The 144,179-nt window shown below is 41.9% G+C and overlaps 1 protein-coding gene across 1 annotated transcript; it reads left to right on the top strand.

Moving 5' to 3' along the window:
* The first annotated feature begins 4,695 nt into the window (after positions 1-4,695).
* On the top strand, positions 4,696-74,173 carry LOC140465864 (BMP and activin membrane-bound inhibitor homolog). The gene is made up of 3 exons (XM_072561732.1): positions 4,696-5,175; positions 39,319-39,603; positions 67,683-74,173. The coding sequence occupies exons 1-3, from the start codon at positions 5,100-5,102 to the stop codon at positions 68,090-68,092; spliced, it is 771 nt and encodes a 256-aa protein (XP_072417833.1). The 5' UTR covers positions 4,696-5,099; the 3' UTR covers positions 68,093-74,173.
* Positions 74,174-144,179: the final 70,006 nt, after the last annotated feature.

The raw sequence follows: 144,179 nt of genomic DNA on the forward strand, positions 1-144,179 counted from the left end.
CAGCAGGTCTGGCATCACCTGTGGAGAGAAATCAGAGTCAACGTTTTCCAGTCCACTGACCCTTTTTTCAGAGCTGATAGTAAGTAGGAAAAAGGTGGTATTTATGCAGAAGATGGGGGGAAGGGGGCAGGGGAAGTGATGGGTGGAGTTAGGGCCCAAAGAGAGAGAAAACACAGTTGGACAGACAAAGGAGTGGAGAAAGTGAGGACTGCAGATGCTGGAGAGTCAGAGTCGAAAAGTGTGGCGCTGGAAAAGCACAGCAGGTCTGAGGAGCAGGACAGTCGATGTTTCAGACAAAGGAGTGAGTAAAGAGTGGGGGAAATGAGTAGCTGCTAATAGGGAGTATTTGTAGTTGACAATGGTATTTGGTAGCAGCCCACATAATGGTGTGTGAGGGTTGGGTTAAAGACGAGTCTCAAGTCCTAACATTGTTAAACTCGATATTAAGTCCAGAAGGCTGCAGAGTTTTGGATTAGATTACTTACAGTGTGGAAAGGCCCTTCAGCCCAACAAGTCCACACCAACCCTCCAAAGAGCAACCCACCCAGACCCATTCCCCTACATTTACCCCTTCACCTAATACTACGGGCAATTTAGCATGGCCTAACCTGCACGTTTCTTTTGGACTGTGGGAGGAAACCCGCGCAGACACAGGGAGAATGTGCAAACTCCTGAGGCAGGAATTGAACCCAGGTCTCTGGGGCTAGCCACTGTGCCACCCATAAGGTTCCCAAGTGGAAAATGAGGTGTTGTTTTTCCAGTTTGCACTGAGCTTCACTGGACCACAGCACCAAGTCTGAGCCAGAGATGTTGGCCAAGGAACAGGCTGGTCTGTTGAAGTGACAGGCAACTGGAAGCTCAGAGTCTGTCTTGCAGACAGAATGTAGGTGTTCTGGACAGCAGTCACCCAGTCTATGCTTCAGTTCCCCACTGTAGAGCAGACCACATTGTGAGCAGTGAATAGAGTGAACTAGATTGGGTGAACTACAGGAAAAGAAAAGGGGTGTTTGGGCTTTTGGATACTGAGGAGGGAGGAAGTAAACAGACAGGTGATCAGTAAATTCTTAATTTCAGATATTTTTAAATAGAACTCAAACCTGCTGAGATTCAGACCAAATCCCCCAAGCATTAGCTGGATTAATATTCTAGCAATAATACCACTTGGCCACTGCCTTCCAGACTTTGCTTTATTTATCTGAGGTAGCAAAATAAAATGGATAGATGATGTCCAAAACTTGTCAGCACAAATTCTGTGACGCTGTGCTATTCTTGTGCTAACAGTCACAATATGTTCAAAAGATGGAAAGATTGACTAAAATAGAAACATCATCATCAAAAGATGAGCTGGTGCGATCAGAGATCTAAAATAGTGTTTTTCTTTTCTGTTTACAAATCTGTGGAAAACAGGCTGTTTGAGCTTTGAGAATGAGATGGTGCTTTGGACTGAGAAGAGAGGAGGGATGCTTCTTAGTTTTCTCCAAGTCCACCAGTTTCCTCCCACAGCCCAAAAACGTACTTAGGTGGATTGGCTGTACGAAATTGCCCATAGTGTCCAGGGATGTGTGGATTAGTCATGAGAAATACAGGATTAAGGGGAATAAGGTTAAGATGGGATGCTCTTCTCAGCGTCAGTGTGGACTCGATGGGCCAAATGGCCTGGTTCCACACTGTAAACATTCTATTGTTGTGGAATCTGATTAATATCTGGAAGTCAAACATCACCTATATATCTGACAAAACAGCCTGGATTTGGGGGAGGTGATGGCTCAGTGGGTTTTTTTTCTCTTACTGCGGTAGTGATTATTTTTTTCCCCAGCACCCATGTTGTGTGTGTGCAGATGTGAGACACAAGGTGTACGAATCTTTATTCAATTTCCACCACCAGGAAGAAAGGAAAACACCCGCGTGGCCAGTGATAAGCAGTGCCCTTCACAAAAGGCAACACTGTGTGATCAGTGAAGGGGAGGGCAGGGACTAAATTAAAATAGAGTTGGAAGGGGAAATAATGCACTCCACTTCCTGCGGTGTCCACCGCTCCCTGAACAACTCCAGGTGTTGGTGGAGACCGCGTGCTCCTTTTCCAAGGACACCTGGGCTGGCCTGGTGGTATTATTACTGGACTGTTAATCCAGCAACCCAGGTAATGCTCTGGGGACCTGGGTTCAAATCCCACCAGGGCAGATGGTGGAATTTGAAATTAAGAAAAAAAAATCCTGAAATTAACAGTCCAATGCTGCTTGTTGGAAAAACCCATCTGGTTCACATTATAATATTCTTCAGGGAAGGAAACTGCCATTCTTACCTGGTCTGGCCTACATGTGACTCCACACCTACAGCAATGTGGTTGACTCTTAACTGCCCTCTGGGCAATCAGGGATGGGCAATAAATGCTGGCCTGGCCAATGACACCCTCATCACGTGAATGAGTTTAAATATTCTCAAGGAATCAGCCAGTTCAGATATCGCATCATTGACTTAGCCTTTCCATGAACTTCCAATAGCCGAGCTTCCTAATAGTGAAAACCCTATATGAAGTTGGTTTGCTAGAATTTCCCTTAAGCATTGCCAGTTATGGAAACCCAACTTACTAAAATGCAGATAGGTGATTAGCCATGATAAAATGGCAGAGCACACTTGATGGGCTGAATGGCCTAATTCTGTTCCTGTATCTTATGGTGACCATTCCAGCCAAAAGTAGTTTGTATAATGTTGCTTTTTGATAAAAGTGACCAAGCAGCTCTTTAAAGTGCATATATTAGATTAGATTACCTACAGTGTGGAAACAGGCCCTCTAGCCCAACCAACCTAGCCCTACATTTACCCATGACTAATGTACCTAATACGATGGTCAATTTAGCATGGCCAATTCATCTGGCCTGCACATCTTTGGATTGTGGGAGGAAACCCATGCAGACATGGGGACAATGTGCAAATGCCACATAGACAGTCATCTAAAGTGGGACTCAAACCCAGGTCCCTAGCACTGTGAGGCAGCAGTGCTAACCACTGAGCCACCATGCTGCCCCTAAGCAATATCATCTCTGAAAATAAAAGTTCTCTGTGTATACAATCAAAGGTTGTTTCTATGTTTGTTAAAATAATTATTTCACAAACACTTAGAATGCTGGAGAAATTCAGTCAGTCTGGCAGCATCTGTAGAGAGAAAAACAGCGTAGTTTCAAGTCTAGTATGATTCATAAGAACTAGGAGCAGGCGTAGGCCATCTGGCCCATTGAGCCCGCTCCGCCATTCAATAAGATCATGATTAGGTTAGATGCTCTACAGTGTGGAAACAGGCACTTCGGCCCAACAAGTCCACACCGACCCTCCGAAGAGCAGCACACCCAGACCCATTCCCCTACATTCACCCCTGACTAATGCACCTAACACGATCGGCAATTTAGCATGGTCAATTCACCTAACCTGCACATCTTCGGACTGTGGGAGGAAACTGGAGCACCCAGAGGAAACCCAGACAGGCACGGGGAGAATGTGCAAACTCCACACAGACAGTTGCCCGAGGCGGGTATTGAACCTGGGTCCCTTGCGCTGTGAGGTAGCAGTGCTAACCACTGAGCATCTTTTTGTGGACTCAACTCCACTTACCCACTCTCTCACCATAACCATTCATTCCTTTACTGTTCAAAAATCTACCTTTACCTTAAAAACATTCAACCAGGTAGCCTCAACTGCTTCACTGGGCCAGGAATCCCACAGACTCACAATTCCTCTTCAAAGTTTTACATTTCTTCAGAGAATCAGTTGAAACATAGAAGATAGGAGCAGGGAGAGGCCATTCAAACTTCGAGCCTGCTCCACCATTCACCACGATCATGTCTGATCGTCCAACCCAATAGCCTAATCCTGCTTTCTCCCTATAACCTTTGGTCCCATTCGCCCCAATTGCTACATCTAGCTGCCTCTTGAATGCATTCAATGTTTTGGCATCAACTACTTCCTGTGGTAATGAATTCCACAGGCGGCTCACCACTCTTTGAGTGAAGAAATGTCTCCTCTTCTCCATCCTAAATGGCCCATCCTGAATCCTCAGACTGTGACCCCTGGTTCTGGATGCACTCACCATCTGAGTGGTAGGGTGGCTCAGTGGTTAGCACTGCTGCCTTACAGTACTAGGCTCTCAGGTTCAATTCCAGCCTCATGTGTTAGTTTCCTCCCACAGTCACAAAGATGTGCAGGTCAGGTGAATTGGCCAGGCTAAATTGCCCATAGTGTTAGGTGCATTTGTCAGAGGGAACTGGGTCTGGGTGGGTTACTTCTTTGTGGACTGAAGGGCCTGTTTCCACACTAGATAATCTAATCTAAAACACCCTGGTAGAATTTTATAAGCAACTATGAGATCCCCCCCTCATCCATCTGAACTTTGGCCAGAACAATCTTAACCTGGTCAATCTGTCCTCGTAAGTAATTAATGAAATAATAAAATTTATAAAAGTTAAATTTCAGCTTCATAGTTAGATGAATATATAAACACATTAAATAAAGGGAAAATGGGGGGTGGGAAGGATTTTTTTCAGTTCAGTAATGTAACTTTTTAATTCCCTGTCACCACCTTAAATTCGTTGCCTTTTGGGAGGACCCCGGGAGATCCTGAAAGATGTGATAAGGTTCTTGAGGGATTCCACTTTGGTTTGTCGTGTCTGGGTTGGGGGACAGCTCAGTCAAGTTATTAGCAGGACCGACCTCTGAAGGGAGGGGGCAGCACCGAGCTCAGTGTGAAAGCAGGAAGTTTAGCAGTGATCCCACTCGCTGCTGTTACTGCTCCTGTATATTTACAAGGACTTGGGAAAGATGGGCTATTTGTAGGTGAATTTCTCTCGGCATCATCCCGTGGATCTGCCGTGCTTTCGACTTGAATGTGACTGGCGTGGAAATTAGCCAGACTTTCAGCTGAAGCAGCAAAGAGATAATTGAGAAAGAGAGAGAGAGAGAGAAAGTTCAGTGACTAGGAGGAGGGAAAGAAAAAGTGGAAGATAAAAGTGGAGCTGGTGTTTACATGGGTCTCCTGCTGGGGACTAAAGCACTGTTCCGACTGGATAGAAGTGCACTGAAGTGGGGGCAAAGTGACTTAAACAGAATCAATGGATTGCCATCCAAACTTGGTGGCGGTGTGGCTGAAACTGGAATTGTGTGTCATCACCATCCTGTTCACAAAAGGCAAGTTTATATTTTACTGACAAATCAGATCTTTCGCATTGAGCAAGTTTGAGAACAGACTGGAGGAAACAAACGTTTTCGTTTAAGAAAAGTTATTAAAATGTATATTAGAAACTTATGTCTCATAGCAGTTCAATTTCTGCTGGCTTTTCGTTTTGCCTTGTATCGAAGTTTCTTTTCCGAAATGGGCAATGCACATAATAGAGCAAGGGAGCTGTCTTAACGGAGATCCCAGCGTTTCTCTAATGTTAAGTGTAACCTGACAGCAGAGGCGCTTCGCCGCTGGCCATAAGCAAGTCTTGCGGTGTTTCTCCAATGTCAATGATTAGTGAGCTAGGGATGGAATGAGTTGTGACAGGGGCTGGCTGTGGAAACTCATTATTGAATGTTAAGCGAGGTTCATGGAGTGTGGAGCCAAAAAGAAAACATGATTAGATTATTGACCAAGAAGGGCTTGAACGGCACTAATTGCATGAGAATATTTGTCAAAGGTTCGTGGAGTAAATTAGAACAAAGATCCTTTTCAAAATACAGGCAACAATATTCCCCCCCCCCCAACTTTTTCTTCATTTGATTTTCTTATACATTTTGTTACCTTTTCCCTCGCCAACAATGAAACTGAAATTACAAATTTTGTTCATTTTATTAATTTCAACCGATTCTCTGAGGAAATCCAAAAAAAAGTCCAAATTTGTTACAGATGAAAGCCTCACTAATTCAGGCTGTTTCCAATGGACCGAGTTAAGCCAGTCAGGCTGGCAATGATCTGATGAAAGGGGTTGTTTTAGGGTCAGGCTTTGTTATAAACATTGATTCAAGTTTACAAAGCTTGTGGACAAAAGTGGGTCAAAGACACGAACCATTAACGTTTCCTATTTCAGCTACTTACACACTGAGCCTTCCTTATAATCACTAATAACAGCCCAGAAACTGCATGCTGCGATATATGCGCACTAATGTTTAACATATTTATGTGAAATTACTTATTAGCTTAATGGAAACATGTTTTTTAAACAACCCTGTTGAAATAGAAATGTAATTTTCTAGGAACATGTTAAGCTTTTGAGATTAGTAGCACACAGACTTGAACCATAAGCAGTTATGTTCATTAAGTTCCATTGTATCTGTCACTCCTCATTCTAATCCTTTATTGACCAAGCTTTTAGATCCCATCCTTATCCCATGTCTCCTTCTTTGACTTGACAGCTTTTGTTTTCTGATTATGCTCTGTGAAATGATATTTACAATTTTTCTATCTTATGCAGACGTAAAAAGGCACAAATGTAAATGCATGTGGTTGCTACTGTTTTTTACACCATTGTATGCTAAAAGCATTTGTTACATGTATAGAATAATATACTTGAATGTGTATCAAATCATGGCACAACCACTGGTGTGGAGAGGGGTGGGGGTGCAAGATGATGTGCACCCACTTTAATTAGACTGTTCACATGTCCCACCCTTTCTCCCACTCTAAATGCTATAAATGCCCAGTGACTTCCCCAATTTGTCCAACGTGGTTGCGTCTCGAAGTGAACCAATTTGGAAAGGTGTGCAGCATTGCACAGTATTTCTAAAAAGCTGTACATTTAGGTGGTGATGTGCAATTTTCCTTGAGTTAGCTTTAAACAGACTAACAATAAAGTTCAAGTTTCACCATTTTCAGGTTTGTGTAGTCCTTAATCTTTTGCAGGTTCAGGTACCTCATCTACTTGCACTTTCTTAAGTGCACCCATTGTAAATTAAATGTCTGATGATTTGATAAATAAAGACGATATATAATCGGGAAGTTTCCATAAATGCAATTTCCAACTTCTAATAAACTCAAGAGACTGTGGAAAATTGATTGGAATGCTTATTTTAAGAACACTTTATTCAATGTTGATGAAAATATTGAAGTTTGTTTTCCAAAAGAGCATGTGTCCTCTTGAAAAATTTGGAAATAACAAAACTTCAATACCAAGAGACAACTCACTGACATGCGTTTAATTTTTGACTCCCAACTAGAGAGCTGTTAATCTTGACTCTCAAAGTTGAGGGGCTTTACTAACCAAACATTTATATTCCAACAGTTTGGAAATAACAAAAATAGGTTTTCCTAACACTGATTGTCTTTGTCTTTGTCCAGTTTCTGAAATACATGCAATTTCTGGCTGCATTGGGCAACATACAAGTCTAAAGCCCACATTATAGGATCAAAACTGTGAAAGAGGCATTTATTTTATGCAGCAATGTGAAGTTGTAAATATGTTTTCATTGAAACAGTGGAGTCGCACAACAGGGCAGCATATTTTATTTCCAATGCTCTTGTGTGAATTGTGGGACCAGGATATAATGAAATGTCCAACAGAAAAAAGTGGCTTCTTGCCATTATTTCTAATCTTGTCTCAGATGGAGCACAGACTTTACCTCCACCCAAGAATTTTAACAATGTATTCTGTTAAATAACCCTAACAATTACATTGTTCAAAACTCCTTTGAATCAATTTGACCTGCATTGCGCTGTATGACTTTTGTTCCTTTTTCTGTTCAGCATTTAAAAGGTACTAATATATTGCTTTAACCACCAGTCAGTTTCTAGTCTCTGCTGGGAAAACAATCCTCCTACTCACTATTCTCAATTGAGGTTGATTTAATGTAATACTCCTGCCCTTCAGCTGTATCTTCACAGTCCAAGTTAAATAATCTGCTCGCATTTACATTATTCAAAAGCTGCTGTGTATTTCTCTTTCCTGCATCTGCAATTGGCCACACATTGGCTTTTCCATTCCCACCATGGTGTGAGATATGGAAGCCACGGAATGGAGATGGGAGCTTTTAGCATGCTGTTGCTCGTTGTAGCTACTCCTGTCAGGGAGATCTGTTAACAGATAGTTTTCTGTCTTGTATTGCCATCATGTATCCATTGTAGCTCTGTGACATTTGTCATCCAATATATTCAAGTAGACTGTTCTGTCTACGAGAAGGAAAACTAATCAAATTTGTGATTAACGCATACTGGCCACTATAGCTCCAAATGGAGTTTCACTTTTAAGAATTGGCTTGATTTATTATTGTCACTCATACCAAGATACAGTGAAAAGCGTTGCTTTGCACGCTATCCAGACAATCGTATCTTACATAATTCACCAGTGTAATAGAACAGAATGCAAAATATAGTGTTATAGCGACAAGGAAGGTGCAGATAAAGATCCACTTTTACATCCAGTGCATTCATTTCTGTTGCTGGTTTGTACTCCATTTAAACCTCTGGAAGAGACCTCTGTAGTTTTGCTCAAGTGGCTAACTACTGACATTTTCTTTTCTAGATATATTCTTTTTACAGTTCTTTCTGCTGTTGTTACTTGTCTTGTTTTATGATCTGTACAGGTCGTTCTGCTATAACTTGCATTCTATTAACGTCAATTCGCTATAACACGATTGATGAATTGGTGACACTTTCTTTCGTGTGAATATTTAAAGTGTGTATTGGTTATAACATGATTCTGACCCCATTACTTTTAATGGTGTTTCTATTACACGATTTTCTTAAAACACGGGATTGCATGAGAACAGAATTACCATGTTATAGCAGAATTGACTGCACAAGGAATTTTCAACATAGGTTTTAACATCACATTTCAAAGGCCATTCAGGTAGCAAGGGTTTAGCTTGGTGTCACACAGATGCATGTTAGTAGAGAAGTTCAGAGCCATATTGACACAAAGCTAGGAGTAGCTTGTGCTTATATTTGGGTGTGGAGTGTATTAAAGTGAAAGCCAGGTTGGTATGGTGCAGTAGGTTACAGTGTTGGTGCGTGCAAAGAAAGTGAGAAAATGAAGTGCTTAATGGAGATGACTAGATTGAGATAGAAACAACCTTCATGGTGGTGAAAGTTGTCGATACAGCAATAGCAGAATTAAAATACTTGTGTGCTAAAAGCTCATACATGGAAGGGTTTAGAGGAAAAAGATTTCAGTTCAATTTAAAAATAAGGGGCCTCCTGTTTAAAACAGAGATGAGGAAAAAGATATTCTATCAGAGGGTTATGTATCCGTGGAACTTTACTTCCCCTGTGAGCTGTGGAAACCAGAGGCATGGATTATTATTAAGGCAGAGCTGGTAGATTCTTGACCAACAAGAGAGTTAGAGGGTATCAGGCAGAGACAGAAAGGTGGGGTTGAAGCCTCCAGCACATTGGCTGTGATCTAGTTGAGTGATACAGGTGGCTTGAGGGACTGAATGTTCTATTCCTGCTCTGAGTTTGTACAGTCGAGTGAAATTAAATTAATGAGTAATAGATTATGTCCATGTGGGTTGACTGTGGGTTAAAGGATAAAACTAGAAATAAGATACGTGGACATTCACTGTGTGCCTTTGTCAGGTCAGTTGCTGAAAAGTAGGCTAGTTTGTACCCATGACATGACTGGCACTCCCAGTGACCTCCTGATTTTAGCATCTGTTTGACTGGAGTCCTGAAAGAAAGACCCAGCATTCCTCCTTGGAGAAGGAAAACAAAAATGGCTGTTCAATGTTGGCACCTTGTACACATTCCCCCACGGGTTGGAGAATGGTATTACCAGAGACCCGAAAACTAATCACTTGTCAGGGCCCAGAAAGGGTGGCCAGGATTTTCAGCTGTTTTCCTTGCCAGCTCAAGACCGTCTGCCCATTCAGTTTAATTGGTTGACAAAAAAATTATTACAACATGACCAGGCCAGGATGAAGTGAGATCAAAAGCACAAGAAACAAAAACCTTCAAATTTGAGTACTTAATGGGAACTGGAGTAATGTACTTTCTTGTTCCAGTCAAGTGGCTGTCATTGCTCACTTGGAAGAGTTTGTTATCTTTATTTTGTCCAATTACCTCACTCCTGAGCAACGTTACTGTGATGTGCAGCCACCATTGACAAATTGAAGGAAAAGTATCCAAAAAAATATAGGAAAATATTAACCAAAAGGAACACAGTTTTCATCCAGTTGTTGTGGTGCAATCACTCTTTAGAAACTGGTTTAGGAAAAAACAGATCATTTTGTTCATCAATTCTGTTCCATTTAAAGTCTCCTGACATGGAATTAATTGACTCTTCCCTCTCCTTTCCATTGCCATGACGACAGGATCACCTAGCATCAAAAACATGAAGGGACCTAAATAACATAACAGTCCAAAGCGACCATAATTCCAAAAAATGCATTTGGAACAGGGAAAGCTGAAGATCAAAGTAAACTCAAGCACAAGACTCATAGAATAAATCAGATGGACTTTAGGTACAGCCACCCAAATGCACCTCATCTATCAGAACTTGCCCAATTTCTCTCCATGCCAGTTTTCAGCAGTAAATGTGGGTTTGGGTAGAGGCAAGGTCATGGAATCATGGTAGGCTGCAGTGGCCCAGTGCATGTGGAGTCTGAAGAAGGCTTCTTGCTCCTTCCAATTCTGTAAGCACAATGAATTTGAGGTATTTTCTTCTGGTACCCCATTTAGGGACCATGGGTTTAGCAATTCCAAGCCTAACACTGTCAATAGAAACTTGTTCATCATTAGATCTGACTGGGGCAAACCAATTTCCTATCCTTGGTCTGAAGTACTTTCAGGCAGTCAACAAAATTTTCAAATAAAGAAAGCCCCAGGCTAATTTACTTATGAATACAGGATGCAGGTCTTCTTCCTGCCAAATTGATTATCCCACTTTGGACCTACAATGATATTAAATTTAGATCCCTAATTTCCATCTATTATTATGCTTTAAACAAGTATAGTAATGCAATTAAGATGTACCTGACCTGCAAAACCGCAAACTCACTTCTCAAGTGTTATCCTTCAAAATAAATGCCAGTTTTCATAAAACCAGCTGCCTGCTTTGGGAGTCTTTGGTAAAACAGGTTTTCTAATCTTAATTGTCTCCAAAAATGCTCTGAATGATATTCCATTGCTCTCGAGTACTGCAATCATTATACAAATTAAATGGTTTGCTTACTTCAGCCGTATTGATTATTTTAAAGCATCTAATTTATGAATTCTTGTCCCCATCAAAATGAAAGATTTTAGTGGCTGGGGAATGGAAGGCATTTTTGATGTTTGTGTTGGTTAGTATTTTGCAAACCAGGCACAGTGTGGGTCAGCTGGAAAATACTTGCCCCTGTGCCCTACAGCAGCTTTCCTTTGAGGTCACATCATCAATCCAACTGTTCCCTGCACCACCCCCCCCCCCCCCCCAACCCACTGCAGGTTGTGCAGAATGTTCAACATGAGTAAACATATTTAGCTGGCAAGTACTGGCATAACTGATTAATTTTGCGGCAAAGATATTGGCATTTGTTCTTTGAATCTTTACCAGGAGCAGATTGCATGAAATGTACAGTTCTATAGGCCTGGCACCTGCTGTTAACTCCTCATATACAGGTTTTGGAAGCTGCTGGTTATCAAAGGGACTTCACTGATCCTAACCCAAATCAGAGTGGTGAAATAGTATTTGATTTGTCTGGACTGTGTTCTTTGGAACACAGGCAATGACTGACCAAGCGATGTCTGGAGTCCATTTCAACTTGCTCTTGGCAAACGTATAATTCCCAAATTGCCAAGTTCCTAGAGCAGGAAATTTGGAATGCTCCCTTGTTCAAATGCCAGGAGAATCTGCTAAGATTGCATATGTGGACCCCACTAGGAACTGGAGTGAAACGGATGACTGAAACTCGTTTTCATCAGGACCCTTGTGGTTGGCTGGGAGCAGACACTATTTATTCATTTGGGGAAAAATTAAAATCTGATCCCGAGGCAGTGATCCAATTGCACAGCACCACCCAATTCCCTTTCAAAACATACTTGGAAAGATGTTATCTATTCTAAAGGATTCTGCAAACTAACAGGAATTTTTAGTACTAACTCTATATCATTGCACTTTAGGTGATGGTACATAGAGAGCATGAATTTCAAAATGATATTCTTGAAGGTTTGTACCAAATGATTATTCTTGTTATTATGAGTTGCTCAGTGAACAGTGTCTAGTTCAGGCAGTGGATTTGCAGGGCTTCATGAGTATAAAAAACCCTCAAATTGCATGGGGTAAATATTTCCATTATTATCATTGCCTGTTATCTGTCTAATAAACAAAAGGTTAGAGGTGCATCATTCTGTTTGTTTTACTGTTGCAGTGATGGCAGTAGTCTCCAGGTTTGAACAAGGTCAGAACAATGGGTTCAAACACCCATAAATGATTCCAAAATGGTATAGCCAACTGGGTCACGCAGATAATTAGTCAATTATTAAATCCACTTATGGGTCCCATGCATCTCCTGGCACTTTCCTGCATGCCCTACTTTGTGTGAGAGCATTTGTTGACTACCTGCTTGTTAAAATGCCAACATTTCCACTGACTTATGTGACAAGTTGCTTCCTGACATCATTCTGATGCTGAAGCTCCATGTTTAAGGTTCTGCTCTTTTGTTCTGGACTCCCACACCACAGGAAATAGTTTCGCTCTGTCTTCTGTTGTACACTATTTAACTATCTTAAAAAAAATCTAGCTCACTGCTTAATCTTCTTTACTCAAGGGAATATAAAGCTAATTCGCAAAACCCTGCTCAGGATTTAACCCTTTTAGCTCGAAGATCATTTTAGTGAATCTGCACTGCACCCCCACAGATGTCAATATGCTCCCATAAGGCATGAGAACTGACTATAGCATCCCACTGCTGCCCTGACTGGGACCTTGGCCAGGGCTGGTTGGTGTCAAAACAAGAACTTTCTAGGTCTGTATGATTCATACCATTTACGGACTAAGGCAACAAAGAACCGTGTTCGGGTCTCTGGACAGTAATTCATTATTAAGACAGCAGACCATGGATGGATTTAGTGCCAGCTGAGGTAGACAGCTGAAGTCAGGGCGGGATGCTTTTGGAATTTCGGAGGATTCTGCCGCTGTCACTTCCACTTTCTGAGATAGGCACGGAGCACGAAGCAGGATATAAAATTCCCAGGGCTGCCTTCCAATATCAAAGTGGTTTTCCTCTGCGATACACTTAAGAGAAATTACTCTGCAGGAACATCACTTCGCAGGAAGTTGGATAGCTTTTACAATGACTGCTCCTCCACATCTTGTAGTGCCTTTGATTACACTCCTTAATGAAGAGAAGCTGTGCAAGAAGTGCACTGATGATTAGAATGAAGTCATGCTGTGGGATATTGGTTACAGATGCATTAATTCATTCGTATAAAATTCCCCTATTTTAGCAAAGGCATTTTAAACTAGTTAGCACATCTATTAAGGAGCAGAGAGCATACTTTTGTAGCAACTGTTTAACCTATTGTGTACGAGCAGTGCTATGGGTTTACCTATATCCATATAGGCTGCAGAAGATTGCTCACCTTGACTTTCTCAAGGCATTCTGGAATAGGAAGTGACTGCTGGCCTTGACGGTGATGCTAACATTGCATGAATGAATATAAAACAAATGATGTCCTGTGACTTCATTCAGTCTGTGTAAGTGAGGTGAAAGTCAACAATAAGCTGCAAAAAAAGCGAAACACGTTTAGAAATGGGAGACCTAAACTGGAGGAGGTATTTGGATTTGTGTTAAAATGTCATCTTTCAAGGATTCCAATGACTATTGGTTATCTTGATTTCTAACAAGGAGTGGAAGAAATTGCTAATGTTAGGAGAGAGGGAGAGGACATTTTGGGGGATAAAAGAAATGCTGTTTATAGTCAGCCTTTTATCGCTCCATATTCATTCAATTTTCCCAGTGAAGTGCTGATTAGCAACCCGAATTTTTAGTTTCCAGATCCCAGAATCTTCCTTCACCCTTCAGTACTTTCCTTGCATCTGGTTATAACAGAAAAATAGGAGGGAAATGAGAAGTATTTCAAACCAGCAAGATCACTCCTTCATGTAAGTGCCAGCTGACAAAGGCCATTTCCAACAAGAGAGAACATTAACAATCACCTTTTGACATTCGGTGGCATTCCTATCCCTCAAACATTTACTATCAACATTCCTGAGGGTTCATTTTTTCCAGGAACTGAACTGGACAAGTCATGTAAATACTATAGCTACAAAGCTGGCCAAAGCTGGGAATTATGCAGCAAATAACTCACCTACTGACTGTCCAAGGCTTGGTGACCATCAACAAGCCCCAAGTCAGGAGTGTGTCAGACACCTCCAACAACAGATTCCTGATGAAGGGCTTTTGCCCGAAACGTCGATTTCGCTGCTCGTCGGATGCTGCCTGAACTGCTGTGCTCTTCCAGCACCACTAATCCAGTATTTGCTTTCCAGCATCTGCGGTCATTGCTTTTACCTCCAACAACACTCAAGAACAGCCTACTTAATTAGGTAAAAGTAAGGACTGCAGATGCTGGAGATCAGATTAGAGTGGTGCTGGAAAAGCACGGCAGGTCAACCAGCATCCGAGGAGCAGGAGCCCACTTAATTGTCACTGCTTCTACCATCTTAAGCACTCAGTCCCTCCGCTATCAATGTACAATGGCTGTACTGTGTAGCATCTACAAGGTCAAAGAGTATGGTGCTGGAAAAGCACAGCCGGTCAGGCAGCATCCGAGGAGCAGGAGAGTAGATATTTTAGGCATAAGCCCTTCACCAAACTCTTCGACAGCAACTGCAGTCCTCACTTTCTCCTGGCATCTACAAGGTGCACTGAAGCAACTCACCAAATCTGTCTCAACAGCACCTAGGAGTCTAAAGAAAACAAAGGTTCCTTCAACAACAACTGTGATTCGAAGGACACCAGATTTCTGTAGCATCTGTTTAACCCATTGGGTACTAGCAACACTATCGGTATGCTTTCATCCAAATAGACTACAGAAGATGGCTCACCACCACTTTCTCAAAGACATTCAGGATTAGATAATAACCGTTGGCCTTGCTGGTAATACCACATTCTATGAATGAAGTGATGGATTAGTGGTAATGTTAATGGATAATAATCCAGAACTTCAGACTTACACAAGGCAAGTTCCACCATGGAAGATGGTAACATTTGAATTCAATAAAAATCTTAAAAAAAAAACTAGCCTCATGGCATTGTTGCTTGTTGTAAAAACCCATCTGCTTCAACAATAGGCATAAAATAACACAGGAAACCTGACTAGAAAGGAACATTGTTTGTTACTGAACACTGGATATATAAAAATAGACTTTTCTCAATGTAGCATGGGAGGCTAAGGGGTGACTTTATTGAGGTTTATAAAATCATGAGGAGCATAGATAAGGTGAATGACCAGGGTCTTTTCCTTAGAGTAGGAGGGTTCAACACGAGGGGCAATGTTTTGTACATAGAGAGTGTTACATATGCAGAATGAGAAAGTGGTGGAAGCAGGTATTGTTACAAAGTTTAAAAGACATTTGGATAAGTTCATGAATAGGAAAGGGTTGGAGGGATATGAGCTGAAAATGTGTTGCTGGAAAAGCGCAGCAGGTCAGGCAGCATCCAAGGAGCAGGAGAATCGACGTTTCGGGCATGAGCCCTTCTTCATGAAGGGCTCATGCCTGAAACGTCGATTCTCCTGCTCCTTTGATGCTGCCTGACCTGCTGAGCTTTTCCAGCAACACATTTTCAGCTCTGATCTCGAGCATCTGCAGTCCTCACTTTCTCCTTGGAGGGATATGAGCCAGGTGCAGGCAGTTTACTTTGGGAACATGGTTGACATGCACTAGTTGGACCAAGTGTCTGTTTCCATGCTGGAAAACTCAATGACTATGAGCAAAATAGAGCCACAAATGTCCCAGCTCAGGACAGACAGTTCTCCGCATCCATCCTTGAGTAATTTCTAATCAACCTGCACCCCTCTGAATCCGGGTCACGTGGCTTAGAGGTAGGGACATTACCACTGTGTCACAAGAACCCTCTGGGTCTGTTTTACTTTTTTCCTTTATATCCAAAAGTGCTCTTACATACAACTGAATGGTTTCTCCATGTATCTGCTTTATATTTTCTAATCAACCTGTTCAGAGTTGTTATTACATACCTGTAGAGCAGACAAGACTTGAACCCAGGGTCCTAGCTCAGAGGTAGGGATTCTACCACTGTACAACAAGAACCCCTCTGGGTCTGCTTTAAGATTTTTTACATCCAGAAGTGGGCTGGATCACCACAACCTTTTTCCTTGTTTTTAACTATGAACCACCACCAGTAAATTACATGTGGAGCCAATTTAGTATTTACAAGCAAAGCTCATTTTGGGGAAATGCAAATAATCAATGTGAGGAGGTGGTTAAGAGAACAGGAAGGGGCTGAATATAAATGGCGTTGGAGGAGGAGCTGTATTCCCCATGGTGCCTACCTCTCTCCTTTAAAGTGATGAAAGGAATGATGGACATTGTGTCGTTCCTCTCCAATATCACCCAACATTACTGTGAGAGACAGGCACTATGTTTGCTTTTCCATTTTATTTATGTATCCAGAAGTGTTATCACACAAAACCGAATAGCTTTCCCAACACCAAATCTCTGTGACTTTTGTTTTTGTTTTTAACCATAAACCACCATCCGTAATTATTTGAGCAGCTAATTAGAAATTTATATACAAAGGCCATTATGGGTAATACAAACCATCAAGAGTAAGGGTGATGGGTACGGAGAGTAGGAAGAGGCTAAACCAAAATGGAATTGAAGGCAAAAATAAAGCACTCTAACCAAAAAAAGGTTATGTGCACTGAATTGGTCAGGAAACTTTTTTATTCTTTACTTTTCTCTTTGGGAATTTAGAATAGTGGGAATGGCGGTTAGGGCAGTTGAATGTTCCTCCTGTAGAATATGGGCGGTAAAGCTCACCACTAGTGTCCCTGCTGACTACATCTGTGGGAAGTGCACTCAAAAACCACGTCAGGGAACTGAACCTGGAGCTGAATGAACTTTGGATCATTTAGGAGGTGGAGGGGGTTATTGAGAGGAGTCACACCACAGGTACAAGAAGGTGGGTTACTGTCAGGGAATGGAAGGGGAATTGGCAGGCAGTGAAGGGGGCCCCTGTATCTGTTCCCCTCAATAACAAGCATACCGTTTTGGAAACTGTTGGCGGTGGGGGGAGGACTTACCAGGGGTGAGCCATAGGGTACAGGTCTCTGGTACAGACTCTGTCCTGGCTGCTCAGAAGGGAAGGGGGGAGATGAGCAGAACATTAGTCACTGGGGACTCCACAGTTAGAGGGACAGATAGGAGGCTCTGTGGGGAACGAGAGGGAGTCACGGTCGGTGTGTTGCCTCCCAGGTGCCAGGGTTTGTGATGTATTGAATCGTGTTTTTGGGATCCTTGAGGGGGAGGGGAGGCAGCCCTGTCGTGGTCCGTATAGACATCAATGACATAGGTAGGAAGAGAGATGGGGATTTAAGGCAGAAATTCAGGGAGCTAGGGTGGAAACTTATTGCGAGAACAAACAGAGATGTTATCTCTGGTTTCTTGCCCATGCCACGTGCTAGCGAGGTGAGGGATAGAGAGAGAGACAAGTTGAACACATGGCTACTGAGATGGTGCAGGACGGAGGGTTTCAGATACCTGGATAATTGGGGCTTATTCTGGGGTAAATTGCACCTTTACAAACAGGGTGGTCTACACCTAAACCAGAGGGGTACCCCTGGGGGAATGTTAGCTAATGCTTTTTGGAATGGTTTAAACTAATTCAGCAGGGGGATGGGAACCTAAATTTTAGTGCAAGTGTCCAGAGGGTGAGTGTAATGAGGTCAGAAATGAGGTTTCAAAATCACAAGAGTTCACCAGCAAGCAGGAAGGTAGTTTGCAGTGTGTCTACTTCAAGACCAGGAGCATCCGGAATAAGGTGGGTGAACTTGCAGCATGGGTCGGTACCTGGGACTTCGATGTTGTGGCCATTTTGGAGACATGGATAGAGCAGGGACAGGAATGGTTGTTGCAGGCTCTGGGATTTAGATGTTTCAGTAAGAAAACAAGATGGTAAAAGACGGGGAAGTGTGGCATTGTTAGTCAAGGACAGTATTACGGTGGCAGAAAGGACATTTGCGGACTCGTCTGCTGAGTTGGTATGGGTTGAGGTTAGAAACAGGAAAGGAGAGATCGCCCTGTTGGGAGTTTTCTCTCGTCCTCCAAATAATTCCAGAGATGTAGAGGAAAGGATAGCAAAGATGATTTTGGACAGGAGTGAGAGTAATGGGGCAGTTGTTAGGTGGTCTTTAACTTTCCAAATATTGACTGGAAATACTATAGTTTGAGTACTTTAGATGTGTCGGTTTTTATCCAATGTGTGCAGGATGTAGTATGGAGACAAGCCAACAAGGGGCAAGGTCGCATTGGATTTGGTACTGGGTAATGAACCTGGAATGGTATATACCCCAGGGCAAGAGTTATTGCTGGGAGAAAGGCAATTGTGATGCTATTAGGCAAGATTTAGGATGTGTAGCATGGGGAAAGAAACTGCAGGGGATGGGCACAATTGAAATGTGGAGCTTATTCAAGGACAGCTACTGAGTGTCCTTGATAAGTATATACCCCTCAGGCAGAGAGGAAGTTGTCGAACGCAGGAGCCGTGGTTTAGTAAAGAAGTTGAATCTCTTGTCAAGAGGAAGAAGCAGGCTTATGTTAGACTGAGACATGAAAGCTCAGTTAGGTTGCTTGAGAATTACAAGCTAGCCAGGAAAGACCAAAAGATGGAGCTAAGAAGAGCTGGGGGTGATATGAGAGGTTGTTGGCAGATAGGATCAAAGAACACTCTAAAGCTTTCTATAGGTATATCAGGAGTAAATGAATAACTAGAGAAAGTTTATGGCCAATCAAGGACATTAGTGGGAAGTTGTGCGAGGAGTCGGAGGAGATAGGGGAAGCGCTAAATGAATATTTTTTATCAGTATTCACACTGGAAAAAGACAATATTGTTGAGCAGAATCTTGAGATACAGGCTCTTAGGCTAGATAGGATTGAGGTTCACAAGGAGGAGGTATTAGTAATTCTGGAGAGTGTGAAAATAGATAAGTCCCTGGGGCCAGATGGAATTTATCCTAGGATTCTCTAGGAAACCAGGGAAGACATTGCCGAGCCTTTGGCTTTGATCTTTTTGTCATAATTTTCTACCGGAATAATGCCAGAAGACTGGAGGATAGCAAATGTTGTCCCCTTGTTCAGGAAGGCAAGTAGAGACAACCCTGGTAATTATAGACCAGTGAGCCTTACTTCAGTTGTGGGTAAAGTGTTGGAAAAGATTATAAGCGATAGGATTGATAATCATCTAGAGAGGTAGAAATTGAGTACGGATAGTCAACATGGTTTTGTGAAGTTTAGGTCATGTCTCTCAAACCTTATTGAGTTCTTTGAGATGGCGACAGAACAGGTAGATGAGGGTTGATGTGATGTATATGGATTTCAGTAAGGTGTTTGATAAGGTTCCCCACAGTAGGCTAATGTACAAAATACAGAGGATAGGATTGAGGGTGATTGTGTGATTTGGATCAGAAACTGGCTAACTGTAAGAAGATAGAGGGTGGTGGTTGATGGAAATGTTCATCTTGGAGTTCAGTAACTCGTGGTGTACCTCAAGGGTCTGTTTTGGGGCCACTGCTGTTTGTCATTTTTATAAATGATCTGAATGAGGGTGTAGAGGGATGGGTTAGTAAATTTGCAGATGGCAGTGAGGTTGGTGGAGTTGTGGATAGTGCTGAAGAATGTTTCAGGTTACAGAGGGACATAGATAAGCTGCAGAGCTAGGCTGAGAGGTAGCAATTGGAGTTTAATGCGGAAAGATGTGAGGTGATTCTCTTCGGAAGGAGTAACAGAAATGCAAAGTACTGAGCTGATGGGAAGATCCTTGGTAGGGTAGAAGAGCAGAAGATCTTGGGTTCCATGTACATAGATCCCGGAAGATTGCCAACCAGGTTGTTATGGTTGGTAAGAAGGCATATGGTGTGTTAGCTTTTATTGGTAGAGGAATTGAGTTCAGAGCCATGAGGTCATGCTGCAGCTGTACAAACTCTGGTGCGGCCACACTTGGAATATTGTGTACAGTTCTGGTCACCGCATTATAGGAAGGATGTGGAAAGGGTTTAGAGGAGATTTACTAGGATGTTGCATGGAGGGAAGGTCTTATGAAGAAAGGCTGAGGGACTTGAGTCTGCTTTCGTTAGAGAGAAGAAGGTTTAGAGGTGACCTAATTGAGACATATAAGATAATCAGAGGGTGGACAGTGAGAGCCTTCTTCCTTGGATGGTGATGGCTAGCATGAGGGGACATAGCTATAAGTTGAGGGGTGATAGATATAGGACTGATGTCAGAGATAGTTTCTTTACTCAGAGAGTAGTAAAGGCATGGAACGCACTGCCTGCAACAGTAGTGGACTCGCCAACTTTAAAGGCATTTAAATGGTCAATGGATAAACATATGGATGAAAATGGAATAGTGCGGGATAGATCGGCTTCAGATTGGTTCCACAGATCGGTGCAATGCAGTAGGCCAAAGAGCCTGTACTGTGCTGAAAAAAAAGTCAAAAAACCCCTCTCTAATGACAACCAGGCACAAAGGTAACTGTGGAAGAGGGGCATTGGGTCTACTTGCTTTTTCTCCTTCTCTCATGATCAACTGAATGACTTTCCTACCACCAAATCACCGTGGCTTTGTTATTAACTACCACTAGTAACCACCCGTGTAACTAATTAAATATTTACAAGCAAAGCCCATCCTGAGCAATGCAAACCATCAAAGTGAAGGTGGGGGTGGGGTGGGTGGGGGTTGGCAGAGAGGATGATGGATGGTTGGCGGGGTGTAGGGAGAGCGGAAGGGATTAAATCAAGATGATGTTAGAAGGCAAGATAACACACTGTATCTCTTGCAGTGCCCACCTCTACCTTAAGTCTTCAAGAACATTGGTGGACAATGTGTGCTCCCTCTCCAATGATACCCAAGCACCAATGTAACCATGGAAGAGGGGCAGCCTGCTGCTTGGAGGTATCTGCTTTCAGAAGGACTCACATGATTGTCTATTGTCTATTACCATGGGAGCTCATACTCGATGAGCTCCACAGACAGATTATTTAGTCATTGCCCATAGGCCTTACAGAGATAATCACAGTCGTTTGGGGAAGGAAATCTGCTGGTCTTACCTGGTCTGACCTACATTGTAAGTGACTGCAGGCCCACAACAATGTGGTTGACCCTTAATTCTGGGCAGTTGTGGGATGGAGAAAATTGTCCACAATCCATGAATAGATAAAACAAATGATGAGTGTTGTCACTCCTAATCACTGTTCAACAACTCATGCTTATAGATTGACACCAGTTGATTACTAACATGATGCCTTCCCTTTTGGAACATTCTGGTAATGTTGTCCATGTTGGCACTTGGACAAGTCTCTGGAGGCTTATGGCATCAATGTTATATGCAGAGGAGAATATTGTGGGGGAATGGGTAAGCTTTTCGGTTTGGTCCTAGTTAAAACATGGCCTTCCACTTTTTGGGAGGGGGGATGCAGTGGGATGTACAACTATTCCAAATTAAAGAATCTGAGAAGACTAAGGGAAATGACTTGATCCAGGAATAAAATCAATATTGCACTGTACATGCCTAAGAGAAAAACATTGGTTGAAATATTTGAAATTACATATTTCTGGCTATCTTCATATATCTTCAAGTCATTTTAAAGCAGCATTTCAACCTCGCTATTGTGAGCAATGTCACTAAAGATTACAGACAGCCTTGTCTCATGGTAGCCCTTTCACCTCTCAGCCTGTAGCCTGTGTGTTCAGTGCCATGCCAGTGACCTGACCACATAATCCAATCTGGCAGCTCAGTGCCGTTGTAAAGAAAGCTGTGTTATTGGAGATTCTGTCTTTCAGAAGAGATCATAAACGGAGGGCCTTTCAGAGTTGTCAATCAGTCTGTTCTCCTGGTGGTCTGGACAATATTTATACCTTCACCAACACTGGTAAAGCAGATTATCTACTCAATTATCTCCTTACCATTTGTAGGAGCTTGGAGTATACAAATTACCCTTTTGTGTTTCCCTATGTTACAATTATAATTTTAACAGTAATTCAATAACTGCGCAGAAACTAAGATGGTCTGAAGCTGTGAGAGACATCCTTCACCATTCCGGCTCTTTCTTCTATCATAAAACCTGAAATTGAGTAGCTATCACATTTCATACTTTAACGTCTCACAAATAATCTCAACTTCTATTTATTGCATTCTTCCAAACTGTGGCCTTAAATTTGAAAGCACCTTCCTCCCTTCTAACCACTCCCATCAATTAATAGTTGAATATAATTGATCTCAAACTCCTTACATTTATTTTTGGGATACAAGGATTCAGCTCCACCTTAGCAGTAGAATAATACAGGCAGAAGTGGGGACTGCAGATGTTGGAAACCAGTTTAGATCAGAGTGGTGCTGGAAAAACACAGCAGGCCAGGCAGCATCCGAGGAGCAGGAAAATCAACATTTTGGGCAAAAGCCCTTCAACAGGAATGGAGGCAGGGAGTCTCCAGGTTGGAGAGATAAGAGATAAGCAGAATAATACACCATGTAACACATGAGATAATGCTTTTGTCTTTCTAAGATTTAAAATTCACAATGAGTGATCCACCAGTCTTTTTAAAATGTTTCTGCAGTGGAAATATTTCTGCTAAATAAGTTTTTTTTCCCCCACAAGTCAATTAAAGACACTGTGGATTCGATGGTTGTAAGATCGAGTAAAATGATTAAGCCAGGGAGCAGAAGACCCAGTGCTGACTTGTATGGAGGTGAGAACTGAAATAAGAGCACAGAGGCTGGTGTTCTGTCACCAAGTCTCCCTTTATTTACATGGGGAAAGTCCTTGACACTGATCCACCTCTCAGAGTTCCAGGCTATCTGACACTCCTGTTTTTATTGTCAGCTAGGACTCCCTGATAGTGGCTGTTAATCTGGTCCAATCAGGGAATTGATATTCTATGAGGTCCATCTGGCTGACATCATTACAATCACTACATCTTCCCCCCCCCCCCCCCCCCTCCCCCCCACTCCGTGTTCAGGTACAGAGGCCTGTTCTTTTCCTTGGACCCTCTCCTGGGGTGTTTTGGCACCAGGTCAGGTTCCTTCACCCCTGCCTCTGATACAGGCAGTGCGTAACACAACAATAGCTCGCTTCCTATGCTCGGAACATTTTGGAAGAAATTCATTCTCTTCTTCAGGAGGCCAAGGCGTTGAGGTTGTGACATCTGCTGTATCCATCTCAGATTCCAAGATCTCTTCATGGTATAATTGTAGGAGTCAAGGCATGGTTCTGTAGACCCTTCCCTCAGTAACTGAAATGGGAAAGGCCAAGGTTCATGGGAGGAGAAATTGTACTTTGTGAAAGAAGTCAGTTTAATTAGGTCAATAGCCTTTTCGTGGTCATTCTTGAGGAAGACCTTTGGGTCAGAAAGTGCCACTGTCAATTCAGGGAATAGAACATGACAAAGACAAGCAGCCGCAGTAAAGTATGCAATTATTATCTCTGTGAATATATTTTGTGAAATGAGGTTAGTAGAATACAATTATTTAAATAAAATGTCAAGGGCAATGTTGGCAGATTGAGCTAGAAGTGTACACTTTGACCTCTTGATGTCAGGCTGAAAGGGGACCTTTCAACTCTCCATTGACTGTAAATGCAACTGAATTGAGTTTGGATAGAATCAACCAAATTTGTAGAGGACAGATGTTTTAGCTTTTAAAAAGGAAGGAAAAAGAAAATGGAATTTGGAGCTTAAGTAGCATTTTCATCAGGCTTAACTGACGTGAAAGATGAAAATAAAATCACACTGGTTTAGCAGTTACTGTTGTTAAGATGGATTAACTGTTACCTTTTGTTTCCTATGCAATACTGAAACTAAATGAAAATTGTTCATTTTTGCTTTCTTATTGAACACAAAGCCTTCAAAATAAAGCTGAAGTAAAGATGAATCCATTAGAAGATTATAGTGATATCTTGGAACCAATGTTTCATAGAAATGTTTATATATATATATATATATATATAAAGTATAAATACAAAAGTAAATAGAAATATCAGAATATATCATATGTGGTTTTTTTAAGAAAGTATTTCCTATATATGATATATGTACATTTTTTGGGATATACATTTTTCGTGAGCAGTGAGGAGAGACGAGTGGAGGCTGCTGGGAGGTAAGTTTCCCTTAAAAGGGACTTAGCTTGAGAGTCAGGCCTTTTTGTTTCGCAGCAGGAAGATAAGGAGCGATGATGAGGGACTGCTGGGAAGGTGAATCAATGCTTTTTGAACTTACCTCGTAAATAGGTGAAGTGCATGCTGGGCAGGAGCGGACACAGAATGACTGAGTAACTGAAGTAATATATTTAGGTGGTTTTGTTACCCGAAGTACTTCTCCTCCAACTAACCAAAAGATTCTGTGTGCTAGGTTGGTAAGTAACTAATTTTTAAAAAATTCTTTATTTTTCAATCGTATCTTCTGCAGAATGTCAGAGGTAAGGGTCACCACTAGTGTCCCAGCTAACTTCATCTGTGGGAAGTGCACCGAAATCCAGCTCCTGAAAAACCACATTAGGGAGCTGGAGCTGGATGAACTTTGGATCATTTGAGAGGTGGAAGGGGTTACAGCGAGATAGTCACACTTCAGGTAAAAGAAAAAGGCAGATGGGTTACTGTCAGGGAATGGAAAGGGAATCGGCAGACCATGCAGGGATCCCCTGTGACAGTTCCCACCAATAACAAGTATTCCGTTTTGGATACTGTTGGGGAGGGTGGAAAATGACATACCAGGGATAAGCAATGGGGTACAGGTCACTGGCACACTGTCTGTTCCTGTTGCTCAGAAGAGAAGGGGGAGAGGAGCAGAAAATTAGTCACTGGGGACTCCAAAGTTAGGGGGACTGATGGCAGGTTCTGTGGGAATGAGAGAGAACTGTGGATGGTTTGATTAGCAGCCCTAAGTCATGGTCCATATAGGTACTAGCAACATAAGTAGGAAAAGGGATGGGGATTTAAGGCAGAAATTCAGGGGTCGAAGGTGGAAGCTTAGAGCTGGAATAGAGTTGTTGTCTCTGGTTTATTACCCATGCTACGTGCTAGTGAGGCAAGGAATAGGGAGAGAGAGGAATTGAATATGTGGCTGCAGCGTTGGTGCAAGAGGGAGGGTTTCAGATACCTGGTTTTTGGGGCTCATTCTGTGATAGTTGGGACCTCTACAAACAGGGTGGTCTTCACCTGAACCAGAGGGGTGCCAATATTCTGCGGGGGGGGGGGGGGGGGGGGGACATTTGCTAATGCTCTTTAGAAGGGTTTAAACTAATGCAGCAGGGGGGTGGGAACCTAAATTGTAGTTCCAGTGTACAGGAGGTTGAGACTAATGAGGTCAGAAGTACGATTCAAGGTTGCAAGGGTGCACCGGCAGGCAGGAAGGTGGTTTGAAGTGTGTCTACTTCAACACCTGGAGCATCCGGAATAACGTGGGTGACCTTGCAGCATGGGTTGCTACCTGGAACTTTGATGTTGTGGCCATTTCAGAGACATGGATAGAGCAGGGACAGTGATGGTTGGTGACGGTTCTGGGATTTAGATGTTTCAGTAAGAAGAGAGAAGATGATAAAAGTGGGGAGGTGAGGCATTGTTAGTCAAGGACAGTATTACAGTGGCAGAAAGGGTGTTTGAGGAGTCATCTACTGGGGTAGTATGGGCTGACGTTAGAAACAGGAAAAGAGAGGTCACTCTGTTGGGAGTTTTCTATAGGCCTCTGAATAGTTCCAGAGATGTAGAGATTCTGGATAGGAGTGAGAGTAACAGGGTTCTTGCTCTGGGGAACTTTAACATTCCAAATATTGACTGGAAATATTATAGTTTGAGTACTTTAGATGGGTCAGTTTATGTCCAATTTGTGCCGGAGAGTTTCCCTGACATTGTATATAGACAGGCCAACAAAGGACAAGGCCATGTTGGATTTGGTACTGGGTAGTGAACCTGGCCAGGTGTCAGATTTGGAGGTAGGTGAGCACATTGATGATAGTGACCACAATTTGGTTATGTTCCGCAATGGAAAGAGGTATACACCACAGGGCAAGTGTTATAGCTGGGGGAAAGGCAGTTATGGCGTGATTAGGCAGGATCAGGGTGGCACAGCAGTTGGCACTTCTGCCTCACAGCGCCAGAGACCCGGGTTCAATTCCCACCTCGGGCAACTGTCTATGTGGAGTTTGCACATTCTTCCCGTGTCTGTGTGGGTTTCCTCCCACAGTCCAAGGATGTGCAGGTTAGGTGAATTGGCCATGTGAATTGGCCATGTGAATAGGTGAAGAGGTAAATGTAGGGGAATGGGTCTGGGTGGGTTACTGTTACTGTTACTGTTCGTGGGGTCGGTGTGGACTTGTTGGGCTGAAGGGCCTGTTTCCACACTGTAAGTAAATTAAACTAAACTAACACAGGACAGGGAAGGAAACTGCAGGGGATGGGCACATTTGAAATATGGAGCTTATTCAAGGAACAGCCTCTGCGTGCCTTTGGTAAGTGTTTACCTGTCAGGCAGGGAGGAAGTGGTCGAGTGAGGGAGCTGTGGTTTACTAAAGGAGTTAAAGCTCTTGGTAAGAGGAAGAAGAAAGCTTATGTTAGGATGAGATATGAAGACTCCGTTGGGCACTTGAGAGTTACAAGCTAGTCAGGAAAGACCTAAAGAGAGAACTAAGAAGAGCCCAGGAGGTGACACGAGACGTTGTTGGCAGATAGGGTCAAAGAAAACCCTAAAGCTTTCCATTAGTATATCAGAAATAAAAGAATGACTAGAGAAGGATTAGGGCCAATCAAGGACAGTAGTGCGTGGAGCCCGAGGTGGTACTAAATTAGAAGTTACTAAATTAATATTTTTCATCAGTATTCACCCTGGAAAAAGACAATGTCATTGAGGAGAATACTGAGATACAGGCTACTAGACTAGTTGGGTTTGAGGTTCACAAGGAGGAGATGTTAGCAATTCTGGGAAGTGTGAAAATAGATAGGTCCCCTGGGCCAGATGGGATTTACCCTAGGAAGCTAGCGAGGAGATTGCAGAGATTTTGGCTTTGATCTGTATGTTGTCATTTTCTACAGGAATAGTGCCTAAGACTGGAGGATAACAAATGTTGTTTCCTCGTTCAAGAAGGGGAGTAGAGACAACCCTGCTAATTATAAACCAATGAGCCTTACTTTGGTTGTGGGTAAAGTGTTGGAAAGGATTATAAGAGATAGGATTTATAAACATCCAGAAAGAAATAATTTGATTAGGCCTCACAAACCTTATTGGGTTCTTTGAGAAGGTGACAAACAGGTGGATGAGGGTAAAGTGGTTGATGTGGTGTATATGGATTTCAGTAAGGCATTTGATAAGGTTCCCCACTGTAGGCTATTGCACAAAATAAGGAGGCATGGGACTGAGGATGATTTAGCAGTTTGGATCAGAAATTGGCTAGCTGAAGGAAGACAGAGTGTGGTGGTTGATGGGAAACATTCATCCTGGAGTTCAGTTACTCGTGGTGTACTGAAAGGATCTGTTTTGGGGCCACTGCTGTTTGTCATTTTTATAACTGACCTGTATGAGGGCATAGAAGGGTGGGTTAGTAAATTTGCAGATGACACTAAGGTTGGTGGAGTTGTGGATAGTGCTGAAGGATGTTGCAAGTTACAGAGGCACATAGATAGGCTGCAGAGCTGGGCTGAGAGGTTGTAAATAGAGTTTAATGTGGAAAAGTGAGGTGATTCACTTTGGAAGAAGCAACAGGAATAAAGAGTACTGAGATAATGGTGAGATACTTGGCTGTGAAGATGAGCGGACAGATCTTGGGGTCCATGTACATAAACCCCTGAAAGTTACCACCCAGGTTGATAGAGTTGTTAAAAATGTATACAGTGTGTTAACTTTTATTGGTAGAGGAATTGAGTTTCAGAACCGCGAGGTCACTCTGGTGCGGCTGCACTTGGAGTATTCCGTGCAGTTCTGGTCACTACAATATAGAAAGGATGTGGAAGCTTTGGAAAGGGTTCAGAAGTGATTTACTCGGATGTTGCCTGGTTTGGAGGGAAGATCTCATGAGGAAAGGCTGAGGGACTTGAGGTTGTTTTTGTTAGAGGGAAGCAACTGAGAAGTGACTTAATTGAGACCTATAAGATAATCAGAGGATTAGATAGGGTGGACAATGAGAGCCTTTTTCCTCAGATGGTGATGGCTAGCATGAGGGGACATAGCTTTAAATGGAGGGTTGATAGATATCGGACAGATGTCAGAAGTAGCTCCTTTACTCAGAGTAGTAAGGGGCTTGGAACACACTGCGTGCAACAGTTGTAGACTTGCCAACTTTAAGGGCATTTAAATAGTCATTTGATACACTGTTCCATTTTCATCCATATGTTTATCTTAGATGGGCTTCAGATTGGTTCCACAGGTTGGTGCAATATCAAGGGCTGAAGGGCCTGTACTGCGCTGTCATGTTCTGTGTTCTATGAAAGTAGCACATTGTTCTTTGATGGAAATTCCTAATACAAAAAACTAATAAATATATTTGAAATTACATTACCTTTTGACATTTTCGAAACATTTTATCTTCCAACAGTCATCTGACAAATGGCCATATCAACCGAAATTCAATGTTGAAGAAAACTCAAGTCAGCTTATATCGGAGAATTAATATTGTTGATAAGCAATTGTTTAAATAGTAAGAAAACTGGAAATGCACAGCTGGTCAATAAACAATTGAAAGAAAACATTTAAAGCATTGAGTGTAACCATTGAAGATTTGATCACAATCAAAATGTTAACCTGTTCATGTTTGAATAGGTATGTTTTGTTTCCCTAGCAATTTGATTTGTCCTTTTTATTTCCTGCAGTTTAACTGTTAAAGTGGCAGAAATGTTGGCACAGAGCACTGTATGTCAGAGTGCTGAAACAGGAATTAGTGTCCATAACCTGCATGCACTTGAGTATAGGTTACTTTACTATTTTGGGAGACAACTTCTGATCTTTGGTTTGTCAGTAAAAATGAAGGTAAATCTCAGCCATGACTGTGACCAAGACTATTGCCTGGGAACATTCTTTCTTCAATTGATACCAATCTGGCAGGTAGTAGACAAGATCCCTTCATGGAGTTTTGGCAACATCAGAGTCAAAGAATTTTTAGCACTATTATGGCCAGGGCTCTCCTGAGTAATTAGACAATTGTTACTACTTCACACTGAACTATATTAGAAATTAGCTGAGTGTCATCATCTTTGAAATTCAAAGAGGGTTTCTCTGCATGATGTTTGGTGAGTTTTTGTGCACTATCGTGCCAAACCCGAGTCATTTACAAGGCAGCACGGCCCTAAGGTGCCCCTTTCATCCAATGCTGTCCTGTTCCTCCCACTCACTATAAGCAGCAGTACTCAGAGTCATAGAGATGTACAGCATGGAAACAGACCCTTCGGCCCAACCCGTCCATGCCGACCAGATATCCCAACCCAATTTAGTCCCACTGCCAGCACCTGGCCCATATCCCTCCAAACCCTTCCTATTCATATACCCATCCAAATGCCTCTTAAGTGTTGCAATTGTACCAACCTCCACCACTTCCTCTGGCAGCTCATTCCATACACGTACCACCCTCTGTGTGAAAAATTTGCCCCTTAGGTCTCTTTTATATCTTTCCCCTCTCCCCCTAAATCTATGCCCTCTAGTTCTGGACTCCCCCACCCCAGGCAAAAGACTTTGCCTATTTAACCTATCCATGCCCCTCATAATTTTGTAAACCTCTATAAGGTCACCCCTCAGCCTCCGATGCTCCAGAGAAAACAGCCCCAGTCTGTTCAGCCTCTCCTGATAGTTCAAATCCTCCAACCCTGACAACATCCTTGTAAATCTTATCTGAACCCTTTCAAGTTTCACAACATCTTTCCGATAGGAAGGAGACCAGAATTGCACGCAATATTCCAACAGTGGCCCAAGCAATGTCCTGTACAACCGCAACATGACCTCCCAACTCCAGTACTCACTACTCTGACCATTAAAGGAAAGCAAACCAAACACCCACCATCTCAAATCCCAATCGTATGAGAATTGGAGATCTGCTGTGGGTAATATCCCATTGTAATTGCTGGACTCACAGCCAGGGAGTTTATGATCCCTTAATGTTCATTGATGCAATTCAAGTGAATTTTAGAGAAAGAATTCGGTTCGTGACTTCAGTGTTTTAAACTGTTTTGTAAGTTTTGAATTATTTTCTGTCTTTGGACATTTAAGAAAACTCATGTAAAGTTGTTTCTTAATGTAATGTTTTAATGCAACCTTCCTCTTCTAGTTTGAATTAAAATGAAGGCTGAAAGCACTGTTTCCAAATTGGCCCCCAATTGTTTACCATTGCATCAACAATGTCAAACAAAAACAGGAAGTGCTGTAGAAATTCAGCAGGCCTGGTGGCATCTGAAGTTCTGAAGAAGGGTCACTGGACCTGAAATGTTAACTCTGCTTTCTCTCCACAGATGCTGCCAGACCTGCAGAGCTATTCTAGCAATTTCTGTTTTAGATTTTCAGCATGCACAGTTCTTTGTTTAATTTAAACAATATGAAATAGCTTTAAGTATCTTGCCCTTCCTCACTGTTAAAATATTAACACTTTTAAATCTCGAAGTTTGAATAGTCTAATCACTGATTTATGCTTGTATTTTCCCAGACTCTCACAAACATTGAATACATCTTGCATTTCATGAGTTACCTGATCATACAAGCTTTTTATTGGAAAAAGTAACCATGTCGGTCAATATTTCACTGAAAACTTTCTGATTTGTTTCAGTTGCTCAGATGAATAGCTGCATCTTCTTTTCTCCTGTATGTTTCTTAGAATAGATTCCAGAAAGTCCTCATCAAGGAGGGAGCATAGGTGAAGTGTTGAATCATCCTAGGATGCCCCTGAGCTTTGAGAAGTAAAATTTATGAAAAATTCAACAACAGAACGAAGCAATACAAACTCTACATAGAAAGAGATAGATAATAATAAATTAGTAAATAGATTAATAAGACATGATTGGACTTACACTAAACTTGTATTTATTTTTCATTCTTTAAAATGTTTTCAGGTATAAAAGTCAGGTTTCAGTGTAAAGAGTTCAGAAATATTGCCATGAATGTAAGGTTTGAGTTATAAGCTGACTTTTTCCCCAAGATCAGGTGAATAGCAAGGTTCTTTTCCCTGAGGTGGGTAAGTTCTAAACTAGAGGGCATATTTTTATGGTGAGACGAGAAAAATTTAAAAAGGACATGAGGGGCAACTTTAGTACACAACGTTGAGTGTGTGGAATGAATTGCCGGAGGAAGTGGCAAATGCTGATACAGTTACAATGTTTAAAAGATGTTTGAATAAGTACTTGAATAGGAAAAGTTTGGAGGGATTTGGGCCAAATGCAGGCAGGTGGGACTGGTTTAGTTTGGGAACATGGTTGGAATGGCCTAGTTGGACCGAAGGGTCTGTTTCCATGCTGCATGACTCCATGACTGTATTTGATTTAATGCAGTCAACAGAGATGATGTTGATGTTTAGAAGATTGAGAAGCAATCTTTGAAAACTATAAGATCCTGAGGGGACTTGCTGTGGTAGATAATTGGAGGCTGGTTCCATTTGTGGAGGAGACTGGAACAGGGGGACACTGTTTTAGAATAAGAAGCCTCCTATTTACAATGGAGATGAAGACAACTTCTTCCTCTCAAAGGGTCATTAGTACGTGGAATGTCCTGCCCCCAGAATGCAATTGAAGCTGGATCATTGCATTTATTGAAGGTTGAGTTAGATTGGTTTTGGATTGTTAAGGGAGTCAAAGTTGTGAGGGACAGGCAAGAAAGTGTAGTTAAGACCACACCCAGATCAGCTACAATCTTATCAAATGGTAAAGCAAGCTCAATGGGCTGGGTGGTCAATGTCTGATCCAAAGTCCTCTTATATGGAGGATAAATCAAATATTAATCATCATTTAAAACACCTTTCCTTAAATTGGTAATTTATTACAGAAAAATCTTTTCAAATTAGGTAGCTGCAAATGAGACAGCAGTAGCAGGTTGGTGTAATAGGGAGATTTGTTTAAACTGTGGTGTAAGGGATAAGTAGATGCTTTGCTCACAGCTTGAGTGCATCATCAGTGATATCAGATCACATGGAACTGGGACCTATGGAAATGATATTTGAACAAAGTCCTGCTGAACCATGTCTGTCTAAATAGTTAATAAATGTTCATTAATTTATACTAGCAAAGAATTGAGCCCTCTTATCTCAAATGCACCAAGAACCTGAACTGTAACAGGGTAGGAACGGACTGGATGTTAGACAGTTCTTCTTATCCTAGACAGATAAGTCTTATCACTTATCATAGTGAGACTATGGAATGTGTTGTGGCTGGTGCTGAGTCTCTGATAAGTTCAAGAGGGAACTGAATGGTCCTTGATGCAGAGATTTGATCAAATAAAAGATAAGTAGCTTTTGAGATAACACATGATGATCCAGCTTTGTTTTGATCCCTGAAGGAATTAGAAAAACATTTTTCAGGGTATCTTATCACTTCTCCTTTTGTTTCTCTCAAGAGATGGGCTACAGGGGAGGTGATAGTTAGCAAGTCTCGCCATGATGTTCCAACCATCAGGAGTATGGAGCAGGCTTGTCCAGCTGGTCTTTTCCAGCTTACAACATTTCTGCATGTTAGTGTGTTTTTTGTTTTAGATTAGGGAATATGATACATTTCCATATGCCACTGTACTCTCTGTACAAGGTAATCAAAAAGCTGGGAGGATGGGAAGCGGGAGCAGCAAGCATTCCCAATTAGCTATCCATAACTTCACAAAGTGAGCTTTCCGAGACAGAGAGAGAGAAACTGGAGATGCAAGGTATGGACAACAGGAAACACATCCAGTGAATTTGTTTGGGTCATTTGTGAAGTCTTTTGTTTTTATTTCCCTTCATTACCAGATCATTCAAAGTAGCTTGACTAACAGCCAAAGCTCTGAATGATTAGAATCTCCATGAATCTTCAATTACAATTTCTAAAAATTATGAATTTTCTCTGAGTGTATTAAGCAAACCTGCTTTAGAGTTGTATCATACCATATCTATACAGAATGATTCAAAATATTTGTATAAAAGTAAAGCTTCTGTGGATGTTTTTGGACTCAGTGAAGATCAAAATCAATAACTCCCCTCGGTTTTGATTGCTTGGTGCATTATTATGAGGGCTCCATATCATTTATTGAAAGCATCAACTAACAGAATGTTCAAAGACAGACTAGTTGAGGCTAGAATCCCTCTCTATGCAGTTTTTTAAAAAATTGGAATCATAGTCATAATAAGAAATTTCAGGACAGCAGCCATATTCACAATACAAGATAGAGTGATAAACCAAGCACATCTGTATGTAACTAATTTGTGCTTCTCTATTTTGAGATGTGTTGATCATCAAAGATAGGTAAAAGTACTGGGAAATAGGACTCCCTCTGAAATGAGGCATTTTTAGATTCATTTTGTGAGATACTGTTTGATGAATAGTTTGTTCATTTTCATAACAAGTGAAATTGAGCCATGAGAGGTCAGTTTACAAACATTTAATGCCTTATCCAAATCTTGTCTTGAGGGTCCATTGGAAGAAGCTTTAATCTGTTTATTTCAACAACATTGATGCTAGTGCGAAAACATCAGAGCCAAGAACTTTGGACAGACTTGTACTCCAATATCTTGTGGTACAATGTCAATACCCTTGAAGTACGAGGAGTACTATTAAGGCAATCTGTTGGATATCTATGTATGTAGCAACTTTGCACTAGTGCATGCAACACACTTAAAAATCTCAGATGTGCAAAGTCTGTCACTTTTGCTCTTGATAATTTAAATGTCTTGTTTGAATAGAAATTGCAATAGAACAGATAGAGGGTTGACCAATTCAAAATTACTTTCTCCTGAATGGTGTTGAGCTGCTTGAGTGTTGGTAGAGCTGCATTTGTCATGGTAAATGGAAAATATTTCATGTGATTTCTGACTTGCCCATTGTTGTTGGGCATTGGGGAATAAGGAGTAGAGTTACATGACACAGAATTCTCAGCCTCTGACCTGCTCTTGTATCCATCGTATTCACAAAGCTCGTCCAGATCCTACTGCACCAATCCTTGAGATACAGTCTGAACTTCCCTTCCAAGAAACATCCCATATCCATCCAGTACCTTACTGCAACAAGTCAACTAAACTTGTCATGTGAAAAATAACTGCTGAGAAACTATATCATGCCTCATTTCCTATATCCTTTCCTATAATGCCACCTACCTGCAAGTCCCTCCAAGTCACTCATTATCCTGACTTGCAAATATATCGCTGTTTCTTCATTGGGTCAAAATCTTGGAACTTTCTCCTTACAGCACATGGACTGCAGCAGTTCAAGAAGACAACTCACTACCACCCTCTCAAATGTGACTAGGGATGGGCAATACATGATGGGCCCAGACAGTGACGCCAACGTCCCACAATTAGATCTTAAAGGATTTAGCTCACTGTAAAGGCTGTGTAGTTTTTACATTTCAGTAGTTTTGGTTGTGGGTTGAAATGGTAAATGGAAACCAAGGATTGTGTAAAGTATTCCTGCACGTCATAAAGGTGGGTTACTGATACTCGTTCTGAGTGTTGTTTACAGTGCTATTTGTTCAGTCACTAGGGCAGTTTTAGCTTCCAATGAGCTGGAGTCGGGGAGGGGGTTTACAAAATGAGTTTTGAGCAGCAACAGGTAGCTGACTGTCTGTCTATAGAATGGTGACCAGTTGTTGATACAATGGCCTTCTGCCTGTCAACAACCATGCGATTGGTTCCCAGCTAGCTGTGGGGAGTTTGTGGGTGTGATTATTTGGTCGGAACCCTTCAGACCTTCAGAAAGAAAAGTGCTCTTCTTTTTTTTACGGTAAAAAAACACCTTGAGTCTGAAAAAAGCCAGTTTATTTCACCACATCTGTTGCTGTAAGCTATGGCTTTTAACTAACATGTCAGAGACTTTCTAAATGTGAACCAGTTATTCTGTGCCTTTTGCAAGCAAGTGAATGCCCATTAGATATCAGAATTAAGGAGCTACAAATCTTGCTAGGATACTCAGAGAGTTCACTGCAAATGCAGATGCAATAATCAGCTACTTGGTTGATCAGGAACATGATAATTGATTTATACATGATGTGGAGATGAAGTGGTCTGAGCCTATATCCTTATGTTGTGTTATTCATGTTGATACAAGGCCAAAACCACTTTCCTTCAATGTTTATAATACAGTGTGATTTATATAGTTAGCAGTTTCCAAACAATTTACTGACAAATTTGGAATCCTAGAGCCTCTCTGTAGAAGATTATTTATTAAATATAAACTGACAACTTAAGGTTTTGCAACAAAGTGAAAACTTGCATATCTTAAGCATAGTGAAATATAATTCCTGGCCTGGCTCTCAAACTAATCACAGATAGAAATGTTGGCAATTATAAGAACAGAGAAAATTCCAAACTTGCATTAAAACACATGTTTAAAATTGAATGCTGCATTCCTGTGTTGAATACTGGGCACCTTTCCACTTGGGGTACCCAGACTAGAATTTGATAGTTGAAGGTGTGCACTCTATTAAGAAGTGGTAGTTGACACTAATAGATCAGATCTCCCTGACTAACAATATGTTTTAGAGGAGGTTCAAGTGCTGGGAAGGAGGTATCAGAATTTACAGAGGTTTTCATAGAATATACAACATAGAGCCAGGTCATTTGACAAAACTATCCATGTTCATGCTCCACACAAGATTTCGCCCTCTCTAAGTCAGCTAACCCTCTCAGGGTAAACTTTCTACTTCATCTTTACCAATACATTTTATCTAGCCTCCCCTGAAATGGATCTATGCTATTCAACTGAAATATTCAGTGCGGTTGTGAGTTTAATATTGTAACAATTTAAGACGTTTTTCTGAACTTTGGGTTGATGTTCACTGTCGATGTGGAACGTTCTGTGGTATTTCCAACCAGGTTTAATGGATCACATGGACTATATTTGCTTTATATGCTGAAATGGGGTAGCACGGTGGCTCAGTGGTTAGCACTGCTGCCTCACAGCGCCAGGGACCCGGGTTCAATTCCCGTCTCGGCTAACTGTCTGTGGAGCTTGCACATTTTCCCTGTGTCTGTGTGGGTTTGCTCCAGTTTCCTCCCACAGTCTAAAGATGTGCAGGTTAGGTGAATTGGCCATGCTAAATTGTCCGCAGTGTTAGATGCATTAGTCAAGGGTGAATGGGAACGGGTCTGGGTGGGATGCTCTTCGGAGGGTCATTGTGGATTTGTGGGGCCGAAGGGCCTGTTTCCACACTGTAGGGAATCTAATCTAATCTAAAAAAGTTGAAGTTAGCTTTGAACTGTCTCAATGTTGAATTAAATAAACACTGCTACCTGCTGAACTAGGGCTCGGTTAGCATAGGTCCTTAGATTGTAGTGCATAATGATATCAGTTGCATGGGTTCAATCGCTATACTGCTGGCTATTTCTATTAGAAATGTTTGTACTTTCTTACATGTATTTATTATTGTTAACAGAGCCAACCTATTGGATTAGATAGGGTAAAACAAAGAACTGCATATGCTGAAGATCTGAAGCAAAAACAGAAATTGCTAAAGAAACTTAGCAGGTCTGGCAGCACCTGTAGAGAGAAAACAGAGTTAACCTTTTTAAGTCCAGTCGTCCCTTTTCAGAACTGAAAGTAGTCAGAAAATGGCAGGATGAATGCTGAAGACAGTGGGGCTAGTAGAAGGTGGCTGGGTAGGGATGGTGCGGAGTGTGTGAATAGGTGAAGATGGAGCCAAGAGGGAGAGAGAGAGAGACAAAGGGATGGATGATGGCAACTGGCGATAAAGGACATGGAACGAAATATTCAGTTTCTAAAACCAGTGAACTCAATACTAAATCCTTCAGACTACAGAGTCCTCTGGTAGAAAGTGAGGTGCTGTTCTTCCAATTTATGCTGAGCTTCACCGGAGCACTGCAGTAAGCCTGACACAGGGAACATGATTTTATGTTGAAGTGGCAGACAATTGGAAGCTCAGGGCCATTTTTGAACACAGAATGTAGTGTTCCAGAAACAGTAACCCAGTGTGTGTTTCATCTCCCCAATATAGAGGAGACCATATAGCGAGTAGTGAATATAGTAAACTAGACTGAGTGAAGTGCAGTTAAAAACTGCTTTACCAGGAAGGTGTTTGGGGACTTGGATAGTCAGGAGGGAGGAAGTAAATGGGCAGGTATTACATCTTCTGCGATTCCAGGGAACGGTGCTGAGGGGATGTGGGGAAGTATTGAAAGTGGACGAGAAATAGACCACAATATTCTGGAGAGAATGAGGAAGCCTGACAAGAGAGGGGAGGGGGATATGTGTCTGGTGGTGGCATCCTTGGAAGTGGCATCTTATGATCCCTTGAATGCAGATCCTGGTTTGTGGTAAGCGAGCACTGGGGAACCCTGTCGCTGTTGTGGGGAGGGAAGAAGAGGGGATGAGGGCAGAAGTGCAGGAAATGGGTCAGACACATCGAAGCGGCTGTCAACCACAGTAGCCAGGAATCCTCGATTGAGGGGAAAAAAAGTGGATGTTTCTGAGCAACCCCCTCACCACCTGTGCAGAAGGTGGCATTATCAGAACTAATACGTGGAGATGGAGAAACTGGGAGAATGGGATGGAGTCCGTACAGAAAGCAAGTGTGAGGATGTATAGACCAAGTAACTGTGGGTGTCAATTAACTTTAGTTGAAATGGGTGGCCGGTAATTCCTCAGAAATGGAAAATAGAGATGGCTAAGACAGGAGAAGCCAGAGATCTCTGTATTGATAATTATCTTGAATGGTAGAATAGAGGGCTATGCAGTTCAGCTTGTTCATGATAATTAAGGTGGATAACATGAGAGACAGCAGAAATGGCAACCGAAATTTGCAAAGCGTTTTTGATGTGTACGTGAATGTGTAATGCTGTAGCAGTTTGAACACAATATGGAAAAGACAGATCAGAGTATTGATGAGAATGTAGGAACTGTCGATGGGTCGGAGATTTATAGATTGAAGTGCAAAGCCACTAAGATCTAGATGACCGGAACAAGACGCAATTGAAAAGGCTAATAGATTATTCACTTTTATTTCAAGGTGTTGGCAGTCAAAGGGCTGGAAGTTATATCACAGCTGCTTAGAGTTCTGGTTAGACCCCATCTGGAGTATTGTTCTGGGCACCGTATCTGTGGAACAGGACGGTTGCCTTGGAGACGGTGGAGTACAGATTTATTAGATTAAAAACAGGGCCGTAAAGTTAATTTACGTGAATATGTTGCAAAATTGCGACTTTCTTTCCTTGGATAGGAAGATTAAGGCATGCTAGAATTGAGGTGTTTAAGATGGCCAGAGGATTTGATGAAGTAAATCGAGAGAAATTATTTCCTGTTGTAGAATTGGCCAGAACAGAGGTATGGCCTTAACATTAGAGCGAGACCAAGGAGTGCTGTTAAATAGCATCTCTTTACACAAATGGTGACAGAATTCCAGAACAGTTTCCAAGGAATTCTGTCAATATATAGATTCTGAATAGGAGCAGGCCATTCGTCCCCTCAAGCCTGCTGTGCCATTCAGTAAAATAGTCACTGATCTGATTGTGGCCTCGATTCCACCTTCCTGTCATCTCATGATAAGGCTGGGTTGATTGAAAAATCTGAGAAACAAGAATGAAAATCCACAGCCTGACTTTATGGCAATTAAATAACTCAGGTTCTGGCTACCACTCCAATTTAGAGGATGTTCTGTCTCTGAAAATTGCAGCAAAGTGAATGACAGGTAACTGTTCAGCTCCAGGAATGATTGTCACCACATCAGGAGAAGCAGTGATACAGACTGGAAGGAAATGTAAGTGGGCAACTCTGTCTGAGACAGATGACAGAATTGGGTTGGGGAGCTACTACTGGGAGGGAGATAGGTAGAAATGGAAGGGAATAGTAATAACCAATAGGAAGGGATGGAGGAGCACATTATATGTGAATTGTAAGTGTTTCATTGTTCCTCAGTAGTAAACAGGAACATTCTGAATGATCTGAAGATATTGTTTAATGGTTTTATGTTTTTACCATTCAACTAACAAGGTTGGTTTGCTCCAAAATGCTTGTTTTCTTCAGTTAAATGCCCTCTCTCATGTGAACCTCTTTTATTCTAGGTGAAATCAGATGCTATTGTGATGGACCACAATGTGTAGCAACAGGCTACATGTGCAAGTCCCAGCTCTCTGCCTGTTTTACCAGACTACTGGACCCTCAGAACGTCAATTCACCGTTACTTCATGGCTGTATGGACGCTTTCTCCAATACAACGGAGATCTGCCAATCACAAGGTTCCTACCACCATAAAGGACACTGGTCACTCTTAGAGTGTTGCTGGGAAGATATGTGTAATTATAAAGGGCTACAGGAAGTTTTGCTGCATTCTGCGAATAGCATGTCAGGTAAGGAATATTAGAACACTAACTGCATGGTTTATTTGAAGAAACCTTCAATCGGATTTTGTCACAATGTAAAGGATTTGCTCTGGGACATAGGACGGTATCACAGTGCATCGGGAAATTTACACTTCAGTAGAATTTTCTACTTAGAGTCATGGAGTCATAGAGTCATTCAGCATGAAAACAAACCCTTCAGTCCAACTCATTCATGCCGACCATGTTTCCCAAACTAAACTGAACTAGTCCCACTTGCCTGCATTTAACCAAAATGCCTCCAAACCTTTCCTATCCATGTATCTGTCCAAATGTCTTTTAAATTTTGTAACTGTACCTGCATCTAGCACTTCCTCTGGCAGTTCATTCCACACACAAATCACCCTCTGTGTGAGAAAGTTGTTCCTCGGATGCTTTTAGATCCTTCTCCTTTTATCTTAAAAATATGCCCTCTACTTTTGAATGCCTCCACTCGAGGGAAAAGACCTTTGCAATTCACCTTGTCTAAACCCCTTATGATTTTATAAACTTCCATGAAGTCACTTCTCAACCTCCTATGCTCCAGTGACAAAAGTCCCAGCGTCTCCTTATAACTCAAACCCTCTAGTCCTGGCAACGTTCTGCTAAACCTTTCCTGAACCCTTTTCGATTTAATAATATCTTTCCTACAGCAGGGTGACCAGAACTGCACACAGTACTCCAAAAGTGGCCTTAGCAACATCATGTACAACCTCAACATGACACTGAGCAATGAAGGTTGGCATGCCAAATGCCATCTTAACCACCCCATCTGCCTGTGTCGCATCTTTCAAATAAAGTGCATGAATGCCAAGGCCCCTCTGTTCTACAACACCACCTAAGGCCAAACCTTTAATTGTATGTCCTAACCTTGTTTTTGTTACCAAAATGCAATAAATTGCATATCTCCATAATGTACGCCATCTGCCGCTCCTCAGCCCATTGACCCATTTGATCAAGATCCATTTGCAATCTTAGAAGACCTTCTTCACTATCTACTATGCTACCATTTTGAAGTTGTCCGTAATCTAACTAACTATGCTTCATATTCTCATCCAAATCATTTATATAAATGAAAAACAAAATAGGACCCAATATCAATCCCTGTGGAACACAGCTCCTGACAGGCCTCCAGTTCAAAACGCAATTCTCTACCACCACTCTGTCTCCTGCTGTCAAGCCAATTATGTATCCAATTGGCAATCCTATATCCTATGTGACCTACTTTTACTAATTCATCTACAATATGTAATCTTGTTGAAGGCTTAGAAAAGCCCAAGTAAACAACATCTACCGTTCTGGTAGATGGTCATGTCTTCAAAACACTCAATCAAATTTGTGAGACATGATTTCCCTTGCTCAAAGCCATACAAATCCCACGACAATATTTTTAAGAAGAGCAACAGAATTCTCTCTAACATCTTTGCCAATGTTTATCCCACTGCCAACATCACTATAAAATATTTTCTGCTAAATATCCTGTGGTCAATTGTGGGAGCTTGCTGTTTGCAAATTGACTTTCATGTATTCCTCATTACAACCTCAATAAATATGCATTGGCTTAAAAATGTTTTGGCTTCTCCTCAGGATATATAACGAATGAATCAGGAAAATATACTCTTCTCTTTCAACCCTGTTAGAAGTTTTGTTAAGTTGGAAAAACTTTGTTATGAGTCAAGGCCCACTCTAATACTCAACTTGGTTTAACATCGAGCTACATAGACCATCCAGCGCAGACACAGGCCATTCAGTCCAACTGGTTGATCTTCTCTCACCTCTCTTCATCTCTCTCTTTTAGCATATCCTTTTATTCCTTTTGTCCTTGTATATTTATCATTCTTTTGATTAATGTTTAAGTTTTGTCTCCTACTTTGCCTTGTTTATGTTTTTTGTGAATGCTTGTTTTAAAATCAAAAACTTCAATAATCGCATAATCCACAGATGATAGGCACCTTCATTTAATCTTGATGTGTCAGATTAAGGTGAGGACCTCTTGAATGGCATTCATTTAAAAATGGAATGATGTTGGGACAAGAAAAGAATACAGGGTGGAATCTTATAAGGTCATGTATAATGTGGGCGATGGGGAGAAAGGAGGCAGAATTGCATGAAACTCCAGCCAGGCCTATTTCAATGCTGGATTCATTTATTGCATCATTTTAACTAAATTCCAGGCTTTAAGTCGAGATTCTCACTAGGCAATGGCAAGTTCTCTATTAGTAGAGATTACTGCTTTTTAATGACCTTGTTAATCACATATCATTCTACATATTCCTATTCTACCCACCTGATGCTGAGAATTCTCAATTTGGACACCAGGCACCTGGTGACTTCAGCTCACTGCTTAAGCCAAAGGAACTCCATTTTAAATACCTGCTCAGTAAAATCTCTGCGCACATTCCATAGGCACCAGCCACATTAACCCGACATCCAGGTCTTTGGCATCTGGCATGTGCCAGGCTGTAAGAACCCTCGAGGCACATTGCCAACCTACAGTACGCTGACACACTTCAATGCTGCACCTCAGAACAATGCCACTATAATGCTGCAGCAAGGACACTTTATGCTCCAGGACGTGCACCCAGTTCACAGACTGGGCCAGGATGCACTTCTGGGCTGTTTGCATTCCTCTCTTCGCACCAAGTCCCTTTGAGCCTACCTGGATGCTCACAGCCTTGATATTGCGCTCACAGTACTGCATTGTCTTGCCCTTTAATGAAGACAAAGCCAGGAATCTTGTCATGGTGGCCAGCTATCTTAGTCAAATCAAAAATGATAACCTTTGCTCAGGGAGTCCTGGCACAGTAAATCAGGGCTGTTTCTGATACCAGTCTAAGGTATTGGATATAGTCAGTCAGCTGCTCAGGGCTATCAGAGTCAGGATGAAGTGTAAATAATGGACTGAAGTTTGAGTATCCTATTTTGGGCAGGAAAGAAATGAGGAGTATTAAAGGAGATGAGAGTGGGTGATATAGCTGTCACTTTTGGTGAAGGTGGGGAGGGGCAGGTAACATAGTTAATGTGAGAAGTTGAGGAAGTTGCAGTAAACGATTTCAGTAGGTCTGACAGAGAGGAACTCTCTGTGAAACTGACACCTAGCCAAAATAACCCAAGCTTCAGCCAATTTTTACAAATGCTGTGAGACCTCAATCTTAGGTCTAATTTTTCAGCAGTCTTTAATGCACTGCTCAGCAGTAACCATTTCACACTTTTCCGTCCTATACAGCAGGTGCCCTGCCAACCTGTGGTGGGGAGGAATTGAATATGATTTCTCTTGACTACCAAGTCTTTTGACATTGCTAATATCTCTATCTCTCCTCCTTGTTACAAATTAACCTTGTATTACTTCTGACTGGCTCTTCTATTTTGTTGTATTCACTCTTCACAAATGAATGCATCAGCATTTACACGGTGGCTCAGTGGTTAGCACTGCTGCCTCACAGCACTAAGGTCCCAGGTTCAATTTCACCCTCGGGCAACTGTCTGTGTGGAGTTTGCACATTCTCCCCGTGTCTGCGTGGGTTTCCTCCCACAGTCCAAAGATGTGCAGGTTAGGTAAATTGGCTGTGCTAAATTCCCCCTAGTGTTAGGTGCATTAGTCAGAAGGAGGTGGGACTGGGTGGGTTGCTCTTCGGAGGATCGGTGTGGACTTGTTGGGCCGAAGGACCTGTTTCCACACTGTAGGGAATCTAATCTAAAAACTAGCAATCCACTTTACGAATAGTCTCGGATTCTGTTCCCCACTAACCTATATTTTCTGATGAGAACAGATTGAATTTTTTTAGTCTATCTTCATAGCTCAATGAGTCAAAATTGGGACTTATTCGTTTAATTTCTCCAAATTCTTTCAGCTGCTTCTATATTCTTGTGTAAGTACAGTGACCACAGCTGTACACAACACTCCATATGTGGTCTAAGCTGGTGTTTCATAATGACCTGTACCCCAGTTGCAGGAGTAGCATTCCACCATTTCCACAGCTGAATGATTTTTGCAGTTATGTTGCGCTTCTCCCTTCATGGGGGAAACGGTGGCTTCATTTGAATCAAGGCAAAAGTGAGGACTGCAGATGCTGGAGATTAGAGTGTGGTGCTGGAAAAGCACAGCTGGTCAGGCAGCATCCGAGGAGCAAGAGAGTCGATGTTTCGGCAAAAGCTTTTATTGAATCTAGTTAACTAAACTCTCTTGATGGCCAGCCGTTCTATTTCCCAGGCATGTTCTTCCTCATGGAAGTACTGCTGTTGCTGTGGAGGATACAAAGTACCACTTTACAAAGTTGGTGTCCACGCAGTCTCCATTGGAACATCAATGTCAACATCTGCCTTTGAGCGTTTTCAATTACACCTGAAGAGTACAGGCAGGGATCTGCTGTAAATTCCTCATCTATAAGTCAGTGCCTCCAACAATGCAACACTCCCTCTGTACTGAGGGTTGACTTGGATATTTTTTGTTCAAGCGTCTGGTGCAGGACTCGAGTCTTCCACCTTCTGCTGCAGAAGGAATAGAGTTATCACTGAGCCAGAGCTAACAGATGGAAAATAAAGGTTGTGATTACTACCTTTGAATCCCTTTTCAACAATCTCACATGTATGCAACAAAACTAGCTTGTTCTTTCTTTGTGTCCATTTGAGGAAATTAACACAGCAAATGTAGAGCATCCATTGATGAACTGCTTCCACAAAAACTAATGAAGGTGTATTTACCATTCAGTGTCCCAACTTGGTGGATTTTGGTCTCGTTCACATTGTTGCCAGACACTACTACTTTAGGTACTTTACATACCTATCAGAGCAATGTTAATGTCCTGGCAAAACTCTGCATGAATGGCAGTACCTGTGGAGAAAGAAACACAATTAATGTCTTGAGTCCAATATGACTGTACAGGACATTGGTTAGGTCACCTTTGGAATAATGCATTTAATTCTGCTCTCCCTGCTGTAGGAAGGATGTTGTGAAACTTGAAATGGTTCAGAAAAGATTTAAAAGGATGTTGCCAGGGTTGGAGAATTTGAGCTATAGGGAGAGGCTGAATAGGCTGGCGCTGTTTTCCCTGGAGCATCAGAGGCTGAGATTTATAAAATTGTAAGGGCATGGATAGGGTGAGTAGCCATGGTGTTTTACTGGGGCTGGGGGTGTCAAGAGGGCATAGATTGACGGTGAGAGGGGAAAGATTTAAAAGGAACCTAAGGGGCAGCTTTTTCACACAGAAGGTGGTACATGTATGTAATGAGCTGTTGCAGGAATTGTTGGAGGTAGGTACATTTAAAAGGCATCTCTATGGGTACATGAATAGGAAGGGATATGGGCTAAATGCTGGCAAATAAGACTAGATTAATTTAGGATATCTGGTCAGCATGGATGAGCTGGACTGAAGGGTCTGTTTCCGAGCTGTACTTCTCTATGACTCTATGTTGATGAAAAATCATCTTAATCATCTTGGGTATTGTTGAACATTTTCTGTTTTAATTTGATATTCAGTGTTTCACTATCATTTTACTTGTTTACAATACGAAACAAAACCAAATCATTTCATTGGCTGTGCCCATCGTTTGCAAGCCCAACATTTGCCCCCATCAAATATCCTTGAACTGAGTAGGTTGCAACACCTTTTCATGTTCAGAAACAACTGTAGAGCTGTGGGTCTGGAGTTACGTGTAGGCCAAATCAGTAAGTATAGCAGATTTCCCTGCCTAAAGGACACTGTCAACAAGATGAGTTTTTCTAACAATCTGGTAGCTCTCTGGTCATCATTGCTCATTTTAAGTCCATGTCTCTGGTCTGCTAGTTCAGTGCCAATAACACTAAATCACAATCTCACAAACCCCAGCGACAGTGCATTGTTCACACATAAAGGCATTAGGGAAGGTGGCTGTTTCATGTAAGTTATGTCAATAATTCATAGGACTTTTTGAAAAAAAATTATTAAGGATCCTCATTTGAAATGTATTATTTAAAAATGGAAGAGCAGCTTGTAAAGGGTGTTTTAATAATGTTTTTAAGTAAACAGGAAATGACTCAGAGCATTAGTGTGAGGAATATTTCACTGATAAAGACAGTGATGACGGAAACCAGAAGGGTGAGCGTGACTTCACTAAAATTTGAATCCAAGCCAACTGAATTGCTGTCAGTGTGGTTGGTGAGAGCCCAGGTAGTTCACAGACTTATACAATGCAAACAGCTCTTGGTCAAATCAGTACCAATATCAGACTTGAGTAATTTAGTCGTTTAACTTCTGCCATCTGCTGTTTCAGTATATTTCTAACTGTCCCCATAAAGATACAAATTTCCTGCCTCTAATTCTGTTACAGAGTGCTCACTTGAACAGGCCTATGTTAGGAATAGTATATACTCCCTAGCTGAGTTTCCCAGTGTTGTTTAAAAAACGGAAAATTTGCCATAGTCCTTGTGGATCTCTTTCTAAAGAGACAACTGGCATTAATTTAACATGGGGGTCAGGTGGGAGCAAGGTTGAGCAGGCACAGTATGGTAGGTTGATATCACAAACCAACTGTCTGTCCAACTCAGCTAATCAATACCCATACCATGCGTGAAATATTATAATATGGTGGAAGGAACTCTTGTGTTGCAGTGGCAATTTCTGGGCCAGAAGTCTGGGTTCTAGTCCTGTTGAGTCCAGAAGACTGGTTAATATAAAAACATCTACAATATAGTGGAATGTTCAATTAAATCAAACTGAGGGCTTTTCAGAATTTACAAAAGCCAAATCAACAACAGAAGTGGAAATGCTAAAAACTCTCAGCAGATCAAGCAACATTAGAATGGCAATTGCTCTCTGCAAGGTTGGAATCTTGTGTCCTTCTCCAAGGCAAGTTGTTACTGGGGGCGTGGCTTTTAATTGTGCAAAAGGGAGGGATGAATATGGAGACAACCATCTTCCTGCCTCCAGCCCCATTAAATCCAGAATACAAAGGCTCAGCGGCAACTTTCCTCCCAATCACCAATCGAAGCCCTCAAACTGGCAATTAATACTCATTAAAGACCCACATCCTTATGCTGCTGGCATTTTGCCAGGTTGAAAGGGGGCTGGTGGAGGCTTACCTTTTGGGAAGCATGCTGATTAATTCCTTTCAGGGTTTGCTTGCAGTTCTGTGGAAGAGTTCTGTGTTGTTCAAAGGGCCTGTGCATAATTGAGGGACCCAGGGTTGGGAAGGGAAGGCCATTAATAGCCTCACTCTTCCTGCAACGTTCCTCCCCCACCCCCAACACACACAGTCATTCACCATTACCTGGCTCCTTCCCTGCTCCAAGCCTTCAGATGGGTATCACACAGATAGCAGCCTCTACCAAGTCCAAAAGATTCAGGAATTCTCAGCAGGTGGACTCTCCACCCCTATGGGTCCCTTGATCCCAGGGGAAGGCCCACTGCCTGTCAAGTGTCAGAGGGGTAGAAATATCACAGGCCATCGTTGAAAGACGCGATGTGATGTCTCATTGTGTGTCTCGCAGCATCCAAGGCTCCACAAGGTTCCAGCCCATGAGCACAAATTGAATCTACCTGAGTATTACTGCACCAGCCAGCCTTCCACCTCCCCTCCCCTCAGTGGAAATAAATGTAAGACTCACCACTAACATCAATGGCAACCCACAGGGACCCTTCATTGTGAAGAAAAGCATTTGGGGAGTCATCTTGTCAGGTGTGAGACTAATACAAACTTCATTAAATCCATACAATTCTTATCATATGTACAGACTCTTGTTTGAGAACGATTGGTGTGGGTGAGTAACAAAATTAATTAAAATTAACCAAGCTAAATACCTCCGTACCCAAGACAAAGTAGAAATGGACATAAATAAAAAGGTGGAAATGGAGAATTGCTACTAGCCAGTGCAAATGATCAATCTTCATTAAATAAAAATGGAAGCATTATTTTGCAATGAGGAAAAGTGGGGGCATAATGGCTTATTTTTTACACAACTTCACTCCTCAACAGTACTAAGATGTTTCTCTAAGAATGAAGAAATTATAGATCTCAATGTTGTAAGTCATGGGTACAAATGTTCCCTCTGTGCTAGCCCTGCAATGAATTTTAGGAACTTTAGTGCAGGATTGGTTTGCATTACAAAATAAGCAGGGAATTCAAGTCTTGAATTCAGGTATTGTGCAGCACTTTTCTTTGCAAATGCAGATTGTTAAACATTGAAAACATGTACTAGTTATTTGTAAAATTGTTTATAACAGCAGAAACATGCTGGAAAATCATACAACATATCACCAGAACCTGGGAACTGGTTTAGCTCAGGTGGCTAGATTGTTGGATTGTGATACTAACAGCATGGGTTCAATTCCTACCACTGGTTAGAGGTTATCATGAAGGGCTTTCCTTCTCAACATCTTCCCTCACCTGAGATTTGGTGGCCCTCAGGTTAAATCACTATCAGTTGCTTCCCTCTAATAAGAGAGCAGTCCCTATGGTCTGGTAAGACTATGGTGACACAACAGTTACCAGAACCCTGACCTAATCGGTTACATGCTGTCATTCTTGGAATACAGGCCATTCAGAATATTGTTGTTTGAAAAGCCTGTCCTAATTTTCTCTCCTTGCCCTCATCATGCATTCCTCATCAACTACCACAGGCTTCCCAAAACCAGAGAGGAATCTTTGTCATCAACTTCGAACCTTTTCATTGCCATGTTTCTCTTATTCTTCATGATGGTTTCTACAGGTTGACCATCTCATGTAAAAGGTTACGGAACAACTTGGCATGGCCATAGATGTAGGATTGAGGAGGGGGTGTGGTGGCGGGTGGTGGTGAGACACTGGGAGCAGTGGGCTAGGAAGCAGGGGCTAGTGCCAATGTGCCTTAAGGGCTGCTTGGAGATGCTAGGGGAATGTGAAGAGAACATAGTGTGTATAATTATAAATGTTCTGCATATGCATGAAAATACGCATAGAATTTGCTTTCGAGTGGGTGCTTCAAAAATGCAGAACAAAAGACATCTCAACACCAAACAACAAAGGACAGAAGACAACCAAACCAAATACATCACTGTCCCATAAAAACCAGGCCAGTTGGCCCTGTTTCTCTTCCATATTCAGTAGTTTGTTACATAGTGAAGAAATACAATAGTGACTCTAAATCTATCTCTAACTGTTTATTCACAGAACTTTAAAATATGTTAGAACTTGGATTTTATACACATGAAACCTTTTCACAGGGAGCCCCAGTCTTGCTTGGAATATTCTGTGTGGTGTCAGTACATGACACTCTGTTTCCACTCAAACATGTAAGAAATCAAGTACAGTTTTAAGGATCAGTTGCCAGACTAACAAAATCAAACACAAATGTATCAAACCATAGAAAATTACACTCTGTGCTTCCATTCCTTGCACATATCTTTTATCCCTCCAATACTTCTGCTTTCACTGTGTCTCTGCTCCTGTATTAGTTCTGTCCTCTAACTAACTTGCTTTCTCAGTATCCCTGCTTTACCAAGTGGGCAATTATAGTTTAAAGCTGAAAAATGTTTTGCTGGAAAAGCGCAGCAGGTCAGGCAGCATCCAAGGAGCGGAAGAATCAACGTTTCGGGCATAAGTCCTTCAGGAGTGAGGAAGGTGTGCCAAGCAGGTTAAGATAAAAGGTAGGGAGGAGGGACTTGGGCGAGGGGAGTTGGGAATGCGATAGGTGGAAGGAAGTTAAGGTGAGGGTGATAGGCCAGAGTGGGGGTGGGGGCGGAGAGGTCGGGAAGAAGATTGCAGGTCAAGAAGGCAGTGCTGAGTCCAAGGGTTGGGACTGAGATAAGGTGGGAGGAGGGGAAATGAGGAAGCAGGAGAAATCTGGATTCATCCCTTGTGGTTGGAGGGTTCCTAGGCGGAAGATGAGGCGCTCTTCCTCCAGGCGTCGTGTTGCCATGGTCTGGCGATGGAGGAGGCCAAGGACCTGCATGTCCTTGGCGGAGTGGGAGGGGGATTTAAAGTGTTCAGCTACGGGGCAGTTGGTTGGTTGGTGCAGGTGTCCCAGAGGTGTTTCATGAAACGTTCTGCAAGTAGGCGGCCTGTCTCCCCAATGTATAGGAGACCACATCGGGTGCAGCGGATGCAGTAAATGATGTGTGTGGACGTGCAGGTGAATTTGTGACGGATATGAAAGGATCCCTTGGGGCCTTGGAGGGAGGTGAGGGGGGTGGTGTGGATGCAAGTTTTGCATTTCTTGCGGTTGCAGGGGAAGGTGCTGGGAGTGGAGGTTGGGTTGGTGGGAGGTGTGGACCTAAAGACGGAGTCGCGGAGGGAGTGGTCTTTCCGGAATGCTGATTGGGGAGGGGAGGGAAATATATCCCTGGTGGTGGGGTCTGTTTGGAGGTGGCGGAAATGACGAAGGATGATACGATGTATCTGGAGGTTGGTGGGGTGGTAGGTGAGGACCAGTAGGGTTCTGTCCTGGTGGCGATTGAAGGGGCAGGGTTCAAGGGCGGAGGAGCGGGAAGTGGAGGAGATGCGGTGGAGAGCATCATCAACCACGCCTGAGGGGAAATTGTGCTCTTTGAAGGAGGCCATCTGGGTTGTTCGGTATTGGAATTGGTCCTCCTGGGAGCAGATGCGGCGGAGATGAAGGAATTGGGAATATGGGATGGCGTTTTTACAGGGGGCAGGGTGGGAGGAGGTGTAATCTAGGTAGCTGTGGGAGTCAGACGGTTTATAGTAAATGTCCATGTTGAGTCGGTCACCCGAGATAGAAATGGAGAGGTCTAGGAAGGGGAGGGAGGAGTCTGAGACGGTCCAGGTAAATTTGAGGTTGGGGTGGAAGGTGTTAGTAAAGTGGATGAACTGTTCAACCTCCTCGTGGGAGCACGAGGCAGCGCCGATACAGTCATCGATGTAGCAGAGGAAAAGGTGGGGGGTGGTGCCAGTGTAGCTGCGAAAGATGGACTGTTCCACATATCCGACGAAGAGGCAGGCATAGCTGGGGCCCATGCGGGTGCCCATGGCTACTCCTTTGGTTTGGTGGAAGAGGGAGGATTGGAAAGAGAAGTTGTTCAGGGTGAGGACCAGTTCAGTCAGTCGGTGGTAGTTTGGCGAACTGGCAGGCAAGAGAGGTGCGGTGGTAGTTTGGCGCACTGATCTTTACATTTCTGAGGCTAAATGCCAGCTCGTGGACACCTCCTCCTACTGCCCCCTTGACCATGACCCCACGTCCCACCACCAGACCATCCATAACCTCATCACCTCAGGGGATCTCCCATCCACCGCCTCCAACCTCATAGTTCCACAACCCCGCACTGCCCGTTTCTACCTCCTGCCCAAAATCCACAAACCAGACTGCCCCGGCCGACTCATTGTCTCAGCCTGCTCCTGCCCCACTGAACTCATCTCTGCATACCTCGACACGGTCCTGTCCCCCTTAGTCCAAGAACTCCCCACCTACGTTCGGGGCACCACCCACGCCCTCCACCTCCTCCATGATTTCTGCTTCCCCGGCCCCCAACGCCTTATCTTCACCATGGACATCCAGTCCCTATACACATCCATTCCCCATCACGAATGCCTCAAAGCCCTCCGCTTCTTCCTTTCCCGCCGACCCAACCAGTACCCTTCCACTGACACCCTCCTTCGACTGACTGAACTGGTCCTCACTCTGAACAACTTCTCTTTCCAATCCTCCCACTTCCTCCAAACCAAAGGAGTAGCCATGGGCACCCGCATAGGCCCCAGCTATGCCTGCCTCTTCATCGGATATGTGGAACTGTCCATCTTCTGCAGCTACACTGGCACCACCCCCCACCTTTTTCCTCCGCTAGATTGATGACTGTATCGGCGCTGCCTCGTGCTCCCACGAGGAGGTTGAACAGTTCATCCACTTTACTAACACCTTCCACCCTGACCTCAAATTTAACTGGACCGTCTCAAAATCCTCCCTCCCCTTCCTAGACCTCTCCATTTCTATCTCAGGCCATCAACTCGACATGGACATTTACTATAAACCGACCAACTCCCACAGCTACTCAGATTACAGCTCCTCCCACCCTGCCCCCTGTAAAAACGCCATCCCATATTCCCAATTCCTTCGCATCTGCTCCCAGGAGGACCAATTCCAATACCGAACAACCCAGATGGCCTCCTTCAAAGAGCGCAATTTCCCCTCAGACCTGGTTGACGATGCTCTCCACCACATCTCCTCCATTTCCCACTCCTCTGCCCTTGAACCCTGCCCCTCCAATCGACACCAGGACAAAACCCCACTGGTCCTCACCTACCACCCCACCAACCTCCAGATACATTGTATCATCCTTCGTCATTTCTGCCACCTCCAAACAGACCCCACCACCAAGGATATATTTCCCTCCCCTCCCCTATCAGCGTTCCAGAAAGAGCACTCCCTCTGCGACTCCCTCGTTAGGTCCACACCCCCCACCAACCCAACGTCCACTCCCGGCACCTTCCCCTGCAACCGCAAGAAATGCAAAACTTGCGCCCACACCTCCCCCCTCACTTCCCTCCGAGATCCTTCTATATCCATCACAAATTCACCTGCACTTCCACACACATCATTTACTGCATCCGCTGCACTCGATGTGGTCTCCTATACATTGGGGAGACAGGCCGCCTACTTGCGGAACGTTTCAGAGAACACCTCTTGGACACCCGTACCAACCAACCCAACCGGCCTGTGGCTGAACATTTTAACTCCCTCTCCCACTCCGCCAAGGACATGTAGGTCCTTGGCCTCCTCCATCGCCAGACTATGGCAACACGACGCCTGGAGGAAGAGCACCTCATCTTCCGCCTAGGAACCCTCCAACCAGAAGGGATGAATACAGATTTCTCCAGCTTTCTCATTTCCCCTCCCCCCCACCTTATCGCAGTCCCAACCCTTGGATTCAGCACCGCCTTCTTGACCTGCATCTTCTTCCCGACCTCCCCGCCCCCACCCCCTCTCTGGCCTATCATCCTCAACTTAACCTCCTTCCACCTATTGCATTCCCAACTCCCCTCTCCCAAGTTCCTCCTCCCTACCTTTTATCTTAGCCTGCTTGGCACACCTTCCTCATTCCTGAAGAAGGGCTTATGCCCGAAACGTCGGTTCTCCTGCTTCCTGGATGCTGCCTGACCTGCTGCGCTTTTCCAGCAACACAGTTTTCAGCTCTGATCTCCAGCATCTGCAGTACTCACTTTCTCCTAATTATAGTTTAAAGACCAGTTATGTATTGCTCACTTATAAGATCACAGACAATTGCTGGGCACATTTCTAGAGGTTGAATTACATGACCATGTCCTTACAGTGCTCTGCGTTCCAATGGCCAGTTGGATGATTCATCACTCTCAGTCAAATAGTCTTTATTCTCAGGTACTACACAAATGTCTTCAAAGAAAATGCAATGATCTGGGGAACTTACAGGATTTCTTCCAGCAATATTCCGGAGATAAATCTTTTATTCCAAAAGACTCTGGACCTATCCTGAAGGGTTGATAATACTTTACCCTGCTTTTCACTTTATTTGGGAAAATTAAGTAACAAGTAGCCAGATTGACATTGCCAATGTCCATTATTACTCAAAGTCAACTTTTCTATCCATCAGTTCCAGCTCTATACATTAAGGTGGAACATGATTTTTGCTTAAGAAAGAACCATCACTATTCAAACAAAGCAGTATGAGAAGAAATAGGAAAAGGGCCAACCTCTGTATGACATGAATGATACCTGTTGGGTCGGGCTAGTGAAAATGACAATGGAATCTCAAGATCTTGCTCCAGCTGCAAGGTTTTGTTTTGAGGGTTGAATGAAAATATACTCTTTAATGAACCTGCCTTTTTATGTAGATGTCCTGCTGTTCTGACTGATCTCTGATACAAAGGTTACATAACTGGTGAGTGCAACAAAGTCAAGACATCCCAGGTTGTTTGAGACACCGTGTGGAGGATAGCTCCTGATTGATATGTGTATGGGTAGCACGCAGTATGTGAGCTGGAGATAGCCACTGTCTACAATATAGGTCCAGACATCTGAGAAAGGCTCACTCGAAATGAAAAGTTACTCTGATTTTGCTCCACAGATGTTGCCAGACCTGCTGAGACTTTCCAGCAATTTTCTGTTTTAGCTTCAAACTTGCCAGCTGTAACTTTTGTGTTGTGTAGTACTGCCACAGACTTTGAATAGAAAATGGTCGGTTGGATTTTGAGTCCACTTCAGGAAGAACATACAAGATTTTATCAGAGTGTGCTTATGCATGCACATGTTGTGCATAGGTGCAGTATACATTTATGTAAATGCATGCACTGTGTAATATTCATAACATTCCGATTATGATACTTATATCAAATCATATGCATGATATCTGTTTTCTTAACCTTTTTTGGATTCCAAAGTGTAGCTGAGGTAATTTAAGGAGAGGGTTAATGTGTTGCAAACTGTAATAGTTTAAAGATGGATCATTGATATTGAACACAAACATCTTGTCATTTTTATTCTAAATACTAAGCTTATGTAGCTTTTTTTTCCTGAAGAAACATGCTTTTACAAATGTAAATCTTTTCAAATGGAGTCTGTTTAAAGCAATGAATAGCAACAGCTTGAATGTTAACCATCAGCTTAAACTGCAACAGTTTAAGAAAACCCACTGATTTATAGGCCATAGTGAACCAATTACAGGCCTTTAATTACTTCACCCTGATCCTCCTTCTGTTTAAAAAGGTCTTTAACTGGTACAGAATTCTGGTTACCAATTGTTCTGTTTCTTAAAGAAGAACATTCTGTTTAAACAAATATATGGTCACTAGACTGGGCCTCCTTTAGGGAGGTTCATTATTTGGATCTACCATAATCTATGTCATGGACCTGAAGCTAACATGTGAGAAGCTGCTTTCTCAGGAGAGTCTTCTATCGGAATGTAAGTGTTGGTGGGTCAGATTGAATCCCTGAGCAGAGGAGTGTTGCAGCACTAAAACTCATTGGTGCACTGATACACTGACAGGATGGCATTACTGTGTGGTGGAGAGCTGGTTTTCTCACAGTAACTTTATGATCCTTAGCTGCACATTTTTGGAGAATGGCAGGGAGTGAAGTAGAAGTCCAGCATTTCAGGGGAAAAGTAATTCAAAATCTAGTCATCCGACGCCACTAGCATTCATATCACAAATGGAAAAAGTAGGGACTTCGATAGTATTCATTTCCACCATCCTACTCAGGCAATGACCTAGAGAAGGAAATCGGGAGGGAAATCAAATTAGCACAGATCAGTTTTACAAAAATAAAACCTGGGATAGATTGTGACTGGGTGCAGAATCTGGATGCTCGGCTGATGTAGTGTGAGATCGCCAGCTGTCTGGTAGCATTGACAATAACAAAAACAATTGCTTGTGTTAACAGAGTGTCAACCATATTAAAATATCTCAAACTGCTCAACAGCAAAGTCATTAAGAACAATTTGACATTGAGCCACATAAAGGAATAGGAGAAAGTAAGGACTGCAGTTGCTGGAGATCAGAGTTAAGAGTGTGATGCTGGAAAAACACAGCAGGTCAGGCAGCATCCAAGGAGCAGGAGAGTCGATGTTTCAGGCAAGAGCCCTTCATCAGGAAGGGCATTCCTGAAGGGCTCTTGCCTGAAACGTTGATTCTCCTGCTCCTCAGATGCTGCCTGTCCTGCTGTGTTTTTTCCAGCACCACACTCTCAACACATAAGGGAATATTCAGGCTAAAAAGGTTTCTCACAGAGGTATGTTTTAAGTCCATCTTGAAAAGGGAGAGAGAAATAGAGAGTTACAAAGACGAGACTTGGAGATGTTCAAAAAAACAGAATTGAAGAATTGTAGATATAATAGAGTTATGGGACTGGAGGAGATTAGCGGTAGGAAAGGGCGAGGCCATGGAGGGATCTGACCCATTAGTTAATGGGGAAACCATTGGAAGTCTGAAAGGTCATGAGTGAACAGTTCTTAATGTAACAACATGGAGAGCAGTGATGGTATCAATCAATGGAGGACCATTGATTTTGAGGAGCACATTTAGTTATGAGAAGGCTTGCATGTCATAAGATGTCTATTTACTTATAGAAGGCTTACCATCTGACTCGAATAGATGTTCTGAAGAAGGGTCGCTGGAACTGAAACTTGAATTGTGATTTCTCTGCACAGGTGCTGTCCGACCTACTGAGATTTTTCAGCAATTTTTGTTTTTGTTTCAGAGTTCAATAACAATAAGAAATAAGAATCTTGATGTGTACAACATTGGAGAAGCTGGGAGATCATTGAAGGACAGTTCACCGATGACAGGGAATGCCTAGGAGAATACTGTGCGCACTGCTGTTTGCCAGCTTGAATTTGTTTTGGATCCCAAAAGAGTTTCTGGACTATTTTTCAATTTGATGTCCAGCAAATGCATTGTGAGACATGCAAGTAGGATACACTGAGAAATAGAAATCAGGCCCTTACGTATGTCATAAGATATCTATTTACTTATAGAAGGCTTACCATCTGACTCAAATAGATGTTCTGAAGAAGGGTCGCTGGACCTGAAACTTGAATTGTGATTTCTCTGCACAGGTGCTGTCAGACCTACTGAGATGTTCCAGCAATTTTTGTTTTTGTTTCAGAGTTCAAGTATTCACAGTTCTTCTGATTTGTTTAACTCAAATAGATGTTCTGACTGTGAAGACATAGAGTCCCTTGGGAGAATAAATCAGCCACATCATCAGCAAATAACAATGCAGTAATCCGTTCCCGCTATGTTTAGTGCATTGCATACCCGTTTCCCCAAAGTCTGCCTCACAGTTTGCAACCTTCCCTGTGTTTGCTTCCTTAATTTTCTCTTGAGGGTGGGACTCTTGTGGTTTGGTTTGCTGAATGCTGGCAACCATCTGGTCCCTGGTTCAGTGCTTGAAAAGGCAAAATCTCCATTCGTGGATCTGCACAGTCCATGTTGGCAGGAATACTGACTGAAGGGCGGAGAGGTAAATCACAGCCAAGTCCAATCCTGTCCTGTTCCATTGCCCACAAGCACTCACTTTCCATGAGATCAGGGCAAAGAGCTTGGGATGATTTTTCCTCTCTGCAACTTTTATCGAGAAATCAAATTGAGACTTGAAATCCCCATTTGTTACCATGGCCAGTTTCACAAACCAGTGAATCAAATCTGGATTCTTCCTGGATAGAGCCACAACTTAACTATTTAGTCATTGGGTGGAAACATACTTTTTGATAAACATTTAAGTTTCCTTCTTTCGCTACTCAGATTTAGAATCACTAAAGTTAAAAGTTTACATTTCACTCCTCTCTGCTTGTTACTCTCAACCATGTTGTGGAACAATAATCCAGTTTGCAATATTACATTGGACGAAAACTTCCAGATAAACTGCAATCTGCCATGTGTTGCATTAATTCCCACTGAACTGGAGTGAGTATATTGGGGACAGTAAGAAGCAAATAAAATTGTGGAAAATCACTTCTGTGCACCAGACCTAGCTATTCTTATTTACCTTAGGAGTTATGAGAATTCACGGTTTGCGTGGAAATTAATATCTTTAAGACTTTTACGGCAATAATTGACAAAAGCTAGTCAGGAAAGTTGTGCAGACCATAATGAAGTGTCCAAAGATGTTTAAAAGCTAGAGTCTGAGGTGCAAGGAACAAGGCAGTCGATTGAATCATCAACCATGATCATATTGAATGGCAGAACAGGTTTGAAGGGCCAAATAGCTTACTGCTGCTCCTATCTCCTAATGTAAGTTCATTTGGATCCCTTTTACTCAAATATAAAGTAATGTTTTCAAAGAAAATAATCCAAGTTATTTGTGAAGTAACAACATCATGAGACGACTAAAAGTATATTTGGAGAGAGTAGGAATTGAGGAATTCAGTGAGGTGTGGTTACGGAGGGCAGCACTGTATACAATAATGCTTTCCTATCCTTGATATTCTTGTGTTGAATAAGTGAGTTCTGCTTTGGCTGTAATGAATGGATTTTGGTAGCACATTGACACGAGAAAATTTGTGAATTATAGCATCAGTCATGCAATATTGTATGGAGTTTATCTCTTGCCCTGAGTGCTTAATGTTTGTTTATAAGTATTTCTGATTATTAAAGAGTGGTTTGACTGGATGCTACAGTAACATTGGAATATTGCTGTCTGAATTGGTTGAAAAATGATTGTTTACGAACAGGACACAAAGGGAATGCTTGCCAAATGTAAGGGAAATGCAGATTCCCTGGTCAGATACAGACTAAATAATGTTAGCAACAGAAGTATTAGTTATGTTAATAGCTCATGAAATAATATATATTTTGACATCCAACTTCATGATTCATATCAGGTATTTAAAAAATGCATCATTTTACTATAGTTTTACAGAATTCATTAAATAAGGCGATGGGTCAGAAGTTCCACAATGTTACATTCTTGTTTAGAAACTGTTTGGAGCAAATCACTCCCAGGGACATTACTCGATTTGGAGAAGTACACTGTAACCAGCCAGAATTTATTAATGGCCACATCAACCCCCCTTACCTTGACCGTCAAGTCCTGGAGTGGGACTTGAACCTCTTACTTAGGGGTAGGGACTATACTTACTAAATCAAAAGAGCTCCTGCAACTTAAGAGTCAGTAAGTAGAGTAACTAACATCAGACCATTACTTACAAGAAAATCCCATTATTAAGTGAATGTCCATTTAAAGGTCCCTTTCAATCACTCCTGATGGGAGCAGAAGTTGCCTATATCATAGAGTCGACAACAAGCAAACCCTGTGGGGACCCTTGCAGGGTCTATTGTGTGGGGCCTACAACCAAAAGCACTCTTGGGTGACTCTTATGGTGCAGTGGTAGTGTCTCTATCTCTGAGCCAAGAGGCCTGGGTTCAAGTCACACCTGCTCCAGAGATATGCACTAACAGGTTGATTAGAAAATGCCTTCAAAGGCTGTCTTTAGCTGATCAAGGGACTAGGGACTTAGCTGACCTGAACTAGGGAGAGGGGACCCACTGAAAGCCACACCCCTCTCCAACCCACACTTGCTGCTTATCCACCCAAACCCCACCCTTAAAGCCCATCCTGCCATCATTACTGTGTGTCTTGACATCCAGTTGCAATCCACAGCCTCACGCAAGTGTCTCTTCTGATTGGCAAGCAGTTCTTAGTGGACGGCTTCCTAGGAAAAGGCCCCTCTACTGCCCTGTAAAGTACCTAAATGGAATAAGATGTTCTGAGCGTTCCCACAGACAGCTGTCATGGAGTTCTGACTGGAACCAACAGCTTACTTCCCAGTTACCACCACAAGATTACAGGCATGATTAGGGAAGCATATGCTCAAACAAGTGAAAAGAGAAACTTCGAACTGATAGCAAACATTTCTTAATATAGAGTAATAAACACACAAAGCTGTTTACTGCAATTGTCATGAGATTATTCAAAATGAATAGAATAAAAACTGAGGTGTCTACTTAAAAGAAGGTTTACGTGCAACACCAAATTGGAGACCTGACCACCCTTAAATGAACAGTTTCATGCTTTGTTTAAGTGTTTTTATAAGATGCAACCAAAGAAGAACTCACATCATTCGTTTGACTTCTCGTCCAAGTAAAGTATAAACTCTCCGATAGCTGATTTATTTAACTCTTCAAAAGCATCCAGCTAATTATTGTAAATGCTGAATTTATAGAGCTGCTATATCACATCTTTTACAGACTGTGAAATGGTTTTGATCTCACAGTAATGCAAAACCATTTAAGATAGCGAACAAAACCAGAGTGAGATCTGATTTTGGTTTCAGATATTGGATTGCCTAGATTAGGTATTCTAAGACAACTTCTTGCATTAGTGAGTGAGAGTGTTTTGCAAACATTTTATGAGCAGACACATGAACATCAGAATGAGGAGCAATAGGAGACCATTTGGCCCCTCAAGCCTACTCTGTCATTCAATAAGATCATGAATGATCCAATTGTTGCTCAACTCCACATTCCTGCTAAACCAAACATGGAATCTCTTGTTGGTCAAGAATCTACCTACCTCTACCTTAAAGTATTCAGTGACTCCCATCTCCATCATTCCCTGGAGAAGAGATATACATAGACCCATGAAACTGAGGGAAAGAAAACAGTTCTTTTCATTTTCTTCTTAAATTTTTCTCATTTCCTTTGCAATAAACAACATTCCTCTTTGCTGTAAACGTGTGCTAACCTTTTATGATTCACACACCAGGATGCACAGACCCCTCTCTCTTCCCCAGAATTCTGCAATCTCTCTACATTTAAAAAGTGTGCTGCTTTTCTGTTCTTCCTGTCAAAGTGGAGAAGTTCATTATACTCCATCTGCCAAATTCTTATCCAATTATTTAATGTATGTCCTCAGATGGATTCCTTATACTCTCTTCACAACTTTTTTTCACCTTCTTACTTACCTTCCTTTCCTGTCTTTGTGTCATTAGTAAATTCAACTGCCATACATTAGGTGCCTTCATCCAAGCTATTGAACTGGATTGTACAGAGTTGAAATCCCTACATTTATTACTGACACGCCACTGAATACATCCCGCTAACCTAAAAAGACCAAATTACTGTGTGCTGTTAGCTAACCAATCCTCTATCAACACCAATATGTAACCATGAGGTCGTATATTGCTTAGAGACCTTTTAATGGGGCAGCTTGTCAAATGTCACCACCCCCATGCTGAGTGATGACGTCACTTCCGCCCACATCATGGCCACTCCCACAGCCACTTCCGGCCCTCACATCATCGCTGATGCCACATGCTCAGTGACTTCCGCCACCCCTACTGCCATGATCACCACCACTTCCACCCCCACCAGCGCCACTCACCTGCATTCTGCTGACACAGCCCCCACAGACCCCCCTGTCACTATACCCACACCCCAGAACCCCGAGGGCAACATTACCCCTGCTCATGACTCCACCCCCATTCCCCCCACCATCACACCCACTCCAGGTACTGGCTCCGACCCCACTCCCAGCTCCACACCCACACCAGATCCCAGCTCCCGGCCCTGCCGAGTTTTCACCATCCCTCCAGACCTCCCACTCACTGAGGACGAACGATCAGTCCTCAGCAAAGGACTCACCTTCATCCCCCTCCGTCCACGCATCAATGAATTTAATACACGACGTGACATCGAACAATTCTTCTGTCGCCTCCGCCTCCAAGCTTACTTTCACAATCAGGACTCCCGCCCACCTTCCGAGGACCCCTTTGCCCACCTCCAACACACTGCATCCACCTGGACACCCCGCGCTGGCCTATTACCTGCCCTCGACCTCTTCATTTCCAACTGCCGCCGGGACATTAACCGCCTCAACCTGTCGTCCCCCCTCCCCCACTCCAACCTCTCACCCTCACAACGCGCAGCCCTCCAATCCCTCTGCTCCAATCCCAACCTCACCATCAAGCCAGCGGATAAAGGGGGCGCAGTGGTAGTCTGGCGCACTGACCTCTACACCTCTGAAGCCAAACGCCAACTCGAGGACACCTCTTCCTACTGCTCCCTTGACCATGACCCCACCCCCCATCACCAAACCATCATCTCCCAGACCATACAGAACCTCATCACCTCAGGAGATCTCCCACCCACAGCTTCCAACCTCATAGTCCGGGAACCCCGCACTGCCCGGTTCTACCTCCTTCCCAAGATCCACAAGCCTGACCACCCTGGCCGACCCATTGTCTCAGCATGCTCCTGCCCCACTGAACTCATCTCTACCTACCTTGACACTGTCCTATCCCCCCTAGTCCAGGAACTCCCCACATACGTTCGAGACACCACCCACGCCCTCCACCTCCTCCAAGACTTCCGTTTCCCTGGCCCCCAACGCCTTATCTTCACCATGGATATCCAATCCCTCTACACCTCCATTCGCCATGACCAGGGCCTCCAAGCCCTCCGTTTTTTCCTCTCCAGACGTCCCCAACAGTACCCTTCCACTGACACTCTCATTCGTTTGGCCAAACTGGTCCTCACCCTTAACAATTTCTCCTTTGAATCCTCCCACTTCCTCCAGACCAAAGGTGTAGCCATGGGCACACGTATGGGCCCCAGCTATGCCTGTCTCTTTGTTGGCTATGTAGAACAGTTGATCTTCCGTAATTACACCGGCACCACTCCCCACCTCTTCCTCCGCTACATTGATGACTGCATTGGCGCCACCTCGTGCTCCCGTGAGGAGGTTGAGCAATTCATCAACTTCACCAACACATTCCACCCTGACCTTAAATTTACCTGGACTATCTCTGACACCTCGCTCCCCTTCCTGGACCTCTCCATCTCCATTAGTGACGACCGACTTGACACTGACATTTTTTACAAACCCACTGACTCCCATAGCTACCTGGATTACACCTCTTCCCACTCTATCTCTTGCAAAAATGCCATCCCGTATTCCCAATTTCTCCGCCTCCGCCGTATCTGCTCCCAGGAGGACAAGTTCCACCATAGGACACACCAGATGGCCTCCTTCTTTAGAGACCGCAATTTCCCTTCCCACGTGGTTAAAGATGCCCTCCAACGCATCTCATCCACATCCCGCACCTCCGCCCTCAGACCCCACCCCTCCAACCGTAACAAGGACAGAACGCCCCTGGTGCTCACCTTCCACCCTACAAACCTTTGCATCAACCAAATCATCCGCCGACATTTCCGCCACCTCCAAAAAGACCCCACCACCAGGGATATATTTCCCTCCCCACCCCTTTCCGCCTTCCGCAAAGACCGTTCCCTCCGTGACTACCTGGTCAGGTCCACACCCCCCTACGACCCACCCTCCCATTCTGGCACTTTCCCCTGCCACCGCAGGAACTGTAAAACCTGTGCCCACACCTCCTCCCTCACCTCTATCCAATGCCCTAAAGGAGCCTTCCACATCCATCAAAGTTTCACCTGCACATCCACCAATATCATTTATTGTATCCGTTGCTCCCGATGTGGTCTCCTCTACATTGGGGAGACTGGGCGCCTCCTAGCAGAGCGCTTTAGGGAACATCTCCGAGACACCCGCACCAATCAACCAAACCGCCCCGTGGCCCAACATTTCAACTCCCCCTCCCACTCTGCCGAGGACATGGAGGTCCTGGGCCTCCTTCACCGCCGCTCCCTCACCACCCGACGCCTGGAGGAAGAACGCCTCATCTTCCGCCTCGGAACACTTCAACCCCAGGGCATCAATGTGGACTTCAACAGCTTCCTCATTTCCCCTTCCCCCACCTCATCCTAGTTTCAAACTTGCAGCTCAGTTACTGTCACCTTGACTTGTCCGACCTGCCTATCTTCTTTTCCACCTATTCACTCCACCCTCTCCTCCTTGACCTATCACCTTCATCTCCTCCCCCACTCACCCATTGTACTCTATGCTACTCTCTCCCCACCCCCACCCTCCTCTAGCTTATCTCTCCATGCTTCAGGCTCACTGCCTTTCTTCCTTATGAAGGGCTTTTGCCCGAAACGTTGATTTCGCTGCTCGTTGGATGCTGCCTGAACTGCTGTGCTCTTCCAGCACCACTAATCCAGTTCTGGAAATCTAAGTATAGCACAGCCAAAGAGTCCCTTTACCAATATTGTTTCATTCTCAAAAAAGTCCAATTAGTCTAAGATAATTTCCTTTCCATAAGCTCATGTTTACTCTTCTTAATCATTTAACATTAAAGTTTAAGGAATTTTCAAGTGATTTCCTGACACATCTTCAAGTTTTAGTATTACTAAATGGAGAAACGTAACTGTCTTAGTGACAGTACCCATATACTATGCAGTCATTTACTTAGTAGAACACTGCACCCCCCCCCCCCTCCCCGCTCAGTGTCACGCATAAGGGAAAGAATAGTTTCTTTCAAAAAAAATCCTCTGTAATCACTAAATTATTCACCCATAATCATGAAGGACCAATCCACTCATGACTAAACAAATGAAAGCTTTTGTCTATGTTGTTCATTTGAAAATTGATATCAGTGATGGACATTGCAAGCAATATTAATATTAAACCTTGAATGTTTATGTTGAACCTTCTTTAAGATCCTTCCAAATGATACTGTATTGGAAACTCTTCAAAAATGAGTGAGCAGGATGGTCCTTCAACTCACGACTTTTGGGACCCAATTATATCAGAAAATGTCTTTTTAAATGAAGTTTGCCCATGTTTCTAATGTTGCAGAAACCATATCATTTGCATGAAAAGGCTGTTTCTGCATTAATAAATCAACTCTGGCACCCTAATGAATTGCTCCTTTTAGCACCTGGTCTGAAAAGGTTGACGAGGTAAAAACAATGACTGCAGATGCTGGAAACCGGATTCTAGACTAGAGTGGTGCTGGAAAAGCACAGGAGTTCAGGCAGCATCCGAGGAGCAGGAAAATTGATGTTTCGGGCAAAAGCCCTTCATCAGGAATACAGGCAGAGTGCCTGAAGGGTGGAGAGATAAATGAGAGGAGGGTGGGGGTGGGAAAAAAGTAACATAGAGTACAATGAGTGAGTGGGGGTGGGGATGAAGGTGATAGGTCAGGGAGGAGGGTGGGGAAAGGTAGCAAAGAGTACAATGGGTGGATGGGAGTGGGATGAAGGTGATAGGTCAAAGAGGAGGCGGGAGTGGATAGGTGGAAAAGAAGATAGGCCAGTCGGACAGGTCATGGGGATGGTGCTGAGTAGGAAGTTTGGAACTGGGGTGAGGTGGGGGGAAGGAGAAATGAGGAAACTGGTGAAGTCTACATTGATGTCCTGGGGTTGAAGATGAGGCGTTCTTCCTCCAGGTGTCGGGTGGTGAGGGAGTGGCGGTGAAGGAGGCCCAGGACCTGCATGTCCTAGGCAGAGTGGGAGGGGAAGTTGAAATGTTGGGCCACAGGGCGGTGTGGTTGATTGGTGCGGGTGTCCCGGAGATGTTCCCTAAAGCGCTCTGCTAGGAGGCGTCCAGTCTCCCCAAAGTAGAGGAGAGTGTTGACTTCTTGCTGAGATGTGATTCTGTTGGACTTTTAATTCTTGACTAAAATCATTATTCATATGAAAATATGCAGTGGCAAAAATGATTCAAACTACACAGATTCTTCCATGGCCACAGATGTCCTGAAGAGTTTGACAACCAATTAAAGACTCATTTGATGAGTCATCACTAATACAATGTCGAAAACACAGCAGTCAATTTGTAGGTTTGAACATATGACTTAGGAGTTAGGGTAGTTCATCCAGTCCTTATAGGAGATCATGGAGTTTATTTTAGGAGATCATGGCCGATCTAGTTGTGACATCTATTTTCCTGATTATCTCTTTTGACTCCCATACTGTAGCAAGTTCCCACAAACAGCAATGTGATAATGACCAGGTAATCTGTTTCTGTGATGTAGATTGAAGGATAAATATTGGTCAGGACACAAGGACTATCTCCTCTGCTCTTTGTTGTCTCAGCATGGAATCTTTTATGTCTAACTCAGAGGGCAGAATAGGCCACAACTTAAGTAAACCCATAGGAAGCACTTGTAAGAATGCTGCACTTATCGACTACAGCACTTGAGTTTTGTATTTAAAACTCATGAATACAACCTAAACCCAGGACTTTCTGATTCAGAAATACATGGTGCTACTTATCTAAGAAGAAATTCACCTGCCATAGAGGAAGTGCAAAGATGTTCGCCAGATGAATCCCTGGGATGACAAGATTATTTTATGAGGACATAAAGTCATAGAGATATACAGATGGAGGAAAAAGGGTCCAGTTCTCTTGAGTTTAGCAGAGTGAGAGGTGACCTCATTCACATTTACAAAATTCTTACAGGGTGTTTGTACAGGGGATATTTCCCTGCTGGTGAGTCTAAAACCACAGGACACAAATTCTGGATAAAGGGCGGGCCATTTAAGTCTGAGATGGAGATAAATTTCTTCATTCAGAGAATGATGAACATTTGAAAGTCTCTACCACAGAAGACTGTGGAAGCTCAATTACTGACTAAGTTCCAGACAGAAACTTATAGATTTCTGGAGATGAATGACATCAAAGGAGATAGAGAGAGCACAGGAAAGCAGCAATGAGATAGGCAATTAGCTTTGATCTAATTGAATGACAGATTAAGCTGATAGGAACATAGCAGCAGGAGACTATTCAGCCTTTGGACTTACTGAGCTACAGTGAGTTTACTGAGAAGTGATGATTTGGAGACTCTGGTATTGAACTGGGGTGTACAAAATTAAAAATCACACAAGACCAGGTTAGAGTCCAATAGGCTTATTTGGAAGCACTAGCTTTCAGAGTACTGCTCCTTCATCAGGTGATTGTGGAGAATAAGATTGTAAGGCACAGAATTTAAAAGAAAAGTTTATGGTGTGATGCGCTAGTGCTTCCAAATAAACCTGTTGGACTCTAACCTGGAGTTGTGCGACTTTTAACTGAGAAGTGATGGCTTGGTGCTCAAACATGCTCAATCTTTCACTCGTCCCCACATACTTCCAAAAGTGATCACCTCACAAAACACAGGAACCAATATGCAGAATCTGGTATCACAATTCTAATGTTCAAACTACTGTGAGTACAGTTATTTTCACTATTCCTGCACTACGCAATCTTCCTCTTGGATTGAGAACCGATATGGAATCTTTTATTCCGTCATGGGATGTGGTACCACTGGCAAAGCTAACATTCATTGCCCGTCTCTTCTTGCCCTTGAACTGAGTGAATTCCTTCAGATAGTTAAGAATTAACTGCATTGCTGTGGGTCTGGAGTCATGCATAGGCCAGGTTGGGTAAAGGTGGCAGATTTCCCTCTCTAGAGGGAGTTAGTGAACCAGATGGGATTTTATGGGAAAGCACAGCAGGTCAGGCAGCAGCATCCAAGGAGCAAGAAAATCAACATTTCGGGCAAAAGCCCTTCACTAGGAATGAAGGCAGGGAGCCTCCGGGGTGGAGATATAAATGGGAGGGGACTCCCGCCCACCTTCTGAGGAATCAGGACTCTCGCCCACCTTCTGAGGACCCCTTCACTCCATCCACCTGGACACCCCGTGCTGGCCTATTACCCGCCCTCGATCTCTTCATTTCCAACTGCCGCCAAGACATTAACCGCTGCAACCCGTCTATCCTCCTCCCCCACTCCAACTTCTCACCCTCACACACGCAGCCCTCCACTCCCTCTGCTCCATTCCCAACCTCACCATCAAACCAACGGATAAAGGGGGTGCAGTGGTAGTTTGGCGCACTGATGTCTACATTGCTGAAGCCAGACGCCAACTCAAAGACACTCCTCTTAGTACCCCTTCAGCCATGATCCCAGCACCCCCCCCATCACCAAACCATCATCTCCCAGACCATACAGAACCTCATCACCTCAGGAGATCTCCCACCCACAGCTTCTAACCTCATAGCTCGGGAACCCCGCACCGCCTGATCCTTCCTCCTTCCCAAGATCCACAAGCCTGACCACCCTGGCCGACCCATTGTCTCAGCATGGTCCTGCCCCACCGAACTCCTCTCCACCTACCTCAATACTGCCCTATCCCCCCTAGTCCAGGACCTCCCCAAATACATTTGAGACAACACCCACACCTTCCACCTCCTCCAAGACTTCCGTTTCCCCGGCCCCAACGCCTCACCTAAGCCCTCCCATTTATCTCTCTACCCCGGAGGCTCCCTGCCTTCATACCTGATGAAGGGCTTTTGCCCGAAACATCGATTTGCCTGTTCCTTGGATCCTGCCTGAGCTGCCGTGCTTTTCCAGCACTACACTAATCTAGACTCTGATTTCCAGCATCTGCAGTCCTCACTTTTGCCCAGATGGGATTTTATGACAATTCTTCCATGATACCATTAGTAAGACTAAATTTTAGTTCCAGGTTTATAAATGAATTTAAATTCATCAGTTGTCATGGAAGGATTTGAATCTACCTCTCCAAAGATTGAGTCATTTGATTAGTCATCCAGAGATATGATCACTTCATCACCATCTCTCCATTATTAAAATGGGTCAAATGGTCCCCTTCTGGTTCCATGACTGAGGAAATTTGCATTTAACAGTGGTGACACTATTGCAAAGTAAAAGGCACAAGTTGTAATTTGGTTTGTGATTTCTTCATTTGAAACGTCAGTCAGACTCATTAGAAATAATTGGCAAGCTGCAATAATGTGCTAACCTGACCTCCCAATCTTATTTCAGACCGACGAGCCAATAAGTGGACCTCTGGGAACAGGAACCAGGACTCTCGGCAAGAGGTGAATGCCAAGGAGATTTGGTTCAGGGCAGCGGTGATAGCTGTGTGCATAGCCGGTGCTTTCATCCTGGTGCTGCTGGTCATGTTGGCCCTGCGAATGCTGCGAAGTGAGAACAGGCGCCTACAACGGCAGCATGAGCAGATGATCTCACGGCTGCACTACAGCTTTCAGAAACCTCCCATTGAAAAATTCCTGGTGGGGACCTTGGACCATGCAGCGACAGCGACGACAGCCAGAGACCACGGAAACTACTGCATGGTGCATAACAAGCACTTGGACTCCTACAGTGAAAATCTCAACTCATTTTGTCCTTGGGATGTCCACAGTGTCCATAAGAAGCCAACTGTCGTGTGACTATCACTTTGCCTGGTAAATCCCCGAGACCCACAGTTACCCATTGCAAGTTTAAAATGAGGAACTTGTTTTCACAAAAATGCGGTCATGATTAATAGTGAAACAATTGGCACTGATGTTTTATTGTTTGAGCTGATTTGCTGCCAATTTCAGAGTTGCTGGTTTTGATGCCCTGCCACTTTTACTTGGAAATATTCATTTATTTGATTCAACTGAGTTGGGGGGTGAGTGGGGCCAGCGTGGTGTAGAGTGTAAAACTTTCCTCTGATGTAACTGCCAGACTATAAACTCCCAATGAGACCCTGCTAAGTAAGAATTTCAAATACTGATGATGGGTGAAGCATATCAGGTCTATTTACAGACACATGCCTGAGCAATAAATGTACAACGTAATTACAGTTTTTGTAAACGCGATCATTCTTTTGGACCCTTGATCTGATTTCATTTCATGGAAACTCTTCACCTCATTCTCTTGTGCTGCCGATTAAGTTCTGTGAAGGGCGTCACTCGTGCCCAAACCTTTGGGAATGGGCTGGAAGCTTGGAAGGCAGTGAGTGACATGCCACCATGTCATTTTGCCAGCAATATGGAAAGTGGTTGGTGCGCCATATAGTCAGATCTTGAATGATCCACTGCACTAGACAATTAGAGGCTTCTTCCTGCAGGTGTTGACATTTTACCAATCATTTGGGATGGGGTGAGGTAGCACCCTCTGTGGTAAACCCTGGTGCCCTCTCACTGGGCTCATGTTTAGGAAGTCTTTGGCTCAGATGGAGGAGGATCACTTAATGGAAATTTATACCAATCCACTCCTGGTCAAGCATGGTGCACCTGTAATGAGTGAGACACCTTCCCTCCTTCACTGGGGCCCATATGACTGTTATTGATATCCCAGAGCCCACCGAACTGACCGTGTATTGAAAATTGATGTACCCTGACCATATGGGTACAGCTCCAATCATGGCTGCTGCAAGCAGTGTCCACTTCTATCATTGCCAGGAATAGGCCACTGCCTTTAACAGAGATGGAGGCAGTGGCAATTTTGTCTTCTTTCATATGAAGTGGTTGTCACTGGCAAGACCAGCATTTGTTGCCCAACCCTAAAGTCTATTTGAGAGGGCAGTCAAACGTCAACCATATTTAGGGCAGATAAAGATGTAATGCTGGAAAAGCACAGTCAGTCAGGCAGCATCTGAAGAGCAGGGGACTTGACGTTTCAAGCATGAGCTCTTCATCAGGAATCTCTAATGAAGAGCAAATGGTCGAAATATTGACTCTCCTGCTCCACGATGGTGCTTGACCGAATCTGTTTTTCCAGCCCCACAGTTTTTGACTCTGATCTCCAGCATCTGCAGTCCTCAATTTCTCCTGGCAGCTAAAGGTGGCAGATTTCCTTCCTTGATAAGGAGGTTAGTAAACCAGATGGGTTTTAACAACATAATTAATGATAAAATCATGGCCACCAATCGCCAGACTAGCTTTAAATTCCAGATTTATTGATTGAATTCAACCACCATGAGGGGAGTAGCTGGGTATTCTAGACCACTTAGTGACACTTTCAGTACACTACCATCTCCTCAGGTTTTTGCTGATAAAATGGAGCACCAGTTCTTGCTGACCTCAGAAACAGGGCCATTCTGCTCTCAGCCCATTCCCATGTTCAGCCTTGGCTGTAGGACCCCTCAATCTTCACAAAAAAATCACCTGTAGAAGTGTAACTTGGAAGGAAACAGAACAGACTGAATGCAGAAGAAGAAGATGTAGAAGATGTTGAAATCCAATTGCAAAACAGATGTGAACCATTGAAATTGCTAAGGTCTATAGATTAAAAGATGTAAAAAGACCAAAGTCTATTGTGTCAGTACATTTATGTAAGCATCATGATACAATGAAAGTGTACTTGATGCAGAATAAACCTCCCTGAGTTCTGGCTTGAGGATTTTATTTTTGCGATCAGAAAACAATTATAAGTCAATTATATTGCAGTGGGTCTGAGGTTCCATGTTAGCCAGACCATGGCAGATTCTTTTGATAAAGTGCACTCATGATTTAAATGGATATCTATAGCAACCAGTAATGATTATGATTAGACTAGTTGATTTCAATTGCAGAATGTATTTATTGTAAACAAATTTTGCAATTTACCATTTTTAAAAATTCACTGGTGGGACACAGATGTTGCTGGCTGACCAGCAAAAATTGCTTGTCCCTTGTTGCCTTTGAACTGAGTGCCTTGCTAGGCCATTTCAGAGGTTCAGAGATTCAACAACATTGACTCTGTGGATTTGGAGTCACATGTATCCCAGACCAGGTGAGGATGGCGGATTTCCTTCCCCGAAAGATATTAGTGAGCCAGTTGAGCTTTTCCTGACAATTGACAATTTTTCATGGTCATCAGTGGATTCTGAATTCCAGATTTTTTAAATTGAATTCAAACTCTGCTCTGGTGGGATTAAAACCTGGATCCCCAAAACCTTAGCTGAGTTTGGACCATTGCCTCTCCCTCCTGCGTCCCTGTTGCACCTCCCCACAGTGGGAATCAACCTCTTTTCCTGAGTGTATTAGTCTTGTGTCCTGGATTTTGAGTCCAGTGGTATTAACTCTGCCTCCCACTCGAGTCTTCAGTCCAGTTGGGCACCTCAATAGAACCTATATAACATATTGCAAATATTTCTCAGGCTTTCAGCAAATTACAGATGGCTTTGTGCAGTTGACTTGTGCCAGGCGGAGAATTGTTTGACACTGCCCGAGCTGTTATTTGACTGAGGACCTTTACAACAAGCGGAGGAATGAGATGTTATCCTTCAGAGCAGAATTTGATTTCAGCTTCGGATTAAGATGAAAATCTGTTGCAATGCCTACTATATCAAACACTCATCTATCAACAAAATGGCTTGTGCATATCTGGCTGTCACTAAGAGTGTGATTTATGTTAAGCATGAAGAGAAGCCAAGAGAAGGCCACTCTCCTGTTTGAGCCTGACCCACCATTACATGATCCTCCCTTCAATGCCACTTTTTCCACACACTGTAATATCATTCATCACCAGAAACCTATCATTTTCAGTCTTGAATCTGCTCAATGATTGAACTTCCACTTCATTCTAAAGATTTATCACCCTCTGAGCAAAGACATTCTTACATCAATCTAAAACATCCTAAGATTATGTCCTCTAGTTTTAGGGACTATCCAGGCAAATATCTTATTGTGTCATGCCAGTAAAATCTTTGTAAGTTTCAATTAAACAACCCCTCGTTCTTCAGCCCTCTAGAGAATGCAGCTCCAGTTCCCTCACCTAGTACAAGACAATCTGGACATCCCAGGACTTAATCTGGTGAACCTCCATTGTACTTACCTACTGGCTAATATATTCTTTGCTAGATGAGGAGACAAACAATGCACATTACTCCAGGTAAAAGCTCACCATGGCTATATACAGCTGTAGCAAGGCATTTTTAATTTTGTTCCCAAACCCCAACATATTATTTGCCATTCTACTTACTTAATGCATCCACACGTTGGTGTTTAGCTACTATTGTACAAGGATACCCATATCAATATGGACACCAGTACTTCCCAACTTTTACCACTTGTGGAATATTCTGCCTGTTTTTTTACCGAAGTGAATAACTTCACATTTATATACATAGACTTTCTACAGTGTGGAAACAGGCCCTTTGGCCCAACAAATCCACACCAACCCTCCAAAGAGTAACCCACCCAGCCCCATTTTCCTACCCTATTATCTGATATTCACCCTGACTGAGGCACATAGCCTATACATCCTTGAACATTATAGGCAATTTCCCATGGCTAATTCACCTAACCTGAACATCTTTGGATTGGGGGAGGAAACCCATGTAGACCTGGGGAGAATGTGCAAACTCCACACAGACAGTCAACTAAGGCTGGAATCGAACCTGGGTCCCTGGCAATGTGAGGTGGCAGTGCTAACCACTTAGACACTGTGCTACTCATTATATTCCACTTGCCATTTTCTGGTCCATTGGCTTAACCCGTCCCATTTTCTTGAAGCCTCGTGCATCCTCCTTACAAGAGATGATCCCGTCCAGCTTAGAGTCATCAGCAATTTTGGACATATTCCAATTGGTTCTCACATCCAAATCATTTATAAAAGGTTGTAAACAGATGTGGACCTTATACTGACCCTTGTGGTACACCATAAGTAACAGCTTGCTATCCTGAGGAAGACCCATTTGTTCTCACTCTCTGCTTTCTATCTATTAAACAGTTCGTAATCCATACTAGTATATTCCTCCCAATCCCATATTTAGTAACCTCTCATGTGGGATCTTAACAAAAGCTTTCTGAAATTGCGAATAAATCGTATCTGTGCTGTGTTAAACATCCTCAAAAAACAAAACAAGTTGGCCAAACATGACTTTCCTTTCTTAAATTCATGATGACCTTGTTCAATTTTGTTTTATTTTCTAAATGTTCAGTAATCATATCCTTTATAATAGATTTTCACAATTTCACTACTAGAAATTTCAAACAACAGGTCCGTACTTGTATATGCTTTCTCTTCCTCTCTTCACAAATAGAGGATCTCCACCTACTATTTTCCAGTCAGCAGGACCCTTTCCAAAATCTGCAGAATTTTGAACGATAACCATTCATGCATTCATCTGGGATGAATCTCATCTGGTCCAAGAGTACAAACAAATGCTATCAGGCCCTTCGAGACTGCTCCAAGAAATTCATGGTTGATATGACTTTAACCTCAACTCTACAATCCTGCATAGCTCTGATGATCTTTCATCCTCTTGGTAAAAAAGAATCTACCCTGCCTTAAAAATATTTAAAGATTCTGCATCCACTACCTTTTGAGAAAGTAATTCAGCTGATCTTTCAAAGACTCTTTACTGATACTTATTTCTTGAAGCTCTTCAGTTAGTCGAGTCGCTTGGTTGCCTAATATTTCTGGGAGATTTTCTCTACTTTCTTCTGAGAATGTGGATACATGTTAACTGTTCCATCTCTCTGCCATTCCTCTGTTCTCCAGTGTAATTTCCCTTGTCCTCAACTGTAAAGGGATCACATTTACTAATTCTAATCTTCTTCCTTTCACATATTGATCAAAGATTTTGTAGTTCACTTTTATGTTCTATGCTGGCTAGCATTCATGTTATATTTTCCCTTTCCTCATCAGATTATTGACCTCTTTCACATGATCCTAAATTGCTCCCAATCCTCAGCCTTTCCACAATCTCTGGCATTTGTAAAAGCCACTTCCTTTGCTAAAATGCATTCTTTAGTTTCTTTCATTAACCACAGTTGAGTTACCTTTTCCATTGGATGTTTGTATCTTCAAAGAATATTTGTTGTCAACTTTATAGTATTTCCTTACATACTAGGCCATTGCACATGTATTGTCAAACTGTATTTTCCCAATCTTAACAGCTTGCCACTCATAACCTCAGTTTCCTTCACTCAGATTTAAGCCTCTAGTTTTCAGAATGAACTGTGCCGCTTCAACTTTTATGTGAAAATTCTCTCATATTATGGACACCATTACCAAAAGGGTCCTTGACAGCTAATTTATTAGTAAGCCCTTTCTCATTACAAAATGAGAAATCCCAAACAGCCCAAACTCTCTTAAATATACTGATCCAGAAAAACATCTCATATACACTGCAGGAAATCATGCTCTGCAACATTAGTGCTGCCTTAGTTAATCAAGGGTATATGCAAGTTGAAGTAACCTACTATTACTGTATTTTCCAAGTTACATGCAGCTCTAATTTCCTAAATTACAATATTCCCATCGTTGGCACGAGTGTTGGTGTTCTATTAGCAACCCTACCCATGCTTGATTCCAATGCTTTTTCTTAGCCCGAGCAAAACAGATTCTACATAGAATCCCAACAGTGTGGAAACAGGCCATTTATAAGAAACCACTTTCTTACAAGTTCACATCAACTTTCTGAAGACCCATTCCCCTACGTTCCCCCTGAATGATATATCTAACCTACACATCCCTGAATACTATGGACAATTTAGCATGGCTAATTCACCTAACCCACACACCTTTGAATAGTGGGAAGAAACCTACACAGGCACAGGGAGAATATGCAAGCTCCACACAGACAGTTGCCCAAGGCTGGAATTGAACCTGGGTCTCTGGTGATGTGAGGCAGCAGTGCTGAATACAGAGCCACCATGATACCCACATATTGTGCCTTCCATCAAAGATCCTTTCTTACAAATGTGCAGATATTAGCCCTTATTTTTAGAGCACGATCCCCACTGTGGGCGGCACAGTGGCTAGCACTGCTGCCTCACAGTGCCAGAGACCCGGGTTCAATTCCTGCCTCAGGCGACTGACTGTGTGGAGTTTGCACGTTCTCCCCGTGTCTGTGTGGGTTTGCTCCGGTTTCCTCCCATAGTCCAAAGATGTGCAGGTGAGGTAAATTGGCTGTGCTAAATTGCCCAGAGTGTTAGGTAAGGGGTAAATGTAGGGGTATGGGTGGGTTGCGCTTCGGCAGGGCGGTGTGGACTTGTTGGGCCGAAGGGCCTGTTTCCACACTGTAAGTAATCTAATCTTTTTCCTTTTAATCTATCCCTCTTAAATGATGAATATCCTTGAATTGCCAGTTCTAATCTCAGTCAACCTGTAGCCATGTCTTTGTCATGGTAATTAATTCATATCGTTCTATTTCAATTTGTGCATTCAAATGAGAGGCATAGACAAGTGACTGCAGTTACCATTCGACTTCAACCCTGGGAAAATCTTGCATAGTCAGTGAAATCCTGCTGATGTGTTCGTGTTAGATGCACGGTGAGTTCTCAAAATCCCATATTCCAAACGTTGTACACTTCACTCAGCCAAGCTGCCCTGCTGTATCCAACAGCACTACTTATTATGAGTAATTTACCAGTGACTCACCAATTCAGTTGCAGTGAGGTAGAAACCAAATAGTGAGTCATGAAGAAAGCAAATTTTAAAAAGGCAGAACTAAAACAGCACCTTCTCCTCACTTGACTTAACTCACTATATCTCAATCACACTGTTTGAAACCTACAATACTTGCAAGCTAGTACCTCTCCTCACTAGCATGTGGGGCAATATTTAGATTGAACGCTTTAACGAAATGACTAATCAGCTACTCTTCAATAGAGTTTATTTATACTTTCTAAGACTGGAAGAATTTTACTTTATTTTCTTACCTTACTTTAATATTTAATGTAATATAAAAACAGCTAAATGGTTACTGCAGACAACACTTTCAGAAAGATATGGACACTTAATAATTTACCACTCAATCTCTGGATAGAGTTCACACGGATGATCCCTGGAATGACAGGTCTAGCATATGAGGAACGGCTGAGGATACTGGGATTGTATTCGTTGGAGTTTAGAAGATTAAGGGGAGATCTAATAGAGACGTACAAAATAATACATGGCTTTGAAAAGGTGGATGCTAGAAAATTGTTTCTGTTAGGCGAGGAGACTAGGACCCGTGGACACAGCCTTAGAATTAGAGGGGGTCATTTCAGAACGGAAATGCGGAGACATTTCTTCAGCCAGAGAGTGGTGGGCCTGTGGAATTCATTGCCACGGAGTGCAGTGGAAGCCGGGACGCTAAATGTCTTCAAGGCCGAGATTGATAGGTTCTTGTTGTCTAGAGGAATTAAGGGCTACGGGGAGAACGCTGGCAAGTGGAGCTGAAATGCGCATCAGCCATGATTGAATGGCGGAGTGGACTCGATGGGCCGAATGGCCTTACTTCCACTCCTATGTCTTATGGTCTTATGGTCTTATCTAGAGTATTGTGTTCAGTTCAGTTTAACTCTTAGTACTGAACCTCAATAAGGATATATTAGTTCTGAAGTGTGCACACCTCATCAGAAAGATATCAGGTTTAAGAGACTTAATTTACAAGCATAGTCGAGGCTTGAATTGCCCTGAATAAAGAAGATTAAGAGTGGAATGTAATGCTGTTTCCTGTGGCTGGTTTCATGGAGCAGTGCATTTAATGAGGCAGGAGCGTGAGAGGTGAGTGTGAACCCAACCAACTCTCTCATTCCACCTCATGGTCCATGGTGGGAAGTTTTTCCAGGTGAGGCAAAGAGATGCGCAATTAACGTCCAGCGAAGTGTCTCAGCCAGTATTCACCCAGTAGCAGGCAGGGGTTTCATCGTGAGGGGCCCAGGGAGCAACAAGTGAAATCTGGCGAGTTTCCCATTGGGGTTTCCTATTCCCTTGTTCAAAGGCACTTAATACCTTAGTTCAGGCATGAAGGGGTGTTCCACTGACAGTAACCCCACAAATCCCTTACCGCCACCTGTGTCCTAGGTCAATAATGATCCTGGATCTCAGCTGGTAGTCATTTCAACAGCAGACATCCTGTGGTCCTGCTTTAAAATGGAACTTCAGGCATATGATTAGCCAGCAGCCCGTGTGGATGGAGTGCCCTGACCCAAAATCCTTGAATCCAAGGAAGGCCCATAGCTGGCCTGTCAATTGCCTGAATGGCACAATTTGACAGGTCTTCCCTAAAAAAGGTTAAATAAAAAGCCAAGGTGCTTAAGTGGTGATTTTAATTGAGGTGCTTCAGGTTATCCAAGAAATTAATAGGGTCGATTGAGAGAAAATCTTTTCACAGGAGGCATAAACAGAAAATTAAAGTTTGTTCTTTCAGGCATGCCTGAAGGTCAGTTGTATTCTGGAACCACCTCTTTAAAAAAGTGATTAAGGCTAAATTAATCATAACTTTCAAAGCTTGGATTAACAAGACTGGAAGTAGATATGATAGCAAAGTTTAAGAGACATTTAGACACATATTAACAGGCAGGGAGAAGTGAGATATGGATCATGTCCAGGTGGAGCGGATTAGTTTAAAATAGCACCATAGTCAGCACAGACAGGAGGGGCCAAAGGGTCTGTTCCTGTGCTATACTGTTCCAGATTCTATATACTATGTTCTCAGTTCTTAAAAGCATTAAAGATTACAGAACCAAGGAGAATAAATGGAGTTACAATTCTTATCAACCAGAAACTAATCAATGAAGGGGCCGAATGGCCTACTTACATTCTTAAGAGGTATCAATCTCTGGTCATGTTTTACGCCTCACACCTATCTACTGGCAAAAAAAAACACAGAGTAAGAAAGGAAGCCTGTAAATAACTCGAACCAAAAGATACAGTTCAAAAATAAAAGGTCTTCCTTTTAAGTGAAGATGAGTTTTATGTTCTCTCTCTCTTTCAGAGGGGCATTAACCTGTGGAATTTTCTTCAGCGGAATGTAAACATTGAATTAATTTGTGTCTGAGTTGGATAGATTTTTGACAGACAAAGGTTTATGAAGGCAGTTAGAAAAGTGGAATTGAGACTGTGATGAGATTAGCGATGATCTTGTCGAATGGTGGAGCAGGTTCGAAGGCCCCAACAGCCTTGTCCTGCTCTCTTGAGGACTTTGAAGTTATGCTTCCATGTTCCATTGCTGTAAGATCAGACTCATTGGTGTCCATAGCCTATCCTGCTTCATAGTCTTCCTGGGGGCAGCCATTTAGCATGCTATCTTTGCATTTGCCATTTTATGTAGTGATGGTGGATGAGTTGAGGAGGCAGGAAGGCCAGTTGGATTCCTGAGACAGGTGGATAAAGATTTGAATGGAGCGGGGGACAGCAGTTCAAGCTGACAATAAAGTTCTTATTCTGTGACCGTCAGCCTAGATTTGTCTACAGCTGAGGCAAATCCATGTGTACATCAGTGCAGGCACCATTGCTAGTTTTCATTCTCAAAGTGCCATAAGTCTACCCTGATGGTACCCTGACCTCCTACTCTGCCTCATCCTTGGCAAACCTCAGACTCTTCAATAAGTGGCTATTAGTTACTTCAATAAATGCCTCAGCCATCTGCCTGCTACTGGTGGGTGTGTTGCCATGGTCAGTTTGACTCCACCTCCAACAAGATCACTCTTGAGTTGAGAATGTGTTAGGGAGCAGATTTAACACAAAAAAACTCCATGGGGCTGGGAAGATCCCATCTCAAGGACCTGGAACTAAATTACAAAGCTACAAAGGAGTTCAGGAAATTGAATTTCTGTCCAACTGTCATATTATTATAAAAATATTATTTCATTGACTTCAATTTAATGCAATGAATATGGTCTGTGCAATTCAAAACTTCAACTTGTCAAAATAATTGTCTCCCATGACTAGTTTTTCTCATTTAAGTAAGCCCTTCTAAAATGATTTTCTCTGTTCCCAATTGTTAATAAATACTCTTTAAACCATCTCAGATCTAACGTAGTTGTGTGACAGACTTCACTTCAGGGACTAATGGGGCCTCAATCTGTGCTGAATCAAAGTAGACAATTGAGCTTCTCTAGATGCAGATCTGGTGTATTCACTACTCACTCAAACTTTGAGTTCGGTCAAAAATTACACAACACCAGGTCATAGTCCATCAGATTTATTTGAAAAGCCCTTGTTCCTTCCTCAAGCAACTAGTGTGAGACAATACAAACCGCCACAGAATTTATAGGTAAAAGATCAAGGTTTGAATGAGTAATGTCCACAATAGATCTGCATCTGGAGAAACTCAATTTTTTACTTTAGTTCAGCACAGATTTTGTCCACCCCAGTCCAACACTGGCACCTCCACATCAAAACTTTGAGCTGACTGAGAAAATGGCCAGCCACCACTGCATAAAATGATGAACAACCCTGCTCAACAAATCAAGCCAGATCAGAACAGGGAATTTAATCAGATTGTACCTGAAATACGCAAATATTGTATGTTACTGTGAAGGAATTTGAACAGTGGGGCAAAATACTGTTGGACACAGCTGTAGTTCATTGCCTGCGGTTTTTTTACAGGACATCAATGCATGATGTGCCTGTGGGAGAACTGGCTCAGACTTGAATAAACAAACCACCAAATCCAGCATTAACTGTATCTATGAAACTGCCAATTGATTTCCCTTTGGATTGTGTGGTTTCTGAACATAAATCTCTGCAAGAGTCTTGACTAAAGTCTAGTTTGACCCTTCAATGCAGTACTGAAGGAGTGCTGTTGAGTTAGAGGTACTGCCTTTTGAATCAGTCAGAGGCTCTGTCTGCCTCTCAGATAGGTATAAAAGATCCCATGGTATTACTTCAATGAAAAGTAGGGGACGTTTCTCCAGTGGCTTTGCCAAATGATTCCTCAATCATTTTCAGAAAAAACAGATCAGCTGTTTTATTATCATATTGCTGTTTCTAGAATTTTATTGGTTCAAAATTAGCTGCAATGTTTCATACATTACAACTTCAAGAGTATATCATTGATTAGTATGTACTGACGCTATCAAAGGTGCCCCATTATGTGCTACTTGTCCCTTGCTGACATATGTATGTACTACATTTACTGTATACTGGTACATCCTTCTACTGTCACCATGGTGTACGTATCAGATGGACCAGTGGCAGGTTTGTAATGCAGAAAGTTGGGTACCATGCCAGCAGATTTTATTTCTTCAATACAGTAGCGCCTCGACATACGAGCGACCCCGTTCATGAACAAATATGTAAAATTTTGCTTCAGCGTACGTATGAAATTCAAGGTACGAACGAAGGTATGAACGCAAAAAGTCCATGTGCGACCACATGGTTTCATTTTCTGCTTTGCTACCCGCGCTTTGAACGCAAAAGCTCTCGGGCCCCGCATGATCTCATTCAGTTCGTCTTTGCTGTGCGCTATGAACATCGTTCGTTGCTACATCAGTAAATGTAGTGAACGAGATTGTGATCCTGGACCAAAATTTGGGCTTGGAGGTCAACGAGGATGATTTGGCAGAGCTGTTGGAGGACCACAGACAAGAACTCAGCACAGAAGATCTTGTTGAATTGCAACAGGGGCAGGTGAAGGTTATGCAGGAGGAGCATTCTGGAGAGGAGGAAGAAGAGAGGGAAGATGTATCAAGTGTTCAAATCAAAGACATTTGTAGCAAATGGAGTGAAGTGCAGGCTATTGTTGAGAGGCCTCACCCTAACAAAACTGTGACCAACAGAGCAGTGAACATTTTAAATGACAATGTGATGTCCCATTTTCGGAAAATTCTGCCACAAAGGAAAAAACAAGTTTCTCTGGATCATTTTCTTGCGGCATCACCAACCTCCAAGAGACAAAAAAGAGAAAAGACTCCAGAAATATCTGAACAAGTGCCCGACATTCTTCTGGAAGGAGGATCTCCTTCGAAGACGTAGTCCTCCTCTTCCTCTCCTCCTCCACCATCCACCCGGGCCAGCAACTAACAACCACAAAGGTAAAGTGCAGTACAATTATCAGTTTTATTGTAGTGATAGAGTATTTTTCTATAATGAAGGTTATTTTAAATTTCAGTGCCACAAATAAGTAAAAATAACATTAAAGAAAGTATGTTTTTGGGGCTGGGGAATGGATCAATTGGAATTACATTAATTCAAATGGGACAAATTTCGCGAACCGGGTCCTGGAACGGATTAAGTTCGTAAGTCGAGGCGTTACTGTACTTACAAACATGCAACATAAATGTACAATAAATGTGGCTGCAACTTTGTGAGAAGTAGGTAACAGAGAAACTAAGAAATTGGGTCCAGGAGCGTTCCCATTTTGGCATTAAGATTAACATGAAGGAAAATGGGAAGTGCTGTGTTGGACAAATGACATTTCTTTCTGGGCTCATCCACAATTCTTGCCACGATAGAGACACTCTGTACAATGGAAAAATTCAAGCTTTTCTCCCTTAAGGGTCAAGCCATGGAGTCTATGTATACACCACATCAATGTAAGAACAGGTGTGCCCACACCAACCCTACACCATTCCCTGAGTGAGTACCAAGGTGCAGTTCAAAAGTATCCAGCCTCAGCTTAGCTCCATTACCTATTGTTCTTCCAGGATCAGCAGGAGCCCTGCCCTGACACTATTATGCAGGAATCAAAAACAAAGGGCTGGCGATCAGAGATTGTGAGCTATCATAGAGTTGGCCAATGCTCCATTGGCATTGTCCAAGACTAATACATATAGATTTTCACCCCCTTTATTGTCACAGAATCACGGAATTGTTACGGTGCAGAAATAAGTCATTTGGCCCATTGTGTCTGCACCAGCTCATTAAATGTGCATCATGACCTTGTGCCAAACTCTTGCTTTTGCCCATACTCTCCCGCATTATATTTTTTATCCGAATAAGGATCCAATGCTCTTTTGAACACCTCAGCTGAACCTACCTCCACCACATTTCTAGGCAGTGCATTCCATACCCTAACCACTCACTGTGTGAAAACATTGTTCCTCACTTGTGCCCATCACAATGATGAAAACTGTGTGTCTGGAACCTTTTCTCGTCATTGGTGCCTGCAGCAATGACCTGCTCTATCACATCCTCAGTTAGTCAACTCCAGTTGTACGACCCTTCCTCCTTTTGCACATCACTTCATATTTCTTTCTCCTTGTTCTTACTCCTTTTATGAGTGAGAACAGTTTCTCCCTATTTACTTTATCCAACCTGCTCATGATTTTGAAACCCTCTACCTGATCTCCACTCAGCATTTTTCTCTTCAAGTAGAACAATATCAAGTTCCTCATCCATGGAACCATTCTTGTAAACATCCTTCTTTATCAGAACTGGACTCAGTGCTCCAGCTGAGGTCTAACAAGCAACTTGTAAAAGTTCGACATCATCTCCTGATGATCCCTTTTATCACACATCTCACTGTGGGTGCGGAGAACTTTTATGTTTCAAAGTAAAGACTACATAAAGCAAAACCAACAAGAGCTAGTCCTTGCACATAGTCACTCCCAGCTACTCCTCCTAGGTGGTACAGTGGCTCAACGGTTAGCAATGCTGCCTCACAGCGTCAGTGACTTGGGTTCAATCCCAGATTTGGATGACTGCCTGTTTGGAGTTTGCACATTCCGCCCATATCTGCATGGGTTTCTGTCAGACATTCCAGTTTCCTTTCACAGACCAAAGACATGCAGGTTAGGTGGATTGGCCATGTTAAATTGCCCATACTATCCAGGGATATGCAGACTAGGTGGATTAGCCATGGGAAAAACAGGGTTACAGGGATAAGATGGAAGGCTGGGTCTGGGTGGGATGGTCTTTGGAGAGTCTTTGCAGAGTCAGTTGGCTAAATGGCCTCTTTCTGCATTGTAGGGATTCTGTATAACAGGAAAATATTATCAATCAGGATATTGAGTATAGAAAATTGTCATACAATTAGGATTAACTAACTGAGGCTGTGGTAAATCCGGGAGAGTATCCCTTTGCAGTTCAGTTCTATAGGCATTGCCGCAGGCACCGACAATGAGAAAATGTTCCAGACACACAACATTGAAGGCCAGAAGGTAAGTGTTCACAGAAAAATAAAAGTAGGGAAGGAAGCGAAGTGAATAAGCAACAAAAAAACGAACTGAAGAAAATTGAAAAATACAAAATCAGTTAAAATGAGCAGATGAAAAGGATGAACATGTTACAAAGATGATGGGGAAAAGAAAAGGAAAATGGGGAGAAGTGTTGGTGACGTTTAAATTTTGCAAACTTCATCTATTTTCAGAAATCCATTCCTGTTCTGACAGAATGATTCGTAAAGGAACAGTGTCACTCTTTTTGAGACTTACTTTTGGAACAGATTACTTTGAATTGTTCCAGCCTCAGGACAAAGGTGTGTTAATGGACTGCCACTGTTCTTTTTAATAATGTATAATTTCAAACATTTTTTGAGTCAAACATAAGTAGTGTCAAGGCACTCTTGTCAAACATGTTGCCATGTAATTATGGCCCAACCCTTCAACACTAAGTACTGTAAATGTTTAAACATACGAATACCTATGATTTGTTGTGGATTTCATCTTGTCTGAACAGTTTCTGGAAAGGTCTTAGCAGGCTAAAAAAAAACAGCGAAATCAACGTTTCGGGCAAAAGCCCTTCATCAGGAGGGCTTTTGCCCGAAACGTTGATTTCGCTGCTCGTTGGATGCTGCCTGAACTGCTGTGCTCTTCCAGCACCACTAATCCAGTATTTGGTTTTCAGCATCTGCAGTCATTGTTTTTACCTAAAAAAAAACAGCCTGTCCTGTTTTATTGCCATCACAACGCAATGCAATAGGCATCTTTGTAATCAGTTTTTGCTAGTGGGAGACATCAGCCAATGAAAAGGAACATCTCTCAGCAAATCCTGAAGCTTAGTTTAAGGAATTTAGTAAAGGAATGACAACTGATGGGAACTTGCTGATTTTGCTTCTCACATTTGTTAAAGTTAATTTTGTTTTTTTTTAATAGAATAACAAATAAATCTGAAAATTTAGAGGTGACTGCTAAGACCTTTCCGGAAACTTATTTTTAAGGGAGAGGTACTGTTATTTCAAACTATACTTGCACAACCCTTTATCATGTTTATTATCAGGGGTTATATTTGTGGGATACTATTAAATTTTGGGAAAGGATACAAAAGTGGCAGGCAATGCCTGGTAGATATTTGACGAGCCATCATATACTGTGCCTACTCCTCCAATCTATTGACTTCAGTGGAAAGGAAAGGAGCAACGGGTCAAAAATGGCAGCACAATTTAATAGTCAGGCCCCCTAATGCCAGTTAAAGAGTGAAATTGTGCCTTTCAACATGATAGTACTTGGGTTGCAGAGGCAAGAGTTTCCACTCTTGTCTATAGCCTGCTGGAATTATGTACTCAGGTATTCTGTGAGAACCTGATGATTGACATGTGATGCAAACTGCAGCTGAATAGCCTACCAGGCACTCATTGTCAGAGCAGATCAATTATTAACAGACACTTAAGAAAGGAATATTTTAATTAGATTAGATTAGATTACCTACATGTTTAAAATGTTTGAAAAATACTTTTTAAGAGTGTGTATCTTTTATGAAGGAATCAATTTTAATATTTGGATAATAAGAAATATTGGTCCACGTTACCTTGTGATCCTTAACCTGGAAGAAGTACCAACAGCAAGTTAAAATGCACAAAGGAAGAAAGTAGTAACTAGAGACAATCAATAAGCCAAGTGAGAGAGCTGGGTTCCTAAGTAGTTAGAAAGCATTTGCAAGAAAACTCTCTCTGGTTAGGTTCTCTAAGTGTGGAAACAGTCCACTTGGCCCAACAAGTCCACACCAACTCTCCGAGTAACCCACCCGGACCCATTTCCCCTCTGACTAATGCACTGTGGGCAATTTAGCACAGCCAGTTCACCCGATCTGCACATCTTTGTGACTGTGGGAGAAAACCCATACAGACACAGGGAGAATGTGAAAACTCCAAACAGTCACCTGAGATAGGAATCAAACCTGGCTCCTTGGCACTGTAAGACAGCAGAGCTAATCACTGAGCCACTGTACTGCCTTGCTTTTATATCTGAATTATTGACTGCACAGAACTGGCTATATCACATGAAGGTAAAGCCATAACTGAGGGATCTGCAATACTGCAACTGACAGGAGCTAAGAGCTGAAAAATTTCTACAAAGAAGCGCATCACATAGGGAAGAGTTCACAAGTGGAAACCCATTTAACGGAAGCTACCAGTTGCAGAGAATGAATTACGTCTTTGAAGGAAAGGAAATAGAAAGTTACAGGTTCCCCTGCTTTTTGAACGTTTGCTTTATGCCAATTCACTTTTATGAAAGACCTACTCTGTTTTCGCGAACCGAAAGAGGATTTTCACTTTTATGATAAAACGCCAAGTGCCTTCCCCGGGAACTACACTCAGCTTCTTAGCATCAAGTCACTATAGCTTTGAACTGTGTCTGTGAGCATTTGTGCTTTCTCTCGATTTATTTTATGCATCCGATGGCAAGATGTCTCCAAAGGTATCCTGTACCTCCCACCACACCAACCTCCGATGGCCTTTACTATATGTTAGTGATAGTTTAGGTTTTATGTATTATTTGGTATGATTTGGTTGGTTACTTTTCGGTTCTGGGAACGCTCAAAAATGTTTTCTTGATAACTTATGGCAATTGCTCTCTTCACTTTACACCGTTTCGGCTTACGAACGGTTTCATAGGAACGCTCTATTTTTGGTTGGCAGGGAACACTTGTATTTGGAGGAACTCTCTGACAGAAACTGCAACAGTATAGGTGAAGTGGACTGCCTGGAAATTTGCAGGTGGTAGTCTCTGTTGTATCCACAATTCTGTGCACTATTTATAATTCCACTGAACATGATTTGCCTTTTAACTTATGTTTAATTTATAATGATTTTGATTTGTATTAAAATAAAAGTTACAAAAAGTGAAATCTTGTCAATTTATTTCTTCCTTGGGATATGGAGTTCTTCAATAAATTTGGTTGTTTTGAATTGCAAATTTCCACTTAGGTTGCAATCTCATGCAATAGTCTTTGTAAGCTAAAATTTATGATCGGCTTTATCTTAATGCCTGCAATAAAGCATTTTAAATAATAAGCAGAAAATCAAAACCTTTCTTTTCAGAAAATGAAGAAACATTTAATCTACTAGTAATCCCCAAAATGTTAAGACAAATCTTAGACCACAATGTAATCAAAATATAAAAATCCATGGTTCTAGTTATTACTTGGCATTTAGTAAAAGATAACATACTGTGTAAATGACTGGTTCTGGATATCTGTGCAATCCATTGATAATCCTTCTCTTACTTACCAGACCCCTTGGACTGAAGCTGTGATCATTAAAATATTGATTGCTTTCAAATGGAATAAACTGGTGTTGAGGAAGAAGTATCAGAATAAAATATGGAAATATATGATGATCTCATTGATGGTAATGAGCTCAACAGCATTAACTGTGACATTTTATTTTGCTTTCAATCTATGTGTACAAAGACACCATAAAAAAGTGTGCAGCAAGAGTGCAGGAATACTAAGCTTTTTGAGATGGTCTTTAACTCAATGGCAGTTTACCAGTCTGCTAACATGGCCATTAAAGAATTTGATTGACTGGACAAATATTTGTTTAATGCAGCCAGCTGCAACCTCACTCCTTGAACAGTATTGAGGGTTGAAATACTGTACATAAAAATTCAACTTGCAAATCCTTCAGATAAATAAGAAGGAGCCAGGAAATACTTTTCTTCATAAATCACTCTAGCATGTTTCCTCCTCTTTAAAGGATTTCACAATAATCAAGAAAACAGTACATTCCTTGCGTGTGTGAGAGAGACAGAATTTAATTGACAGGTTGTTTGGTTTAGCCTGAAGTTTGATGCTTTAGGGATTAAAGTGAACAATAATTATAATAAAGAGTGCAGCTAGGTGCCTAGGAGCTATAATAGGTTAGATCAGAGCTCTTTCAGTTCTGGGACCTGGTTCTGAACGTCTCTTCTGTCTGATGATTCCAAAGTCTAAAAGTGAAAAGCAGTTGGTGCTTTACTTCCTGGTGGTTCCAGTTTGATTGGAATATCCTGAAATTGGCTTGCCACTTGGCTCTATATGTGTTGCCAGCGCAGGTCTGCCTAGAAGATTGAAATTGCCAGTAATTCTTAAGCAGATGCAATATGATTGGAGTTACTAAATGTCACAATGATCACAAGAAAAATGTAGCTGAGGGATGCTATTGGAACAAGCGTTTTTTTCCTTCTGTAAAACCCAAGTTTATCATTATTGCAACTTGAAGATTTCAGACTTTTGGCCTCCACCATCCTCAGAAGACTATTTCTGTACCCTCTATGTGAAGAAATCAATCTTGACCTCACCTTTTCTAGTTTGAACCTTCAACTTCTTATCTTATGTTTATAATATAATTGAAATGATGCTCAGCTCTTTTTAGCTGAGTATTATTCTGGGGCTGGCATGGTGGCTCAGTGGTTAACACTGCTGCCTCACAGCACCAGGAACCTGGGTTCAATTCTAGCCTTGAGTGACTGTCTGTGTGGAGTTTGCACAATTACCCCATGTCTGTGTGGGTTTCCTCCCACAGTCCAAAGATGTGTAGGTTGAGTGGGTTGACCATGCTAAATTGCTTATAGTATCCAGGGATATGTAGGTTAGGTGAGTTAGCTATGGGAAATGCAGAGTTATAGGGTTGGGTCTGGGTGGACTGAATGGCCTCCTTCCACACTGTAGAAAGTCTATGATTGTTTAAAGTTGAGCAGTTGAATTTTTCTGACCTTTCTGCATAACTCATTTGAGAATAATTATTAGTTCCAGCACTCTTTTCTACATCATGACCAAAGAATAGTTAAAAATAAATTAAATTTGTACTGTTCCCTTTTGATTATGCAAAATATATGAATATGCAGTGCTTTTTCTGGCTGCTTAATCAGATTTGGATTCATATACTGTGCAAAGAGAACAGTTCTTAACCGTCCCTTGAAGTCGGACACCTCGCACCTGTCACTTGAATGTCACAGGTCATCTGTTTCAAAACCTCAGTCAGGCTGGCTCTGACCAATTAACAAACCTCCCAAATACAACAGATCTGCCACGACAAGCAAAGATTAAAAACACAACATCAATGGCTAGGTCTGAAGTTAGCTCTGATGAGAGGTCACCAGACCCAAAATGTTAACAGTTTCTCTCTCCACAGATGCTGCCAGCGTTGACGAGTTTCTCCAGCACTTTCTGTTCTTGCTTGGTAACTAGCTGTAGATTTGTTGATTCTACAAAAAAACAAGGCACTCCTAACACAAGCGCTGACCTAAGCTTGACCTTTCAGTCGATCTTTGCAGATTGAGAAATGTCAGCCTAGTGAAATAATCATTGTGTTGAGCCTGAGAAGAGAACATGACCAGCTGGCAATTGCTGTCCCACTCAGAGAGGCCAAGTGGGTCAATTCAAGAAAAATAAAGAGATATTTCCTGGAAACAGTGTTAGTGAGCTTTATTAGCATTTGGTGGGCTGGAGGGAGTTTTGTTTTGATATTTGTCATTTCTAGTTATCTGGTAATATTCACCTTAAAAACCTTGCTTAAATGTTGTTTTTAATTTCGCTAAAGTATTGGAGGAAATTGTAATTTTAATTTGTCTTGTACAACTACAATTGTGACCTGACTCCATATCATGAGCAGAGGAATTCTTATTCCCTACTCTCTCAGCACTTACAAACCTGTTGCAATGAACGGAAGAAACCTTTCTCAATTTCTGTCAGAACTATTGCATCGTTTTTTTCCTGTGATACCATAATACAAGGACTTGAGAGACATTCATGCTGAAGCTCTTGATAACCCTACACCAAATGTTCAAAGCTTTGTATTATTGAAATTTGTGTTAGTGATCTGTTACATCCGGCCCGTTTGCATTGCCATTTCTGCGAGTAACTTGCAGCAGCCACGTGCATTGATTGAACTTAAAATTTCAGAAAAGATTCTCCAATCACAATCTTGAAATATCTCTGAACACATGTTTGAATTTGCTTTTCAAAGTAATTAAAGATATAATCAACCCGATTGAAATAAAAAGATTGATATCTCCTGTCGAGCAGAAAAGAGCGTTTATTGAAGGTTTTCTTATTTATTATTTGTTTTGGGGATGCGAGTGACACTGTTAAGCCTGCTTTTTGTGTCTTTCATCGAAGATGTGGCCAGGTTTCAACTGAAATAGCAGTCGTCTTGCGGCTAAGTTGCTGCCTATATTAAGGACATTGAGACTCTAGAGTGACTTAACTGGGGTCATCTGTCAGCCACCCTAGACTGATCTTTCCTGAAGGCTACCAGCACATCATTGGTTTTCCTTTTGACAATATAACAACTTTCACAGTGATTGTCTCACTCTTCTCCCTTTCCCCATCAATACCCACAATGTCAAACCACAAATAATTACACTACTTGAATTCTAAGTGACAACTTGTCCCGTGGCTAATGTTGCTAGTTGCTATGAATTAGTGGGCAGCAGTCTCTCCTCACAAGGTTATGAGGTTGACTTCATCTCTAGATCTGAAATGAGCCAGTTGAGTATTTGTGCAGTGCTGACAGAATGTTGTTTTGTCAAAGGTGCTGTCCTTTGGAAAAGATGTTAAGTGGAGCCCTGCCTCCCATCTCAGGTAGGTGTGAAAAATCTCAATGTTATTTAAAGAAAAGCAGTGGAGATCTCCCCGTGGATGTACTTATCCTTTAACCAGCACTGTAAATATAGAAAGCTTAGTCATCACCTCAAATTGACTGGCTTATTTTTCTGTATTACAACAGTGACTACATTTCAAAGGCATTTCATTGGCTGTAAAGAGCTTAGAGGTGTCTTGAACTCAACCATCATATATAAATGTATTCTTTCATTTTGTTTTCTAATACTAATAGCACAGATGGTGCAGTCATAAATTCACTAAGTGTTTATATGCTGATATCTTACATAGTATCCCTAAGTATTCTAAAATTTTAAGCATATGTATATTTTCAACTGAAGGAAATTTCCACAAACACATCCGGACTGTGAGCAATTCCTCTGCAGCATCAATAAACATGCTGTTGATGAATTATGATGTTTTCTTCAAAGATGTTCAATTTTTCTAAGAAAAATGTGTTTGTGTTTGTGGATATTCATGTACTTTTTAAGCTTGATTATGACATCGTAAGAATTAACAGCATTTATCATCATTGAAGGATTTCTGTCTCAAATTTCGCAAATATATTTTCACTTCCCTCATCAAACCCGTTGATATGAATCATAAAAAGCTGAGATGCTCAGCATAGATCTCTGTGGAACTCCTGCTCATTGCATCCTGCCAGACTGGAAAGGACCCATTTATGCATATGCTCTGTTTTTTTACCAGCCAACCAATCCTCTATTCATGCTAATATATTCCCCTCAACATCATGAACTCCCACTGTGTGTTATAATCTTTTATGTAGTACCTTGTTTAGTACCTTCTGGAAGTCCAAGTACAAAATGTCTGCTCCATCTATTCCTTCAAGTAATTCCAAAGTTGTTAAGCATGAGTTCCCAGCTGTGACCTCTTTGATAACTGATTCAAATAGTTACCCTCATTACAGACATTAAGTTGACTAGTCTATAATTTTCTGTTTTTTATTTTCCCTCCTTTCTTGAATTGAGGATTTATATTTGCTACTTTCCAGTCTGATAGAACCTTTCCAGAATCCAATGAATATTGGAACATTCTGATTAAAATTGGAAATGTTTGGAGAAATATGGAATACATCAGCATATTGACATCAAACCCCTCCTTGAAGGCCCTAGTATGAAGTCCACCAGATCGTGGGCTTATCATCTGCAACTCCATCAGTTTTCATAGCTTCCGAATAAGGTTTTACCTTTGAAGTGCTGAGCTTGGCCTTTTGCTTCTTCCATGGCTGTTGGTAACTCTCTCCATCAGTGAACATATTTCAACTGCTGACTAACTTTCTGTGTCTTCTTAAAGCACCAATGCTCCAAAAATGAAACATTCACATGCTTGAAATATTTTCTTTTCTCTTGGGTCTTCTGGATTTCTTCTCCTCATGAATAGCTCTGCAGTACTGCAATCATGTGGCATTTTCCCAGATGATCATTCACATTATCTTGTCATCTTTGCCAGTATGTGTTACAGGCTCAGGATTGTTTTGGGTTATTTATTGCCAGTAATCCTCCTTTGTCTTTGCTTTGTATCAGGTATTATGGACTAGGCCAGACACCCTCAAAATATTTTAAGAATGTAGCCCAGACCCTAACTTTTTCTTATTTTAAAGGGAGATATGAAGTGGATATTCCACTTGTGGTGTAGCTGGTCAAACCACACGGTTTTAAGCAGAATTTATTTAAACACTACAGATGAAACACGAATAAAAGAAAACAGAATTTAGATTAACATCACTATTGGACAACTTAACTGACCTGATACAGCAACTTAACTAAGGGACTTCCGATCAGTAACATCTCACAAACACACCCCTTGGCAAAAAGGTAAATTCAAACACAGGCAGGAGGAAACAACATCCAAAGAGATTTCAGAGAGAAAAGTCAGTTAGAAATCATCTGCTGAAGCTTGCAACCTTTCCTGGACTTTGGCATCTTGTGACTGCCACAGCTAAACCAAACTAGAAAAAACCTGAATTGGGAGAACTGGCTATTCCCCTGGCATTATTAAACTAGACTCTTTCTAGACCACTCAGCACCTCTGCCTCTATGATCTCTCTTAAAAAAAACCTAAGGGCAAAATAACCTTTTTAAAGAGACAGCATCATCACACAGTGGTTAGTGGGAGATGATACATTCGTGTAGGATATCTATTGAAGAGTATTGTTCTTGGGGGCAGCATTGTCACACCTCTCCCGTTAAAAAAACAAGAACCATCGAATACAACGATGCTCCATTTTAAATTTCTTAGCCTTACTCTGTTAGTACACTATAATGCATATACATTGCATTGACTGTAACCATTCAAACATTCACTACTACATTCCATTTCAGGCTGTTATATTTCTAAGTTGGACCTACTGCCACCAATCGCCTCTGTTTTGTTTTCATCCAAATCTTAACAAAACATCAGCAGTTCCATTTTCTCATCCTGCCACATGCATACTTTTCAAATTGAATGGCTGCAATAATAAGTTCCATCTAAACAGTCTGGAGTTTTTGTCTTTAAATTTTTCCAAACACTTTAATGGGTTATGATAAGTACATGTGATTGTCTCAACTTAGAAATATAACAGCCTGAAATGGAATGTAGTAGTGAATGTTTGGTTACAGTCAATGCAATGTATATGCATTATAGTGTACTAACAGAGTAAGGCTAAGAAATTTAAAATGGAGCATCGTTGTATTCGATGGTTCTTGTTTTTTTAACGGGCAACATAAATATTGAAAGTTGTAACACCAACACCAAGCTCAAAGACTTCTTCTCAATTGTTGACTATCTCTGTTGATGAATGTTCAATTTCCTGGTGTGGCTAATACTGGGGCAATGGGTAACACAGCTTTCAGGCTGTCAAATGCCTTATGACAGTTACCTGTCTACTGAAACTTCCTGCATTTCCTTAGTAATTCAGTGAGTAGAACAGCCACACTGCTGAAATTTCTCATAAAACCCATTCAATACCAGGAATTGTAGTACAGCTCGATGGTATGGTAAACTCCCCAATAACCTTTTGTTTTCACATTCTGCAGGGCAGGACTATTTGTCTATGTTTGATAACATGGCCTGGGAATGTGACTTAGGCTTTGGTAAATTCACACTTAGCCAGGTTTATCACCAAGCATGCCTTCCCAAGTCAATCAAATAATTCTGATACATTCCACAAACGTTCCTTCCATGTGTGATCACAAATCACCAGGGTGTCGATGTATACCACACAATTGGCAATTCAGAAATGACGATATTGGTTATTCTTTGAAATGTGGCTGGTGCGTTTTTCATATCAAATGGCATGACTTGAAGTTGATACAGTCCATTTGGTATTACAAAAGCCAAAATTGTCTTCACTCTTTTGGGTAAGGGTACCTGCCAGTATCCTCTGAGTAAGTCCAACTTAGAAATATAAGTTGCGTTTCCCACCTTCTCAACACAGTTTTCCAAACATGGAATTGGATATGAATCCGACTTTGTAACTGCATTGACTTTGCAATAGCCTACACATAACCATTGAGCACCATCTGGTTTGGAAACCATTACTATGTGTGAGCTCCAGTTGCTGTAACTCACTTTGATTATGTTGCCTTGGAGCATGCGTTCAATCTTCTTTTGAACCCATGCCAACTTTAGAGGGTTAAGTCTGGAAGGATGTTGCTTAATTGGAACAGCATTCTGATATCTACATCATGCATAATTAGGTTAGTATTTCCCAGCTTATTTCCACATATCTCACCATGTGATAGCAATAACTCTTTCGGGTCATTTCGATTTTCCTCTTGAAAGTAGCCCAATAATTTATCCCAATTTTTGACAACTTCCTCATTGTCCAAGTTAATTTGAGTAATGCCCAAGTCAGAATCCTCTGAACTTGGTTCTTCACTCTGTTCTAACCAGTAACACATTTTCCTTCCCTATCAAAATATCCTTTGAGCATATTCATATGACACACAATGAGATTTCTTTCTGTTTGGACTCCTTATCAAATAGTTCACCTCACTCAGTTTCCTTTTGACTTGATAAGGTCCACTAAACCTGGTTTTTAAAGATTTACCTAACACTGGAATTAACACTAATATTCTAGCTCAGTTAGCAAAATTGTGTGTTTTTGATTTCTTGTCTGCTTCCTGTTTCATCATATACTGTGATATTTTTAGTTGCTGTTGAGCCAACACCCCCGCTCTATTTAACCGTTCCCTACAGGTTGACTCATAGTCCAAATATGTAGTCTCTGAATTCTGACTCACCAATTTCTCCTGAGTTAATTTCAGTGGTCCTCTCACCTCATGCCCAAAAACTAATTCAGATGGACTGAATTTGGTCGATTTATTTGGTGTATCTCTAATGGCACAAGGTACAAATGGAATTTTTTAATCCCAATCATCTGGATAGTCTTAACTATAAGCCCTTAACATAGTCTTTCGCATCTGATGCCATCTTTCTAGTGCTCCCTGTGATTCTGGATGGTATGCCATGGATTTGAATTGTTTCATCCCTCAGTTGTCCATAACCTACCTGAATAGTTTTGATGTAAAATTTGAGCCTAGATCTGATTGTATCTCTGTTGTCTGTATCTAGTGAAAAAGTTGAGCAACTCTTCTACAATCCTTTTAGCTGTGATATTGTGTAATAGAACGGCCTCTGGAAATCTAGTGGACACATCCATTATTGTTAACAAATAATGATATCCACTTTTTGTTTTAGGTAGGGGTCTTATGCAATCAATTAAAACACTTGTAAAAGATTCATCAAATGTATGAATGGATATTAAAGGTGTTGGTTTTATTACTACCTGTGGTTCTCCAATTACCTGGCATAAATAAAGTACAGCAGGTAAACAGAATCTTTGGTCCAACTTGTCCATGCCAAGCAGATATCCTACATTTATCTAGTCCCATTTGCCAGCATTTGGCCCATATCCTTCTGAACCCTTCCTATTCATATACCCATTCAGATGCCTTTTAAATGCTGTAATTGCACCAGCCTCCATCAATTCCTCTGGCAGTTCATTCCATCCATGCACCATCTTTTGCATGAAAACATTGCCCCTTCGATCCCTTTTAAATCTTTCCCCTCTCACCTTAAACCTATGCCCTCTAGTTCTACGCTCCCCAACCCTAAGGAAAACAACTGGTTTATTCACCCTATCCATGCCCCTCATGATTTTATAAACCTCTATAAGGTCATCCTTCAGCCTCCGATGCTCCAAGGAAAACTACCCAGCCTGTTCAGTCTCTCCCTACAGCTCAAATCCTCCAACCCTGGCAACATCCTTGTAAATCTTTCTTGAATCCTTTCGAGTTTTACAACATCCTTCCGAAAGGACGGAGATCAGAATTACACACAATATTCCAAAAGTGGCCTAACCAACGTCCTGTATAGTTACAAAATTAACTCCCAACTCATTTAGTCAATACTTTGATGAATAAAGGAAAGTATACTAAATGTCTCATTCACTATCCTGAGACTCCACTTTCGAGGATCTATGAACCTGCACTCCAAGGTCTCTTTGTTCAGCAACACTCCCCAGGACCTTACCATTAGGTGTATAAGTCCTGCCCTGATTTGCTTTTTCAAAATGCAGCTCGTCACATTTATCTGAATCAAACTCCATCTATCACTCCTCAGCCTGTTGGCCCATTTCATCAAGATCCCGTTGTACTCTGAGGTAACCTTCTTCACTGTCCACTACACCACCAATTTTGGTGTCATCTGCAAACTTACTAAATATACCTCCTATGTTCACATTCAAATCATTTATATAAATCACAAAAAGCAGTGGACCAGCACTGATCATTGTGGCACACCACTGGTCACAGGCCTCCAAACTGAAGAGCAACCCTCCACTATCACCCTCTGTCTTCAACCTTCGAGCCATCTCTGTATCCAATGGCCAGTTCTCCCTGCATTCTATGTGATCTAACCTTGTGAACCAGTCTACCATGAGGAACCTTATCAAACACCTTACTGAAGTCCATATAAATCACATCCACTGCTCTGCCCTCATCAATCCTCTTCATTATTTCTTCAAAACGTCAAGCAAGTTAGTGAGACATGACTTCCCATGCACAAAGCCATGCTGACTATCCTTACTCTGTCCTTGCCTTTCCAAATACATGTAAATCCTGTCAGAATTCTCTTTAACAACTTGCCCACCACCGATGTCATGCTCACCGGTCTATAGTTCCCTGGCTTTACATTACCACCTTTCTTAAATAGTGGCAGCACATTCGCCAACCTCTAGCTTTCTGACACCTTACCTGTGACTGTCGATGATCCAAATATCTTAGCAAGGGGCCCAACAATCGCATCCCTAGCTTCCCACAGAGTTCTAGGGTACACCTCATCATGATCTGGGGATTTATCCACCTTCATTCATTTTAAGAAATCCAGCACCTCCTCTGTAATATGAATATTTTTTGTAGATGTCACCATCTATTTTCGCACATTCTGTATCTTCCATGTCCTTCACCACAGTAAACATTGATGCAAAATGCTCGTTTAATATCTCCTCCATCTCCTGTGGTTCCACACATAGGCTGCTTTGCTGATTGTTGTGGGATTAATAGTGCTGGAAGAGCACAGCAGTTCAGGCAGCATCCAACGAGCAGCGAAATCAACGTTTCGGGCAAAAGCCCTTCATCAGGAATAAAGGCAGTGAGCCTGAAGCATGGAGAGATAAACTAGAGGAGGGTGGGGGTGGGGAGAAAGTAGCATAGAGTACAATAGGTGAGTGGGGGAGGAGATGTAGGTGATAGGTCAAGGAGGAGAGGGTGGAGTGGATAGGTGGAAAAGAAGATAGGCAGATCGGACAAGTTAAGGAGACAGTAACTGAGCTGGAAGTTTGAAACTAGGATGAGGTGGGGGAAGGGGAAATGAGGAAGCTGTTGAAGTCCACATTGATGCCCTGGGGTTGAAGTGTTCCGAGGCGGAAGATGAGGTGTTCTTCCTCCAGGCGTCTAGTGGTGAGGGAGTGGCGGTGAAGGAGGCAATGTGGACTTCAACAGCTTCCTCATTTCCCCTTCCCCCACCTCATCCTAGTTTCAAACTTCCAGCTCAGTTACTGTCTCCTTAACTTGTCCGACCTGCCTATCTTCTTTTCCACCTATCCACTCCACCCTCTCCTCCTTGACCTGTCACCTACATCTCCTCCCCCACTCACCTATTGTACTCTATGCTACTCTCTCCCCACCCCCACCCTCCTCTAGCTTATCTCTCCATGCTTCAGGCTCACTGCCTTTATTCCTGATGAAGGGCTTTTGCCCGAAACGTTGATTTTCTGCTCGTTGGATGCTGCCTGAACTGCTGTGCTCTTCCAGCACCACTAATCCAGTATTTGATTTCCAGCATCTGCAGTCATTGTTTTTACCTGATTGTTGTGGGACCCTATTCTCTCCCTAGTTACCCATATGTCCTTAATGTATTCATAAAAGCCCTTTGGATTTACCTTAACCAGATTTGGCAAAGCTATCTCATGTCCCCTCTTTGCCCTCTTCAGTGTATACCTACTGCCTTTACACTCTTCTCAGGATTCACTCAATCTCTGCTGTCTATACCTGACATACACATTCTCCTTTTTCTTAAGCAAAACCTCAATTTGTCTAGTCATCCAACATTCCAAAGGCATCATGGCTCAGTGGTTAGTACTGCTGCCTCACAGCGCCAGGAACCAGTGTTCAATTCCAAGCTTAAGTGACTGTGTGGATTTTGTGCATTCTTCCTGTGTCTACATGTGTTTCCTCCAGGTGCTTCGGTTTCCTCCCACAGTCCAAATCTGTGCAGGTTAGGTGAACTGGCCAAGCTAAATTACCCATAGTGCTCATGGATTTGGAGGCTAGGTGCATTAGTTGGGGAAATGTAAGGGAATGGGTCTGGCTGGGATACTCTTCGGAGGGTCAGTGTAGACTTGTTGGGCCAAATGGCTTGTTTCTATGCTGTAGGGGTTCTAATTCTAATTCCCTACACCGACCAGCCATGCTTTTCACCCTAACAGAAACATACTGTCTCTGGATTCTCATTCCCACATTTTTGAAGGCTTCTCATTTTCCAGCCGTCCCTTTACTTGTGAAGATCTGCCCCAATCAACTTTTGAAAGTTCTTGCCTAATACTGTCAAAATTGGCCTTCCTCCAATTTAGAACTTCAACTTTTAGATCCAGTCTATCCTTTTCCATCACTATTTTAAAACTAATAGAATTATGGTCATTGGCCCCAAAGTGCTCCTCAGTAACCTACTCTGCCTTAATTCCCAAGAGTAGGTCAAGTTTTCACCTTCTTTAGTAGGTACATCCACATATTGAATCAGAAAATTTTCTTGTACACACTTAGCAAATTCATCTCCATCTAAGCCAGTAACACAATGGCAGTCACAGTCTATGTTTTGAAAGTTAAAATCCCATACCATTACTACCCTATTATTCTTACAGATAACTAAGATCTCCTTACAAATTTGTTTCTCAGTTTCCCTCTGTCTATTAAGAGGTCTATAATACAATCCCAGTAAGGTGATTATCCCTTTCTTATTTCTCAGTTCCACCCCCAAATAACATCCCTGGATGTATTCCTAGGAATATCCTCCCTAAGTAGAGTGGTAATGTTATCCCTTATCAAAAATGCTGCCACTCCCCCTTGTCTCTTGTTTCCATTCTCCCCCCACCCCACCCTCCCCCCCCCCTCCACACCACCCTCCCCCCCCATCCCCACCCGCCCCCCCACACACACACACATTCTAAAACAGCATATTGTTTGACATGGGTATAGCAACGGGAGACTCCTGCATTACCTGCCTCCCTCTCCTACCTTTCCAGTAACCCATCCAACTGGCAGTATCTGCAGTTTTTCTCCCTTCCTATAACTGCCATCTATCACACCCCTAGTTTCTGTACATTCCTCGCTGCCTCTAACTGCTGCTCCAACTGACCCATGCGATCTGATAAGATTTGCAACCAAACATTATTCCTGAAAACATAATCCTCAGTAACATGGAAACTCTCCCTAATCTCCCACATCCGACAGGAAGAGTACATCACTCTACTAAAAGCCATATGTGCAGCTTAACAATCTACAGACCCAGAAAATAGCACAATCTTACTGCTCTAAAAAAAAACACTTCTCCAGGTTAACTTAATACCAATGTTTTATATTTTAAAATTTTAATCAAGAGACTGATCTCAATAAAAAATATAAAGTAGAAAAGAACCCACTCTACTCACTATTAAAAACAAGACTGCAAGGTTACATTTAAAAACCATGCACTTATCTGCTCCTGTGCTATGAGCTCTCCTACATAGGTTCCTCCAAGGTCAGCTGTGAATTTTGCTGTTTGTTAATTTTTCTTAGACACTCTCTGATGTACAGAAATACTTGAACTCAAACAGCAGAGACTATAGCTGTGCAGATTCACTGCTGTGACAGACAGCAGTGTAGGTTTCTCTCTCTCTCACTGAACATGTCGTCACTGCCTTTATCTCTCTTCCTCCATTCTAAAATGCTGTTATTTTGATCTTTTTTTCCCCAAAGTTCCAAAACAATGTAACAGCTTATAAAACAGTAATTACTGCTCCTGGAATTCGAGGAAATCAGCTTCAACACCTAAAATACCTCAAAAAAGGAGCAGCTCTTACAGCCACAATTTTTTCCCATCCTCCATCTTGGATTACCCAGAATCCTTAATGACATGTCTGGGAAAATTCAACTACATCTTATGCAGTCCAGGTCAATATAAATGTTTTTGTATTTTAGCTTGAGATTTTCTTACCCCTAAATGACCTGTTATTGGTAATTCAGGTGCTACCCATGACACCACCTTTCCATAACCCATTGGCAATACAACTTGATAAACTTCTGCCCATTTCTCATCTGCCTGAATATGTTACGGTCTCCACTTTCTCATCAAGACTTAGTGGGCGGCACGGTGGCACAGTGGTTAACACAGCTGCCTCACAGCGCCAGAGACCCGGGTTCAATTCCCGCCTCAGGTGACTGACTGTGTGGAGTTTGCACATTGTCTGCGTGGGTTTCCTCCGGGTGCTCCGGTTTCCTCCCACAGTCACAAAGATGTGCAGGGCAGGTGAATTGGCCATGCTAAATTGTCCGTAGGTAAGGGGTAGATATAGATGTAGGGGTATGGGTGGGTTGCGCTTCGGTGGGGCGGTGTGGACTTGTTGGGCCGAAGGGCCTGTTTCCACACTGTAAGTAATCTAATCTTGACTTCATTTTTAAGATAGTAGCAATCAGGGATACACTGAGATTCTGCCTCTGTGTATGCTTTTTGATAGAATTGCTTCAACTTTTCATCTTTTTGTTGTAACTCAGTTAATTTCTCTGAGCTAAAATACCCACTTTGTCCTCCACCTGTTCCTGTTTTGTCTGAACCATTTGATCAAACATGGCTTTTGATAATTCTACTTCAACTTCTTATCTGTATTCTTTGATTTCTCCTCCTGTTTCAACTGATGACTTTGTGATCTGGTTATCACATAATCAGGAAAAATCTTAGGATGTACTTCCTGTAATATTTCAGTTGCCCCATTTTCCACTGGCTTTTCAACCACAGTAGGCAGCACTCCTACCTGTGATCAGCTATATTGTTTCCAAGATAATTGTATTCCTAGAGCTGAGAGTTTGTCCAGTACTCCAACCACCACTTCTCCACTTTTCACTGGACCCTCCAACCTCACTCTACATAATTGAGCATTTCTTATTTCACCATGAATTCCACGTACTAGCACTTTTTCTGGCAATAGTCCTTCTGAGTTACATATCTCATCTCTCAACATCAAAGATTGACATGATCCCGTATGTCTTAATACTGTAACTTCTTTACCTGTTGCTCCTGGCTTATGCGAGTAAACTTAGCTTCGCAAGTAATGTTTTAAGATGATCTGGCACTTCCTCCTTAACCAACATCCAACCAGGTTGTACATTCTGGTGCAGCGTTTTAGCCTTCACTGTGCTTTCCTTTACCACTCCAACAAAATTCACTGGTTTATCCTGTTTTCCTACATCCAACTTCCTAGTGTTTTTTCTAACCCCTCAACACTGTGATATCATGAGACCTACATTATTGCAGTGAAAATACCAGAGCTTTGTAACTTTTGTTAACACTTCATGGGTTTCCTTATTACCCTGTAGTAACTTATCTTTATGATCTTCACCAAGATATACTTTTCCCTTACCATGTGAGGATTTCTCTTTTCCTCAATTTCTATCCCTCCCAATTTGAAATTGATGTTGGAAGCCAAACTTTGATTTATAAAACCGTAATTCAAACTGTTTCATTTACTTTTCATGTTCAAGCTGCCTCATCCACAATTGAATTCGAGCCATTTCTAAGATTCTGATGGCATTCCCAGCAAATTTAAATGCTGACCTATTGCTCTCTCACTTTCTCACAGATGAAGGCAATCCCAGCTCCAGCTTGTCTGCCAATTCCAACAGCTTTGCCTTGCTTATCTTTTGTAAAATCCCCAAAGTCACTTCTTCCACTCCCTGCCCCAGAAAACTCTTAGTGACTGAAAGAGCCATTACTACATGAAGTATTGTTTAAACCATTCAAACTCAACAGCTAGAACAAAAGACACTAACACCCACCAATCGCCGCCTTTGAGCCCAACAACCCTAATCCCAAATTGGAACTATAGAATAAATCCTGACAAGACCCCCAGCTATTATGGACCAGGCCAGACCCCTTATAATATTTTAAGAAGGTAGCCCAGACTCTAACGTTTTCTTATTTTAAAAGGAGATGTGAAGTGGATATTCCAGGTGTGATGCAACTGGTCAACCCACTCAGGTTTAAGTAAAACAGAATTTATTTAAGCACTACAGATGAAAAACGAACAATAGAAAAAAGGCTTTAGAATAACTTCACTGACCAGATACAGCAACTTAACTAAAATTAGATTAGATAACCTACAGTGCAGAAACAGGCCCCTCAGCCCAACAAGTCCACACTGACCCTCTGAAGAGTAACCCACCCAGTCCCATTCCCCTCTGACCAACCAACACTAGGGACAATTTAGCATAGCCAATTCACTTGAACTGCACATCCTTGGACTGTGGGAGGAAACTGAAACACCCGGGGGAAACCCACACAGACACTGGGAGGATGTGCGAACTCCACATAGACAGTTGCCTGAGGCTGGAATTGAACCTGGGACCCTAGTGCTGTGAGGCAGCAGTGCTAACCACTGAGCCACCATGCCGCCCACAAAACAAGGAACTGTTCAAATCCAGTAACATACCATTAACACACCCCATGGCAAAAAGGTTCTTACAGGCAGGAGAGAATATTTGAAGAGATTTCAGAGAGAAAAGTCAGTTAGGAATCATCTGCTGAACCTTGCAACCTTTCTTGGACTTGAGCATCTTGTGACTACTACAGCTAAACCAAACTAGAAAAAAACTGGAACTGGGAGAACTGGCCATTCCCGTGCCTTTCTTAAACTAGCTTCTTTTAGTCCACTTGGCACCTCTGCCTTTTGGACCTCTCTTCAAAACCCCCAAGGACAAAATAACATTTTAAAAGTGACAGCATCATCAAACAGTGGTTAGTGGGAGATGATACACTAGTGTAGGATATATATATCGAAGAGGCATTGTTCTTGGATAACAACAAGGTTTATTACATGATAACAAAAGTATAACATTTGGTCAGACAAAGTGCTAGGATCTCAGGAAACTGGTACGGATATATCTGGTCCCTCTGAAAGCTAGAATAGAACTCTTTGGCTCCACTCAACTACAGAGGTCACACACAGTTTGTGGATGGAAGCATAGAATGACAGACAGAAACTGACCCTTTGGTCCAACCAGTGAATACCGATCATAATCCCAAACTAAACTAGTTCCACCTGCTTGCGCTTGGCTCATATCCTTCCAAACATTTCTGATTCATGTACTTATCCAAATATCTTATAAACATTGTAACTGTCCCTGCATTCACCACTTCCTCTGAAAGTTCATTCCACACAGGAACCACCCTCTGTGTAAAGAAATTGCTCCTAGTCTTGAAATCGCTCCACCCGAGGGAAATGATGCCTGCTATTCACATTATCGATACCCCTCATGATTTTATAAACCTGTACAAGGTCTTTGTGTTCTAGAGCACTACCATGGGCCCTACTTTTAACTGTATAAGTCCTGCCCCTGTTTGTTTTACCAAAACGTGATACCTCACATTTATCCAAATTGAACTCCATCTGCAATATGGTATGAACATTAACTTTCCACCACAATTCCATTTACCGTGTAATCCCTTGGCCATATGAAACTAAAATAAGTCCTTTGTATTTTATCCAGAGATATGGGGAGTTAGTTCAATTTTGGGTGATAGCGTCAAGAAAGATACGAAATTAATGGGAAAAATGCCATTTAGATTCACGAGGATGTTGACAAAAATGAACTGCTTGATTATGATGAAAGACTTGAAAAATTAAGACTTCTGTTTCATTAAAGCAGAGAGTTTTAAGGAGTAAACCCAGAGAGGCCTTCAAGATGAAGAAGAATTCTGATAAGGTAAATACCATGGAGTGTTTCCATTGATTGAGCAAACTGGCAATGATAGGGCACAAATTTGAGATAACTATAAAACAAAATTGCAGGAGAGGTTTGAAAAACAATTTTTACAAAGCTGACGATTAAAACATGGGATTTTGTTTTAGCACAAACTGTTGTGGAAATAGAGACCACGAATTTCTTTCAAAGGAAATTAGAGGGTTATTTGAATGGGAAGAGTTTGGAGAGTGAGCAGACAAATGGAATTAGACAATATAGTTCATGTTGAAATGTGTGCTCGCACAGAATAAACGAATTGAATTACTTCCTTCTGTGCTGTACAATTCTGGTATGTATAATACAGCAGCTTCATTAAATATACAAAAGTAAAAACTGACCAGTGGAAATAGCCGCAAATGCTAGATCAAGAAATTTGCAGGATACATAAATGTCTTCAATTTTGAAGCTCAGACAGAGTTTATATAATGAGAAGTGCTGTAAACAAATAATACACTCCAACGTCCTTCCAACATTCTGGTCAGTAATTTGTTGTCAATGAAGATCAGTAACATTTCTAAAGTTTAAGAATGCTATTAACTTATTATTCAAGGCTCAGTGAGAAATGGGACTCAATGAAGGTAAAACTCATTGCAAGATGTCACATATTTGCAGGGAGAAAATGAATTACCTGACCAAGGATTAACGCTTCTCAGTCCGCTGTCGTGTGTAATAAGGATAGTGACGAGGTGCTAGTATTGGACTGGGGTGGACAAAGTTAAAAATCATACAACACCAGGAAATAGTCCGTCAGATTTATTTGGATGTACAAACTTTTGGAGTGCTGCTCCTTCATCAGGTAGCTGAGGAAAACCCTAAAACCTTTGATAGGTATGTCAGGAATAAAAGAATAACCACAGTATGAATAGGCCCAGTCAAGGACAGTAGTGGGAAGGTGTGCGTGGAGTCTGAAGAGATAGGAGAGGTACTAAATGAATACTTTTTTTGTCAGTATTCACACAGGACAAAGATAATGTTGTCAAGGAGAATACTTAGATACGGGCTATTAGACTAGACAGGAATAAGGTTCATAAGGAGGTGATGTTAGCATTTCTGGAAAGTGTGAAAACAGGTAAGTCCCCTGGGCCAGATAGGATTTATCTTAGGATTCTCTGGGAAGCTAGGGAGGAGATTGCAGAGCCTTTGGGTTTGATCTTTATGTCATCATTGTATACAGGAATAGTGCCGGAGACTGGAGGACAACAAATGTTGTCCCTTTGTTCAAGAAGGGGAGTAGAGACAGCCCTGGTAAATACAGACCAGTAGCCTTACTTCAATTGTCGGCAAAGTTTTGGAAAGACTTATAAGAGATAGAATTTATAATCATTTAGAAAGGAATAATTTGATTAGGCATAGTCAACATGGTTTTTTGAATGGTAGATCATGCCTCACAATCCTTATTGAGCTCTTTCAGCAAGTGACCAAACTGGTGGATGAGGGTAAACAGTTGATATGGTGTATATAGATTTCAGTAAAGCGTTTGATAATGCTCCCCACAGTAAGCTATTGCACAAAATATGGAGGCATGGGATTGAGGTGATTTTAATGGTTTGGATCAGAAATTGGCTAACTGTAAGAAGGCAGAGGGTGGTTGTTGATGGGAAATGTTCATCCTGGAGTTCAGTTGTTCATGGTGTACTGCAAGGATCTGTTTTCGGTCCACTGCTGTTTGTCATTTTTATAAATGACCTGGATAAGGGCATGGAAGGATGGGTTAGTAAATTTGCGGATGACACTAATGTTGGTGGAGTTGTGAATAGTGACAAAGAATGTTGTAGGTTACAGAGAGACATAGATAAGCTGCAGAGCTGGGCTGACAGTTGGCAAATGGAATTTAATGCAGAAAAGTATGAATGATTCACTTTGGAAGGAGTAACAGGAATGCAGAGTACTGGGCTAATGGTAAGATTCTTGGTAGTGTGGATGAGCAGAGAGGTGTTGATGTCCATGTGCATTGACCCCTGAAAGTTGCTACCCAGGTGGATAGGGTTGTTAAGAAGTTGAATGGTGTATTAGTTGAGGGATTGAGTTTCGGAGCCATGAGATCATGCTGCAGCTGTACGAACCTCAGATGTGGACACACTTGGAGTATTGTGTACAGTTCTGGTCACCGCATTATAGGAAGGATGTGGAAGCTTTGGAAAGGGTTCAGAGGAGATTTACTAGGATGTTGCCTGGTATGGAGGGAACGTCTTATGAGGAAAGGCTGAGGGATTTGGGGCTGTTTTCATTAGAGAGAAGAAAGTTGAGTTGACTTAATAGAGACATACAGGAAGAACAGAGGATTAGATAGAGTGGACATTTTTCCTCAGATGTGATGGCTAGTGTGAGGAGTGATAGATATAGGACAGATGTCAGAGGTAGGTTCTTTACTCAAAGAGTAGCAAGGGCGTGGAATGTTCTGCTTGCCACAATAAGGGCATTGAAATGGTCATTGGATAGACATGTGGATGATCATGGAGCAGATTAGATGGGCTTTAGATTGATTTCACAGGTCAGCACAACATCGAGGGCTGAATGACTTGTATTACACTATAATGCTGTATGGATAAACCTATTGGAATATAACCTGGTGCTGTGTGATTATTTTAACTTTGTGTAATATAGATTTTATCAATCGTTTGACTTTACAAATTACGGTTTACTATTATGCAGTTAAAGAAAATGTATTTAACATTTTATACATTCATTTAAACAGCCATTATGAACCAACATTACCCACAGTTTTAAACATTTCACCTCTCTACTTCTGTGTCTGCAGTCTGTGTGATCTACAGGATACAATGCAACAACAATCCCAAAACATCATAGCAGCAGCTCCCAAACCTGCAACTTCCACTATCCAGAATGATAAGGTTGGCAGGCGCATGTTAACACCACCATCTCCAAATCTCACACCCAGTCAGACACTATTCTTACTTGGACTGACAAGGGTTTGCTGTGGAGACACAGCGTAGCATCTCAGTTATCCATGGTGCTTTGAACTGATGGTTAAAAATCACACAACACCAGGTTATAGTCCAACAGGTTTATTTGGAAGCATTAGCTTTTGGAGCGCTGCTCCTTCATTGGGTGGTTTTGGAGCATAAGATCGTAGGACACAGAATTTATAGCAAAGCTTACAGTGTGATATAACTGAAATTATATATTGAAAAAGATCTGGATTGTTTGTTAAGTCTCTCATCTTTTAGAATGGGCATGTTGGTTTCAGTTCTTTCAGACGCAAATCACAAAACGTTTTTAAAGTTACATTCTCGAGTGAGCTTTAATAATAGGTGCCATGATGGCCCAGGTAATGCATTGAAGGTGTGAGGTGCCCTGTGTGAGGCTGTCTGTGCCACAAAGTTCAGACTGATCTTAAAATAGAGAATTACAGAATCTTGCATGGATTCATGCAGTTTTTGAGCAAAATAAAATGTAATTCTGCAAGTACAAATTCACCCCACAAACTTATATGTGTATGTGTGCATGTGCATGTGTGTGTATGTGCAGGGGCTATGTATATCTGTGTATCAATGTGCGTGTGAGTGTAAAAGGGTATAAGTCTGTGAGAGGGTGCATGTGCGTGTGTGTGTGTGAGTGTGGGAGTGTATATGTGAGTGTATGAGAGAGAGCTTGTGTATGAGAGAGGGTCTGCGAGAGAGGGAGAGGGAAATTGTGTGTGTGTGTGTGTGTGTGTGTGTTTGTGTGTGTATAATGCAATGGGGTCACCTGTAGTGTCACATGAAGCCAGGTTGAGGCCATCCCCATGGGTACCGACCTTGGTTATCAGCCTCGGCTCGGCCACTTTACATTGTTGCCTGTCCTGAAGTCAATGAGGATGAGCATCTCACTAACACCTTTCCTGTATCTCCACTTCTCACTTTTAAACAACCACCAAACCAGGATTCAGATGTCTACAGAGATTGTCCATGACATACAAACCAGGAAACTCCACTGCTTTTAGAGTTACTAATCAGTTGTCACTTTATAGAGTCATGGAGATGAACAGCATGGAAACGAACAGCATGGAAACAGACCCTTTTGTCCAACTCGTCTATGCCAACCAGATATCCTGAATAAATCTAGTCCCATTTGCCAGCAATTGGTCCATATCCCTCTAAACCCTTCATATTCATATAGCCACCTTTTAAATGCTGTAATCGTACCGGCCTCCACCACTTCCTCTGGCAGTTCATTCCATACATGCATCACCCTCTGCTTGAAAAAGTTGCCCCTTAGGTCTCTTTTAAATGTTTCCCCTCTCACCTTCAAAATATGCCCTGTGGTATTAGACTCGCCCACTCTGAGGAAAAGACCTTGTCTATTTATCCTATCCATGTCCCTCATGATTTTGTAAACCTCAACAAGGTCATCCCTCAGCCTCCGACATTCCAGGGAAAACAGCTCCAGCCTATTCAGCCTTTCCCTCCAACCCTGGCAACATCCTTGTAAATCTTTTCTGAATCTGTTCAAGTTTCACAACATCCTTTCTATAGGAGGGAGACTAGAATTATAGACAGAATTCCAAAAGTGGCCTAACCAATGTCCTGTACAGTTGCAACATGACCTCCCAACTCCTATACTCAATACACTGATCAATAAAGGAAAGCATACCAAATGCTTTCTCCACTATCCTAACTACCTGAGACACCAATTTCAAGGAACAATAAACCTACATTCCAAGGTTTCTTTGTTCAGCAACACTTCCCAGGACTTTGCCATTATGTTGTATAGGTCCTGCTCGGATTTGCCTTTCCAAAATGCAGCACCTCCCATTTATCTAAATTAAACTCCATCTGCCACTCCTCAGCCCATTGGCCCATCTGATCAAGATCCTGTGGTACTCTGAAGTAACCTTCTTCGCTGTGCACTACACCTCCAGTTTTGGTGTCATCTGAAAGCAAACTAACTATATCTCCTATGTTCACATCCATATCATTCATATAGATGACAAGAAACAATGAACCCAGCACCAATCCTTGTGGCACACCACTGACACAGGCCTCCATTCTGAAAAGGAACCCTCCACCACAACCCTCTGTCTTCTACCTTTGAGACAGTTCCATATCCGATTGGCCAGTTCTCCCTGTATTCCATAAGATCTAACCTTGCTAACCAGTCTCCCATGAGGAACCTTGTCAAAACTTTACTGATGTCCATGTACATCACATCCACTGCTCTGCCCTCATCAATCCTCTTTGTTATTTCTTCAAAAAACTCAATCCAGTTATGATGTGGAGGTGCCGGTGTTGGACTGGGGTGGACAAAGTTAAAGACAACACCAGGTGGAGGAGCAGTGCTCCGAAAGCTAATGCTTCCAAATAAACCTGTTGGATTATAACCTGGTGTTGTGTGATTTTTAACACAATCAAGTTGGTGAGACATGATTTCCCACATACAAAGCCATGTTGACTATCCCTAATCAGTCCTTGCACTACACCTCCAGTTTTGGTGTCATCTGAAAGCAAACTAACTATATCTCCTATGTTCACATCCATATCATTCATATAGATGACAAGAAACAATGAACCCAGCACCAATCCTTGTGGCACACCACTGACACAGGCCTCCATTCTGAAAAGGAACCCTCCACCACAACCCTCTGTCTTCTACCTTTGAGACAGTTCCATATCCGATTGGCCAGTTCTCCCTGTATTCCATAAGATCTAACCTTGCTAACCAGTCTCCCATGAGGAACCTTGTCAAAACTTTACTGATGTCCATGTACATCACATCCACTGCTCTGCCCTCATCAATCCTCTTTGTTATTTCTTCAAAAAACTCAATCCAGTTATGATGTGGAGGTGCCGGTGTTGGACTGGGGTGGACAAAGTTAAAGACAACACCAGGTGGAGGAGCAGTGCTCCGAAAGCTAATGCTTCCAAATAAACCTGTTGGATTATAACCTGGTGTTGTGTGATTTTTAACACAATCAAGTTGGTGAGACATGATTTCCCACATACAAAGCCATGTTGACTATCCCTAATCAGTCCTTGTCCTTCCAAATACAAGTAAATCCTATCCCTCAGGATTCTTTCCAACAACTTTCCTGTCACTGATATCAGGCCCACAAGTCTATCTTTCCCTGAGTTTTCCTGACCACCTTTCTTAAACATTGGCATCACATTAACCAACTTTGTCTTCTGACACCTCAATTGTGGCTTTCAATGATACAAATATCTGAGCAAGGGGCCCATCAATCTCTTCGCTAGATTCCCACAGTTCGAGGGTATACCTGATCAGGTTGCAGGGATTTATCCACCTTTACGAGTTTTAAGTCCAGCACCTCCTCCTCTGTAATATTGACATTTTTGAAGATGTTGCTATTTATTTCCCCCCATTCTGTATCTTCTGTACAGTAAGCATTCACTTAGTATCTCCTCTATCTCCCGATGTTGCACACAAAGCCTTGCTGATCTTTGAGTGGTCCTATTCTCTCCCTAGTTATCCTTTTGTGCTTAATGTATTCATAAAATCTCTTTGGATTCTCCTTAACCCAATTTGCCAAAACCATGTTATTTCCCCATTTCACCCTTCTTATTTCGCTCTTAAGTATACTCCTACTGCCTTTATACTCTTCTCAGGATTCACTCGATCTCTTCTGTCTATACATAACATATGCTTTGTTATTCTTCTTAACCAAAACCTCAATTTCTCTAGTCATCCAGCATTTCCCACACCTATCAGCCTTGCCTTTCACCCTAACAGGAATATACTGTCTCTGGACTCCCCTTATCTCATTTTTGAAGGCTCCCCATTTTCCGTCTTTCCCTTTACCTGCGAACATCTGCCTTAATCAATTTTCATGAGTTTTTGCCTGTCACAATTGGCCTTCCTCCAACTTAGAACTTTAACTTTTAGATCCAGTCTATCCTTTTCCATGACTATTTAAAAACTAATACAATTACGGTCACTGGCACCAAAGTGCTCTCCCACTGACACCTCAGTCACCTCTCCTGTTTTATTTCCCAAGAGTAGGTCAAGTTTTTGCACCTTCTCCAGCAGGCACATTCACATTCTGCACAAGAACATTTTCTTGGACATGTTTAACAAATTCTTGTCCATCCAAGCCCTTAATACTATGGCAGAATCAGTCTATGTTTGAAAAATTAAACATCACCAACCATAACCACCCTATTATTCTTACAGATAACTGAGCTCTCCTTACAAATCTGTTACGTTGCATTCTTTCTTTTAAACATGTTTTGATATGAACATTCAAATTAGGAGGTGGAGTAGACCATTCAGGTCTTCAAATTGCTCCATAATTCAATAAGATCATGTCTGATCTCACTGCAGCCTCACCTCCATTTTCCTAACTATCCCCAGTAGTTTTTGACTCCCTTGTTAGTCCCTGCAATTTCCCACACATTGATACCCTTTTTAAAATTAATTTTACTTTTAATGGATTCTTACTATAAATAATCTTTAAATTAAGAATTATCTCATTTTCTGTTACATACCTTTTCCATGATTTTAGCTTGGAATTGAAATTTTGTCGCTGGCTTAGTCTAGTTCCTAACCCTGTTCAGCTACAGGAAAGAGGAAAGCAGGGTTGGGATAATCACTGTTTTCAGGATTTTTTTCTAAGTTTGCTTTTAAAGACATCAATAGCTTGAAGGCACCCCTCCACAAAGACCATTCTTTCTTCACAGTGAGTGCTCAAAAAGTTAAAAAAGCTAAAACAGCAATTGCTGGAAAGGCTAATCAGGTCTGGCAGCATTGGTGGAAAGAAATCAGAATTAATGCTTCAGGTTCAATGACCTTTCCTCAGAAAGTTATTTAACCAACATATCCCCGTAAGATGCTTGTGTGTAACCACTTCTATAGAATTAAGGGAGTTGATTGACATTGAATAAATCATGAACAGAGAGGGTCAATCAAATTGTAATATCCCAATCATTGGGTTTGCCGAAACCAACATTTATTAAGGATCAAACCTCACGTGGTCCAATTGACTTTGGCAATGTAGCAATCTATTTGAGCAGCTGAACTTCTATATCCAGGTAGCAAATGCATTAAGCAATCCCACCACATGCAGACAGAAGTTACAAAATGCTTTCCATTTTCCTGGTAGTCTTTCATTGACATCGGTTTTTTGAAAAAAAAGCAGAATAATTGGCTATTAAGCAATTTTTCCTGAAAGGATACATTTTATGTCTGCTCAATTGACTTTTAAAAAGTGATCGTGGTTGGCACTGCTGCCTCACGACGTCATGGACTTGGGTTCGATTCCAGCCTTGGGTGGCTGTCTGTGTGGAATTTGCATGTTCTCCCCGTGTCTGCGTGGGTTTCCTCCAGGTGCTCCAGTTTCCTCTCCCATTCCAAAGATGTGCAGGCCAGATGGATTGGCCTAAGTTATGCTGTATTGTCCAGGGATGTGTAGGTTAGTCATATTCAATGCAGGATTATGGGGATAGAGTGGGGTGGTGTGTCTAGATGGGATACTCTTAGAAGGGTCAGTGCTGACTGAATGGGCTGAATAGCCCCTGTCTGCATTGTAGGGATTCTACAATGGCATCGATTGCAAACATTGTTTAGTGCCCCAATTCAAGAAAATAGCCATGTAGCTTCCAAAAGGTAATAAAGCCTTGAGACTTCATATGGAAAAATATTGTGGAATGTGGGGAGTACAGAATAGAAGGGTTCCAGTTATAAAATGACTTTCAGGATGTTAGGCCATCTCAAAGTGTTACAAATTCAGTCAATGAAATATTTTTGAAATCCACTCGCTGTTGTGATTTTAGTATCATGCAGACTTGAAATGGGTTTCACTGTTGAACTCTGTATGAAGCAAATAATTGTAATAGACAGCAATGTTGGCGAGGACATTAGGAGAACTCCCCTGGTCTCCTTCAAAATAACACTGTGGAGTTTTTTTTTAAAAACGACATTGGGACAGCAGCCAGGACATTGATGTTTCTTCCAAGCCAGCACCTCTGACACATGCTCTCCTCTGTACTGCAGAGAATTGCAAGCTTAGATCTACTTAACTCTCTAAACTTGAACCTACTATCATTAGTTTTTGAGATAGGAGTACAGTCTGTGGAGCCAAGGCTGACATCAGTACTTTAAAAGCCAAGTGCTGCTATGATATGCATCTAACAATGTTAAACTCAAAATGCGACCTCCTGTTGAAAATAATTAGCAGTAGAAAGAATCTTCTGCAGAGCTCATGAAAGAGAATAACGATGGATCAGAAAGGATAATTCTCAGCTTCACTAGCTAGCCTCGTCCATACTTTAAACAGTGCAGGACACAGTACAAAAAACAATCTACAAACTGCCCTCTGGATTGAGGACATACAAACTAGGCAGTCTGCATGATAGAATCCACACCCTGCTACTGGCTGACCAGTCTCTGACTAAGGGGTAAAGCAAGTTCTCCAGAATTGGACAAAGCCTTTGCTGTGTTCCAAGACAGTTCATTGAATCTGGTGTTAGGGGAACTGGCTCACGGTATGTGTAAAGTGGTGCCTTTCCTGAGAGAGAGATAGCTTTACTTCCATATTAAATTCAAGACTAATCAGAGATGTCATTGGATGTATTTTAGACTTGATTTTTCTATCTGAGAGAATCAGGACCCTCTTGAGTCTCTGGCTGCCTGTTTAACTTGGAAAATATATCTATTCTTCTCTTTGTGTCATTTGTCTGAAAAATCTGTGGTAATGCACACTCTGAAAAGAAAAAATACTGGAATTATACAGCAGGTTAGTTAATATCTATGAGTGCATAATACTTTGAATGGTATATCTTCACCAGGAAGGTAACCTTTCTTTTGTGATTTCAGAAATAAAATCAAATGAAACCCATTTGAGCTACAATAATTTCAGTGGAGAAACATGAATCGGGCGTGTAACAAAGTATGGTATTCTGGTGGGCACAGTTCCTTGCCAGAAGCTGAGCACATTGAAGCAAAGAAATGATAGCGTGCAGTACGCATGAACACTGATAAACGTTCGTACTTTGGGATAACTGAAGATAGTTTTGTTCTGCGGCTATTATGTAGAGTTCACTTATTTCACTGGAGGCCTTTATCAGTACTCTTTGGCATTCTTCCAGGAACGCTTAACTGTGAATCAGGCTGAGCTGAGAGTCCCGAGAGAGGGAGGCTCAACTCCAGGTCAGCCTGCCATTCTTTCCACGGTTGTCTAATCAGAAGGGAGGGACAGTTTAGTCTAAGACTGCTAAGCAGATTAGAATGTGACTGGACAGAGATAAATAATTGAAAGAACAAGTAGTCAAAATACCATTAACATTTGCTGTACTTTAACATAACATATGAGCCAACTGTGAAGATATCAGCAAGATTAACTTCAAAGGTAAATGTACTTCAGAATGAGTGTTGTGACCGATTAAGTACTCGGTGTATGACACTTAGAAACAGAACACATTCTCTCTCTGACCTTGATATTTTTATACCTAAATTATACACAACATATGAAAAGCTCTTTTCCAAATATTCTTTCTAATTTCATGTCCTGCTGCTTCTCCCACACGAATATGCTCTCAGTTGTTTGTAGTTTGTTGGGGAAATTAAATTGCAGATGTTCTATGGGTACTCGCATGGCCATCTCACACATCAATGATGAGGGAAGGTTTCTATACTTCCTTTCAAGGCCTCATTGATTTTCATTTCAGTTCCTTCACCAAAACCCTCATGACTAGCCATTGCTCATGTGGGAGTCGCTAAGATGCCAGTGGAGTAGGACACTTCAACCGGAGCTCATCAGCTCCAACCGTTTCTCCTTTGTTTTTTTTCTCTTTTGTGTTTTTTTTCATATCTTTTTTCTTGGCAATGTCCTGAGGGTCCTGTGATCTCTGATGAAAATCTCCCTTCCACCTGCTCTTGCTCATTCATGATGTGTGAGACACATTGCTGGCTATTCTGTGTCCCCAGAGCATTAAACTGGTGACTTTGGATCACTTGTCCAGTGAACTTATCACCAAGCCATCATTAAAAATATGAAGGGATGTGGAGATAATACAAGAAAACACTTTTCATGAAGGGAATCAACCATGATCTAGTTGAATGCAGGAAGAGGGTCTATCAGCTGAATGGCCAATCCTGCTCTGAATTCATATGTTGCCAAACTCTTTGTGGGCTTTTACAGTTGTAGTTTCAGCTGCAGGAAGCAAAATCAAAGCACAGAGCTCCCTTGCAACATTGTGAAGCCCAAAATGCTCCCTTGCAACATTGTGAAGCCCACGATGCTCCCTTGCAACATTGTGTGGCCATTTCCACGATGCTCGCTTGCAACATTGTGAGGCCATTCCCACGATGCTCCCTTGCAACATTGTGAGGCCATTCCCACGATGCTCCCTTGCAGCATTGTGAGGCCATTCCCACGATGCTCCCTTGCAACATTGTGAGGCCATTCCCATAATGCTCCCTTGCAACATTGTGAGGCCGTTCCTACAATTTATTGCCCGATTGAAAATCTTGGGACAATCCTTGAGCTTTCAGTCCAGTGATATCCCTGAAATTACTTCAGCTGAAACCGCTAGTGACGAATGCTTGAGAAACACAAAAATCAGATATAAACGTAATGGCTACGTCAAAAAGACACCAAATAAAAACTGAAAGAAGTGTGGATATTATAAATCAGAAACAAAAATAGAAACTGTTGGAAAAGCTTAGCAAGGTCAGGCAGCATCTGGGAAGAGCAACCAGAGTTAACATTTCTGTCAAGTGATCTTTCCTCAGATCTGAGGAAGAGTCAATTAACCTGAAATGTAAACTTTGCTTTCTCCCCGTAGATGCTGCCAGACCTGCTGAGCTTTTCCAACAATTTCTGTTTTTGTTTGAAAAGACACTAATGGATATGGTATGTAGCAAAACCTCCAGGCTATCTAACTGCTTTTGAGTTCAAAGTAAGTTGAAAATCCAGCCCTATTTTTCTGATTCAGAACATTAAATTTGTATGTGGACCACTTCAAGTGAGGTAGTAAAAATAAAACTCAATCCCCATTTTGATCATAATTGCCACAAGAACAAAATTAATTTGTTTTGAAGTTTTTTTTTTAGCTGGATTTCAACTTTAGAGGGGATTATACATAATGGCAGCTACCATTCTCAGCAATGTGCTCAAATCTCTTGTGTACATTTCTGGGAGGGGAATTGATGCCACATTGAAGCAAACATTCTTCAACATAAATCAATGATTGTATGAGGTAGTTGTCAAAATTGGATACATTGTTATCTAATGATGGCTTGCAAATCACTTTAATAACAGGAAGAATGAACGGAAATTAGTCTGGATTCGTTGTTACTATGCAAACAGTCTGATCTATTGCACAATATATTTATTCGATACCACAGCTGTGGGCAATAAATAATATAGCAGTTGCTGTGCATAAATCGCATTAGTGATGAATAGTTTGTAGTCCATTAATGATTTAACAACAACAACCATTGAAGAATTTTACTGAGACACTTAAGATATCCAGCATTCATGAAATAATATGGTACTTTGAATTTTGACCTATATAGCCTGTAGATTAACATTTTACACTGTCATAACTAAGGGTTATTTGAATAAATATTCTGTATGGAAAATGCATAAAAATGAGATAATGGATTATCAGCAATAAGTTAAAAGGCAGTAATTCTGCTGAGTGGTTCTATTGGTCTCATAAACCATAAGGAAAGCAGATTTTTAAAAATTTATAATTTTGTCCCCTCTTTGACCTTTGTAAGGAGATAGTCTTAAATATGGTAATGCACAATTACCTTGTCCATGTGAACATGCATCATCTTGCATTGAGAATTAATATTTATCTGTGCAAATTCATCAATTCTGCCCTCATTAAGAATGGCATTTTGGATTGTTGAGAGGGTGGGCAGTCACTTGAAACCATTTCAGGACAATGTGCCAGCTTTGCGATGTCAAACTGACACACTCAGACTTTGACAGGCCCAACAGGAACTGAAAGAAGTAGCTGGACCATTGATGGGGAGTAATGAACTTGTTATCCGCTTGTTTAAGGGTCATGTAATATTCAACTCTTCTATGTTTAATCTTGTGAGCCTGTTTACTATTGAAGCTCACTGTGCTTCATTAACCTGTGTGTGGACTCAGGGAAAAGTAAACAAGCTGAAGAAAGAGCTGAAAGCCAGAGCTGAAGAACAGAATAGGCATTGTACAGCACTGTGAGTAAAACCTGCTCAACAAATAGTGCTATCCCAGAATTGCTCTGACATGTACAAGAGACACAAAATGCCAGATTTTGATTGTAAGGGCTGGGTTTACAATGACAGGGAGGAGGAGGAGTTTTGAAATAACAGGGAAAGATCTGCACCAGCAGGAGAGAGGTGCAGCACCAGATTGTGAAAGTTGAGAGATGTTTGAGAGAAATGCAAGCAAGGAGTTATGCTCAATGACAAGAAATATCCTTCATAACTTCCAGTTACAATGAAGAGTCATATAACTTGAAGAATCAAATTATTTATCTCTCAACAGCCACCAGACCTACTGATTTTCTCCACTATTTTCTGTTTCTATTCCTTACACAACATATATTAAATCATATACTGGATTAGTGGTGCTGGAAGAGCACAGCAGTTCAGGCAGCATCCAACGAGCAGCGAAATCAACGTTTCGGGCAAAAGCCCTTCATCATAGTCCATGTTGGTGGGACATTTTTTTGTCATGTGGTCCAGTAACCTGTCCAATGCAGGAGAGAGGTAAATCATCCAGACGAAAGTGAGGACTGGAGATTAGAGTCGAGAGTGCCGTACTGGAAAAGCACAGCAGATCAGACAGCATCCGAGGAGCAGGAGAGTCAATGTTTCAGGCAAAAGAACATCATCATGAATGAGGCTCATTTCTGATGAAGGGCTTTTGCCCGAAATGTCGATTTTCCTGCTCTTGGGTAAATCACCCACTTCAACCACTGAATGGTTGAACCACTGAATCTGAAATGGTGACACTGCGCAGCTCCTTACATTGAAAGACCAGCATGTTTTAGGCAGGCCAAAGAGCATGATTCACTAAGTTACTGGTCCTCCAGCTGTAGTTTATCTCAGTATACATCCCGGAGAACAGTCCATAAAGCTTGTCAAGGTACAACTCGTGATAAACCTTTGTGATGCTACTGTGGCTTTAATAGATGTGTTTTGTCCTGGTTTCTTTCAGAGAGGGATTGGGTGACAGATACTAAGCAGTCAATGGAAAGATAAACATTGTGTGAAATCTTGGGTGTTTTTGTTAAAAGCTGGGACAATAGAAGTAGCCTGAATGGGTGTGATCAAGCTCCCACACACAGAACCAGGATTTTTAGTTTCTTAGGCTTTCAATAGCAGTTACTTTTGGGATGTTAAAGAAGTAAAAGCTATTTTTTCCCCCTCTCAGTTACAGCCAAAAGCTGGCAGTTCTCTGTCTCCTACGGGAGTTGCATGTGAGACAATCTACTTTCTGAATTTGCCTTTTGTCAAGGGGTGTGTTTATGGGGTGTTACTGTATTGGAACAGTTAATTAGTAATAGCTACCCTATCAAATAGTCTGTTAAGTTTTCCAGAAGAGTTAAGTTATTCCAATTCCTTCTTTCTTTTTGTTGCATTTGAGCAATGGTAGATGAAAACATGTGTTTTGCTTTAAATCTGGTAGTTTGACCAATTGAATTGCCACTGGAACGCAAGACCTTGCATTTACCTTTAAAATACGTAAAGACTAGAGTCTGGACTATCTGCTAAATATTTTGTGAGGGTTTGATTTGGTCACCGTGACAAAACTGGAACCAAAAATAAACTTTGACAAAAGAAAAATGCACCTCTTTCTAGACTTTCTCTGCAAAGGCATATTCCAGAATAAAGTGGATAACAATCTCTTCCCCAGAATAAATCCCTTGTGGCCAGTGAAGTGGGTGAGAATTTGAGTGTGAAAAAGATGTGATAGTGAGGCAACACTGACTCACCATCTGTGAGTGTTGTAGCAGAAAGGCAGCTGACAATGAATTGTAAGATTGTTTCAACAATATCTTCAATGGAGGACCCAATTGTTACTGACTCTTTATCCTCAGCTTGACTAATCCAACAGCTCAATTCCTCTGGTCTTTCAGGTTTATTGTCTAAATGTTGTGTTGAATGGTTGGATGCAAAATGGAATTGGGCATGATCAACAAAAGCTTGAATTTGTGCAACATCTTTAATGCAACAAAAATGTCTGAAGGGAATGCACAGGAGTGTTATTCATCAAAATTTGACACAGAGCCAGAGAAAGAAGTATTCGGGAAGATGGATGAAAACTTGGTCAAAGTTTTAGGTTTTAAGGAGAGGTGAGAAGCAAGAGTCTCTAGAAAGGGAATTCCAGAGTTCAGGCCCTAGACAGTCAAAGCCATGGCTTCGTATGATAGATCAATGAAAAATCAACGATTTCACAGGGATCCCTCTCTATCAGTCATGGATAAATTTCAATGTTGATTGCTGTTTTTACTGTATATTGTTATGGACTAGGCCAGACCACTCAAAATATTCTTAAGCAGGCCGCCCAGACCATAACTTTGCAATTTGTTTCAGTACGTGTACAGTGAACATTAGCTGAAGTTCGCTAGGTTGACGACCAGGTTTTAAAACAGACAAAAATGTATTCACAAAATTATACAATGAAACAAAAAAAAGAACCCTACAGAACTCAGTCTATCCAAACCAGACTGCTGTTCCGAACATATACAACAGTCCCAATAAGCAACCCCTTAACCACAGTAAAAGTGAAACAAAGGCTTACACATCAAAGTTAGGCGGGCAGAAGGAGAGAGAGTTTAGCAGCCTGTTTCCACATAGCCAACAGCTGAACTGACTAACTAGTTCTAGACTGCACTGCTCAACTAGAGAATTGGCCACAACTGCTTGACTTCTACAGGTTACTTCTAAAAACACAAAAGCTTTAGCCGAAAGACTCATCTGTTTACATATAAACAAAATCTCTGTACCAAACCCAGCTGTTTCAGAGCCCGGCCTGTTTACGACCCCATTGTAAGCAAAGGACATAGTCTCCTTGAGAAAAGGAACAGCTTTTAGAAAAATGGACTAGCTTTGTGACACCTCCCCCCTTAAAAAAAAAGAACCATCAATATCAAAAGATGACTTCATTTTTAAAGCCCTTCAAAAACAAATTGGTTAGTAATCTAAGACACATATACACACTATACTAACTAGACACATGTAAACATGCGCAACCACATGCGAATTCAGGCTGTGGTACACCCACCACCAAATGGCCCCGTATCTCATTCGAGATTCAGTAACACATTGGCAATCACATTTTCGTGACCGGCCACATGCACAATTGTCAAACTGAACGGTTGCAACAACAAGCTCCATCTGAACAGACTGGCATTTTTGTTCTTAATTTTTTCCACAAATGACAACGGGTTATGATCAGTGTATACGATTGTCTCAGATGTGTTACTGGTAATATAAGCACTGAAATGTTGTAATGCCAACACCAAGCTTAAAGTTTCTTTCTCCACAGTTGCATATTTCTGTTGATGAACATTCAACTTCCTGGAAAAATACCTGATGGGTCTTTCTATTTCCTCATTATTCCTCCTGCAGGAGCATCACACCGACACCCACATCACTGGCATCGATAGCCCCCTTGAAAGGCTTGGTGCAATCCAAAGTGGCTAATACTGGGACAGTGGCTAACACAATCTTTAGGCTGTCAAATGCCATTTGACAGTCTGCTATCCTTTGAAGCTTCTTGCCCTTTTTGAACAATTCAGTGAGTGGAGCAGCCACACTGCTAAAGTTTGGCACAAACGTTCGGTAAAATCCACTCTATCCCAGGAACCGTAGTACTGCTCTTTTCGTCGGCGGTTTTCACATCTTCGCATCTCGTGGGGTTATTTGCCCATGTCCAATAACATGGCCCAGGAAGGTGACTTGGGCTTTGGCAAATTCACTTTTAGGTAGGTTTACCACCAAGCCTGCCTTCCGAAGTCGATCGAACAAGTTTAATAAATGCTGTAAATGTTCCTTCCATGAGGGACTAAAAATCACCAGGTAAACAACACAGCTTGGTAATCTGGCAATGACCTTATTGGTTAGTCTCTGAAATGTGACTGACCAAATGGCATGACTTTGAATTGATTATAGTCCATTTGGCGTTATGAAAGCTGAAATTTCCTTTGCTCTTTCTGACAGTGATACCTGCCAGTAGCCTCTGAGCAAGTCCAACTTAGAAACGTAAGTTGCTTGTCCCACTTTTTTGACAGTCCTCCAACCTAGCAATTCGTTATGCATCAGTCTTTGTGAAAACGTTGATTTTGCAATAGTTCACACATAACCGTTGGGTAGCCATAGAACATTGAATATCGAATAATACAACGCAGAACAGGCCCTTTGGCCCTCAATGTTGCGTCGACCTGTGAACTAAACTAAGCCCATCCCCCACACTATCCCATCATCATCCATATGCTATCCAAGGACTGTTCACATGCCCCAAATGTGGCTGAGTTAACTACATTGGCAGGCAGGGCATTCCACATCCTTTTCACTCTCTGAGTAAAGAACCTGCCTCTGACATCTGTCTTAAATCTATCACCTTTCAATTTGCAGCTATGACCCCTCATACAAGTTGTCATCATCCTATGGAAAATATTCTCTAATCCTATCTAATCCTCTGATCATCTTGTATGTCTCTATTAAATCACCTCTTAGTCTTCTTCGCTCCAATGAGAATAGACCCAAGTGCTTCAGCCTGTCCACATTAGACCTTCCCTCCAGACCAGGCAACATCCTGGTAAATATCCCTTGCACCTTTTTAAATGCTTCCACATCCTTCCTGTAATGGGGTGACCAGAATTGTACACAATATTCCAAGTGTGGCCGCACTAGCATTTTTTACAGTTGCAGCATGACATTACAGCTCTGGAAATCAATCCCTCTACCAATAAAATCACACTGTATGCCTTCTTAACAGCACTATCAACTTGGGTGGCAACTTTCAGGGATCTATGTACATGGACACCAAGATCCCTCTGCAAATCCATACTACCGAAAATCTTTCCATTGACCCAGTATTCTGCCTTCCTGTTATTCTTCCCAAAGTGAATCCCCTCACATTTATCTGCATTGTACTCCACTTGCCACCTCTCAGCCCAATTCTGCAGTTTATCCAAGTCCCCCTGTAACCTGCAACATTCTTCCACACTGTCCATCACTCCACTGATTTTAGTCCCATCTACAAACTTACTAACCCATCCACCTATGCCTGAGTCCAAGTCATTTATAAAAATGACTAACAGCAGTGGTCCCAAAACAGATTCTTGTTGCACACCACCAGTAAATGGACTCCAGGCTGAATATTTTCCATCAATCACCACTCGCTGCCTTCTTACAGAAAGCCAGTTTCTAATCCAAATGGCTAAATTACCCTCAATCCCATGCCTCTGCATTTTCTCCAAAAGCCTACCATGTGGAACCTTATCAAAGGCTTTACTGAAGCCTATGTACACCACATCAACTGCCCTACATTCATCCACATGTTTGGTCACCTTCTCAAAAAAACTCAATGAGATTTATGAGACATGACTTGCCCTTCATGAAACCATGTTGACTATCTCCAATCAAATTGTTGCTTGCTAGATGATTATAAATCCTATCTCTTATAATCCTTTCCAAAACCTTTCCTACACAGATGCAAGGCTCATGGGTCTATAATTACCTGGATCATCTCTACTGTCCTTTTTGATCAAGGGCACAACATTTGCAATCCTCCAATCCTCTGGTACAAAACCTGCAGACAATGATGACTCAAAGATCAAGGCCAAAGTCTCCACCATCTCCTCCCTAGCTTCCCAGAGAATCCTTGAATAAATCCCATCCAGCCCAGGGGACTTACCTACCTTCACACCTCCTAGAATTGATAACACCTCATCCTTACTCACCTCAATCTTTTCTCGTCTAATAGCCAGTATCTCAGTCTTTTCCTCTACAATATTCTCCTTTTCCTGAGTGAAAACAGATGAGAAATATTTGTTTAGCATCTCTCCGATCTCCACAAGGTCTACACACAACTTTCCACTTCTGTCTTTGACTGGCCCGATTCCTATCCTAGTCATTCTTTTATTCCTCACACACCTATAGAAAGCTTTCGGGTTCTCCTTAATTCTACCGGCTAAAGACTGTTCATGTCCCCTCCTTGCTCTTCTTAACTCTCTATTTAAATCCTTCCAAGCTAAACTGTAACTCTCTGTTACCTCATCTGAACCATCTTTGTCTCAATGTCACATAAGCCTCCCTCTTCCGCTTAACAAGAGATACAATTTCTGTAGTAAACCATGGTTCCCTTACCTTATCTCTTCTCCCTGCCTGACAGAGACATACCTATCAAGGACACGCAATATCTGTTCCTTTAACCAGCTCCACATTTCAACTGTCCCTATCACCTGCATTTTGCTACCTCATTCGCTGCCTCTTAAGTCTTGCCTAATTGCATTATAATTGCCCTTCCCCCATCTATAACTCTCACCCCGTGACATGTACCTATCCCTTTCTATTGCTAAACTAAAAGGGTGCTGTCTGGCTTTGGCACCATGACTATGGGTGAGCTCCAGTCACTGTAACTTGCTTTGATTATGCCATCTTAAAGCATGTGCTCTATCGACTTCTGAACCTGTGCCAACTTTAGAGGGTTATGTGTATAAGGATGTCGCTTAATTGGAACAGCATCACCTCTCTCTACATCATGCACGATTAGGTTAGTACTTCCCAGTTTACTTCTGCATATCTCCCATGTAATAGTAATTTTGATTTTCTTGAGGAAAGTAACTCAATAATTTATCCCAATTTTTGAAGACTTCCTCATTGTCCAATTTGATTTGAGGAATGTCCAACTCAGAATCCTCTGAACTTTGGTTCTTCCTTCTGTGCTGTAATCATTAACTCTTTTTCCTCTTGTTTTCTTTCCCTATCAAAATACATTTTGAGCATATTCACATGACACACTCTGTGAGATTTTTTCCTGTCTAGAGTCCTTATCAAGTAGTTCACCTCATGCAATTTCCTCTCAATTTGATAAGGTCCATTAACCCTTGCTTTTAAAGACTCACCTGTTACTGGAAGTAACACCAATACCTTATCCCCAATTGCAAAATTACGAATTTGTGATTTCTTGCCCGCTTCTTGATTCAATGTATGCTGTGAAACTTTTAAATTCTGTCTAGTCAATTCTCCAGCTCTATTTAGTCATTCTCTAAAATTTGACACATAGTCCAAATGGGTGGTCTCTGAATTCTGACTTATTAATTTCTCCTTAATCAATGTTAATGATCCCCTTACTTCATCCCTAAAGATTTAATCAAATGGACTGAATTTAGTTGATTCATTTAGTCTGTCTCTGATCGCAAGAAGTACAAACAGAGCACCCTTATCCCAATCATCTGGATAATCCAGACCATAAACCATCATCATGGTCTTTAATGTTTGATGCCATCTTTCTAGCACTCCCTGCAATTCTGGATGGTGCGTAGTAGATGTGAATTGCTTTATTCCCAAACTATGCAACCTTGAATAGGTTGGCTGAGAAGTTTGATCCTTGATCTGACTGGATTTCTATTGGTAGTCCAAATCTAGTAAAAAATGTAAGTAATTCTTCGACAACTCTTTTAGCTGTGATGTTGTGTAATGGAATGGCCTTTGGAAATCTTGTTGATACATCCATTATTGTTAATAAATACTTATTTCCACTTTTTGTTTGATGTAGGGGACCTATGCAATCAATCAAGACTCTTGTGAAAGGTTTCTCAAATGCTGGAATAGGTATTAAAGGTGCAGGTTTTATTACTCCCTGCGGTTTTCTGATTAGCTGACATGTATGACACATCTGGCAAAATTCAACTACATCCTTGTGTAGTGCAGGCCAGTAAAAATGTCTTTGCATTTTAGCCTGTGTTTTCCTCATCCCTAAATGATCTTCATGTGCCACTCGCAGCACCTCCTTTCTATACCATACTGGCAAAACAGATGAATCTCTGTCCATTTCTCATCTGCTTGAATATGTGATGGTCTCCACTTCCTCATTAAGACATCATTTTTCAGGTGATAACACTCAGGGATGCACTCACTCTTCTTCTCTTTATATGCCTTTTGATACAATAGTTTTAAGTTCTCATCTTTCTGCTGTAACTCAATAAGCTTAGCAGAGCTAAAGATACTTGCATGTTTACCTATTTGCTCCTGCTCTGTCCCACTTATCTGTTCAAGAAAAGTCCCGGATAAAGATATTAGCTTCCTTATCTGTGCCTTTTGATCTCTCCTGCTTCAACTTGTGCCTCTGTGATCTTGTAACCACGCAATCTGGGAAGATCCCTAGATAAACGTCCTGCATTTCTTCAGTTGCTTGAGTCTCAGCTGGCTTTTTAACTAGAGTAGGCAGCACACCTACCAGTGAATCAGCTCTATCATTTGCAAGGACAAACTGTATTCCTGGAGCTAAGAGTTTGTCTGTACTCCTACCACAAATTCTCCACTCTTCTCTGGACTTTTGAGCCTCACTTTACATAATTGAGCACTTTTTGTCTCAGCATGAATTCCTGTTACCAGTACCTTCTCTGCAATAGTTCTCCAGGAGTGCATGTCTCCCCATCCTTCAGCATTACAGACTGAGAGGATCCTGTGTCCCTTAATATTGTAACTTCTTTACCTGCCACTCCTAGCCTATGTGAATAAACTTTACCCTTGCATGTATATTTTTTCAGCAGATCTGGCACTTCCTCCTTAATCAACCTCTAATTCAGCTTTCTAGCTTCTATTAGGCTTTCTGTCACCATGCCACCAAAATTTCCAGGCTTGTCCTGTTTTCCTACATCTGGCTTTCTCTTCACCCACCAATACTGTGATTTCATGTGGCCCACTTTATTACAATTAAAACACCAGAGCTTTTTAAGGTTTCCTTTTTACCCTGTGGTAGGTTCTCCCTATGATCTTCACTAAGATCTACCTTTGCCTTTCCACATGAGGATTTCCCTTTGCCCCAATTTCTATTCCTCATGGACTGAAATGGATTCTGGAAGCCAAACCGTGATTTATGGACCAGCTCATAATCATCAGCCACTTCACCTATTAACTTTGCCGTTTTAACTCTCTGCTCTTCCACATGAGCTCATGCTGTGCCAGGCAGCGTATTTTTGAATTCCTCCAAAATAATTACCTTTCTAAGGGCATCATAGGTTTGCTTGTTTTTTAAAGCTCTTATCCATCTTTCAAAATTACTCTGATCCTTTCAAACTCGATATAGGTTTGACCAGGGTCCCTCCTTAGATTCCTTAAACATTGTATGTAGGCTCCTGGTATAAGTTCATATGCAATTATGATGGCTTTTTTCACCTCCTTATACTCCCCAGATACCTCCTTTGATAGGGATGTGAAGACCTCACTAGCCCTACCTGCAAGTTTTGTTTGGACCACATGGTCACTGGCCACTGCATTTATTTAGCCACTTTTTCAAATGAGATGAAAAAGGCTTCCACATCCTTCTCATCGAATTTAGGCAATGCTTGAACATACTTTCTTTTTAGATTAGATTACTTACAGTGTGAAAACAGGCCCTTCGGCCCAACAAGTCCACACCGCCCCGCCGAAGCGCAACCCACCCATACCCCTACATTTACCCATTACCTAACACTATGGGCAATTTAGCATGGCCAATTCACCTGACCTGCACATCTTTGGACTGTGGGAGGAAACCGGAGCACCCGGAGGAAACCCACGCAGACACGGGGAGAATGTACAAACTCCACACAGTCAGTCGCCTGAGGCGGGAAATGAACCGGGTCTCTGGTGCTGTGAGGCAGCAGTGCTAACCACTGTGCCACCGTGCCGCCCTTAAACAGTTTCTAATCAGGCTTTTAGCCTACTGTGTGTTTGCTCATCCCCACTCTCTTTCTCACAAGATTTGCCTTCATCACCATCCTTTTAAGCTGACTTTCCTTTTTAAGTATCAGTTTCTGAGGTTCAAATTCTCTCTCTTTTCCTTTATCTTCTGTGAAAGTATTTTATTCTTTTTCTCTCTCTTCTGCTTTTAACCATAAATCAAACTGTTTCATTTCAGCTATCCTTTCCGTATCTCTCACCTCTAATTCAAACTGCTTCATCTACAATTGAATACTTGCCATCTCTATAGGTCCTGATGGTTTCTTCAGCAAGTTTAAATGCTGAGCTACTGCTTTTATTATCTCTCCTTTCCTCACAGAAGGAGGCAGCTCCAATCCCAGCTGGTCTACTAATTCCTGCATCTTGGTCTTATTCACTTTTTGCAAAACCTCCAAAGTCACCACATCCACATCCAGAAAACGTTTGGTGTCTGAGAGTTTTACTATCCCAAGTTTTGTTAACCCAACCAAACCAACACCCAAAATAAAGACACTAGCGCTTACCTGCAAAGAGCCCCCAGTTTTTATGAACTAGGCCAGATCACACAAAACATTCTTAAGCAGGCAGCCCAGACCATAACTTTGCAATTTGTTTTGGTAAGTGCACAGTGAACATTAGCCGAGTAAGTTAGCTAGATTGACTACCAGGTTTTAAAACAGGCAAAAATTTATTCACAAAATTACACACTGAAACACAAAAACCAGAATAAAGGACCCCTACAGAATCCTGTCTATCCAAACTAGACTTAATTATGCTGTTCCAAATATACACAACAGTCCCAATAAGCAACCCCCTTAACCACAGTAAAAGTGAAACAAAGGCTTGCACGTCGAAGTTAGAAGGGCAGAAAGAGAGAGTTTAGCAGCCTGTTTCCACACAGCCCACTGCTGAACTGACTAACTAGTTCTTGACTGAACTGCTCAACTAGAGAGCTGGCCACGCCCCCTTGACTTCTACAGGTTACTTCTAAAAACATAAAAGCTTTGGCCGAAAGATTCATCTGTTTACGTATAAACAAAAAGGCCTATCATCTTTGTACCAAACCCAGCCGTTTCGGAGCCTGGCCTGTCCATGACCCCATCGTAAAACAAGGACACAGTCTCTTTGAGAGAAAGAACAGCTTTTAGAAAGAAAGGACCAGTTTTGTGACAATATGCATTCTGAGCTGTGAGTTGTAAGCCCATTGCTATGCTTTGGGTTCACAGCACATACTGATAATTCCTGCAATATTAATTGGATTGTATACTTTTATTATTTCTCACAATATTCTGAGAGTGTTCAGCCCAACAAATCCACACTGACTCGCCAAACAACAGCCTATCCAGACCCAACCCTAAAACTCTGCATTTCCCATGGCTAACCCACCTAGCCGATACATCTCTGGACATTATGGACAATTTATCATGGCCAATCCACCTAACATGCATACCTTTGACCATGGGAGGAAACTGGAGCATCCGGTGGAAACCCACGCATACATGGGCAGAATGTTCAAACTCCACACAGACACTCACCCGAAGGTGGAACCAAACTCAGGTCCTTGGCACTCTGAGGCAGCAATGCTAACCATTGAGTCACTGTACAACCCTTTGAATGGTCCCGTTACCTCACGTTCACTGCGAGCCACTTGAACAATCACATGACCTCATTTCCAATTAATAGATTAGATTCCCTACAGAGCAGAAACAGGCCATTAGGCCCAACAAGTCCACACCAATCCTCCAAAGTGTAACCCACCCAGACCTATTTCCCTCTGACTAATGCACCTAACACTATGGGCAATTTATCATGGCCAATCCATCTGGCATGCACATCTTTGGACTATGGGAGGAAACCGGAGCACCCAGAGGAAACCCACACAGACATGGGGAGAATGTGCAAAGACAGAGATGTGCCCAAGGCTGGAATCAAACCTGGATCCCTGGCGCTGTGAGGCAGCAGTGCTAACCACTGAGCCACTGTGCTACCCTCAAAAAAGAATATTAAAAAAAGTTATATATCCTCATTAATATAGGGAAATCCCTCATGATGTATCACATAGACATCTTCTTTCTCAAAACAAAATATGCAGAGCCTAAAAAGATAGCAGTTTCATAAGACAGTAGTTCTGAAGAAATTAAGGCTCATGTTACATTAACACCATTCTTTCCAACCATGTTACATAGGGTCAATGGGTTGAGACAAAGATTTCCGTTGCAGCCTTTGGAGGGAGTAGATGTAACTGTGACAACTCCCTAAAGTCTTAGTAATTTGCCTGAACAAATGTAGCTGTGCCTATTGAATCACAGAGGTTACAGCAAAGAGAGCGATGATTCGGCCCATGAGGTTCATGCTGACCAACAAAGGTCTGACAAAATTAATCCTGTTTTTCAGCTTCTGGCTCATAGCTATGGATGCTATGGCAGTGCATTGAATGTCTAAGAGTTTCTGACTCAATTACCCTTTAAGGCTGTGAGTTCCAGACTCCCATCATCCTCTAAGTCAAAGAATTTCACCTCAATTGACTTTTTAGCCTTCTACATCTTATCTTAAAATCTACATCCTCAACTTATCTACTACTGGAAAAGGTGCCTTCCTATCCACCCTAACTATGCTCCACACAATCTTCTACATCTCTATCAGGTCCCCTTTCAACATCCATTGCTCCAAGGAAAACATTGGCCAATCTAATCTCTCCTCATAGCTCAGATTCTCCAGCCCAGGAGGCATTCTGGTGAATCTCCTTTGTATCCTGTCTAGTGCAAACACATCCTTCTTGTAATGCAGTGACCACAACTACTTGAAGTACTCCAGTTGTGGCCTAACCAGCATTTTAAACAATTCCAGTATAACTTCTTAAATGTTATGCCTTGGCTAATAAAAGCGAGTATCCCATATGCCTTCTTAATACCTTACCAGCCTTCCCTGCTACCTTCAGGCATCTGTGGATGTGCAGGCCACTCTGATCTTCAGCACTTCCCAGAGTTCCACCCTTCACTATGTAATCATGTGCCTTGTTAGCCCTCCCGAAGTGCATTACTTCACCTTTTTCTGAGTTGAATTGTATTTGCCACTGTTCTGCCCACCTGACCAAATCTCCTTCTGTTGACAGCTAGCCTGCTCACTATATACCACCGTACTAATGTTTGTGTCACCCACAAACCTGGTGATCATACTCCCTACATTTAAGTCCAGATCATTAATGCACACTGTGAACAGCAAGGTCCATGGCATTCAGGCCTATGGAACCCCATTGGAAATAGAATTAGAGTCAAAGAAGCATCCCTCTACCATGACTCAGTGCTTCCTGCCTCTCAGCTAGTTTTAGATCTTATGTGCTACTTTAGACCCTATGGATTCTTATTGTCTTGATTTGGCTGTCAGGAGGAACCTTATCTAAATGTTGCTAAAGTTCATGTAACATTTTGATCTGATCCAGATCAAAGACATTAACACTCCTGATTACCACCTTAAAAAAACACTCAAATTAATGAAACACAAAGTTCTCTCAACAAATCCAATCTGTCTGTCCCTGGTTAACCAATGTCTCTCTGAGCGCAAATATGTTTGGTCATTCAAGGATTGACTGGTCTGTAATTCCTGATCTATCCCTTCCTCCTTTTTTAATAATGGGGCAATGTTAGCAATTCTCCAGTCCTGTGGAACTTCGCTTGTGGCCAGAGAGGATTTGAAAATTATTACCTGGGTCCCTGATACTCCTGCCTTCCCTCCTTCAGTAGCCGGGAATACATCTTACCTATGGATTTTAAGGTTGCTAAACCCTCCAGTACCTCTTCTCTCTTTATATTATTTTCTTCTGATATATCACAGATCTCCACCTTGATGTCTATGCCTGCATCATCCTTCTCCATTGTGAAGACCAACATAACATGTTCAGTGAGGACTGTGTCAATGTATCCAGACCTCTGTGGTCCCTAATGGATTCTACTACATTCCAAATTATTCTTTAGCTTTATATATATATTTAGAAAATTGCTTTAAATTTTCCTTTATTCTGCTCATCAATTCTTTTTCATGTTTTATTTTGCTTTTCGAATTTCCTTTTAAAGCTGCCCCCGACACTTTTGATACTCTGCAAGGAACTCCACCATATTGAATCTGCATTATCTGGCATAATGTTCTCTTTGTATTTCTTAATCCTAAGCCTTATGACAATCAGGGTCCTCCCATCTTTGTGCCTTTATGGGAACATGTTTGTCTTGTACAATAACTGTTTTCTTCTTGAATGCATCCCACTACTCTGTCACACCTTTATCTGCAAAAAGCTGCTTTTATCACTTTGGGTACAATTCTAACTTATCTTAGTAAAATTACACTTTGCCCAGCTTAGAAAATTTATCCCATACCCTGCTTTTCTAAACCTATCCTAAATCTAACTGAATTATAGGTCACTATCTCCAAAATGCTCTCCTGTTGATACATCTTCCACCTGCCTGGACTTATTTCCGAATATTAGGTCAAGAACCTTCCCCTCCCATCTCCAGCTTTCTGCACACTGGTTAAGAAATTTCCCCTGGATTCAAGTTTTGGAAACCCTGTGTGATTTGGCTTAGTCCTTTGCAGATACAATGTGTGTTTCTAAATCTTTTCCACTTGCTCAGCATTGTTTTGACAAAGGATCATAATCCAGATTTACTTAGAGATATTGAACTTTTTAAGTACAACATCTTTTTTAAAAGGTTGTGGATGCAAATTCAACAGTCTAAAATCTGTATGCGGATTACACCAATGTCCTGAGAGGAATCATGGAATATTACATCTGAACGATGTCAGGGAACTTCAGATAGCAATACCTCAAAGGTAGAGCTATCATTTAAAAAAAAACCGAACTGTGATTTGTTGGGGTTGTATCCCAGACTGACGATGTGTTATGAGTTGAAAAAGGGCAGTTCTGGGTGACTTACCCTTCTAGGAATTCACAAGAAATGGTGTTAAAAAAGATCTATAAGCCCCGGTTTTTGCATGCTATTATGCTATCTTATGGTTCACGTAACAATGCTCTAAAGTAACACAGCTGAGAACTTCCATTAGACACTCTTGTATGTTCAGGCCAAAAAATATAAAGTCACTCTGACTGCTGGAAACAGGTCATCAGCTAAGTCACTGTTGAAGGAAATTGAACAAACACCTTTAATGCTACCTGAAGAACCAAGAATTCCAATGATTCAACAGCCAAACTTAGGAGTGCCAGCATCAACCCCTTCACGGTCATAATGTTTAACAATGTACACATCAAGATCAGACTGACTGTTATAGTATTTTTCCATTTTTACTTCTTGTACTGACCTCTCATTTCTAGTCAGTGTGTGTCACTTTATTTTCATGTTTCAGTAGCTAATAAACTCACTCTTCCTTTACCTCAAGGAAGCCTGGCTAACTTGGGTCCTTTTAAAACGTAAATACATTTGGGCTGGGAAAAGGTATACATTTTCTATCATGTGAATGGTAGACTATGAAAGGGGATATCAATGAGGTGAGTTTAACTAATAATGAAAGTGACAATGAGTGGTAAACCTAGTTATTTGGCCTTTTGATACTCATTGGCATGAATCCCATCTCAACAAGCAGGGCTTAGTTGGAGAATAGTTGATTTGTTGGTCTTGATACTGAGAAAGGCCTCACTCAATTCTCCCATATTTTACACCATACCCCACTTGTTCAGGGTCTGGGAAGAATGGGAAAATCAGATCTAATGTCTTTCTGCCCTTGCTGCAGGGATGGTAGGGCTAAATTTAAACTAACTCGCTGCACGGGAAACCTGCTTCCTGATCAATATTCGATTCAATGGAGTGCAAAATAGAATCCCTACAGTGCAGAAACAGGCCATTAGGCCCAACAAGCCCACACTCACAAGAGTATCCCACCCATTCCCCTATTGCTCTTCATTTACCCCTGCACCTAACCTGCACATCCTTCGACTGTAGGAAGAAACCCACACAGACATGGGGAGAATGTACAAACTCCACACAGTCACCCAAGATTGGAATTGAGCCCAGTTTCTCTGGGACTGTGAGGCAGCAGTGCTAACCACGGAATCACCATACCGCCCAGTAGGAATCATGGAATCAGAAACAGGCCATTTGGCCCAACAAGTCCACACCGACCCTCTGAAGAGTATCCCATCCAGATACGTTCCCCTACCTTATTGCTCTACATTTCCCCTGATTAATGCCCTTAACCTACACATCCCTAAACACTCAGTTTGGGCATAAGTCTAATGTTGCACTCAATTCCATCAGCTTATTGTTGACTGGGCTAAATTAAAAGTGTGCCACCAAACCTGAAAAAGTGGAAAGATTGAACTCAACATAGACATTATATTTTCTTGAGGGCATTAACTTGACTATGATCTGGTATTTAGCCTGCATACACATAGAGGTGTTTGATGAATTAATCAATGTGCACTCGCCAAGCAATTCCCCATCTTCACTGAGTAGTATACTCTCCTTCACTTGGGCACTAATACTCCACTGCTCACTGTAGAGCACTTTCAATGGCAAAATTAAACCACAGTTCATTATGTGTTAATTAAATCAGAAAGAGTTCATTCTTATCCATCCTCTGGGTAATATTGTTCCTGTACTCTTGGCTGTCACATGGTAATGAGGAACAAATTTAAAATAAAGTTCCCATGAAAATCGTTCAATAAACTTTTACTTCATCCATTACTCATAGAGTTTCTTTGGTGAGAATACTCCAGCATGTCTGCTAAATATTTGATGACGTTTGTCAGCTTCTAGCTCTGCCTAGCAAAATAAAGAAAACAATATATTAATCTGTCTTCTTCCTATCGGTATCCAGGCTGTTGTTAGTCTCCCACGTTTCCCTCACAATTTTGATAGGAATGGAGACTGAGGGGTTGAGGGGTGATGTCTGCAGTTCAACTCCTTCTCAGCTTTCACTCAGTCTTAATCTGTGGAGAACCACAACCAGCTCATGGCATTTTTTTTTCACGGAAATATGCCCTACTGGTGTGTGCTTCATTACTTTAATGTTCAGCAGTCTGCCTTCACAACTTAAAACGCTAAGACAGCACATTATGACAAATTAATCTGGTTTTGTTTTTATACCTTCCTCAAGGTTCAGCTCAGCTCTACTCGAAAGTGTTGGCTAAATGCCAACTTCATCCACTGTGCTTAACATCCCAGGATAATTTCCTAATTCTCAAGAGAGCCACGGAAGCATATCCTCAATGCTGGATTCCTCATGGATGATCCAGATACAAGGACAGACAGGTTTCCACTGAATGATAATTGTTGTAGAAAAGCAGGGAGATTTCCTCACTTATTTTGCAGAGAACATTTGAAAAGCTGTGTAAAAGAATATATTTATAATTGCAATAAAATTAATACATTGCACCAGGGTTAAAATTTCTTTTAAGTTCTCTATCCATTCTTTCACTGGGTGCGAGTGTCATTAGCTAGGACAAGAGCTGTCACTGTTCTTTGAATAGCCTGGAGAAAAGAGGGTGGCATGGTGGCTCAACGGTTAGCACTGATACCTACAGGCAAAGGGACCTGGGTTCAATCCCAATCTCGGGTGACTGTCTGTGTGGAGTTTGTGCGTTCTCCCTGTGTCTGAGCGGATTCCTTTTGGGTGCTCTGGTTTCCTCCTACAGTCCAAGTTAGGTGGATCGACCATGCTCAGGAATGTACAGGCAAGGTGGGTTAGCCATGGGAAGTCAGGGATAGGGGAGTGTTGGTCTGGGTGGACTCAATGGGCCGAAAGGCCTGCGTCCACACTGTAGGGATTCTATGATTCTAAGCTTGTGATGAGCTGCTCACTCAAACAGCTGCCGTCCAGTGCTCTAAGTATGTCCACAATGCCATCAGGGAGTGTCTAGGTTTCACCTCAGGAATAGTGATATAGGCCGAGATCTTCAATCAGCAACAGGGCTGCCAGTCCTAAAGCTGACCAGGCAGCTACATTTCTGATTGTAGGATCAAGTAATGACCCCACCCTCCAGTGATGGGAGCCCCTTCAGCATTGCATAGCAAGGGTCCAGGGTGCCTATAATCTTGCAAAGTCAAGATTGCACACTAAGGTCAGGCAATAGCTTATTTTCAAATTCTATAAGGTGAGTGGTTTGAAGTTCTCTGACATTTTCTCATCTATTACAATTTTTCTAATTTAAAAAAAAACATTTGATGCTATTAACAATTTCAAGTAGACCTCAGTGATCTGTAATTATTTATTTGCCTGCAGAAGACACTAGTACAGAAAGTCATTGTCTCGAAGATAAACTACCAGCATTTCACAGATGAAAAGATGAATATTCTTCTAAGTGAAACCAGGAAGTGAAACTGCAAAGTTCAGGAAAGTGATATCCTTAGCCTGGAAGGTGGGGAGTCCAAATAGCGTGCCACAGACAGCAAACTAAAGCTTAACAATTTGGTGCCTCCTGCCAGGATTTCTATATGGAATTTTTTTTTAAACTTTAAATCCTGGTTGTCAAACTGGAAATACAGAGAGGTCATGAGTTTATTTTTACTCATTTTCCAAGGGCTCTTAAAGCACATTTATCTCAGAGACAGTTCTGACACAGAATGTTACATCTGATCACAGTCCCTGTTCCCCTCCTCCTCAACCAAATCCAGTTTATGAGTTGTCGCCCGTCCTTGAAAAATGTGCAATAAAGCATTAAAGCAATCTTTGTAGCATGGTTTCTTTCTTAATTCTTTCTTTCCTTTTAGAGAATGTTGGCTCATAATGCATAGCTGGTGGTTTATGGTAGGAGCTGGTGGAACATTAGGAGTTGGACAGACTCTCTCCATTCCCATGGCAACCAGTGCTGGATTGAATCTGTGGATAAGCAAAAGTGCTGTTTTCAGCCGAATCTTAAACCATGTTATTAGGAGGCGAATTCGTTTACTTGATTAAATATAATTGCCATTTCCTTTCGTTTTGGCAGATGCCACAAATCTCCATGGACACTTCAGATGGTGGTGGAGGTGCATAGCTGGCAGCAAGGGAGGTATTTGATGTGGAAGGGATAGAGATAATTGTTTCACACAAAGGCACTGCAGTGGAAGATGGAAAGGAGTGTCAAACAACCGAGGAGGGCGAGACTTTGGAGTTTGAAGGTAGTCATGAGTGTCACTAGGATCTCTTTCTACATGTTGAATGTTTCTGGGTGTTAAGGAAGAGGACGCTTCTGATGGTAATGGCTGCTGGGGATGGATTTCAATCAGAAATGATGGCAGGTGAAGAACCTACAACTTTAGAAGCAGAAAATCTGCCATCTCCAATCACATTTGGACAACATTGTGGTGATAGTATTGAAAACGTAGAGGTTCCAATTTACCTGGCTTTCCTGTAGTGGATCGATTATACAGATTGCGAGAGGCATCTCAATGACTTGCTGCAGCAGATTTGGATAGATTTGATTCAAAAGGGTGTGTAAGAAAGGATCTTGTCAACTTTGGCAAAGAACCAAAAAGAATTTTGATAACACCTATAAAGAACCAATGGAAGGGCTAACTGCAATCCTCCCGACAGATGTAGTAACTGCACCTCCTTCACATCTGCTGCTGAGTTCACATCTGGCACAAGGGAGGTCACATCACTGGTACAAGGGAGGCCCAGAAGGAATAGGACATAACATGCCAGTATAGTGATTTACTTCCATTGCTACTGATAAATTTAGCTTTTAGAACTTGGATTTAAATCATCCTGCATGACAGAGATGGACAATTCCCTCTTTAATGAAGTGTAGTCACCTGAAACACAACTCCCCAACTCCTCCAGAGTTTAGAAGAGTCAGAGGTGACTTAATTGAAGCATTTCAGAACCTGAAAGAATTTGACCGAGTGGATGTGGAAAGGATGTTTCCTCTTATGGAACAATCTAGAACGAGGAATCATAGTTTAAAAATAAGGGGCCATCCATTTAAGACAAGGATGAGGAACCTTTTATTTTTCTCTCAGAGGGTTTAGAGTCTTTGGAGCTCCCTTCCTCCAAAGGCAGTAGATCTTTAAATATTTGAAGGCAAGGTAGATAGGTTTACCACGTGGATGAAACATTATTGAGGATCTACAGGGAGGCAGAGTTGCGGTTAAAATCAGATCAGCCATGATCTCATTGAATGATGGAGCAGATTTGAAGGGCTGAGCGGCCCACTTATGTTCCTTATTCATATGTTTGTATCATATTGTATGACATCCACCCCCTCAGGCTGGGCATTTTAATCTATCTGCTTTGATGCTTCATACATCTTTATTGCGTCTTCTCTCTAAAAAACAAAATTGCATAACAGAATGCAAGATTCCCAAAATGACAAGCAATAAACCTGACTCCACCTCACTGATTGAATCCACAAGAGGTGCTGCACACCTGTTAAAGCAATGACTTACATTATTTTTAAAATAATGTAATAGATGCATTATCGTAATGTGGTGCACTTTTACAAAACATTTTAGAAGAAATTACATAAAGAGGAACAGTGAATTCTATTTTGCTGCAGATTTATATCATAATTATCACAGAGTGCTCAAAAAAATTAAAAATCCATATTGAATTCAAGAGACTTAGAAAAATCAAAACTACTACTCTACATGTTTACAAAACATGCTGAACTGCAAAATTGCATTAAAATGTTTTGAAAGAAATCATAGATTTATCTGTTAGAAACATCCTTGAGATTCTTAGGCATAGGAGTGTAATCAGAGCTGAAAATGTGTTGCTGGAAAAGCGAAGCGCTCATGCCCAAAACGTCAATTCTCCTGTTCCTTGGATGCTGCCTGACCTGCTGTGCTTTTCCAGCAACACATTTTCAGCTCTGATCTCCAGCATCTGCAGTTCTCACTTTCTCAGAGGAGTGTAATCAGGCCATTTGGCCCACTGAGTGTGCTCCACCTTTCAATTATGGATGATGTAATTTGCTGCCCCATTCTCCTACCTTTTCCCCATAATCCTTGATCCCCTTACTAACCAAACACTCCTGATTTGTACCTCTTATTCAACATTAGTATTATTTTACCAAACTTTCAGGAGCCCTGTGATTCAGCTGCTGCCTGCTCTCTTTCAGTTTCAAGTTCTATGATGCTGGTTCTGTAGCTGGCATCATCTCGGCAGATCAGTGCAAAAATCTGAGCAATTTCTGGGTAGCTACCCCAAGTCTCCGTGCACATGCACATTCAAGTTAGAAGCCAGCAACTGACAGAAGAATGATGGTAACACCCTGGGGAGGGTAAAATCCTGGCTACCAGTACTGCATTTACTTCTGGGTATCAGACCTCTGAAATGATATCATGGACTTAAAGGGCTATAACACAGATTCACTAGAATAACATGAGTAGTGTTAAATTAATTTCACAGCTGACACAAGCTTGGCTCACATTCCTTTGAATATATGCAATTCAAAGGTGATCTGATAGATTTTATTAAAAAGCTTAATAGGGCAGGCAGAACGAAGTTAAAATCTCTTGTAGTCTGCAAAGCAGGGAGTTTCAGCCTAAGATCAGAGGTAGTTTATCTGGGGACTGGTGTCAAATAACATTTCTTTACGCAAAGGGTCTTGGAAATCTGGAATCCAAATGCCTGGATCTGTTTTGTGGACATCCAAAGGGAGGAAAGGACCAGCAGTCCCAACAAACCCGACGCCAATCTATGCAACAATGCAGAACACTGACCTACCTTGTCATTGCACAGAAATCTGCACAGAATCACTGAGGGAGCTGAGGAGTGGTTGTTCTACACTAGCTAGGGAATCAGAAACAGAGGCACAGCCTCAATAAAAGGGGTCGAATTTATAGGAATCAGATGAGGAGAAATTCCTTTATTTAGAGATTCTAGGAGAGGCCTGTGCCTAATCATTGAGTATATTCAAGTTCAAGATCAATACTTTGTTGATACCACACAGAATCAAAGGATATGTGGAGTGGGCAAGAAATTGTAATTGAGATGGAAAGTCATCCATGATCATATTGAATGGGCGAATAGGCTCACAGCGCCAATAGATCTTCTCTTACTCGTATTTTTTATGTTCTTATGAAAGGAGAATGATCCAAAGTCCTATCTCCCTTCACTTCCTTCCACCAATCGCATTTCCAACGCCCCTCCACCAAGTCCCTCCTCCCTACCTTTTATCTTAGCCTGCTTGGCACACTCTCCTCATTCCTGAGGAAGGGCTCATGCCCAAAACATCGATTCTCCTGCTCCTTGGATGCTGCCTGACCTGCTGCGCTTTTCCAGCAACACATTTTCAGCTCTCCTATCTCCCTTCACCCAGTTTGTTGATTTGGGATTAGCTCAAACTTAAAGATTTTCTGGATCTGACCACCCCATCTCCCAGGTAGACAACAGTGATCAATTCGCCATTAGGCAACTATTAAGCATGGACTTGAGGCCTTAGACCAGTTTGACAATAAGTACCAGGAACTGATCCTGAGAAATATATTGTAAGTGATGAATGCCACCATCGAGCCAGTAACATGGGTATTCATCAGAGTTCATTGAGAAAAGTAAGTTTACTGTTTTAAGTGTTTAAATTTAGTTGCAATTATTTCTTCTCTTGAAACTAATCATGGTAAGGATTAAAACCTGGAGATTTCATTTGTGGTTTTATAACTTGGCCCTCAGGCATTGTTTAGAGTCATTGAGATGTACAGCATGGAAACAGACCCTTCGGTCCAACTCGTCCATGCCGACCAGATATCCCAACCTAATCTTGTCCCACTTGCCAGCAGCCAGCTCATATCTCTCTAAACTCTTCCTATTCATATACCCATCTAGATGCCTTTTAAATGTTGTTATTGTACTAGCCTCTACCACTTCTTCTGGCAGCTCAATCCATACAGGCACCACTCTCTGCATGAAAATGTTGCCTCTTAGGTCTCTTTGATATCTTTCCCCTCTCACTCTAAACCTATGCCATCTAGTTGTGGACCCCCCCACCACAAGGAAAAGACCTTGTCCTATCCATGCCTTTCATGATTTTATAAACCTCTATAAGGTCACCCCTCAGCCTTCAACACTCCAGGAAAACAGCCCAACCTATTCAACCTCTCCCTGTAGCTCAAATCCTTCAACCCTGGCAACATCCTTGTAAATCTTTTCTGAACCCTTTCAAGTTTCACAACATCTTTCCGATAAGAAGGAGACCAGAATTGCATGCAATCTTCCAACAGTGGCCTAACCAATGTCCTGTGGAGCCGCAACATGACCTCCCAACTCCTATACTCAATACTCTGACCAATAATGGAAAGCATACCAAACACCTTTTTCACTATCCTATCTACCTGCGACTTTACTTTCAAGGAGCAATGAACCTGCACCCCAAGGTCTCTTTGTTCAGCAACACTCCTTAAGTCCTTACCATTAAGTGTATAAGTCCTGCTAAGATTTGCTTTCCCAAAACGTAGCACTTCACATTTATCTAAATTAAACACCATCTGCCACTCCTCAGCCCATTGGCCCATCTGATCAAGATGCTGTTGTAATCTGAGGTAACTTTCTTCGCTGCCCACTACATCTCCAATTTTGGTGTCATCAGCAAACGTAGGAGATATACCTCCTATGTTTACATATATAAATGACAAGAAGTAGTGGGCCCAACACCGAACCTTGTGGCACTCCACTGATTACAGGCCTCCAGTCTGAAAAACAACCCTCCACCGCCACCCTCTGTCTTCTACCTACTCGTAGTTATTAATGAAAAGGACAACTCTAATAATTTCTGAGTTCTTCTATAAAGTGAATAATTTACTCTTGTCTACTCAGAAAAACAACAAGGCACAAAGTATGATACAATACTCCACATGTTCTGGATGAGTGTGGCTCCAACAACACTCAAGAAGTTTGACACCATGAGGTATACAGCATACTGCATGATTAACACCACATCCTCTAGCTTAAACATTCACTTCCTCTACCGCTGACAATGTGACAGCAATGGGTACCACCCTAAAGATACATTGCAGCAACTTGCCAAATCTTCTTTGATGGTAACTTCCAATGATCTCCACCACTTAGAAAGGACAAGGGAACTGGATACATTGGAACATGTTGATTTTGGAGCATTTGCAATAACAGTTACCTACTACAGGCAGTCAACAATTTGTAGCAATGTTCTTAATGGTAAGTCCCTAGGGAGTACTCTATTGAGATGCAATAGTTTAGATTAGGGTAATTAGATAAAAAAAGGGAAATATATGATCTATGACAAATGATATTGCTTGACAGATCCTGAATCTGTTCTATAAAGTGGGGGAGTAGAGATTGCATACTCTCACATCCCAGATGATTTACAGTTTTTCAGTAGTCTTTAAACATAGCTGGCTTTGTTCTTCACTCAGCCTGATGTAAGGGAAAACCTGACCTCCCCTCAAGAAGGTGGTTTCTCATCCCTTGATCTGCTCTTACACCTTCCTCCACATCTTTCCCTATCGATTGGGCCTGCATCAATCTCTTTTCTAAATCCTCCTGGCCAATCATATGGGCAGCTACACAGGGTGTCAGGATAATCATTGTCCCCTCTCCTACCTCCAGTTGAAGGGATGAAGTTTTCATTCATTCTAAGAACAAAATCTTCTTATTTTGGAAACAAGTTGTACCCACTGATAATAAGGTGCATTTTGCACCAGATAAACTCTTATCGCTAGTTCATGACCTCCGTGTTTCTTAAAATTCTTCCCTTTTGATTCCCCTTGCCAGAATTTTGGAATGTTAATTACTGCGGCATTATCTGTTGAATAAAATCTCGTGCTACACAGTGAATTCCAAGAAAATTCTGTTTCTAAGACAATCATCACCACCTCTAAGTTCTCCTCCAAGCCACTCATCATCCTGACTTGAAGCAATGTTAAATTGAATTGAATGGAATTTATTGTCCAGTGTACTGAGGCACAGTGAAAAGCTTTGTCTTGCAAGCAATACAGGCGGATCAAATAGTTAAGTAGCATAGATAAGTAAATAATAGGTAAACAGCGGCAAAAACAAAAACACAGGGACAGGCGAATATTAAGAGCTTGCGAGTCCATTCAGTATTCTGACAACAGTAGGGTAGAAACACAATGTAATAGTTCCTTGATGATTTTTGGTTTATTTTCTTGGAACTTTCTCCATGGCAGCATAGTGGCTTTTACCTACATCCCAAGGACTGCAATGATTCAAGAGGGCAGCTCACCACTGCCTTCTCAAATCAATCGGGGATGAACAATAAATGCAGGTCTAGCCTGCAATGCCCGCATCTCATGAAAGAATTGAAAAAAAACAAGATATGCAATTATACTATTGTTCCACCATCATTCCTAAGGCAATAGCTTGGAATTCCCTACATTTTAGAACAGCAGGAATACCATTACCATATTTAGCAGTTCAATGAGGCATACCACCAGCATATCAGAATACCCAGAGACGAACAATATTTGCAGCTTTTCCAAGGGCAGATTAAGCAACAAACCTATTAAGCTTAGAGGTTCTACCTGACTGATATGATGAAACATTTAAAACCAGACAACTGTGTTTTTGTCTGAAATAATGATCTATCTCTGCCCTTTCTAGATCCCATCAGAGAGCTGCTCTCTGTATTGAAGGACTCATCGAGGTTAACTTCAGTTGTCATCTTTCTTGAGGCATTTCATCAGCCATAATAATGCCATTCGTATGTAACAATTGATCCACATTTTCAGACTATTGGATTTCCTTTCCACAGTAGTTTTCCCGTATAGATGCAGCTTAACATTTTTTAAAAACTTTGATCAGCCATTGCAGAAGTTACATTAATTATAAATCACTGATGAGAATGTTTGTTTGGGGGGGTGGGGGTGCTGGTGTTCTGTGGGAGTGCAAAACAAATCTGTTATAGATTGTTATTTTTTGTTTGCTTGATGATATCAACAAAATTGGATTAAAATATGAAAGAAAACATGCCAGCACAACAGAAATACATGGCTAAATCAAGGAACTGAAACATTCCGTGGACCCATGCAACTGATAGAAGCATTTGCTCTCCCAGACCAGCTCAGACATGGTTGCTTCATGCAGGCTGAAGAAAGAACTCTTTGTTGAAGTTTTTTTTTTAATCAGTGCACTTCAGGGACATCGCATACCACTCCTGAAGTTAAGTGTAAAACTCTGGAAACAGATAACTCAATGTTTAATCTTATTGCAGGAGCAGACTCCTAATCATTCATTAAAGCCTGATTGTTTAACCTCTTTTAACCTATTTGTGTCTCATTTAAATTGACTTTGTTATTTCATGAATTCTTCACTTCTGGCAGTCTGCAACAACCCAGGTTAAAACAGCATTCTGCATTTTGATGGATAACAGCAAATTTTGACAATTTGGATGAATTCATCTTCAAGTTTGTTTCTCTTTTTGCACAAATCAGGGAGTATACGTTTAAGGTGAGATGAGAGGAATTTAAAGGGGTCCTGAGGGGCAACTGTTTCACACAGAGGGTAGATTGAATGTGGGCTGAATTCCCAGAGGAAGTGATGGATGCAGCTACAGTTACAACATTTAAAAGGCATTTGGATTGGTACATGAATAGGAAAGGTTTAGAGTACAATGGGCTAAGCACAGGCAAGTGGGACTACTTTAGTTTGTCAAACTTGGTTGGCATGGACTAGTTGGACTGAAGAGTCTGTTACCATGCTATATGACTCTATGACTCTTGTACTACATTCATGATTTATAATTAACCTCAGCTTTTTAGTATGAACTCCCCCATTCTACCGACTGCTGGACAGAAACTCGATGCTGGGAATTCCCAACATGAAAGTCCAAGCAGGTTTTTGGAAACTCCAATTCCCCATTTGCTCCTCTGGATGTTGATCTTGGACATATGGCACCACAGTCTCGGCCCCTCTGAGGACAGGAGTTACATGCACTGTCAATCCATGGATGTCAGCAACTAACACTTGCCTTCTGTCTGCACCATGTTGCTATATCTCAACAGTACGTTTCTGCAATACCATGGTCTGCTTTGGCAAGCACTAACAGCTCTCATTGCTGTTGCGAGGTCACACACAGTGAGAGGCACCAACTCATGGACTGGACCAGGCTGCCTCTCAGGGCTGTTCTCTTAGTGCTCACATCACTTTGTGTTTATCTGAAATGCCCTTGTGTTTTGGTGCTTTGCTCTTGGAACAGCACTTCGAAAACTCAAAGTGCTTTAATCTTGCTTTGCAGTTTAGTGAAGACACAAAGTCAGGCAGCATGCCATACTTGTCAGCTGTCTTCAGTCATGTTACTGCACAGCATCTCACACACACACACAGCATGTGCCTGCCACTATGTGGCAGACCCACTGTGTGTGCTGCAAGCAAATCACCATGTCTCAATCTCTAAGGGGAGTTGTCCTCAGTCTACAGTAAAGGAGACAGCATTCAGTCAGGAGGTATCCACACAGCAAGTCATCCCAGGGGCCAGGGAATGGCCATTCAGCTCTTTGAAATAGTCAGGGTTGGGATCCTGTCCTCATTGGGAGCTAAATGTTGGCGCTCAACAAGCTGTTTTGATTCTTTCTGCCCTTTTGGGGGTTGGTTTCTCCTCCAATGAGAGAAAGAGAGAGATTATGAGAGAACAAAATTGGTGGCATTGCTGTCGGTGGGGGAAAGGTGGTGAAGTGGCAGGAGTGAGTGAACAGGCAGCACAGAGGGCATGTGGGACTAATGGTGTGGGGTGTTAGGATGGTTGGGGGGGGTGGTAGTGCATAAAGTAGCAGAGATAGAATTGTAGAATCCCTTCAGTGTGGAAGCAGGCCATTTGGCCCATCGAGTCCACACTGATCCTCTGAAGAGCATCCCACCCAGATCCATTCTGCCATCCTACACATTTAACCATGCATTTCCTGTGGCTAATCCACATAGCCTGCACATCCCTGGAAACAATGGGCAATTTAACATGGCCAATCCACCCAACCTGCACATCTTTGGAGTGTGGGAGGAAAGCGGAGCACCTGGAGAAAACCAAGCAGACCTGGAGAGAATGTGCAAACTCCACACAGACAGTCATCCAAGGCTGGAATCGGACTCGGGTCCCTGACGCTGTGAGGCAGCAGTGCTAACCACTGAGCCACTGTGCTGACCCCAAGATAGAGTGAAGGTGAGGTAGCAGAAAATAAATGGTAGCCCTTATTGGGTTAATAGACCTTCTTCCTACACAGCTGGATATTCCTCCAGATGACTGAGATCACACTGGCCTGGATAGAAACCTCAGACCAGTAACATGGCATGGTCTGGCATCCGAGTTTCTGCTAATTCCATCAGAAAAGGACAACCTTCCTTTGGACCACAGGCCACTAATTTCCCCTCATTAACCATGCCCAGGGCAAATATCTTCAACCATGAAGGGCAGCTCCGGACCACCAGTGCTCGAAAGGGTGCACAACAACTTTTCAAATATGGATCCAATACCAGAGATGCTGAAATATCCCTGGACATCCATAGATTGGAGAATGATCCTGTTCCCAGCAAGTGGGCAAATTGGCTAACACCAGTAAGAGGGATGCCATTGGTGCATGGTGATTAGTTAACACCATGGGTTTGGGGTGACCGCAGGGGAAAGCTCGGTAGGAGGGAAACCCTATGTGAAACTCACTGAAAATGACATGTAGCCAAAATATGGGAAGTTTCAAGCTAAGGATTTCTACAGTCTTTCATAGGGAGTAGATATATTCTGTACAGCTCTTCAGAGTCTTTAGTAATCATGCCTGATTAGTATGTAAACTACTAATTGTTTTCATGCATT

This window comes from Chiloscyllium punctatum, chromosome 42 (genome assembly GCF_047496795.1).
Source record: "Chiloscyllium punctatum isolate Juve2018m chromosome 42, sChiPun1.3, whole genome shotgun sequence".
NCBI lineage: Eukaryota > Metazoa > Chordata > Chondrichthyes > Orectolobiformes > Hemiscylliidae > Chiloscyllium > Chiloscyllium punctatum.

Bases quoted from the DNA above. Each gene is read 5' to 3' on its own strand.
- LOC140465864 (XM_072561732.1), top strand. From the start codon at position 5,100: ATGGATTGCCATCCAAACTTGGTGGCGGTGTGGCTGAAACTGGAATTG. The intron at 5,176-39,318 runs GCAAGTTTATAT...CTTTTATTCTAG, and splicing joins CACCATCCTGTTCACAAAAG to GTGAAATCAGATGCTATTGT. The intron at 39,604-67,682 runs GTAAGGAATATT...ATCTTATTTCAG, and splicing joins TTCTGCGAATAGCATGTCAG to ACCGACGAGCCAATAAGTGG.